Genomic DNA, 102323 nt, shown 5'->3' with positions numbered 1-102323 from the left:
GTAAACAGGAAATAAAATGGATATGAGAAATAAGATCTGTATTATTGATGTCGATGTTGAAACAACGTGACAGTTAAAAGGCTGCTCTCTACTGAACACCACCTCGAATGGAATTTTGAGAGAAACATTAACCGTAAGCAAATAAGAACACCAAACTGTTTTTTTGTGTGTTTGTTTTTTTATTGCACAATAAGTAAACTTTACTGATATAATCATACATACAGCTTAATCCAAAGGATGTGATATCACAAGGACAACATCTGCCCACACTGGAATCATGCAATTCTGTGTGAAACATATCTAAAAATGAAAAACAATCAGGACAATGTGTCATAGTTTTACAGTCAAAGGGCCTAAAAGGGTTTTGTATTGGGAGGCAGGTGTGCTGCATCAGATTTGAACATTTTCCCCAGGAATAGTATCTGAAGTATACGTACACATATTTTTCACCAAAAATGTTTTCCTTTGCATTTGGTCACACAGAAACCAAAATAATCACAGGGAATTCCCTTGAGTGTGAAGTCGTCCGGCTGCATCCAGCTGTACACATTACATTCTGTTTCTCAGAACTGACAATGTATTACTGTTACAAATTCCAGGAATGAATGACTTGTTTGTGACCTTGAGAGAGGAACACACATTTTACCGGGCAACTGTCAATTAACTGTAGAACTTAACAGTAAAGGGACTCAAAAATATACCTTGAATATGGAAAGGCAAGCACTGAAGGCCCTTGATATGAATTGATAATGATTTTGAAGTAGTAGTAGAAATGTACTAATGGAGAAAATATATTCTATCTAGCCAGCATTGTTTTGGCCTACAGTCACAACAAAATTGGGATATCCTTGAATTCACTGAGCGCCTACGAGGGCTTGAGAGTAAAGAAAGGTGTGAAGGGCAGCGAGCTTGAAGCATGTGAGTGCTTGAGTGAAGATGGTGTTAGACATAGGACAGGCTGGACAGATCCCTGTACTCAAAAGACCGGGTCAGGCAGCACCCTCTGGCTGCTGAGCGGCTTGAGACGAGTAAGGGCCAGGACAAGACATACAAACAAGACACTCTGAACTCTCACTGAGAAAAGGCGAAGCTCTCAAGTCCAGGCCAGGCCAGGTCAGGCAGCATCCTCTGGCTGCTGGGCGACAAAGAGAATGAGAAGACAAACATGAAGGACACTCTCAAGTCCAGCTGGGGTCAGGTAGCATCCTCTGACTGCTCGGCAAAAAGGAGAACAAGACATAGAGGACAAAAGGACAGATCCCGTCACTACTCAGGCAACATCCTCAGGGAACATCGGCTGGCAGCTGGGTGGCGTGGAGAGTTAGGGAAAAGTGTCTCAGGTCCGTATAGAAGAGATGAAGGAAGAGAAACACCCCCCCTGCATGGGGCCCAACTCGGCCTGCCTCAGAAAGGGCAAGAAAGGTGCTCAGACCTAGAAAAGAAACTAGGGAGAGTGACAGCAGGTTGTGGCCTCCATTAGGCTAGCACATAAGCTGCGAAAGTATAGATGTGGCCGGGGGTCCCCTCTGACCGGCGAGGAACCGCCAGGGACGGCAGTGACTTGGGCAGGAGGCCGACCCGATCGGTCGGGGGAGTGAGGCTTCCCGCAGAACCACACTGTGTAGCTAGAAAAGAGACTGCAGAGCTGCACATAGATGATAGAAAGGGCTGGAAAGAGAAACAAAACAAAGAGAGGTTAATATGATGGGCTATGGATTGGAGGCCATCTGCACTGTTGAGAGGAACCCCCCCCCACCTCCTATTGGGAGGAAACCTCTGGTGGACCTGGCGGAGAGGGCTCCCCACTCCGGGCATACTAACGATGGACTGGTGAGCTGCTGTAACGTCCATGGGGATGACCTGATATACGCCTCCACTGCTGAAGAGGACCAGAGCCCCATCAGATGCTGGTTGATTCCAGTGCGTGCTGCAGAAGTGGCTGCTCCGATTCAGAAGGAGTGGGCAGGCCGATGGCTGGGAAACTGGAGATTGATGGGACTGAAAACTCGGAGCAGTGCAGGAACCCGAAGGAGGCGACTAGGCACAGAGCCTCCATGACGATGCCACGAAAGGGGTGAAGCAGTCGCGACGGAGGGAGGAGATGAGGCGAAGGAGGATATCCGATGAGATTGGTTGTCTTGGTGGAGAGGTGGGAGGTAGGCTCTTCTCCATGCCCCGGATTTTCAGGCAGACCTCCGGGATGGAAAGGAGCAGATTGGGGGGGGACTGGAGGCGGAACTGGTGCTGGATACCTGAGAGATAATTCCTGATGGAGGAAGGGGCCAGGTTAAGGGATAGCCTGAGGTATGTGATGAAGGCGAGGAGGTGCTGAAGGTTATAGGTGGTGAGAGAGATCTGATTCTGGGCACAGAATGTGGTGAAGGAAGACCAGGCGGTAAAGTAAGAAGAGCGAGTGGAAGGGGCATGGGCATTCTCCCTGAAGCTGCGGGCCGACTGGAGGTGGAGTTTAGTGGAACACCAGTTGATTGAAAGGAGGATCTGCTCTTCTCCATTGCTTCCTCAGCTGTCTACTTTCTCTAACTAAGCATTCAATCTCCTGCTGCCATCTAGACTTTCCAGGAATATTTTGTACTTTTTCCTTCCTTTTATCAACTCCAAACCTCTCGCTTCCATATGCGTAGATGATGTCCCCAAATTTATCCAGCTTCTTTTCAACTGTTCCACTTAACCTTTCCAATGCAACGCAGAGATCTGTGTTTGACTTTGAAAAGTTGTATAAAGTGCCTTGATGAAGTTGGGGGCAAATGAGGAATCCGGGAACAAGAAGGTTGCAGGAATGGCCTGATGCAGGGAAGCTGGAAATTAATGTGATGGTGGATTCTTAGCATCTCAGAAAGCTGATAAGCTTGGCTTCATGACCAGGTCCAATATATATATTAGTCAGTGGTTGGAAATTCTGGCCTGTGATTGGTTAAAACTTCATCATAGGAGGAATAGATTCAACTTCAAACATTCAAACATTCAAAATCCTAAAAGATATAGACAATGTCAACCCAGGGGACTTCTTTGACCTGAAAAAAGAAACAAGGACCAGGGGTCACAAATGGAGATTAGATAAAGGGGCATTCAGAACAGAAAATAGGAGGCACTTTTTTACACAAAGAATTGTGAGGATCTGGAACCAACTCCCCAGTAATGTTGTTGAAGCTGACACCCTGGGATCCTTCAAGAAGCTGCTTGATGAGATTCTGGGATCAATAAGCTACTAACAACCAAACGAGCAAGATGGGCTGAATGGCCTCCTCTCGTTTGTAAACTTTCTTATGTTCTTATGTTCTTAACTATTGCCCTAACTTCCTTACACCACCCGGCAACAGTCTCCATCTGTCATGTGATTGGTTCACATCACTGTCAAAGGAACACCCTCCACCTCCACTCCAACAACAAGATAAAATGGCTGAATGAAAAAACTTCTGAATGGTGATTCTGTGACAACGGAAAATGCTAGGTATGACAGCCCTATTTTTGGGATGGAAACGCATCTGTCTGTCACAGAAATATGACATCAACAGGAGTAGGAAAGCTTGGCGGCATTTTTAACATTGTAATCGGAGAGAGAGATCTGCTTTATAGAACCTTTCAATTAAAATATAATATGGTATTTTGCTGTACTAATATAACAAACTATGGGTGACTTACTTAAAATTGGCTTTCTGTGGTGATTTGCTTTTTTCTTTCAAATAGCATATATCCATAATCGTTTGCGTGATTTATTTTAATTACAAATATATATCCTGCTTGCTATTACAGTTGTTACAGGATTCATTAGTTTATCTGTAGTGTAATCACAGTTTTACAAATAGACTGCTCCCGTTCTCAGGGTTCTGGGCCGCTTTGCTTTTCATATAATGTCCCAAATTCTGGGCCGATTTGGTTTTCAGATAGTGTCATAGTGGGCGCCCGTGAGAAATCTTACAAACACGGATAGCCCAGAGGCATCCTTAAATGCCACAGATATCAGTCAGCAATCCGTGGGACGGCGGTGCAAGTAAACAAGATGGGAAGGATTTATTTTTGCCTGAATCGTGCCGGAATTACATTGTAGTAGCCCAAGATCCTTGTGTAAGTACAACATTATACACACCACATCCAGAAAATCATGACAATACCTTTGTTATAGATGAAGTCAATGAAGGGATCCTGGATGTTGATGGAAGGGAATGGTTTTCAGAATCAGTTGATAGTGCTAGTAAATCATCTGATGAAAGTGATGGTGAACATGAAATAGAACTGGACTGTTCATAACACAAAAGGCAGAATTATCGTGACAATCCAATCTATCCTGGAAATTCTTTAACTATTGAACAAAGCATGTTCTCATAAATGTCCACTCTATTACAGATGAACAATTAACAGACTTAATAAAATAACTTGCACTTGATGACACCACATACCTCATTCAAAAGTTTGTATGGATTTAAAGAGTTCTTTGCTAATGCTTGTAAAACACTGTGATACGTGTCATGTTCCTGTACCAGATGCAGCTGTAGATTGCCCAAATGATCGTTGTCAAAATACACTAAGAGGAAAATGCTACTTTCTAGAGTTAATCCTCTCTGACCAATTGAAGAACATGTTTGAGAGAAAAGATGTTGTTAAACTTATACAGCATACATTTAATAGATGCAAACAAAGGGAAGACATTATTGAAGATGTGTATGACAGTGCCCTGTACAAAGAGAGCAACATCCATACAACATCTCACTGACATGCAATACGGATGGCATACCAATCTTCAAATCATCTAAGATCTCTATCAGGCCAGTGAACCTTATGATTAATGAACTCCCTGGCAAACTTAGACGGCAGAGAAACTACATGCTATTTTACAGTTTGTGGTTTGAAGATACTAAGCCATCCATTCAAACATTCTGCCAGCCCCTATATAAACAGCTTAAAATGTTTGGATGCCAGGGTACCAGTTTGGATGTATGTGGAAAACTGGAAGTGGTTAAGGCATTCCTAATAAGCTTAACAGTTGACTTGCTGGCAAAAAGCACCATAATGAACATGGTTCTGTTCAGTGCCTCACAGTTGTGTGACGTGCTTACAAAAAGGTCAGAATTTTAGGACAAAAAATAGAGGCAATGTGCACTCATTCCCTTACCTGAATGTGGATCCAGCTGGCCCAGAACGAACCAAAGAAACGATCCTCACAGATTCTTTGGAGGCCACTCAGACGGGATTTCCAGTTAATGGTATAAGAGGGCCTTCTGTCCTTATAAATCTGAGTTCATTTGACTGTGTTTGAGGTGTTAGTATTGATTATATGCACTGTGTGCTTCTTGGGATTACAAAGCGATTTGTAACATTATGGTTCACAGATGTGCACACAGAAGAAATGTTTTCTTAGTACGAGTTCTTGGATATGGTTGATGAGAGGCTGTTACAAACTCAACTCCCCCACACACACACAATTGGGAGGATTCCAAGATCAATCAGAGTCCATCTGAGCTATTGTAAAGCTTCAGAATTCAAAGCTTAGTTATTTTTTTTATTCAGTTCCAATTGTTTTTGACATCATGCCATTTGATTACTTTTATCATTACTGTAGTTTTTTAGAAGGCATCTATCTTTTATGCAAAGATAATGTTTCACAAGAAGCTCTTGCTAAAAGTCAGTCTTTGCTCAGTTATTTTGTGTTTACGTTTGAATCCCTGTATAGAGGTAGATGTTATACCCTTAACCTTCATTCAGTATTGCACCTGCCATCGGTTGTCTGACACATTGGCCCCTTATGGGCTCACTCCTGCTTTGGTTTCGAGAGTGCAAATGGAGATTTATTACACCTGTTCCATGGCAGTTTGTGAATGTACAGATAATGAATGCCGTATGCTTTATGCAGCAGTTCCCCAAAGTTCTGTCAAGTATCCCCCTTCATCGCATCCTATGGTTTCTCATACCATTTCTATGCTGATGATGCTCAGATTTTCCTCTCCTTCCCCACCTCTGACTCCACCATCTCCTCCCGTATCTCTACCTGTCTGTCTGCTATTTCCTCCTGGATGCACTTGCATCACCTCAAACTCAACCTCTCTAAATCTGACCTCCTTTTCTTTCCCTCCTCCCCCCCTCCTCTGATCTCTCTATCTCTGTTCCTCTGGAATCTACCACACTCTCTCCCTCTTCCTCCGCTAAGAACCTCGGAGTCACCCTGGACCCCTGCCTCTCTTATTCCCAGCACATCTCCACTCTGGCACGCACTTGCCGATTCTTCCTGAGCAACATCCGAAGAATCAGACCCTTCCTCACCAACTACGCTACCCAGCTCCTGGTCCAGGCCCTGGTACTCTCCCGCCTAGACTACTGCAACTCCCTCCTGGCTGGCCTCCCTGCATCCGCCACCCGTCCGCTCCAGCTGATCCAGAACTCTGCTGCCCGCCTGGTGTTCTCTCTGCCTCGCTTCGCCCATGCTACTCCACTGGCTCCCGATCACCGCTCGCATCCAGTTCAAGACTCTTGTACTAGCCTACAGATGCCTTGACCAGACTGCACCCAGCTACCTCCAGACCCTCATCTCTCCCCACACCCCCACTCGACCTCTCCGCTCCGCCTGCACTAGAAGACTAGCTCTACCTCCGCTACGCTCCCCTGCCTCCCGAGCCTGCTCCTTCTCCACCCTTGCTCCGCAGTGGTGGAATGACCTTCCTACAGATGTCAGGACTGCCCAGTCCCTGACCACATTCCGGCGCCTCCTTAAGACTCACCTCTTCAAACAGCATCTGTAGAACTCCTCTCTTTGTATCCTGGGACACTATCACCCTTCATTTAAATGTGCTTTATTTTGCTCTTATCTGCCCCCTGTTTTACTGCATTTAATCCTGTACTTCAGAATACTGTAATCTGCCAAGTGTTTAACCTGTAGTATTTTGTATTTAATCATATCCTGATGTAACTATCACTATTTAATCATATTCTGATGTAACTATCACTATTATCTGCTGTATTATTGAATTATGGTTTGTCACACTTGTACTTTGCTTGAACAAAAGTTATTGTATTTCTTGCTCTTATTGTATTACTTGTATTGTAACACTTGAAATGTATTTGCTTACGATTGTAAGTCGCCCTGGATAAGGGCGTCTGCTAAGAAATAAATAATAATAATAATAATAATAATAATAATAATAATAATAATAATAATAATAATAATAATAATGTAAACTGGTCAAATCTCCAAAAAGTTTTACCAATGACGACTGTACTTACACTGATTATTGTACTGTATAAGGAAAGCAGTACACACAAACTCTCTCTGACAATATGTACACAACTATTGTCAATTTTCTGGGTGAACATACACAAAAAAATGACTTCTACAGGTCAGCCCTTATTAGAAACACCATGCATCACTCCAGGAGCTATCACAGAGTAAAGAAAATGAATTCATTCACTGTTAAGTACATTTCATCAAATTGCACACTTAAGATGAGATATGTACACTGGTTTGCAAAATTGTCACAAAGATAAAATTGCACAACCCATGAATGTACATGTAGGGAAGTTATTTGTGCTTGCATTAACCCATTAAGCAAAGCTGGTGGTGTTATGCAAGTTGCTGCAGAAAATGTATCTGAAAATGAGCGTTCTGTAGAGGACAACTTCATGAATATCTGTTTTGCACATGTCCATTATGTCGACCAGACTAATACCTTTGAAATTATTATGCTTCACAAAATAGTTGGATTATGTGTTTGTGTTGCTCTGTAAGTTATTTTGTATGTGAACAACCAAATATGCATGAATTAAACTTGTAAATTACTGTAGATGAGCCTAATGGAACATACTGAACTCTAAACTTCAGAGATTATGACATAGTATTAAAAACATGGTTCCATACTTCAATTTAACAAACTACTTTGTTCCAAACCAATAAGGCATACCCGTTTACGCTAAAATGACTCTAGAGTATAATAAGCACTAAAACAAAAAAAAAATCCTGTATTGAAATAATATTAATGTACATATCTCTGAATATCTGTTAACAGTTTGGAGCACGTTGATATTATAGAAATATGGGTCAGTACCACACAGATATTTTCATTAGTATGCTCAACTACTGTATCAATCAATTATGTATCATGTACTTAAGAAATAAATTATAATATGAAAAAACTGTTGTGTAAAAAATATTGTGTCATTGTAATTTTCTTTGTGCAACCAAATCTTTTTGGTAAGGGTAGTTACCCTACAGTCACTCTACAATAGTCAACAAAAATTGGCCTATAATACTAAAAAACACACACTAAAATATTCAGTTAAAAACTTCATAAACAACAATACAGGACATTGCAAGAGGACCGAGCAGCAGAGATGTTCAGCAGCTTGAAATATGACACCACGCAGGATCCCAGTTGTAAAGGTAGTCCACAGCACAGATTGGTCCCTCCAATAGAAGGCTTGGATGTGCACACATTAATCAGTATCCAGTGTTTTAGACAGCCCCTTCAATGTAGTACTGCTCATAAATAGGGGTGTATGAAGACAAAGACAAAAATGATACAGTCTTCTTTAATAGTAACATGTGACCACCTCCTTCAGTCTCGACAATTGCTGTCTTGTGTACATAATCTTTTGACTAGCACCTTCCATATGCTCATACATTTGTAATACACCATAAAAATGTATAGACTACGTCCTATCCTCCTCACAACATAGTATACTTTAAGAACTATGTAACAGTTCAACGCAAAATGTTCTTGCCTGACAGGGGAGACAGGGGTCTGTGGAGAGGGGCGAGAGTGTTACCGTTTTGGGATCTTGGCCCAGGTTGTAAAAGGGTGGCGGAGTTCACAGAGCGGGGGCACACACTCAGTGAACTCGCAGCGTCCTTGGCTAAAGGGAAATAAATACATAATTAAATTAATAAATAAAATATGTTGTTTGAATGTGGTATTGGAGCCCTGATAGTGGAGTTGTAGCAGGAATATTACGGCTAAGAAATTGAGAAGCTGGTTTGTTTACTTACTTACGGTGGGCTGTGTAAGCAAGGAGCGGGCCCAATATTAAGTTTATGGATAGGGAAGCAGAAATTACAAAACTGAAGTTTTAATTGTTTAACAGTAGCTGTCTTGGACCACTGAATAAAAATGTATTAAGTAGTTTGTATATGGTTTGTATATTCCACAGGAGGGGCTAGGTGGTGGGGTATATGTATATATATATATATATATATATATATATATATATATATATATATATATATATATATATATATATATATATACACCTGCGAGACCTCACTTGAAGAGGAAAAGGGAGGAGAGAGAGGTGTATACCTATTATAGCAGAAAGGGACTGGGGTGCGATAACTACCTGTTGCAGTTGCCAGCTATTACAATATATATATTGTATTTTATATTGTCATTTGCCAAAGTCATTTATTTTGGTGAACGTGAGCTCACTCTGCACTATTCCTGCCTGCTCCTGTTGATATGTTAATAAAACATCAGCCACCTAGTTTAAACGCATCTCCTGTGTCATCGCTCCCTCCTTGCACTGCAACATCTTGTGCACTGGTCGCTCACAGTTATAAACCCAACTATACCAAGCATATAATTAACAAGTGAACACGTAGCGTTGTTTACATTCTCTGGCCCAGCCAGATGTGTACTTGCTCTCTCTCGTCCCACTGTAGTGACTGCAAATCTCATCCGTGTCTTTCTGATGTAACCTTCCAATGGCTCGCTGCCTGCCAGGCTTCCTCCTATGTCCAGTGTAGCTGTTCTCTTGCCCTCTCCCTCCGTCTCTATCTCTGTGTCTCTCACGTCCTGTATCTCTTCCACATCTCTCAGTTTCATTTTCGCTTTGTTATCCGTTATCCCTTCTCTCTTTCTTTACAAATGAGTCTCCCGTTGTCCACTGCTACTTCTTAAAAATACTAAAAACACTGTGCCCGCCTGACCACGTTAATCCAGTCTTTGGTCACATTCAATCTAATCCCCTTTAGTTTATGATGGGTTTCAGATGGAAGTAATAATCCAGTCCAGCAAGGTGTGTCATTTACTAATTCACTCGTGCAACAACAAAACATACAAATCTAATGTACTAAATCAAACCGTGTCATAATAATATTAATCACAAGACAAAAAAAGAAACAAAAAGAACACTAGGTTGAACACCAAGTTTATTGGCACTGACAAGGGCATGAAATGTACCAATAACAATAACAAACAGCTATGTGCTGTCATAACAATTGCCGTGTTGCAATGGACATTACATAAGCAAATGAGATGTCCTTTATTTTTAGAATACCATGTTCCTTCTCAAAAATGTGTTTTAATAGTAACCTTTAATAAAGGAAAACATCTGCTTTAATGGATTGTCATGTACATATTTCAGTGCAATGTAGTTTCTTCATTGTAATAAAGTTTAATTTTTTTTTTTTTTTTTAAATTACATTTTATTTCTTCAGAAAAAATAATGTTTTCTGGGGAGAGTCAAAAAAATCCATTAACTTTGATTCATGTACTAAGGTTAACTCTTAAATGAATTCACGATCCAGTTCTCAGGTAAATTGAGCATGACATTTTAAACAAATATTTGAGTGTGTTTTTGTAGTGTAACAGTCCGGTTTTTATTGATTATTGTAGAGGCCTGCGGGGGTTGTCAGAGTCACATCTCCTGGAGGGGTTTTGTACTGTAAACTCAAACATATTTTATGGTATAGTGTTGTGTGCCTGAAACCAAATGTGGAGGGGAAGGGCTTTTTAAATAAAAGAACTATAAAATATAAAATCTGGTCTGTGTTCTTGTCCTGGGTGTATATATAGAATAATTGATGGGTAGAATAATAACTATGGTCTCGTAGTTTATGATGTCACATAAACCCTAAATGGAATTATTTTCCAGTAACTCACTGAAGCCCATCTATTATTCTCTCATTCTCTCTCTCCAAGCTTCAATAGAGAAATAACCCAGCATTCATCATAGAAAATAAAGCAAAATCACTTAATTGATACTTGAAACAGTCTTATTTTCCTTTTTGTAAAAAGTGCAAGGAAAATATTCTCTCTCTCTCTCTCTCTCTCTCTCTCTCTCTCTCTCTCTCTCTCTCTCTCTCTCTCTCTCTCTCTCTCTCTCTCTCTCTCTCTCTCTCTCTCTCTCTCTCTCTCTCTCTCTCTCTCCTCAATTCTGCCTGTTTTTTTTTTTAATAGTACTGGTACCTGGAATTTCTTTGTCTCTAGATCCACTAAAACTAAGTTGTTTCATAAATCATATGTTATTAAGCATATTGTAGATGAAATACACTTAAAAAATACAGAATTAAAAGAGACAAACCATGTTCTGTGCACAGTTAGCCCAAACATTAGGGACCATACACTTATAATGCATTTATTCCATTTTATTAACAAGTTGTCCACCACGACTGTCTACTTGTAAACCTGAAACAAAAAGAAAAATACATGTTCTACTGTAATGCTTTTTTTCTTAGGGTGCAATTGTGAATCACCCTACAATTACACTGTATGGTTGTGTATATGACTGACTGTCTTCCAATATTTCAGTCCAAGTAACGAACTAACATAATAACTATAATGTTACAAATGAATACTGTCTCTTTAAAAACATGTGATTCAAGCTCACTTTTCACAAATAAACACGTTCTTTTTTAAATTACCTATAGTAAAAACATTGTATTTGTACTTTTTTTGTTCTACGAATCGTCCCTCACTTTAGTCAATGTTTGCTTTGTTTTAAAAATCTTTACACTAATTGCACCCATTACATTAAAAAAAAAAACACCTTTAACCCAACTGCGTTCTGTAGAATTTACACATTTTAGCAACAGGAATAACAAATTGTATTTACAAAATACACCCTCCCCACCCCCTCCTCCAAAAAAACGATTCCAAAGTACAGTCAAGTTAACAGTACATCAGTCTTATAAAGCTCCACAACCTTTTGAACTCTAGACAAAAGTGTCTTTGTACTTGGTCACCGAAGCCTTGCTTTTGTCATTCTTTACACTGATGAGAGATGGCAGGTCAGAGGTCTTGTACACTCCTGTCCTCATCCTTCCCTGACAGGACTTGAGTTCAGAAACGTATCCCTCAAAGCTGAGGTTTAAATCTGGATCGGTGCTGGGTTTCAGCGAGGTGTCCTCCAGTTTGACAGCGTCCACGTCAATGATTCTGTTCACAGGGAGGTTCCCTTTGTGTGTGTTTGACGTTATTGTTGAGCCACTGTGGATATTTACAGGAATCCTCATACTTTCCCTTTGCCTATTCTCTGCAAATAAAATTTGAAAAAAAGAAAATATTCAAACAACAGTATCATTTGTTATAATATATCATCAGTTTGCCCAGGGTTGTGAGATACAAAATGCATGTAACTATAGCTGGAAGGTAGAAAAAAAATAAGGAAATTAGGATCAATATTTTTTGAGATTCAATTTGGCAATATCTTTTCTCTCCATGTTTGCCTCCAGCTAAAAAATAAATTGAATTGGTTCCTTAGCCCTGTATATCATACTTGACTAGCGTAATTCCTTAATCACTGGGCTTCCTAGAACATTTCTAGACTGCAGCAAGTTAAAAATTAATGTGACTCATACCGTACTAAGTCACATACAGGCAGCATACTCTATGATAGTTCTGGCTGTAAAAGCTGAAGGAAGCTTTGTATGCATCATGCTGTCCCCATGTATACCATTTGTTTCATGTCCTTGACTGGCACTCAGGGCATTTAGTAATTTCTGCACAATTTCTTGTTCACTTCAGCTCTTTATAAATAAACAAAAAGGCATTTTTCATGATTCTGGTTCAGCACCGTGAGATGAGTAGATTTGTATTTAATTTACTTTGCCGCTCAGATACTGTATCATATGAGACAGTGCAGAAGATTAGTGCACTACAATAGACTAAGTCTGCATCAGTCTAATATAATGAAACCTTTAGCCATTTCAAATGCACTTATTGTGGTCCTTCGTATAAATTAAATTGTGAAATACAGTGGTGTGTTCTCCAAAAATGCAAATTAGGTATGTAAATTAACAAGTGAACACTAGAGGCAGCACATTTTGCATTAAAATGCAGTAAACTGTGATATACTTGAGCTCAGTGCTTTGCCAGGCAGTATATTTTGCAGTATGGTTAGTGTACTTTAATGTACTGTAGCATACTATAACAATCTGAAACAAATATTCTGTTTGAAAGAGAAATAGTCATTTACTGCAGTATACCATATTTTACTGCTTCTTCTTCTCTCGTATACTTCATATTTCATCTCCCTCTCTACACATCATCAATGCGACGAAGCCACTCAACAGCTTCTTCATTGACACTGGCCAAGTCCTCATCTTGGATTTGTGGGTGTGCTACACATTCTAGGAGGTGGTCAGCTGTCTGCAGTGCATCACCACAGTTACACATTGGGCTGTCCTTCAAACCCATCTTATAGAGAGTGGCATTGAAGCGTCCAGCTCCAGAGCAAGTCCTATTTAGTTTAGTCCAAAGGTTTCAGGGAAGCTTGTACCCAGGTGGATAAGATGTTGGGCTACCTAGAAAACGCCTGAGACGAGAATCAGCATCATCCCAATTTTTATGGTGTTTTTCACGTGCCCATAGGGTGCTGCTCCCACTTCCACATTGTTGCAACAGTCCTTTTGCCTCCTGTCTGAAGGTGTTTCTTGACTTTAGCCTCTTATATATGGGTTGCTCCACAGCTTCATGAAGCAGGTGCTCCTGGTTTTGTTGAGCAAGATCAAGAGTTGTCTTCTGCCGCCTTAGTTGTGGAGGTAGTGTGCCTGATAGTATTGGCAGCATGTCGACAGGAGTGTATGTTACACACCCAGTAACTATTCTCATTGCTGAATTTAGGGCAACGTCAACTTTGTTAATGTGGCTACTGCGCCCCCATGCTTGACAGCAGTATTTAGCAGATGCGTATACTAGTGCGAGTGTTGATGTCCTCAAGGTAATGAAATTGGCTCCCCAGGTGGTTCCTGCCAATCATCTGATAGCACCAATGTGAGAGTTGACCTTCTTAGATGTTTTCAGTAAGTGTTCTCTGTAGGGAAGGCTCCTATCCAGTGTTACTCCCAGGTACACTGGGTTGTCTGTGAAAGGATGTTCATTTCCATTCAGATCAATCTTGATCCTCTGTGGGCAGCAGTGTGGAGTAGTGGTTAGGGCTCTGGACTCTTGACCGGAGGGTTGTGGGTTCAATCCCTGGTGGGTGACACTGCTGCTGTACCCTTGAGCAAGGTAATTTACCTAGATTGCTCCAGTAAAAACCCAACTGTATAAATGGGTAATTGTATGTAAAAATAATGTGATATCTTGTAACAATTGTAAGTTGCCCTGGATAAGGGCGTCTGCTAAGAAATAAATAATAATAAAAAAAAAAATATTCAGATGGAAAAACGATGCCATTGTTTTTGTTTGGCTAAGCTTGAGTCTCCTTTGATGCAGATATGAGGCTATTATATTCATGTCCCGGGACAGTGCAGTTTCAATTGTTGGAATGGATTTTCCAAAGATGGACAAGGCCAAGTCATCTGCGTAGGGATACATTTTTGCTGTGGTGGGTGGAATATCAGATATATAGATGTTAAAAAGGGTTGGTGCTAGCACTGATTCCTGTGGTAACCCATTTCACAGACATTTAGGTCTGCTTTTATCTCCTCCGTTAGTACAGAGGATGAAGGACCTATTTGATACTATGTTAGTGATCAAAGCCACCATCCTTCTATCTGTGCTCTAATCCTTTCAGCCATATGGTATCATATGTAGCTGTTACATCCACCAACACAGTGCCTTCTTTTTCCCTTCAGAGGTACATCGTTTTTTTACGGAAAGCTGCTTGTTCTGGCGGTCAACGATCCTATTTAGGATCAGTCTTTCCAACAGTTTATAAACAGCTGATAGTAAAGATATTGGTCTGTAGTTAGCAGGATTGTCAGCATTTTTACCTGGTTTGAGTATTACTATTACATGGGCTCGTCTCCAGCATTTTGGTATTTTGATTGTTTCGTATGCATGATGACGGGAACTCCATCAGCCAGTCTCTCAAGCGGGGGCCCCATCTTAATCAAGAACTTAATCAAGGGTAGATATTATCCAACCCTGCCGCTTTGTGGGGTTTAATAGTGGCTATGGCAGTTTTCATTTCAGATTCTGTGAACAGTCCAGTGAGATGACGATCCGCAGTAGGCTGATGTTTCATTGCAGTTGTTTGATGTTTGATCTCTCTGGAAAAATTCTTATCAGAGTTTATGTACCTGCTATTTGAGATCAGTTGTGCTGCTACTGCGTTTGCTTTCACAGGACATTGTTGTTTAGACTTGCCTTCTCCAGTAAGCTTTTTTATTGTGTTCCAGTCTTTCCTGCTGGTATGTGTGAAATCAATATTGTCCATCCAACGATCTCTTTTCATGATGTTAATATGGTCTTGGAGTCTCTCTGTTGCCTCTGTAATGATGCTACTATTTGAAGTAATGACTGTTTGTAAATAGTTGTTGCAAGTTTGGTCCCAGCAGGGACTGTAATTTACCCTGAAGCCACGTGGTATTTGCGCCTTGGCTATTTCTTTCACACCTTTGACAAAAGCCTGTAGGTAGTAGCATAATCTTCCACATTGGTTGGGCCTGGTAGCCCATCTACTAGCTGCTGTTTTTCTGAGGAAGTCAGGCCAATGCGCTTTTCTGAAGTTCCATCTAGGAGTTTGACAGGTCTCAGTGATTGTCTTGAGACAGTCAGTAATTGTGATGAGGAATGGACAATGTTGTGATAATGGGAAGTTTCCTAAAGTGGTAATGCTTATCTGTGATGTCATACCAGCATACCAAGTTAGGTCAGGGTTTGTCACGGTTTGCCATCTGCCTGAACGGAATGTTCTTGCCTGTTTGGGGTCATGCAGCGGATTGATGTTGTTGGTTGAAGAGCATCCATAGAGGGTGAGGCCATCCAGATTGTTCTCGGAGTAACCCCATTCAGTATGGTGGCTGTTGAAATCACCTGAGTAGATTGGTGGTGTTGGTAGGACTGGTATGTCTGTGGGTTGAAATCTCTCTCTAGGTGGTTTGTACACATTCATGATGTTATAGTTGTGTAGTTTAACAGCCACCCATTGTGTTGGACTACCTGCTGGGGATGTTTTAGGATTTTCAGACTATGCTCCAGATTTAACAAAGATGGCGAGACCATGATGTCTACCTGGTACATATGCAGCCAAGTAGTAGCCTCTGAGCTTTAGTTTGGCAGGATCCTCTATGTGAGTCTCTTGTAGCAGTACAACAACTGGTTGGTATTTAGCCGTCAACTGCTCCAGAACAGTGCTCTTGAAGGATGTGAAGCCCTCTGTGTTTAGTTGGATGATACATGTGCCACTATCCCTTTGGAGAGGACCGGGTTGCATCATGATAATACGTAGGAAAATTCGAAGTTTGGAGTGGTTTGACACAGTTAGTTCGCCTACAGAGCTACTAACAGGAGACGCCTGTCTTTTGCTGCTGTATTTTATAAACACAGTGCAGTAAATCTATACTAACCAAACTAAATACTGCAGAATACTATACTCCACTGTCATATGTACAGCACAGAAGTTTGCTGTACAGCTAAATTACTGTAGAATAAACTAGTAAAAAAATAACATAGTAACCATCTTAAAAAGGAATGGTAAGCAAGATAAAGAAAAAAAAACTAGGTTATTAAACAGGTTATTATTTCACATGAACTGAGGCAATAGGTGTCTTCCAAAAACAAACAAAGCAGTCTGCGCAAGCCACAAAATAGTCAATGCCCCTTGCAGACGATAGCTGTTATGAAAGTCCTTCTAGCCTAATTTCAGCTGTTAAAAGTCTGACAATTAAATAATGCAGGTCGCCAATTAAGGCAATTATACAAGTGAGATACTGTATGAAACCCAGATGGAGGTGGATTCAATTCAAAAGAATGTTGTACATCAGAAAAAGCTGAAGAACAGAATGGCTCTGTTGTGTAGGGAAAGATACCTCTTAATGAAATAAATATATTATTCATTTTATAAACATTTGCCAAGAACACAGTGCCATCTGGTGGGTTTTTATCCTAAAATAAACAGAAACACTCCTTTGTTGAGTGACAAATCAAATGCACCACAAAGTATGAAAAAGGCTAAGAGCTTACTATTATTTCTCTCTTGATAGTGATCTGTCTTTTTTAGTGATGTGAAAGAAACAATTCACAGGGAAAGCAGAACATTTGATTGTACTGTATAAATTGCAATGCTAACATCAGTTCTATACATGTAATGGGTTACTGCAGTCTGACTCATTTGGGATAGTCTGTTCTGGAGTGTACTCTAATGATCTGAAAATCAAGTCGGAAATCCTGCTGTGTTATGCACACGGCTTGTAAGAGAGTCAGTGAACGATGTTCACAAAACGACACACAGAATAAACCAGTTTTAAGCTGATCGTTCCATTAGCTGTAATGTTCTTAAACCAGGTTTCCATGGTAACAGTGCCAGCTTCTTGTCCCTGACCTTTCCAGTTCCCTGTATTTGAACTTTCGCTAAAGCTATTAAAATGTTCACTGTACAGTGTCCTTGTGTGACATATTTTTTCTCCAGGTGTGTCTTACCCCACCCCCCCACAGATTTTTAAGTCCTTAAACTGACTTCCAATTTCAAAGCTACGGGGAAGCTCTAGGGTTTTAATTTTCACTTTGCCAATGTTTGATCTAATAGCATATTGAAAGTGAATGCAGAGACTCATGGTGATATTCAGAGTGGAATCTTTTACATTCAAAAACTTTTTTTGTTAATAAATTATCTTATTGTCTTTGTAATTTCATTTTTACACTACTAGTTATTAGATTACACAGTAGCTATTCAATAATATCAAATTCCGAGATTCTATTTTATTGCTGATTACTGCTGCAAATTAGGCCCATCCTGTATGAAAACATTATATATCTCAATATTTCTATTTATTAAATGGTTACTTCAAAGAATCTATTTTTTTCATAATATTTATTTCTTACCATAAATTAGATAACTACATATTTTACGAAGGCTAATTTCTTTGCTGATCTTGGCTGGATTTTATTTTTTTCAAATTAGGCTGAGACGTGGATCAAGGTCTAATAAGAATAAATCATATTCCTGTTCTGATCAAATGAAATGTTGTCACTTCTTTACTTATGAAAGGAACACGATTTAATTGTCCTTAAAATAAGCATAAGCATTAGCTTATGTAGCATGTGCAGAGAGGTTTTCAGAAGAGGCTTTCTCATTATCATTGATTGGTGCTGAAAAACTGCATAGACAAGGCAGGAAGTGTCATCATACAATTAACACGTTTTTAGCAGGTTCCTTTCTGTTTAAGTGATACCTGTCGGCTTAAAACATGTTAAAAGGGACATATGGAAATAAAACTATTTGGAGAAACTTAAAGGGATCAACCCCACCCACAGTAATTGGAGCCCTGACATTTGCCTCGCTGAAGGAAAAAAAAAAAGTGCACTGCGTTGTAAACATGGCACGGTGATGTGACAAAGACAGCGTTGATTTCCGCAATTGTCGCCTATAGCTACGCACGAAGCAAAGTCGTTTGCACGCAGATATACAAATATCATGGATGAAGAGAATAATTCCAACACAGTATGAGCCGTTATTGTTAGACTGCAGTAGTCTATCCTCTTCAGGCAGCGAAAATGATTCAGGCCAGGATAGCCTCCAGTTCATTTTAGCAACAGTCAGTGGATAATAAACTAATCTCCAATATCTGTGATTGGTTGCAAAGATGAACATTGACTGTTGAGTGATTCTCCAGATTTGCACGGCGCTGTAAACCGTGTTTTAATGTTACTGGTCGTTCAACCTTCCCTCTAGTCACATCGTGTCATTGTACTGTATAAATTACAGTAGTAACACAGCAGTCTGCATGTACAATATTCTGTTACGATGCTTGGGGGCGGGGGGGGACGGATGAAATGAGCGTCCCAAAAAAGGTTCTGGTGACACTGGAATCAGTCTTTCAAAATTGGGAATGTCCCGTCCAAAACTGGACGTCTTGTCACGTTGTTCTTAATTCTCTGTGATAGTTTTGACTCAAACCAGAACTGCATAATAAATAAATAAATAAATAAATAAATAAATAAATAAATACATAAATAAATAAATAAAATAAAATAAAATAAAATAAAATAAAATAAAATAAAATAAAAAATTCCAACCAATAGATGGCGCTGCAAGCTGCCAAACTACTAAAACATAGTTTCCTCTCAAGTCAAAACAGAATTTTTATACTGTGGGATGTTTACATTAGAATGGGAATTTACATTGTTTGCAAAGGGTTTTATTTATGAACAAGGAAGAAAACGTCTAGTTTGCTTTGTTTCATTCTTTCACAAGTGTAATGCTAGACAAGCCCCATCAACAGAGATAAATAATTAAAACTTAACACAGAACTGAAGAGGACCTCAAAGGAAAAAGTGTAGCTGGAGACCTAAGACAGCTTGCTACATTTGATAAAACTTTGATTATTTACTGTACTGTGCTGTGTGATGCAAGACTCAGTGTAGAGATAACCAGTTCTATCCAAGGACAACAATGGGGTAATAATATCTCAACTTCTATTATTAATATAGATATCAAAATCATTTTGTTTGGAAAGAATGCTCAAGCATAATAAACATAAAGGCAGATGTGAAAATGAAGGCTACAGTTCCTACAATAGACTTGTTTTATCTCCTCAACTCAGCTGTCATAATTTAAGGCGAAGGCAGAAAAAAGAATGTTAACCGACGAACAAAGACCCCTTTCACGGGCTGTCAAAACTTAGGGTTACTAAGGAGTGCTGTATATTTGAGTGTGGTTTTTAGAGATTACAGGGTATTTATCATGGGACTTGTGCTGCAGATATACAGGAGTCTATGGGTATAACATTAGAGCGATCATTGAAAAAATAGCATTCTTGTAGAAGTATAAATGTAAAATGATATCTATAAATCCTGATTTATAATAAAAATGAAACCAAATTGTACTACAATTGGATGAGCGGTTCTCTAGATTTACTGTAAGTAAAAGTAATACATTATATACAGACAGATGGACAGCCTCTTACTCTACTAACCCCAGATTCTGATTAAAATAATATGCTTATGAATGTCCCAAGCAAGTTTCATCACAAGCATTTTTCTATAAATATACAGTATATAAAATCTATGTGGCATACGTACTGTACATACTGTACACATGCCTTCCCTATATCATATTTTTGACATCCCAGAATAACTTCCAATATCATGTTACATGCAGTTAAGCTGCACTGAATAGGATTCCATGAGGCATGCATCGTAGTCCATTGAAGGCTTAAATGAAAAGGCTTCTCTTAACCAGGATGTCTTTGTTTCAATGAATGTAAAGTTTTAAAAATAAATGTAGTTCTGTACTGTCACGTGATAGAACTTGGTTGACCTGTATGTCTGAAAATTATGAAGATTATGTTATGAAATTACAAGAGAAGAATGTTCCAACCCTTGAATTAGCAGCATGTGCAGCATTCTTAAACCCTTCTCAACATGCACACTGTTCCAATGAGGGTTCTTCAAGTGAATGGTTAGGAGCATATTCTCAGTTCAGGTGCACAGGGATCAAAACAAGAAAAAGAGCCACAGCAGTTGTGGCTGGGGGTCAAGGATCTTAAACTTCGGACCCATGCATGTCCATTGTAATTTTCTCTTTTTTATGACATGTGCCTTACTGCAGGTGAAAATAATGACTGGTACTTTGATTACGGGCTTAAACAAGCACAGTGCTTAGCAAGAGCATGTCTAAGCATGTCACTGAACTAGTGGATAAGTAGCTTAACCAATTGCATTAATTAGAAAATCACTACCTACCTAGCTAACTAACTAAATCGCACTTGAATGTTAATGTAAGTCACACAAGATGACAACAGTTCTTAAAATGAGTCCACCAGTGTAGGTACATGGGAGTTGCATGGCAACTCACCAGCGAGTCAGACAGAATAGGTTATTTGTTGTAAAAAATGTATAAATCTAGAAATAACTATCATTTACATTTTATGCATTCAATTTACATATTTATTTTGAATTGCCAATATCCTGAATATTGAAAAGTTAGATGCAAAAACAGCTGTCCCTGTATATATCAATTAAAAAAAAACAACAACAAAAAACGTTATGAAACCACAATCTCCTTACGGCACTTTTTTCTTTTGCTCTAAAGAGATGAAAGAAACCTTAGTCATATGCTTGTATGCCACAAACATGTTCAGGTCACATAACCAGAACAGCTATAATAGCAGCTTTAATAAATGTGGCGGATCAGCGTCATACCTGTTAAACCATACAGTAGCAAACTTATAAGCATGAGTATCATCAGTGCTTTCCGTGCAATCTAGTAATTATTCCCACAGAACTATAATTGGTCTCGCTGTCCGTCCCCCCACCCCCGAAAGCCCTTTATTGATACAGCATTAAGATAACAGTGGGTTATAGTGCTTCCATTAGCTGTTCTTGAAAAAGCACAGGGAACAGTGGCACTGCAAATCAGATAAAGACTATTAAAATATGGGGGGTGGGGGGTGTTGTGCTCTTTATCTGCTGTTCAAGTGTACAATTAAATATTTGTTTCAAAATACTTGTTAACCTTACCCTAGAATAACAATGATCAAATGGTGAAGATATGGAAGATGTAATTTGAATATTTCTTGAAATATACCAATGCTGTAAAAAAAAAAAAAAAAACATTCTGTTTTGACCATTGATCAGTGTGGCTCTAGATTGGCCACATATGAAACATTGTTTGTAATCACAAAGAATTAAGAAAGTTATGGACATTTTAGTAGGAAAACGATTAAGTGTATACAGAATTGCCTCCAGTAAGTCAAGACACAGGGAAAGTTCAACCCACACCCATAGACTGAATTCAGGTTCAAGTTTAGACTGAATTCAGGTTCAAGTCTGATCACTTGCTGGCTAAGGCAAAGGATGATAATGACAGATAGAAAACAAGATGGTAAGGATGCAAATTAAAAGCACAAACATTTAGAAGACAAAATATGTGATTTCATTTCTAACATTTATTAAAACTAACAGAACACAGATACAAAATTAAATCAGCATGAGGGTATCTACAAGAGACATCTACAGACAACCAAGAATGATCACGAAAGAGGTTTGCAATTCAATCATGATATTCATGTACAATATGTACATATATTTAATTTGGACATCTCAGTCCATATTATTGTATAGCAATTTAGAAAGTATCAGGGATAAACGAGGAAAAATAATATATATTTTCCAGTTTAGAATATAAATATATCCATAAATCAATTTTAAAAAACTACTATTCAAGATCTAAGGCCTGGAAACTGTATTGATTCAAGCCACTGGTAACTGATTTTCAATTCTGGGTCACTTTAATTCAATTATCATTGAACTGCAGGAGACAGGACAGACAGGGAAAGGTTTTTTCATTTAACAGATATGGTAGTATAAACAAGGTTGAATATTTTACTATAAATCAGAATTTATAGTAGAATTCACATTATGATTTACAGAAGCAATATAGTTTCAGGTACCCATGTAAAAGAAAAGAAAATAAAAACTCTTGGCAAAGTGAGCTCCTGTACAGTTCAGCCTGTACTATATCCTTGTGTCTTATGTAAAACCCCAGGAAAAGTTACTCAGTGATATACAGTCCATGCAAAAGCTTTCAACCACCATATTCTAATCATGTAAATTTGATGTACACACAAGCATGTACACGCACACACGCAAAAGTGAAATCATGAGTGAAGTCCCTCAACTACCAGTTACCAAATAGGCTTTTAATGCCTTCATTTATTCTGCATAGAGTAATACTAACCACTTTGGAATAAAGATTTGTATCTTATTCAGTTCTTAAACCCGATACAAAAAAATACTGTGACTATCCAGCATGTTCTAATTTTAAAACAATCTGCTGGTTTTACATAACTGTGTTTGCATGAAAGTAAACTATTAGCAACCTCTAAACAGTACAGTAATACAAACTGTGAACCACAGGCAGATTGTCTGGGTCTCTTGAATATTCAAATTAACATTTTACATTAAAACACAAACAGTATTTATTTTAGGATCATTTCCTAAAATAAGCTATGAATTGTGAAATATGTCTTATTTACCGTTCCTTGAACAATAAGTCTGTATGTCAAATGTAGATTGTGTTTTGATTTTATCAGAATGAGCATCGGTTTTTTCTATAAAGTGCATTTAAATAGCTAAACTTGGCCTCGTTATATAAAACTAAGGTTGGTTTTACTGTTCATCAAACCACAGCAAACGACGGCAATAACAGGAACGATATCACACTCCGGAAATACCTGAGCTGGATCTGATGAAAACATAGGGCTCCTCACTGTTAGCACACAGGGCGGGTGAGGAGAAGTTGGCTTCTGAACGATTACTTGCATGAAAGGGTGGTGTGGTTGAGTGTGGCAACAACGTGCTGTTTGGGCTGGTGATATCTCCCTCTCCAACCAGAGTCAAGTCTGCTACATTCTCATCATCGACAGTCTGTATGCTCTCCGGTTGCCTTGTGTCCTGCACATGGGGGATGGGGGAAAGCGGTGCAGCAAAGAGGGCACGTTCTTTACGCTCAGATTTCTGATTGTTGGGTGGCATCAAAGCTGACCTGTGTTGACTTGAAGATAGTGTTTTAGTGTTACTGCGATCTTCACTATAGTTCAATGTGGAGTCTAGTCCCTCTAAATTGCGGGACGTATTTAGGGAGCTGCCGGCCATGTCCTTCCCTTCATTTTCTTTGCCTCTCCTGTAGCCGGGTTGATGGGATGAGGGGGTGGATGAAGTGGGCTCAGGTGTCAGGCGAAGGAAGTCAGGCAGGACCAGGTCTTCTTTCTTTAGCAAACCTCGCTGGTCGTTTGCTCGGTTGTTCTGAGCTTTGGACAGGAGTTTGAAGAACTCTGTGATAAAGGAATGACATGGAAAAATCAAAAAGAGCACTGAATTTTAAAAAGATGGATTTTGAAGGCAGGTTGTATGTGAAAAAACAGATTAATTTGTTAAAAAAGGTGTTAGTCATACTGCTTGTAGGATTTACCATTCTCAATCAAATAATAAGTCAGAATAATAATATTAGAATGGTTAAAAAACACTATTGGCTTAAGCAGTCAAGACTTCACAAAAGATTCCTAATAGAAAGAAAGAAAATGGTTAATCTGTTGCAGTGCCATGCTTGTACTTTAATTCGTACTTGACCACACATGAGTCTACTGTTTAAAATGCTGTATAAAGGGAAATGTTTCTCTTGAAATTACCTTCGGCTTCATCTATATTATTTTTTTTCTGTTTTCTTTTGTCCAGTTTATCAACAGATTCTTCTTTTCTCAAAGGCTGTGCCTCCCTGGTAGCTTTTCCACTTTCCCCTCTGGCTTTCACAGAAGAGGATTTTCCAGGTGTTTTTTCATCTCCCTAGATTACAACAATGAGAAGGCACCAATTCAGCATGGTGGGTGGTGGTGCCAAGACTGGTTTGGGGAGATTTCCAAACGCCCACCCTTTGGATGACGAAGCCCTGAGCCAAGTCTTGTGAAGTGTAAGAATCAAGAAGAATGACGAAAAACTTGACTTCAAACATGAAATGTGTGTGCGTGTCCCAAAAAGTTTTTCAGCCAGATAATATTTCCATTAGCTTTTACAGATTCCATAACCCTAACTTATGAATCCCCTTTAAAAATAAGAGCAACACAAATGTGTGTCCAAAGAAAGGTTTACAGCAGAACAGCTAGCAGAAACTGTAAATGTTGGTTTATTTGTCCATGTCAGTGGCAGAAGTTGCAGTTAAGACAGAGAAGGGTTAAAACAGTTACAGCAAGCTATGCACGCTCAATTCAATCAGGCTTTTAGCAACACGAAATCACACAGAATCATAGATGAGAACTGTGTAATTACGTAAGCAGGGAAATATAGAAATTGCAGTAGTAGACACATTTTAATAAAAAATAAAAAATAACACTATTTTAACTACAAATGGACTTCCATCTGTGTACAAGTAATGTACATCAATTATTATTTTTTAAATCCAGTAAAATTAAATTCTTACCGTTGAATAACTTCTAGTACTCAAGGGTGGTGCATGGCTTTGTTTTAAAGAACTTTTTTGTTTGGCTGTAAGAGAAAAAAAAAGTAATTGAAATTAGTTCATTCATATTGTTGTAACTGATATAATTTTGGTTTAGGCTGACATGTCTATTTTCTATGTGATCTTTGCTTTTACATTTGTTGTGAATTTTGAACAGATTTTTCTTTGTACTTTGTATAGTACTCTGAAGTGGTATAGTGACTTTGAATTTAAATCTGTTATAGCATTATGCCTACATCAACTACACAGCTAGATTGCATTAAAAAATCAACTTGGTATGGGTATAACATATCAAAGCTATCTTAACTTAAGTATTCTTCTCACTACATCAGGTACACCCAAGTGTACTCATTAACTTGTCCCACTGCAACACTCTTCCACGAGCAAATGTGATATTTCTTACATCCACTACGGACAGCATTTTGCATACTAAGTTTCCTGTCAAGCGTAAATTTAAGTAGTGACACACCCACTGTTTAATTTGTATAGAGTGAGGTGCCTGAGCACAAGAAGTGACAATAATCAAAGATGAGATTTTGTCACTGTAAAAATATGTCTGTCACAACGAGAAACTGAATGGTCACGGCTAAGATTAAAAAAAAAAATACATAAATAAAAAAATACATATTTATTAATATACTATATTGTAATATTTTAATATGTGTGCTAAATAAACATCTACTTAATGTATTTAACATTGTTTTTAACAGTACCTTTTCAAACAACCGTAACAGAAATATATTTACCTTAAACATGTATTCCTTGTCCGATGTAAAAAATAATCTGAACATTGAAAATGAGTTTTCTTGAAATGAATGTTGTGGTTGTAAATTGGATTTTGCAATACCCTTTCGTTCATGTCTATTTAAACACAGCTGTGGTTTTGGTAGTACAGGATGTACATTGATGTCATCCCTGAGCACATTAAGACTAGAAGGGGCATTCTGCATCTACACTGTTGACAGGTACTGTTAAGCACCACTGGGGGACAACTGTTGAACTACAAAATCAGGGGTTAATGCTTCTCCAAAACTGTCTTCCCTTTAGGTTTTGCATTGTCAGGTGTTTGCAAAGGTATATTTTCTGCACAAAAGGCTTTGGTTAATTTTAAATTTGTTTGTTGTAAGTATTTATCTTTATTTGACGTTTGTTGACAGCTTTAACTCTGCACTGCCGCCAATTCAATAGACATGTACTGTGGCACAAATTAAGCACTGGGCATACCCAAAGAAGCAATCTCATTTTCATATCTTTTCAATTAACATGTTGCTTGTCAATTTTATTTGAGTTTCTTGTGAATTTTATTTACCTTTCACTGTACTCTGATCGGCCACATCCAGTACAACTCTCTGTCCATCTAGACTTGAGATGGGCGCACCAAGGTCCAGGGGTTCTTTCTCTCCACTCTATATACATTAAACAGACCAACATTAGTTTGTTCTCCATGCAACCGTTAGAATGTGTACAAAACCTCAAACACACTCCATATTTTTCACATTAAATCATCAATCTTCATAAAGCAATGTCCTTTGACCTCTTTTTCTTAGATATTTTGATTGTCCTATTTTTTTATAAAGACAAATCCTTCCACTAATGCACGGTTGCGTCTCTTAGCCACTAGAACTTGCAATTGCTTTCTGTCTCTCCCCTTTGCAAAACTTTTACTAGTGGTAGAAACAGTTACTGGTAACTTCACTAGATACATGTTAAATGTACTGCTATTTTTTATTGCAAGTTGGCATTGATAAAAAGATTGTCATTTTACAATTATTAATAAAGAATAAATAACAATAACAGCTACTTATTAGGAAAGCTTTCATTTACAACAAATTTGAATCATAAGAACATACGAAAGTTTACAAACGAGAGGAGGCCATTTGCCCATCTTGCTCGTTTGGTTGTTAGTAGCTTATTGATCCCAGAATCTCATCAAGCAGCTTCTTGCAGGATCCCAGGGTGTCAGCTTCAACAACATTACTGGGGAGTTGGTTCCAGACCCTCACAATTCTCTGTGTAAAAGAGTGCCTCCTATTTTCTGTTCTGAATGCCCCTTTATCTAATCTCCATTTGTGACCCCTGGTCCTTGTTTCTTTTTTCAGGTTAAAAAAGTCCCCTGGGTCGACATTGTCAATACCTTTTAGAATTTTGAATGCTTGAATCAGATCGCTGCGTAGTCTTCTTTGTTCAAGACTGAATAGATTCAATTATTTTAGCCTGTCTGCAAATGACATGCCTTTTAAACCAGGAATAATTCTGGTCGCTCTTTTTTGTACTCTTTCTAGAGCAGCAATATCCTTTTTGTAGCAAGGTAACCAGAACCGAACACAATATTCTAGATGGTCTTACTAATGTATTGTTTTAACCTGACTTCCCTTGATTTAAATTCAACACTTTTCACTAAATATCCAAGCATCTTGTTGGCCTTTTTTAGAGCTTACCCACATTGTCTAGATGAAGACCTTTTTTTGTCAACATAAACTCATAGAACTTTTTCATAGATTCCTTCTTCAATTTCAGTATCTCCCATATGGTATTTATAATGGACATTTTTATTGCCTGTGTGCAGTACCTTGCACTTTTCTATATTAAATGTCATTTGCCATGTGTCTGCCCAGTTCTGAATGCTGTCTAGATCATTTTGAATGACCTTTGCTGCTGCAACAGTGTTTGCCACTCCTCCTATTGTTGTGTTTGCTTGCTATACCAGAATTTAAGTCATTAATGCAGATTAGGAAGAGCAGAGGACCTAATACTGATCCCTGTGGTACACCACTGGTTACCTCGCTCCATTTTGAGGTTTCTCCTCTAATCAGTACTTTCTGTTTTCTACATATTAACCACACCCTAATCCATGTGCATGCATTTCCTTGAATCCCTACTGCATTCAGTTTGAGAATTAATCTTTTATGCAGGACTTTGTCAAAAGCTTTCTGGAAAGCTAAATAAACCATGTCATATGCTTTGCAATTATCCATTGTCGATGTCGAACAAAGAAATCAAAATATTACTTACAATTGTTGCTACCAAGTCACTTAAATGCAAGCCATACTTGGCCACAACAGGTCGCAGAACTTCTGCAACTGGTTTTGTAGGTTTGGCTTTTAATCCAACAGAGCGGTTGATAGGTACAAGGTCCAATCTGAATATTTGAAATTAAGAAACTGATTACATTAAGCATTACAAGATTCTATTGCCTGTAGTTATATGTTCTGGCAGCTAAGGTGCCTACAGCCATTTGTCTACCCTGCATGCAGGTGCCCAGTTTGTCCCTGATTTACTTTTTACACTTTTAGCTTCAACCAGCATCACCTGGGGAATTAAACCACAAGGTCTCAAATATACTGATATCTAAAATGAGCAATGCAACGACAAAGGAAGAAAAACAACACATTAACACTTCCTATTAATTGAACTTGCTTAATAAATAATGTCTGAATATGTATTACTGGTATATAAAAACCACTTCTATTGTTAAAAAGAAAAAAATATAAATAAACTCTAGTAAATTAGGGGTTACCTGAACAAAGTGCGTTTTTCTAATCTTAAATCTCTCGAACTCAGGGTCATGCAGTCTTGGTCCATTACAAGAGGCTTTAAGGAAACAGAGTGAGGAACATTGATTAGAATCTACAAATGTTACTAAAATCCAATTAAAATTCCTGTTTCAATACAACAAAATGCAATCCAGGTATGACATGTGAATGGAAGTTAAAAAAAAAAAAATGTGTAGATATACCTTTTCACCACCTACTAAGAAGAGATCTACAGCTGCCAGGTTAATGCAGAGCTTTCCACAGAGGCCTAACAGCAGCTCCCTAACGGAGACTCCTGGGCAGAGAGGCAACGCACAATCTGAGCCATCTGGAAGGGTTATATAACAGTGCTTTGATGACTTCTCCTTCTCAGGAACCAGCAGGGACAATCGGGAAACATCACACTTTAGGAGAAGATTAGGAAATGATAAATGGACTGTACAGTCACAAAATACACAAATGTGAACAATTTAAAAAAAGCCTAGAAAATCCAACTGTATTGTTATTTCAAACTTGTGTGTCTGGATCTGTGATTTACATAGAAAGTTCAGAAATCCAGTACATGCAATCCAATCTAAATGATAAAGGCAATCAAGAGTCTCTCTTTCCGTCTTGACACTGTTACTGAATACACTTGACTAGTTTCATTTTTTTCTAGTCTTTGCGTCCCTTTAGAACTACCATATTCCTTTGAATTAACCACCCAGCTGCTTATCCTGCGATTTCCACGTGGAGCGCAATGGAGTTCAAATTTGTCACTCCTGTGAGAACAGCATGCAGGCACTTGTATGTGAATCTGCAAAGTTTAACACATCTTTTTAAAGTGCTTCAATGAAAAAATAAGATAACTGTATTGTAAAATTGTATGCAGTTTTGTTTTTCACTGGCAGATGGCAGCAGTGCCTAAGAAATGTGCTTGACAGACCGGGTCATCTGTATACACACAGCTGAGAGTGAAAAATGGATGCCTGTGTAGCTACAGAGAATAAAACGAGGAGATTTATTTATTTATTTATTTGTTGGTGTTACAGGTTGTAAGTAAGCCTTGTCAGGCTTGGTACTGGTAAAAACGACCTATTTATTTATTGTACCTAAACATCACAGATAATAATTCATATAACAGTGCTATACACCCGTGCCTGAAACTGGGGAAGATACTGTATATGACGTGATTGAAACTTTTCGCGACGCAAGTTTTCTGATATATATGTGATGGATAAAGATGTTAGAATTGATGAGGGTTTGACGTGCGTCTGCTTTGAAATCTATCACACAAAAATAATTTCTAAAAAGTGATATGCCTGCACAAGTATTATAATGCTATTACAATGCTGCCATTTAAAAAAATATATATGTTATTTATACTTATATAATTATGTAAGTCCTGTTGAAATACTGTATTTCCGTTTTTCATAATCACAATAAAAGTATGTATAAAAAATATATACCGTATAATAGGAAATTTTGGCTGGTATTAAAGGCAGATTTGTTACCTTAGAGGATTTAGATGTTTTTTGAATTGCCATTTTTCACCAAAAAAGAAATAAACAAATACCAATAAATAAATAAAAAAATGCCACACAGTTTTAAATATAAAAAAACTTTAAATTTCAAAAACATTCAAACATGTTTTACTTAATTAAATCTGCCTGATAAAACAGTACCGCTATCAGATTTACAGTAACTCGTTTTTGCACCTACAATGTCACTGCAGCAACTTGAAGAACAACAAAGACGGCCTTCTAAGCAGTTACAGCATCGTTCCTTCTTACAGTATATAGCCCTTAATTGCAGTAAACTTTAACGATACACATTTTATAACTGTTAGTTTTAAAACTTAGCTATGGTTCACTAACATACGTAACACAGTGGAAATGATTATTATTATTATTTGTTTATTTAGCAGACGCCTTTATCCAAGGCGACTTACAGAGACTCGGGTGTGTGAACTATGCATCAGCTGCAGAGTCACTTACAATTACATCTCACCCGAAAGACGGAGCACAAGGAGGTTAAGTGACTTGCTCAGGGTCACACAATGCGTCAGTGGCTGAGGTGGGATTTGAACCGGGGACTTTCTGGTTACAAGCCCTTTGCTTTAACCACTGGACCACACAGCCTCCTTATTTGTGTTATTTATTATTATTTTATATATAATATTTTTCTTTTTAAAACTAACAACAACAATTGTTTATGCCAGACTTGTTAGTAGTCTGTAACAAAATGGTGCACGAAATGGTGTAACGAAATGATCACAGTATTGCCACATGTGAAAACTTTAACATTAAAGCAGAAACAAACAAACAACAATGGTTCAATTATTTCAAACTGGTTAAGAACTGGCAAGTCAGCTCTGCTTTATTTTACTTAGCAATAAAGTAAATAAATTGCTAGTGGTGTCTAGACAATATCAACCCAAAGTAAATTTGCACCATTTTGTTACAGACTACTAACAAGTCTGGCATAAACAATTGTTGTTGTTAGTTTTAAAAAGAAAAATATTAACCCCTTGTATATAAAATAATAATAAATAACACAAACATGCTTAACATAAGAAAGAACAGTCCTACCACAGTAGCAGGCGCAGTTTACATTGTTTGGGAGTTTCTGACAGCATCATAAATTCCAGATTTCCAGTCTACTTTTAATGTATTCAAACACTTGCACAATCTTCTTTTCCTTGTCCAGCGCTTCCTTAACCTGTTCTGCATACCAATCTTGGATACGATTTTCATCTCATCCTTTAGTGGCTTGTTCACGCTAAAATATTTGGCTGTAATTTGTCAGTGGGGTTTGGTGGGATGAAAACACATCGGACATGGTGTTCTTGCATCTTTGTGCTCTAAACACATCAAAAATTGCTAAAGCTCAGGGACACCAAATTTTCAAACTGCTTCAGCAATCTTTTGCTCACTTGCATAGTTATCGATTTCAAGCTGCTGCTCGGCTGTATAATTTGCATACCAGTGCCAGGTTCTTTTCTACTTCAAAAACTTGAAACACTAACATATTTGTAGTACTCACTTCACATTCAGAAAGTCCTGGATCAGAGTCTGGTATGGCAGGTAATCCATCTAACCGCTTAGAGTACTTTAAAATAGATATTTCCCTTGCTCCAATTTACTATATACCAGTAAGTTAAATCGTGGTAAGAACTTTCTTTTTTCCTCTCCGCTACACAGCCAGAGGGTGGGATCGCTTTGTTAGGCGCACTGTATGCAATGCTGATTGGCGGAAGTATTATTGGCGATCCAATCAAAACCGCCAATAAAGCCAAAATAAATTTCCCACCAAAATGTCCTATTATACGGTAGCAAAAATTGATTTGAAAACCGTCCAAATTGCTTATTTGAGGGCTAAAAATAAAAAATCTGCAAAAAAGAAACAAAAAAAAAAACATTTTTATCATGGAAATAAATGGGCAGCTGGGTGGTTAAAACGCATGCGTGATGCGTGTATTAAAATCGTCAACAAAAGATGTAATTGCCTGAGTACACAAACAGGAACATGACTGACTGCCTGAGAAAAGACAAACAAAAACATTACTGCCCGATCGCAAATCACTCATGACATACAGGCAGCCATTTTCAAAGAAGCGTCATTAGCTTCCTGCGGAATTCGAAGTGACGCTTTCACAATTTCAGTGTTTCATTATTAAGCTCTGTTCTAACAAACAGCAGCAGCTTAGACAGATCAGGAATGCTGATCAGACCCTCGTATTATTCGACATGCTAAGCAATACCACAGTTGTAATCACGACTGGAAGGTACGTCGTTGGGAAATTTGGACTGTGTCTTAAATTCGAAGGAATACTGTCTGTCTTCTTTTCCTCTCAATTAATTAATGGTATAAATTGGACATGCCATGGCATGACTGAAAATACTGGTTTTGTGACATTGTAATGGCTTACACGTAAAACAAATCCAATATTTTCTGATGAGCCATGGCATATTCCCTATACACACATCCCATATCTTGATTATAAAACCTGGGAACTATAAAAGGTCATTTCACATCAAATTAACCAATGATCCCCACCTCGGTCTCAGATTATTTTGATATCTCATATGGAAGTACCTGGAAGAGTTTTAGGCACAATCCCAAAATATTCACTCTCAATAATTGGGGGGTGCCCTTGACAGATGAAAATGAGCACTGAAAAACAGCCATGTGTTTGAGAGGTCAGATCTTTCAAAGTATTCAAGATATCGTCTTGATACTCACTGCACACACACAACCACTCTTCTAGTTTAATAATGTGGCAATGTATTACCTATTGGTGACCATGGATGTTAATGCAATGGAGGCAAATATAGAAAAAAATGTAACTAGAAAGAAATGCTGTATTTTACTTGTGAGAACTTCTGAGCCACTGTAGTTACTGCCTTCTCTGTCATTTCTACAGGTTATCTAACAACAACAAAGACCATATATGCAATGTCAGTCTCCCATGGTAAATGGTTACTGAGTTATGAGCAATCTGAGGAATCTGTTTGCTGCGGAATATTGCGGAAAAACACAGATTTTCAATGCTGTCAGAGAAGTTTTAGTTTTACACTTGGGGTGGGGCAAAAAACATACAAGGCTTTTTTTGTTTGTTTGATAGCCAGATCAATACACTTACCACATATAATCATCAACTCAGGCCTTTTATTTTAATTGCGGAATAATTCAGATTTTTATTGTTTTTTATCAGAGAATTTCTGATTTTTCACTGCTGAAAACTAGGATCCCTGGTTATGAGCCCCCAAAGTAAATATCATGCAAAAAATGGCATCCCTTCAGCACCCCAGAACTCAAAAGGGATAGCAAATACCACTTGTGCTTTTATATGTCATAAAGCTAGGTTTTAAGTCTGGAGAAAAAGAGAATTGTGAAATGTATTCATTTGGTGTGGAATGACCCATAAGAATAACTGAAATCTACTATGTGTTGCTTTACCTCATTCTTGCTTATGGAGGTGGAAGTGTGCAGTTCCAGGCTCGCACCAGAAGAGGAGGAGTCTTGTGATTCACGCCGCACGGTGCTTTCTGAGTAATCTGTCAAAGAAGGGAATTAAATGCATTATTAACATATACACTTGTGTTAGAGTTATCAAAATATCATCAAGTTGTCATGATTAAATAAATGTGTGGTCCTTCTGAAATGAAATAATGTGAATGCTTATGTGTAAAAAAACCAAAAAAAAAACACATGCACAACCTAAAACCCCACATATCCAAATCATACATAATTCATTTGATATCAGTCAGAAGTGCCTTCCATCCTAGCATAACTGAAAAGGGACTGTAGTTATGATTCAATCATTGGCCTTTCAATAAATATCACATGGAATTGACATTTAATCACTAGTGACAGTGATCTGTGCTATAGTAGGAAATGTGGTTTTATATTCCATTGCCAGGTCACTATGTCTCATTGCTTAACTGTTCACCACTTCACCTTTACTAAGTAATCAACTGTGAAATTCAAAATCCATTTATAGTTATGCTTACAATTACCAGCGAGAAATCCATTCTCTCTCTTCTTGGTACCCTTCCCAAAGCTCTTGTTTCGAGTCCATGAGAAAAAGGTTCCTTTCTTTTTGTTATCAGCAGGATCTTCTCCATTGTCTTCATTTAATGACCTCCCAGACTTCGATTTTGTACTTGACTGAAACAAAAAACACAAAACAATTAGAATATGAATTAATTCATTCATTTGTAATATCATAACTAAATAATTAAAGAAATGTGAGGACACTCTTGATATTTGTATGTATGTATGTTGGTATTTTTTTTATATATATATATATTTTATTAGGCACACTTGAATTATGTTATCTCTCTAGAAACAATCCAGTGGTTTTGGAACTGATTTCACAACATGTTTAAATAGAGGTGTGAAAGCACAGTACATGGAAATCCAAATCTCTTGCACACATTATTTTTAAACTAGTACACTATCACAGTGTCTGACAGCATCTCTTTACATCACCACTAGCAAATACTTTACATTCTGTAACGCTGCAACAGCCTGTGGTTCTTACATAAGTGTTGAGTGTTCCGGATAACACATCACTAAACTATGGCTGACCTGCAGTACACTACAGCCGATGTCGAATTAACATTACAATTTTAACAGTAATGTTTGTACAGCATGTTCATGGTCTTAAAATGATAGCTCTTATCACTAGTAGGATACAATGACAGCCACCCACCTTTTTAGGCGTGGAAAGATTTGATCGGTCAGAGCCGATACTGTGCTTAGAAGCAGGGCTGCTGGGAGCCAGGTAGGGGTCAGGCAAAGGTCGACCTTCCACTTCTGCCAGCATACATTCCTGGTAGAGTGGAGACTTCAGAAATCGGGTATAGCTGTCAAACTTCATCAGATTGAAGATCTGGAGGAGGAGGAGGGGGCGGCATAACATGTAAATGTAACATTTTATATATTGGTTCTATACTGACAAAATTATCATTAACCCTTTGCGGTCCTATGTCGGACCTGGCCCGACATCGCAATTTTCCCTTTCCGGTCCAATGTCGGACCCTGTCCGACATCATCAAAAAGGTCTCTAGTCGTTTTTTCTCTAGAAAAAGCCGAGAAAACCATTCAATGGCCGAGTGAGCCCGATAGGAGCCGAGAGAAGCCGAAAAAAAAAGGGCGTATCTCATGAATACTGATAGCCCTGACACCACATAGATAACACGGACATAAACAAACAAGATAGCTGCTTCTGCATCCAGCGCTCAAAGAACATTACAGACATTTGCAGAGCTTTTTTTAGATGTTATAGTAATAAAATAACGACTTGGATCGCATTATTGAGGAGTTTGGTGATAAAACGAGTGATCAAGAGATGATTTATCGGTATGTACTATTATTAAGAGGTATTTGAAAAATATAGAGAACAAGGGGTGGGGCGAGGCTGGAGATGCAGTACTGAGTGTCCTGTTGATATGCAGTGCCTTTTAAACTTGTTTTACTGTAAAAAAAAAAATACTTTTAAACAGCGCGTCTAAAATAAACTGCGCGTGTGAAAATAAATTGGACCTGACGCGCCTGAGACGCACTGAATAACTGGACCGCTAAGGGTTAAACACCTAAGGCAATGGCAGGGAAAAATGAATTATTAGCCCAAAAGAGAGAATGTATTTAATATGTGGTTTTTCATATGATACTATTCACACATAACCCGTTCATGTTCAGGTTCTGTTTCAAACATTCAGAGCATGTGAAAAAAACAGTATGACAAAGATTAAACATCTTACATCCACGGTTTTAGAATACCTGGGTTTCAACTTTGTTATATTACCTCAGGTACGCTCAACCTTGCATCATATGCTCATCAGACACAGCTAATTAATTCTTATATGTGGAGGCTGTAAAACATTTATGCTTGTGTCAAATCTAATCTAATGCATCTTGTAACTTTTAATATATGTTATGATACGTAGTTGTGCCTCATGCCAACTAATCTGCAAGCAGGAGTTCCACTGAAAATAAAAAAAACACTCTACTCTGGTTTTCCCTGCCCGGATAAACAATTGCACACTACTTCACAGAGAGATTTGTTTTTTTTCTTTCCAATTCAAATGTAAAGGCCTGTAGAAGACAATGCATTTTCAGATTTTTTGAGGGCACTCACCTGAAGCTGCTGCACTTTGAACATATCTGGGCGTGGAGCATTGAGAATATCATCAGCAAGTTGAGCCTGACTGTCAATGTTAACCGGGGTGGTTGCCTTGCTGGACAAAAAGCTATTGTAGATCTCCCTGGCTCTCTGTGAAAGCTGCAAATAACAATATGTAATGAACAGGAGTACTATAAACAAGAAACAAGTAGGTTTGTAATTTGGTTTATTGAAAAAGTACTGCAAGTATGTTAAAATGACTGTAGTAGTACTGATTTTTCCTCATGCAGTAAATAAGATAACTATGATCACAGTAACAACATAATAATAACATAATAATAAACTTAGAATTAACTAAACTTTCAACACAGAAGTTACTTACATAATGTTTTTTTTTTTAAAGCCTGATGGATTAAATAAAGGATTGTGAGCATTTATTGTTTTGCCATCCTTGTCAATGCACTGTTAATATAACTTTGGTTTACAAAATTGCCTTTACCTGTTTCTTGTCCTTTTCAGGAACATGGCTGAAGATTTCACAGGCCTGCCAGAATAAGATGTTTTCTTCACTGAACTCCTTCTTAAGAAACTCCTACAAAAACAATACCAATTTATTAAATTCAAATATGTTTGCTCCTTAATAATTAGTAACTGGCTAATGAGTGTAATATTGCATAGATTTTGTATCCTGATAGACAGTACCCCTAAATTCCACAGACCCCTGGCCCGGTTCCAGTTTGAGCAAAAGAATTGTTATTTACTAGCAGTCAGAAGGGAGCAGAACACATTATTCCACTTAAATGTCAAACCTTACCGAGAAGTATCTAACGCCAACGGGGTCTTGCAGTAGTCGTTCAAAGGACACAGCCCAGCTTGCCACCCGCCGCTCGGTGTGTCTTGGACAGCTCTGTACACTTGGAAGACTGGCATTACTGTTCAGGCTGTTCTCACTGCCACAGCCCTTCAGATCTACACTGTTTAACTCTGAAAGACAAAGACCAACCAGTTAACAATCTAAATTAAACTAAGAAGGCAGTCATTTTACTCAAACATGAACTAACAAATACAGCCTTGTCCAAGAGGGTAGAAGAGCTCTTACTGGCTGCTGAAAGAATCGTACTAAAAGTGACGGAGGGCCTTATAGATTCACTTGTTTGTACAGTATTATCAAATAAATCTAACATTTATTATAGATATGAGACAGATTGTTATTCTGTGAACTCAGATTAGATTTAGTTCCTGTAGTACACAGAAGCTCAGTTACAAATGCCAATAACATTTTCATTTACAATGCTTTGAGTGCAAACCAAACACTGTGGAGAACAAGACAGACAGCTGTAAGTGAAGTCTGCATTTTGAAGTTAACCACAGCAATTAACTTCTCATAAATAAAGGGGATTCTTTTTACAAGTTCTTCATTACAGACGTATTAAATAGAGCCACTATGGCGAGAGATCTGTATATATCCAGCCGTTTTGCAATTCTGAGGAAAAAGATAATAAAATGAGAAAGTAATCTAATTAAGACCAAAGGAGATGCTATGTGCAATGTATGTAATCGGAGATCCAGTACATTCCAGGTCTGCTGGCCTACTTGTCAAAAAGAATGCAATACAATTGTTTTTCAAACTAGTTTTACTACTTTTTCAAAGTCCAAAATTAAAAACAATCACAACAGAAAATGAATGATCTAAATCCTTGAAAGAAATCCCCACTGTTGTAAGCCTCTTAAGCTAGCTACCTGGGTAAAGTTGGTAGGACCCAGTGTGGTGCCACCTCACCAAATACCTCAAGCCATTCGCTGGAAACCATGACCCTGAATCCATACCAAACTCATCTGAAATCCTCCACAACAAAGAGGGAAAAGCTTCCCTCCAGGCCGGCTGACATTATCTTCTTTTCTACTCACTCCAAAGTCACGGCAGGCTAGCGCATTCTTTTAGTTGAGCGCCGAGAGTCACGCAGCTTAAACACATTGATTGTCAACCCTGCAGTCTCCAGCAGAGGAAACAGATAGGGTGACCAAGACAAAGCTCTTAAGAGGGCAAGATAAATTATTTAGGAAGAAGAGGAGGTGGGATCTATAGATTGCTGTTGCCACAGGAACATGTATTATTAATACCCTGGTGGAAAACAAAACTCGTTCAGCAACTCAGAGGGAGAAATAAGCGTTCCTGTTTAGGAATTTAATAGAATAAACAAACAAACAATGTCAACAGTGCAAAGATTAATGAAGAACGTATTAATGCAATGCTTCTAAGCCTCTGCTGCTTTCATATCACATCAACAGTACAGGTGCACTCCACTTATAATGGATCTTGTTAGAACGGAGTTCCATTTACAACAGGTTGAGGAGGCATATCCCTGCCAAACATCATGGGTTTTAATGTGGAATTACTCTGGTTAAAACTGACCCGCTTATAACGTATATACCGTTTAATACATACAGTTTTCCTGTTCCACAGGCAGGTCTTATGTGTTTAGTACAGTTTAATACATACAGTACCGTTTAATGTGTACAGTTTTCCTGTTCTACAGGCAGATATTTTGTGCAAATAAGGTACATCCGGGACAGTAAATGGCAGTCACAGTGGCATTTGTGACGTCAGGCAGGAAACCAGTTGTTGTTTACTTTTACTCTTCTATGTTTTTGTTGGCACAGTCGTTGTACAGTTTAAAACGTATAACGTATACAATTTTAATTACATTTAGCGAAAATATCAATTTGTAAAATGGTACTACTTATTGCATTGTACGGCCCGTTCTTTGGCAGTTGAGCTTTCTTGTATTGTTGATATTTACCGGTATTTATTTGACAGGGACAACGTACATTTTTTTATATTTATGACATGTCTACAAAGAGAAAATATTTAAGGTACTCATGTTCACAGTTACATACAGCATTTCGAATTGTGTTTACAACATACTTCGTTTATAAAGTACTGATTTCCCTTGGAGTCTGTTATAAGTGGAGTGCAACTGTACAATATTTTGTACTGTTCTACATTGTCGCACCTTAATAAACACAACTATGATCTACAAAGTGGCATATAGTATAGTTACTGAGATTAAAGACTGAAATTGATTATCCTATACAAAGGGGGGTATATTATACAGTACATTCATTATATATATATATATATATATATATATATATATATATATATATATAACAGAATAATAACATGTACAAGGAGCTGATTGAGTTCACTCTTCGCACTGACTGACTGACAATGTTCTTTTTGTTCAGAAAGTTTGCGTGCAGCAGAGAACTGATGTACCTTGTTGTTTCGAACAAAAGTACAATATATAAAAAACTTCTTACTGTATTAAATTTAATTTGAAAATAATATTTCCTTTTCAACATTAACATTTGGTGCTTATTTTTTTCTGCCTGACTCCCTGAACATAGCACCGTCTCAGACTGTGTTATAGTCCAGTAAACAGTAGTATTGTTATAGCAATTTATTTCAATGGCAGTGGACTAGTCCACACCTAACACAATAAAATGTTTTGTCAAAATCTGACTGTGCCGTGTTGAAATTAATTAGGTGTCATGATTTGTCAGGGAATTACCTGCCCAGTTAAATAAAGAATTTGAATAATCATGGATGGAAATAAAGCTTCCTGCTGCATACAGTGGCTGTCTGAGACTTTGAGGGTCCCACTTTAGCTTAATTAAACAAAACTAGGTGGAGAGAAATCCAATCCCACCTTACTTAAAACTAGTTTTATGGGGAAAATTATTAAAGTGCTCAGAATCTACTAGGGCAAACCTATTTTCTCAGATTTTATAAAACATGTTTGAACAAGAAAACCTGATTCTATTCCCTATAGCTGGAGATTGCCAATTCGAATCCAAGCAATGCCACTGCCGACCGTGGACAAGAGTTCCCAGGGGGCGGTACACAATTGGCCAAGTACTGCCCGGGCAGGGTAGGGGTTAGGTCAGATGGGGAGTCCTTGAATAAAACTTGTTTTTGGTTGAAAAATTGATATCATTTCCTTTCCTCAGAGTATCACTTTGATTATATATTGATTTGAAACATGCGTTATGTGAATACAGTCACTTTAAGTCTAAAGTGTTATTTTGTTCCACAAAATTAAATAAGACCTGACCAGCCTGACAGGGTCAAAATAATTGGACTGCAAAGGGTTAAGGCTAAGGGTTAATGCATAGTTTGCACACACTTTTTTCTTAAAATAAAAACACCTCAGTACTATAAAACTAGCAGCAGAACAATGTAGTAGGACAACAAATAGTTCAGTAATCTTGTAAGGCTTCTGTAACATTCTGCTTAAAACTGGACTCATTTGTTTCTGAGTCAAATAAGAAAAACGTATTAAGAATAATATGTTCATAGGAACACACTGCTTCTTGTGTTAATTCTATTAGGTGCTGTACAGTATCTCAGCTGATCCAAGCTGTTTAAAAATCAACATAATTAATGTGCACCAAGAAGGGCTTTCCAGAGGTGTGAACGCACTACTTACAGTTACTCAGTTCTCTGGGAATGGTTACAAAAGGCCACTTGAGTGTTTACTAATGTTTTGAATAAAAGGTTTACAGGGCTGCTGTGACAAAGAACAGCAATGTTCCACCCACCCCACCCCCCTTTTAAAAATAACTTTGCCTTCAGTCCTGTTGGAAGAACTTGCTTCCTTCAGTTTACATTCCCAACACTACTTTGAGTACCTCATGCAATAAACAGTGTCTTGCTTGCTTGTTTTTTGGGGCTCAAACCAAGCAAGGCAAGTTTACTAGTTTGACCTCTGTCATAAAAACAGCAAAAGCGTTTTAAGAATGAATGCAAATGTATCTTGTTTTACATGAACAGGGTATGCCAATGTGAAAGATTTGACCAGATTTTTTAAAAGTCCATTTAAAAGAACCATATAAGCACCCCAAGTTAAATCAGAGGCTTGTGGATACCCATGTAAGAAGAAAAAAAAAATTGTGATTGCTGCAGAGCTACAAGGGCATATAATAATTGTCTGACTTAAGAAATCCCCCAAACAATATTATTTTCAAACATGACACTTTTTTCTTTAATTTGTATATACAAACATAAAAGTAGCAACCCAAAATTGCTATATTCGGTTTATCCAGTATGTTGAATATTTTTTTGAAAGTAACATCTGTCTACAATTACAGACAGTAAAAATGACCCATCACAATCCTTTCTGCAGTTGTTTTGTATGGCAGCCAGATGTTAAACACTGTCACTGCATCTTTTAACAGTGCCTGGCAACTCTTCCATGAGCAAAATATGGATGACACATCTTTAAGCTTTTCAAATTAAGTCTTGATCAATCTGTTTATTAAGCAAGTCTAACCAAAGGTTTTAAAATAACAAAGTAAAAATGGTTACTTACCACCATCAGAGACAGCAGCAGACTGTAAAAAGACACAAAGAGACATGAGTTAGCAGCACCCTTCATGAGAACACACAGAAAGATAAAGACCTTTTTGACCAAACACTCCCTTAAGAGGGACACTTTAATTACTGGTGGCAGCAGCTTACTAAACAATCAGTTATCAGCGATGCAATAGGATGGCCAGGCCCAGATAATGTAATTCTAGGAACCAAGGCACATTTTTTCATACAGCTGTTACCACCTCCCTGCAAAACTCCTCCCAACACAATGCCCTGGGGCCTGAAAAAACGGGCCATTAGTCAAACAAACAATCATGATGGAAATACTGTAGAGCCATCAATCACAAGAGACACATTTTATTCCAGGCTTCAATGGTTTTCCGAATATTGTCTGAATACCATTATTATCAAACATTATGTCAAACAGTTTACCTAAATCATAAGGTTTTCAAACTTCTAAGATTGCTGTATGTATCTTTGTTAAAAGGTTTTGCCAAGATCCTCTTTTCAACAGATCCTGTATACAAGATCCTCTTTTCAACAGACCTTAGCTAATTCTGAATTGTAGATGATTTGCATTATACTAAATGTCCAGAACACTGTTTAAATTAAAACTCAAACTGGCAGATGATCATCATACAATGTTTAATGGATGCTGTTGCAATAGAAGACACTATTGTACACATTAACAAATTACACAACAACAAACAAATGGATGCCCTTTACTCACAGCTCTGAGGTTGTATTTGAGAGAAAACACTCCAAAGACAAGCCGTCTTGCCATCACCCTTCAGTTGACAAATCTGTTTGCATGCTTTAATATGTCATTTAAAACCTGGGAGTTCTGTCAATTTGTTCACAGTGCTTTGCCCTCATCAGAGGCAAAAATATGAAAGACAGCAAGCCCCATTTTAAAATCCAGAATCCATCTACTCCAGATAAAAACTCTTGCATGTGTCCCAATATTTTAAAAACAGGCTGAGCACTTGACACAATGTAATCCAGTGCTAGAAGCGGGTATGACCTCATGCTTCAACAAGCATTTAGCTGTGGCTGTAGGGAGGAAAAACAATCCAGAGGATTGCAAATGACACATTCCATCTGTATCCACTATTGTTTGTTACATTTGCATAAACACAAAACAATTAAAAAGACATTAGTGCTTCCAGGTCAACAAACACCAGCGGCAAAATCAGTATTCCCATCTACCCGCTGGCACCTGATTGCTTAACAGAATTTTTATTGGGTCAATGGGCATTTAAATAAATTGTCAGGTTATTTAAAAAATTGAAAATAAACCGGAAGTTTAGTCACTTTGGTGGGTCTAAAGCAAATGGCCAACACCCAGACACCTGGTACACTGCAATGTAAAATCTTCACAACTTAGGACAATAAATTATCATCACCTTTTGCTCCAGTTCATATAACGTATTTGCTTGGGTTAAATCAAAATAATGGTTCTAATTAAGGATAGGATACTATCAAAAATATGTATTTGCCAAAGTTTTAGGGTAACCTCAATAGCCTGATTGAATGAGAAACAATTGTACTGAATTAATTGTTCATGACATGTTTAAACTTTGCCTTAAAACTTGCCACTAAGGAAATTACAAGGAAATTAGATTTTTATTATGAAGTGTTTCTGTGTGATACTGTCCACAAGCACCAAGCTTTATTTCAGAAGGCTACAGAACTTACTGGAGTGGGTTTTAATTAAATTAATTATAACTAATTAATTATTTGTTACTACCTGTGTATAAGTGGCTTGTGATGTGGAAAATATATAGCCCTATACTTCACAAATAGGCCAGAACTGAATAAACCAGAGATTTTATGTATACTGTAGGGCTGGTTAAATAATAAGACTATTTAATTTACTGTACTTGCAACAATGCAAAACTCTATCGGGAGATTGGTAGTTTTAAAACTGTCATGGACATGGTGCGTGGAGTAAAACAGTAGTCTCTGTGTATAGGAACACCTACTAAGAGAACACTTTGCCTAAGAGAACACCCTTGTAGTGAAACAGATTTTTCCCATTGCAAATGCTCCGGCTAAAGCTACAGGAACTTCACTTTAAAAGCACCGACAGTGATTAAAATGGTTTATTCAGTCTTTTCAAAAGTGACTTGCATCACAAGAGTGTCTTTAGACACACTGATTGGTTTATTCAATCTTTCATGAACCGGCATCATACCATTGCCTTGTTTTGTATTCTGATTTCCATGAGTGCACCTCATTGCTACAAAATGACATGTAAACAAACGGCAAAACCCGTCGCTGTTTCTCTTGCTACAAAAAGCTGGAAATAGTTCGAGCTCTTAAAAAAAAACCTGAATCAGACAAAAGTCACCGAGCAATTTGTGTTTCCCATTCTGGTGAGTTGCTTCACCATTCTGTTAAATAGTGTTGTGCATATCTTAAATATTGCTCCTATACATGTATTTATAATTAATCTAGAGCTGCTGCATTTTTTTACATATTAAAAAATATTATTAACATTAGTTTGTCTGTTACTTTCTTATTATAGTTTATTAACATACACTTGCCTATTGCTTTTCTCTTATTTCATATGTTGATGCACAGGCATCAAGACAATGTTTTTATTGATTCACATTGTGTCTGCTGGTCAACTCTCTTAGAGAACACTTCGCTTGCTTCCAGAGGGGTGTTCTCTTAGCCGGAGATGACTGTACATTGAAATGAATTAGCAATTAACTACACATTTGATCAAATGGAAATCAGAGCTAATATCCCAGGTGTGAAAGTGTGGCTCTGAGTAAAATCTAAACAAAATTGCCTGGACAAGCCAAATTTGACAGCAGTAATTATTTTAATTGGCAGGTGGCTTTCAATATTTTTTTAGACCCTAGACTGTGAATGGCTGCTCTTCACCTCAATGCCATAAACCTTGAGATGAAGGTAAAGTAGCTGTAATTTGTTTCACGGTAAGCTAAATTAACAAGTTTAATTACTAAAATATTTTGACCTACCACTATTCTCTTACCCCATTTACACTAGCCACTTTTTAGCTGAATCTGAAACAGCTTAGGCCTTTTTTTGTAGTGTAAACGCAGTTGTTCCAGGTCTACTGTGAACGCAGCGGTCCCTGAGATGGCTCACGTTTGCCACATAAATTCGTGGGCAATGCCCCCATTGTCAGTGTCAAACAGGCACAGACAACAGAAACAGGAAGTTGGGATTGTTACTCGGACAGCAACCAAAAAATATCTTTGCCAGAACACAGAGAAACGAGGCAGACGTTTGCAAAATACAAAACAGACTTTTATACTTGTGCTATAATGGAAAACACATTGAATAATGAATGTGGGATAAATATGAAACAAGCCAAGTTGACACAAAACTTTATTGTCAGAATAAACCTGTGTACCAGTTTTTCACTCTGGAAAGCTGGTAACCTAGATGTGAATATATGTATAAGCACTAGCTTCATGTCCAAAAGCACTTACCGTTTAAACAGAGGACTGAATTCGCCCCCTAGAAGAACATATTTTGATTTATGAAAGGCTTTATTTTTTAAATTGTAGCATCGATAGCACCGTGATGCGTTGCTAGTATATGGTAAATAAACTTGGGGGGGAGAATGTACACAATTGAAAAAGTTGCAGATGTTTCTTTTTAGCTATTAAACTAATGAGTTTCACGTTTATTGAATAGCAAAAATAAGTGTTTTTCATGAGTAAGAAAATAAACAGGAGTTGTTATTTACATTTACATATACAAAGAGTTGTTAGACTTGTGTTTAAATGTATACAACAACACACGTTTCTCTGAATGTCCGATATGCAAGTTTAATACTTTGCTCCAATGCTGATGGCAAAAAAAAAAAAAAAAAATTAATTAGCACGCGATTACCACCTTGAAGTAGTAACACACAAATGATGTCATCGGGCACACACTACAGTTCAGGGGCTATGCACGCTATTTGAAGCCCAGTCCCCTAGATACCTATGTCATATATGTCAGTGAAAATCTCTGACTTCTCTTCTAAAGTTATAAACTAAAGTAAAACTTGGCCTATTGAAGGTTGACCTTCAAGAGGCTCTGGTTTTGCATTATAAGATTGTTAGTTTAGACATAATCAAATCATATAAGATTAACTTGAAAAAGAAAATGGACTAAGTCACTTTTTTTGTCTAGGAACAAACATGCACTAAAAATTAACCTGCAGCAATTAATTTCCCTGTCCTCCGATAAACCTCTCACATGGTATTAACATCACAGTTTCTGAAGAACACACACGCACTCTTTTTTTAATAACAAAACTGACTACTGGTTTTGTTGAATGGGAGGACCGCACCCATGTTTTTACAACATGCAGGTGTTTACCTGAGATTATTTTGTTAGGGTGTGGAATATACTATTTTGCACTTGTATTAAAGTGGATAGTATTGTAAGCGTTTTCCTGGCAGTTCAAGTCCACAAAGCAAGACCGAACAAGAAAAAAGTACATTTGGCAGATAATATAACTTAAGATAATATAACTTAAAGATAATATAACTTAAACATATTTTTAACAAGACTTTTGCAAGACTTCACCGACAAGTATTGTGAATGTTTAAAAACAAACTAAATACCAGTGTTTAGTTAGTCTTACTCCAATTAGCTGAAATAAGGTACAGTTGCTTACACTAAATTAAAGTACAGGTGATCAAATATGTTGTATTCATATTTATTACTGTACTGATAGTACAAACTCATAAAGCTGCCCATTTAATAGTGTGGTTTTATTTTATAGCACAATCATTTCTGAATGGAAATTTTGTTTTGTCCACCTAATTTGAATATACTCCTTAGTAACCAATGACTGCTTTTCAAATTACCTGCATGTTTTCAGTTGCACTACACTACACTACCCTTCAGAAATATCTGCGAGAAGCTATCAATACAATTTCCTCTACAGTTTCTACATAGGAAAAATGGCCCATGGAGGCTCATCCTTTGTAAGCCTTAGGGCAGCATATTTTTGTGTCTGAAATACTATAAGAAAGGTTTTAAGTTTTTGTGCTAAAGTCTACTAAACAGCTTTGCAGATCACTAACTAGCAATTCAGATCCTAACTAAAAAGAATATGGTGTCTAATATTTTTGGGTAAAAAAAGCTATTCTAAACCGCAAAATGTTTACTTCCTCTTGTCAGGTTACCTTGTATAGTTCGTTTCCTATATGCAAAAGGACCAAGTCCAACTGTTGTTCACACTGAGGTTTAGCAAGCAAACCAGACTCGGTGCATTTGTCAAATGGACCGAGACGACCTCTTTAGGTGGACTTGGTACAGTTTGTTTGTTTCCGAAGCGGACTTTGTTGTTTACACTTCACACCAAACATACCGAACCATACCAAGTGCAGACCAAACCCTCTAAACCAGCGGTAGCCAATACACCAAGTATTGAGATCCACAATCCACCAGCAATAAAGTGAACAAGAGTACAATAAAGTACTGGGATTATCTGGCTTTAAGCAAGTGGTGACTAATACGTTATGGTAGCAATGAAAAAAACAAAAAAAAAAAACAGAAATCAGTATTTTCAACTTTAAGTATTTTCAACTTTTTATCCCAGGAAAAGAAAGTTCTGAAAGCTGCTGTGTATTTTGTCCAATAAAAATCACCCCATAAATGTAACAATTAACATTTGAAATTATCAAAATTAAAGAATCTTATTCAAGTAGACAAATGTGTCCCATTTTTGCTTTCTGCAAAAAACAAAACACGATGGCATGAAAAAGTACACTTGTCTACTTAATCACATATAGAAACAACTGATTTATTGCAGAGCTGCTTACAGAATCCAATTTAAAAACATAAAAAATGTCTAATATTTTTATGTCTCAATCATAAAATTCTAGGTGATGCAAAACTTTTGGCCATAGCTGTACATTGAAACCATTATTTTATTATTTCTAGACCAGAAGTCTTTGACTGAACCATGCACTGAAAAAAAAGTTTTACTTCAGCATGATCAACACATTGTTGAAAATTCTGGCTAAGGAATTTGTTCCAACATGACCGAAGGAAGAAAGTCGACTTTAAGGAATGCCAGTGGAGCTGAGATCCCTCTGTACTCTACTAAATAAACAAGCCTATATGAAAATAACATTGCTTTAAAGATTTAACACACATTTCTTTACAGTAAAAATTCTCCCTGTTTTCACACAACCCTTACAGTAAGAAAAGCTAAATGTGTACTTGCATGCGGTGGGTAAAAGTTTTCAGTGTTTTGGATATATATACATTCCTTACACAAATAATATCTATTAAAAACAGAAGTGAAACATGGTACAGTAACATACTTATATGAATTATAAGACAACATACAATTAGTTAGTCTTAAATACAATTAAATATGCAAAACAAATAGTTCAACAATATCAGAAAATGGTTTATAGTTGCATTTCACTTTATAATCAGGTTTGATAGTTTAACATACTGTAGGTCACTATCAACGAATAGAAAATTAAAACAAAAGTACTGCAAGCCAACTAATTCAAGTCTTGGAATTATCCTTTCAAGTATGACCAAAAGAAAAAAAAATTACATTGCCTACCGTGTTATGGTACCATGTAGATGTTTTCTTAAATGAAAGTCTCTTTTTGAGGCTCATGTTTCCTCACTCAAAACCACAGATTTCCATCTGGATTCATACATGACAATCCCATACCTTATACTGGCTTGTAATTTTAGGTGTGAGCCATGCCTGTACAAGTCAGCACCAAACTTGACTAGGAAGTTCCATTCTGCTCCCCTGCAGTTTCTATAGCAACAAGCTACTACAGGAAACTGCTGGCTAGAAATGGATTTACTGTAGAACTACAAATTACAGTACCTACTGCAATATCAATGACGACATTTGTTTGTTTAAATAAAGAGTGCATTTTTAAACAAACATATTCAAATCTGACCTCCTAGATTACAATAACACTGAATTTACATTTGGCATGTATCACCAGTGGAAATAGAAAACTTATAGCGTGTTTAAACAGAGTTCATACTACACAGTACTACACCAACATGTTATGGCATTTCCATTATTTATTTATTGTCACTATGTGATCTACTTATTTCCTCATGTACTGAAGTATTACCACAATAAACAGTATTAGTTATGTACTGTAGTTGTACACAACAGAGCCATGAAAAGAATGCTACCAAAAAAAAAAAAAAAACACTAGTAATAAATCTTTTCATTATCTACTTGGATTCATTTTTATGTTGCAGCATGCTCTATTAGAAATTGAGATGTACACTTACCACAGTTATAGGAATTTAAAACAAGTTAACTTTGAATAAATTGTACATACAGCACTAACCTGGGTAGGGCTTCACAGAAAGAAATCGGTTATGAACAACTCAAAAGCTCCAGTGTTCCTTACTGCAATTTCCTGCCTTAGAACATGTCATTTTCCCCAAAACATTTAGCACCTCATTCTGTTTCAGCCTCCTTGTTACTATTTTTGGCAACAGCTGCTGCAGGGCTGCTTCAAACTTTATAATATATTTTCATACTCAGTTCATATCTGGGTGGTCCTGGAATTCAAAAAAGCCCAACTGCTTTCTTAACAAAATGTTTAGGTTTTAGATACCAGAGTTCTGTTTTTAACTGCTGCTGCCATGAGTGTGCTTGCCCTGTCCCATTAACACCCCCACCGCCTTACACTTTCACCTTAATCTACTTGTTTAAGGAGCACTGTCTGTGTAAATAGCAGGCTGTACTGTACAAGCCACTATCAAAACAAATGCATTAGCCGCACCTATACAAATTGCACTGTACAATATGTAGACACTTCTTAGTCCATTGCTTTTCCAATAACAGTTTGAAGTAACTTTTTTTTCTAATGCCTTTCTGTTGATGTCAGGATTATTAGTCATTTAGACATGTTGTATACTCTACATGTGCCTGGTTAATCTAAAGCTAGAACTTGCTCTTGGGCTTGTTTTCATCAGTATGTTTTAAACCCCTGTTAAATGGTATTCCAGGCTTTGATCCTAGGTTGTAGTCTACATTCTATCCACTAGAACACACTGCTTCTTAAAAACGTAATCCAAATGTATTATGGAGAGATCATTTCTTGAAATGTACTTTTGCGATAGACAAACTGTAGTCACAAGCTGACGATTATCATTGTCTCTTTGCAGTGAAGAAACTGACTAGCACAGAGATGCATGACAGAACAAAATAATGCTCATTATATTTCATTAAACTATTAGTTTCCGTGTGGACTTGAATGTATAGAACTTAAAAGCAGCAGGCTAGTTGTTTTGGTTACTGAAGAATGTTCATCCCAAAAGGTTTGATAGACTCCACAAGATGCCTGAAGATCTGAAGATAGACTGAGATCAAGGGATTGAGGTGGCTCAGCAATAATTGCATTACAACCTGTCACACTTTGACTGCCTTTTCTCACTTTCATTGATGGTTCAAGTTAAATAAATACAATTTTAAAACTTTTCCAAAATCATAATCTGAAGAAAATGTCTATACATTCCCAATTTCATACAGTAAGTGCATACAAGACGGTTACAACTTTTTATTTATAAAAGTCCCTATAATGTTTTTTTGTTGTTTTTTTTTACACACAAATCATTTGGCCATAAGCCCCCAGCCAATGGACTGTAAATCCCCAGAGCTATTGAACACACATGTGGTATTTCTTTACTGTAAACACTGTTTAAAGGTGCTGTAGCAGGGGTCGTTTGTGTTTCAGATCCTTTTTTCAAAAAGAATACTAATACACACTATTAAATGTAAAGTAGATTATTTTTTATTTATTTATTTTAATTATAATCAGCATTTACTTTGACATTTTCCTCTGTTTGACAGAAAAAAAAGCACAGAGTACAGTACCTTGAGACAATCAAATAATGTTTGACATTTGCTACAGTTAATGTTTAAACCAGAGGGTAAATTGGGAAGCAAGTTTACCACCCCTGTGATATTCAATGGCAGTGTCTTTCCAGTAAGAATTGCTGCTACTTGAGCAGAAAATAATGATGTTGCTAAATCTGGCATGGAAGTCGTTCTGTAAAGTCACCCAGCTTCAGAGACTGGAGTTACCCAAAGCTGTAACAAAATTCTGAAAACTTACTGACAGGTGAAAGAGGACCATAGAAAAACAACAGAAATGTCTAATAAATGTTATAACCCATATAAATATGATACTGATTCTTTAACAAACATCTCAAAATGTGAACCATTGTGCATCTGTCACTAAACATAGTGAGCATAACTTGTTTGAATTTTCACAGATCTTTTACATTAGACTTTTTCCATTTCTAGTAGTAAGATTGAGACCCTTCCGTATGAACTGTGGGTGCATTAAATTTGTTCAGATGTAAGTATAATTTTAGTTCTATATCTAGCCGATGGTAATTCATCTTTTGGCACCCCACAGACTTCTGTAAATCTTATTTCAATTTGAGCAAACTAGTTATGAGTCTTGTTGGTTAGACAGAGCAAACGAAGTGCATACCAGACAGAGACATTTTTCCCCCAGACTGATTCACCATTTTTTGGAGAGAGGCCCTTTTAAGACAACAATCGTCTCAGTGCTATTTAATGTTGATTTCCTAGTTCAACAAATCCCTTGATGCCCAACAAAAAGGGTGGAGTGAGTTTGATAAGGGAATTCGAGAGAATCACATACCATGTGATGTTTTAGTATTAAAAGACCAATAGTGGTTTTCTTTTTTTATACACCAGTGTTTTCACTGGGTTTGCTTTAATTCTCTGGATAACATGTATGTCTCATGAAGTGTGCCTTGGTTATTTTTTAAATAAGAGATAGTGATATTATATATATATATATATATATATATATATATATATATATATATATATATATATATATATATATGGTTCCTGTTCTTGTAATATTTATCAAATATCAGATGTCTGTGGCTAGGAACAGTAGCTGGCCAGTTAGTGCTGACCACATACTAATTGTATAGAACAAAGGGCAGTGGGAAGACTATTCACTGCTGCTTTAATGCAGTAATACAGACACAGTAGTAACAATAGTGGTTTTGACTATTTCATGACATGTTTTCTCAGAATCTGCAAGGTAAACTAGAATCTGTTTGCTTTTATTTATTTATTTTTTAACAAAAAGAATGTCTTCCTTAATGATGATTTTTTTTTTCTCTGAATGAATGATAGTGTATCTCTGAAGATTCTGCAATAAATATTTCTGCACTTGCACAGTGTGAGTGAGTGAAGCATGTGTCACTTCCTGCAATAACAAAGCACCACACAGTCACCAAAAGTTACTGTGATGATGTATTTGAAATGTACTGATTACTTCAATCATTTTTACAACCATGTCTTAACAACAGAACATTAAACCTTCCAGCTTTCCATGACTTTCAAAAGTAGGTGCGACAGGAAAAGGAAAGAGACAAGGTAGACATTATCCATTGACGTGCATTACTTACTGTAGTATCCTATCACTGATACCTTTGTAAGACTGTATCATGAGTAATTGTGCAGTGTCACATGGTTTGGCACATATCCACAATGGAGCTGAAATTGCTTTGAAATGGGTCTTGTTCATTTTTATCATCGACATGATACCAGTTTAAAGACTCAGGTAGGATTGCGGGCTGGCAGAAATCAAGTCTGTACAACTCTGATGAAGAGACCAAAGGAGAGCCATGCAAATGTAGAGGGGTGTGTTAAATCTTCAAAACATAACAATACATGCTGTTTGAATATCAATGTACATTAATTTCACCATCAGGTTTGATGCAGAATGATGGAGAAAAACACATATATTTTACACTAATTAACAAACAAAAAAGCTGTTAAAGTGTCCAGTGAGTTTGATTTATGTTTATGTACTGTAAAGCACACCGAGGGAAGGAGACACAGAGTGGTGAGGGTATAGAATGGGTTAGCTAGTCAAGTTGTTGAGGCAGAATCACTTGGATTATTATTATTTGTTTATTTAGCAGACGCCTTTATCTAAGGCGACTTATAGATCCTTTAACAGCCAACTTGACAATGTCTTGAGCTCAATCAGCTACTAGGAACTGGACAAACTTAGATGGTCCTCCTCTCATTTGTAAATGTTCTGATGTTGCTCTGTTCTGATGTACACAAAGTAACCATAAATGTCCAACACAACTGCTTCCAGTTTAAGGAAATTAATTAACCAGGTTTTCCTGTTAAAAAGTAATGTGGAAGTGTACCACTAAATACACCCTATGTTAAACTGTTATTTAAACATATTGCTTGGTTATCTATAGTGAAATCTTGGGAAACTCAATTTTAGAATTTCATTTTAAATTATGGAAAAACACTGGCTACATTTACAATAAAAATACAGGTAGCACAGCACAATAGTAGCGCTATTTCTTTTAAAACAAAACCATATTTTGATATGAGTTTACAACAAAATTCTCAAATGCAGGTAATTTATGGTAATTAAGGAGGGGCGACAGTATGCTAATATTTCAGATGTCATAAAATAAAATTACTACTGTGCTGCCTTGAAAAATATATATTAATAAAAAAACATCTGCTACAAATCAAGGATTACTGAATACCCTGGTTGCTCTTCCATTGTGAGTGCAGGCTATTGTTCCATGAAAAAAAAAGCAATTTGCCACATTGTAGGCCTGCTTTTCAGTCACATATGTGAACATGCAAAGGCGACTTAAACCGCAAATGTGAACGGGTTGCAGACCTAAATATGCGGCAGCCCTGGGCCAGCCCAGTAGTGTGAAAAGGGTCTTTGTCCTCTTGGAGTCAATTCCCTAAATTACCAATACTCACTGTAACAAGTACCAGGTAAAATACTGTTTTTCCTTTCACTATAAATTAAATGTCTGAATTACACTGCTAATGGTAAACATGTGATGTAATTGTGTGTGTGTATGTGTGTGATGTTTTCGATTATGTTGTTTTTTTCTTATGCAGTACAAAGAGATTTCACAAGCATCAGACATCGGTGTCATCAAAGACATTATACCTTAGCAAAAGGTGTTGGCAACTGATTTGGCACTAGTAGAAACAAGCAAGAGTCTACAGACATGTACTAAAAAGTACATCATTATATTTTTATGTTTACCAAATTTCTCTTTTTTATTTATTTTATTAAGTTTTTAGAGTAGTACAACTACAGCTGACATTAACCTTTTAAACAAAACAAAAGTAGCCTATATAGACCTACTGTAATGTACGTGCTTTACTGTAATGGTGTGTAGTATTTTGTGGTGCTGGGATAAATATTAAAAGAAAACATGGCTTAAAATCATATCAAAATGAATTGACCAGATTCTGCTGCTGTGTACAATGTATGTTTTCAGATTTAGGTAAAATGAAATTACATTTTTCAGGATTAGGCATAATCCAATTCACCGTGTACATGCATACATATAACTTCTGTTTACTCTCTGCATTGGATAACACTGATAGAGGGCTGTGTTAAAAACAAAATTAACTACTGTGCTTCATTAAAGCACAAAGCTATCTTTACAATAAACATGAAGGAATGAAAGTCTCCTGAACAAGACCGGATTTCTGATCAGGTGTCAGTCTGTCTAAAGCTTTGGTATAGCTCATATACAGTAGCTCTGCATCTCTTGCTTAGTAACACACAGATGTGACCCTATTTTTCTAAAATATATTTAAAATAAAACTGCTAATACTAGATGGACTTGCAGCAATCATTTTACTAGCTGATATTTCTGGTTTCATCACAACTGCGCCACCCTGTTTTTTCTTTTTGAGAAGAGCAGCTAATATATATTACATATACAGTACTGTGCAAAAGTTTTAGGCAGGTGTGAAAAAATGCTGTAAAGTAAGAATGCTTTCAACATCATCGAGTCTGTCTGGGATTACATGAAGAGAGAGAAGCAACTGAGGCTGCCTAAATCCACAGAATAACTGTGGTTAGTTCTCCAAGATGTTTGGGCCAACCTACCTGCTGAGTTCCTTCAAAAACTGTGTGCAAGTGTACCTAGAAGAATTGATTCTGTTTTGAAGGCAAAGGGTGGTCACACCAAATATTGATTTGATGTAGATTTTTCTTCTGTTCACTCATTTTGCATTTTGTTAATTGATAAATATAAACTATTAACATGTCTATTTTTGAAAGCATTCTTACTTTACAGCATTTTTTCACACCTGCCTAAAACTTTTGCATAGTACTGTATTTCATCCGAGTCAACACTACCCCCGACTCATGGCTAGATTCTAACTCTACGCCCCCAGAACATCCACACAGCAGAAACCTGTATATACGGTAGTCTACATTGCTTAAAAAAAAACATAATTAAAAATAATAATAAAAGCCTCCCTACCACCAGGTTTTGTCTGCATTTCATATAACAGTTCAACTCAAATAAAAATAAAAAAACTGTATTAACCCCAGAACTAAAACCGAAGGATTATATGTGGTGCACTAAATATAATTATATACAGCATGAACATAACATGCTATGCTATATTTATTTTTTTATTTTTTTAAAAGATACTACATTTATTTTCTTAAATAAATGACCATGCTGCCACATTAGATTAAATAACCTAGATTTTTTTTTTTTTTTTATCATTTTATAATGCTAAAACAAAGAGGGGGACCAAAACGAAACAGAACAATAAACAATGCCTGCTTCAAATCGTAATTGATCGTACTAGTTAAACATTTAGCCCTGCAGCCTTTCAACAAGTACTGTGTAAAACTGCTGAATTAGAACAGTGAATACACAAGGGACATAACTCAGCAAAAGGCACAAAAGCTGTAACTTTAAACAGGCTTTCACAGTTTTCAGGAATAATGCCAGTTAGTAGGTAACTTTTACAAAAAACAGCATAGGCACATCTACAACAGATGAAACGTAATGGATAAGGATGGAAGTATAAAGCAGATAAGCCAAAAGCATACACATTGGTATGAATAAAGTAGGCTAAATATATTATAGAATGTTTTTCTTCCTTTCTTTAATTAAAGACATAAAATGTCTTAATGTTGTCTAAGGCATTTGACAAATGAAATGTCCACCCCCTTCTAAAAGCAAGTAGTCTAGTACTTATGAAAAGTAGAAAATGCAGCTGTATAGGCTACTGTTCTCCTAGACTACCCTCTACTGTCAAGCCACAATATTGCTTGAAACATGTATCTAAAACTAAGGCTACTCAATTACTGTACAGAACATGACACACCAAAACTAAAGTTAATGTGATTATACTAAACTGCTGTAGTGTTTGCCATGGCTGTGTATGATTTGTTATCGTTCAATTTACACTGATTAAGCATGAAATATAAAGACAAAAGTCATTTTACTAAATCTGGTAGTCTTCTAATTTGTGACATTTTCTGTGGTAATAAAACACCAGACAAAAATACATTTGTAAGGGATTTAGTGTAAATAATTAACTAGCCATTTCACAGTTTAGGGTATATAATGAGCCTTACACCTTGAAGACAACTTGTGAATGGGTGTTTAATCAATTAAGTTGCGGGTGACAGACAGACAGGCTACATCATTCCATGGCTCCATTACTTTGTTGCACTAATTAGTGTCCTTTCCCAAAATCTGAACAAGTAAAAAAAAAAAAAAAAGGAACAGGCTATGCTTTAAATTGATTAAAAGAAAAAACATGTAGTGACATTTTTGTCAATTATAAAAAGCATATGTGTCTGTCACAGAAAGAGGAAAATGTTAGTGATGTGTTTTAATACAAAGAATAAATCGCAATTCATTGATAAAGTATTTTGTATGTCCACATCCAACAAGACAATACATAACAAAACACTTTCAATCTGAACTACAGAACATCAAGTCCAGTACAAGTGTACTTAGAAACTATTTTTCAGGACCTGATCCTTTTTGTTATACAGTAACAGGAGGCTGTGTGGTCCAGTGGTTAAAGAAACGGGCTTGTAACCAGGGGGTACGCGGTTCAAATCCCACCTCAGCCACTGACTCGTGTGACCCTGAGCAAGTCACTTAATCTCCTTGTGCTCCGTCTTTCGGGTGAGACGTAGTTGTAAGTGACTCTGCAGCTGATGCATAGTTCACACACCCTAGTCTCTGTAAGTCGCCTTGGATAAAGGCGTCTGTTAAATAAACAAATAATAATAATAATAAAAGAAACAGAAAATGGCCCAAAGATGAATTCTACTTACATTAGGAGTGTTGACAGTTGATGTGTGCTCCATGTATTGCAGTGGTCTCTAAATTCCTCAGTAAGTTAAAGCAGATGTCTCTTCATAAACATATCCATTAGAAAAAAACCTGTGCAGACATGACTGGTATGGAACACTATCCAGCTGCTGCTTCAGTAGGGGTGTCCACATAGCACCACTCATGCTCCCCTCCCTTCACAACACTCTCCGCCCAGCTTTCACGTAATTCCTATAACCTCCCACCGAGAAACCTATTGCTCTGCCCCAGGCTCCCAAACAATGGTGCAATGGCATGCTCGCTATTAAAAAATGAAGCAGCTTTGGTTACAAAAAGGAAAACAAAAATATCTTCAGGGAATATCAAAGCACCATGTGATATCGAAATCCTCCTATGAATTTAGAACACCAGCTAGCCTAAATATCTGTGTTTTAACCGAGTGAGAATGGAAAATATGTACAGTAACTTAGCAATTGTATTTAAACACAGGACTAAAATTAAATTACATTTTCTGTTTTGCACCACACAATCCATATTATAAATACTATATCTAGTAAGCATTACAGTATCTACACCCTTTCCATGTTCTGGGCTATAGCCTAAATAACTGCTGTGGTAGCACTTCTTTTATTTAATATTGTGCTAGAATTAGGTTTCATATTTTTAAATCTGTCCAAATCTGCTGCTTCACATTGATATATTATTGCAACACACCACCAACATTATTCAGGGCTTGCAATAAATCACAGTTTACTATTTCACTGGTTTTAATTAAAAAAAAAAAAAAAAAAAACACACTACTTCTATAACTCTATTTATGGCACATGAACTATACCTACCCCCATCAGGCATTTATCACTTGCAGATCTACCATGAGGATGTTACAGATTATTTCCCACTGTATAATCAGAGCAAGCCAGAGATAAAGGTAAGTAAAGAATGGCTTCATTAATGTAAGCCACACATCCAAAAATGTATTTATTCAAGTAAAAAAAAAAAAATTAAAGAGAGAGACCCCTTAATTGCACACTTCCTTTATCCAACCAAAATAAACTGCTGCAATTATAGAATAAAAAAAGAAGTTTGATGGACCTTTCATAAAACATTTAACAAGACAGACATTACAGGCCCAATAAAACTACTGAAGCACTTAAAAGGGATGTTAATGGTAAATGTTGTGAAACTATTGGTGTTTATAATTGAATTTTTGTATTTAAATTATGAAACCACACTTAGCAGCCCAAAAGAGAGAATGCAAATAAAAAGTAGAAAGCGCCCCAATCTGTTATCTGTAATGTGATCCACTGGACTTCTATCAAGCTCTGTAAGACCCTGCAAGCGCACACCTCAACGCAGTGGCTGCACTTACTAACGTGTATATCAAGACTAACAAATGTTCTTATAAAACAGATCACCACCACCGGAAATAACTCCTGCTGGTCACGATGACTCATGACAGATCCACCCATGCAGACGTGAGGAACGCAATGTGACAAGCCAAAACGCGTCAGTGAACAAGTCATTTTACCAACATTTAAAGCCATTCTCTAATCTGGCAACACTGGGCACAGGTGGTATCAAATGCAATCTTCTTCACTGTGTTGCTTTGAAGTTAACTAAACCACCAGCAAACGTCAACAACTTCAATTTTGTTTTATTGCCACCTTAAGGAGTTAATGTGTCACAATCCTGCAATGCACTGCTGCTGCTGTGCTGCTGTCCCCCAGGACACCCTTGTAAACAAAATCATTGTTGCTTAACATTCCTAAATGTTTCCTGACTGTCACTGACAACCTGCCTGTTAGTTTCCTGTCCAGCACAATATTAGGCTATTCCAAGAAATTATAAAACCCATTCATAAATATTTAATTATTTATAAATAATTTCTTCTCAAAAGTATTTTAAACCCTGCAAAACCTTAAAGTAACAAGAAAAAACAAAAACAGAAAATGAAAAGTTGTTTGTTATATGGCTTATTTATTGTTTATTAATTGATTTAAAAAAAAAAGTGCTTCAAGAAGCAAGCATGTTTAACTTTCATTTTTGGATTAGTGCCATTTGCAATTATGAAAGGCAGAGCTACGTTTTATACCCGGTCAGTTTTTATTTCCTAACTAACCCATTTACATTTCAAGTTCACTTATTTGTCAGTGAGAAGGCACATATACTGTATATGAACCTAAATATTGACACCCAGTATTTTTACCAACATTAACCTAATACTGTAACTGTCTGTCCTACCTCAAAACTTGTATGGAACTCATGAAGCACTTATTTACATATAGTAAGCTTACACACAGCATTTGTTACACATTGTGGTCATCTAGTACTAACTAGATCTCCATTCAATATGGAAAACTAAATCATACATCTTCTGTGTCAAGTTTTCCTAAAAAACTACATTGTCCTGGCATCTTACTTGCCTTTGTATGCAATCTCTCTAAAGCCCCTTTCACACTGGCATTCTCTACCCGGGTCTGACCCTAAGTGCCATGTGGGTCGGCTATGTAATCTCACAAGCAGGGTCGACCTCAGTGACAGAAGCAAGTAAATGCACATATGTAATGCCCCGGAAGCAGCAGCGTTCACATGACCACTCTTTCATCTGTTCAGGCTTTCAAGATGGCGTGCTTGTACGTACGCTTCCATCCTAGCTTTTCTGGATTGAATCATCGGCCCAAACGCTGATTAGAGCAAATGTTTCTTCATCCCTGATGCAATCTGGCTCATGCTGTGTCTCAATCAACAGAAATATGGCTAAACAGAATAAACTGAAACTGTAGTGAAACCTTCATGCAGGCGTGGCTGTTTGTTACTTCGTCCACTTACGAACGATCAGCGTGCATTTTGTCTCGCTCGACCCGGATCAAAGTGTGACGACCCACATCCTGAGGTGGGTCGCTGCCGACCCGGTTAGGATAGTGTTCGAAACTGGCCAATACAGCAATTGCCGTGGGTGCCCTTAACAGTTGTCACAATACCCTTCAAAATGTTTGTCTATTCACAACCATTATGTCCACAGTGCCTTTTCAGCTTCAGCAGCTACAGAGACGCCTGTATTAGGCAGTGTTTGGGTCCAAACAATAACCTGATTATGTGACTTGCATGGTTAAGTTGCACCAATTCTATACAATGTGTCAATATTTATGAATCCACTATGATGTCAGTCTATAAAGGAAGAAAAGAGCTGGCATATCGCATGTTTTAATCTGATCGAACACAAATGCCTGGAAGTCCAGAGGTGCTGAATTAACACCAGCATGGTAATGTGATGATTACCAAAAAATGTTGCTTAAAATGAAATGCTATATTCAAGAAATTTAGAACAATAATAACGAAAAACATAAATTAAAATACACTTGAGATCTGTGTGTTGCACACGTGTCATTAACAAAATGCCCTGAAAACTTACAAGAAAATAAAAATGCAGCAAAAAGGTCAATTAAAAAAAAAAAAAAACTGAAAAGGTTATCATATCAAGCTGAAAAAGATTTTTTTGTGAACGCCAATAAACCAATGTTGTCTTTCGCCAATCAAATCGTAGTGCGTCTAATAAAGTTTTGAGTTAAATGAACAGATTTTTATCGTTTGTTACATCTTCTTTAACAGCCGCATCTATCCCATATGTATTCAAGTCTGTGAGTAATTGAATTACGCAGCAACTTACCTAGTTGCACGACGAGCTGATAATGTCTCTTGACTTCAGCCAAAGAAGCAGGCATGGTAGTTTAAGGCGTTACCATAATAGGTTTTGTACTAAAGCAGGGTCAGCTTTATTAGTTTATTTCTCCCTGACCATTTTAAGAACGGTGACAGCAGAACACATATAAATATTTGGGACTGTAATTAGGAAATGTACTCCTGAGAAAAAAAAAAAAAGAATAAATATTATATATATGCATATATTTTTTTTTGTTAAATGATGTACTGCACTTTAGTAGATTGTGGTGTATTTAATATTGTAAATAACAGAACGAACTCACTGAAACTCAACTCACTTGTTTTTACTAAAACAATAAAAGGTTACATGTACAGTGAAAAACTTAAGAGCTGGCTGTGTTACATGCTCTCAGACCAGGACTCCACTCACTAACACGAACCATACAAGCTGCAGCATGCTAGTCTCCATATTACAACTGTACACAATTAGAGGTGCAGTCACCAATTCCATACACAACACTTGCAAAATATCTCAAATATAAAATGCTGAGTTCATTGCAGTCATCAGCTGCATAGTTCACATATTCAACAGAATGAGGCAACAAATAAGTGAGTACAGCCATTACTTTACTGTTATAGTACAACAGTAAAAAACAACGCAAACATTAAATATAGGCATAATACATTAAATAAAAGGCAAGAATGTAAATTCTAAACATTGTTGATGTGTGTGTCAAGCAGAATCATAATAATAAGATGGAGTGAAAACCCTGAAATAGCAATTTAGATAAGCGCTAATAACAGATATCAGGCTTAAAGAGCATTGAAAGCAAGAGAGAACAAGTGGGTCTTGAGAGCTGATTTGAAGCGAGCGCTTGTGGGAGCTGCACGCACTAAAGCTGGGAGAGAGTTCCAGAGAGTCGGGGCCATGAAGCTAAAAGAGCGCTCCCTGAGTGTGGTGCACTTTTGCTTGGGTATAACAAGCAGGCCTGAGTCAGAGGACCTCAGCTTATGGGCAGGGACATAGCAGCAGGTTGAAGAGATACTCTGGACCTGTGTGATGAAGGGCCTTGTAGGCAAGCAGGAGAATTTTGAAAGTAATCCTAAACTGAACAGGTAGCCAGTGCAGCAAGACAGGAGGTAATGTGATCAGTATTTCTGCATCCGGAAGGGAAAGGTAGGGACGGACCTTTGAGATGTTTCTGAGGTGGTAGAAGGAGGATTTGACTACAGAGGAGATTTGGGCATCAAAGGAGACGTTACTATCTAGAAGTACACCAAGGCTTCGTACAGTGGGGGACGGCAGCAACAGACGGTTTCCGAGGTTCAAGGCAGCAATATTGAGATTTTTGAGTTAGAGTTGAACTAGAAGTAGTTCAGATTTGTTGGTGCTGAACTGAAGAAAATTGGCAGAAATCTAGGCCTCAATGTCTTGGATGCAAGCTGAGAGCCGGACCATGGCAGAGGGACATCCAGGGTCTAGTTTTAGGTAGAGCTGGGTGTCATCTGCATAGGAGTGAAACATGAGGCTTGTTAAGACACTAAAGCATCACTTTAGCGTCTTAACAAGTTGTATTTTAAGCAGTTGAATATGGTAACAACCAACTTGCTCCTAAAGTGGCTAAAGCCATTGGTTGCTAAGGTAAAAAAGTTACTCTTGGGACCTGTCTAGGCTACTGGTTACCAAAAAAAACACGCATTTTCTGAATAGTTATTATTAAGTTAAACTGTGTTTTTCTTTCTGTGACCAGTAATTAGCTTTAATACAGTCGCCACTGCTTAGAACGGGCACATTTGTGTTAACGTGATTCACCCGCAGTAAGTGATGGACGGTATAAACACCCACACAATAACCTGACATTCAAAATGTCCCCCAATCACCAGTACAGTAATCAAAACAAACAAGTGTGTATGAATGTAATAAAAAGTACAGTAATCCATCACGTATCTGACTGCGATGGGACCAGAGTAAGGGCGGATATGTAAAAAGGCGGATAAATGAATCCTGTTTCAAATACCAATACACAGCTGTAACAATTACTGTACTATATTATTAATGTTCTGAGATTCATCTTTTATTATGGAGCACCCCTAAATCCCTTGTTTAGAAAGATACAGGGTATTAATGCTTGTGACAGAGTAGCCGTCTGCCATGTGGGTGCATGCATTCACTGCTGAGTGACAGGCAGGAGATAGAGACGGAGGTTGGAGCTGATACGCCCCACAGGCGAAAAGGATTTATTTACATGATTTATTTGTAGCACTGAGCTGAGGGGTTTCCAGGATATAATGAGACAGACAACAGTTGCGGTTCAAAGCAGTAGGAAAACGCTGTCTTTTTATTATATTTTAGCTTTTAGTGAACAATGGCTCTCATTCCTCTCCTCTCACTAAAAAAACTCACCTCTCTTAACTCTTAAGTCTCCCGCCGACAGATCCCGCTTCTCTCTTTCAAACTGTCACCTCCAACACACACCCAAGTCCCTCCCACTTCCTCACTCATTGGTCCAACACTCCCTATCTCTGACTGCCCGTGTCAGACCTGCTCCCACCCCCCTCAGTGACACACTCACACACAGGCAGTCTTTCAGCTCTAGTCACACAAGCACCAAAACACAGAAAACGCTAACAGATCTTAACAAGAATAACACAGTTTACAAACACACATTATTTACAGAGTACTCATTATTTACATACCCTTCCCCATTCCATAATCAGGTCCATTCCCACACTTTCCCCAGCTTTTTTGAAGCAACATTGCATTGTTTGCTGACTGACAGAGTTCCAAGCATGCTTTAGCAAGCGCACAGCATCTAACAGACATTTTATTTACACTGAATTTTCGTGCCGATGCTCATTGCTTTTCTCTTCCCAGTCACGCTTACTTGCTGTTGCAGTCAGTGCTGTTTTTTCAAACTGTAAACAAACCTGACACTGCGTACAGGGTTTAAATAGCCAAGGTACAGTACAGGAGTAATCGCTCAGTAATGAGGTGCAAACAGCTGATTGATTGATCTGTCAAGCTTTTTTACTACAGTAAAGTGCAGCCTTTTTTTACTGAAATATATGTGAATGGCAAGGTAATGAGGTGAAAACAGCTGATTTGTTGATTAGAAAGAGAGATTACTACAGTATAAAGCAGTGCGTTTGCCCAAAATATACGGAGTACTTAACACAGTATAAACAATGCCTTTGTTATTGAAATCAATGGGAATGGCAAATGCTATTTATCCGATATAAACTGCTACCGGAATTAACCCTGTACAGTACAAGTGGTGGCGACTGTATATGAATCCTAAGCAAAATTATACAACATCCTTGTTAAGTTTAGTGGCCTTGGTGCCCTCTACAAATGTATTGAACTGAAGGCCATTTTTGTTGCTAATTTAGAGCCCTGATGGCTTAAGACAAAGGTTAAAGACAAAGTAGGCTACAGTGCAATGACCTCCTGTGTGACCAGTCCAGTATCTATTTACAGTACCTGCTGCTACCAGAAACTGATGGTGTTCAATTCGGTAGAATTCCCTTGCCTTTCTTCAAAACTTTCAAATCTAGCATGATCTTGCCTACCTTAAAAGTACAACCAGTACTGTATCTTATTAAGGTCTAACTTTTTGGTAATATCACCTTATTTAATTTGTATTTCTCGTTGACCAATGTAAAAATGTCGATTGTTGCTTATATTTTCTAGTGTAATGCATTTGGCCAATGCCCAGTTTTACTGGTGATAATGCAACATATAGGCTACTACAGTGTCAAATAATTTTACTGACATCTCTCAGGCCCTACACATCTTTTTCTCATGTTATTTCCACTTCCCTACAATTGTATTATTAACTTAGAGTTTCCCATTTTCCACACCAACATCCAAGTACTATATATACACAGTAAAGCAAATATTAAGGGTTGCAAGACTAGACCATGCGGTAATCCAAGAGTGATTTGAGAAATATCCATTTATGGCTACCCTTGTTCTTCTGTCCCTATGCCAATATTCCATCCATCATACCACTTCTTCCATACCATTACTCAACCACACCTTAGACATTAAACCTTCATTAGCGGCAATAAATGAGTTCACCCAGAAGGCGGAAACACTAGTGAAGGGTTAATCTGTGATATGAAACTTTGTTGAATGCTTTTAAAAATAAAGATATAATGTTCAGGCATCCATTGTAATAACATAAATTGTTCACACTTGAAGGAATTAGACTGCATTCTACTCCAAGACTTGAGACAGTGCTGCACAGATAATACTCCACTTCTGCAAAATGTAATGCTCCTGCGGGTAACTGGTATAGATTAGAGGCTGCCCATTCTTTAAATGTAACACTTTAGCCCCTTTTAAGAGTCATTACAGCCATTTTATTACCAGATATAAGGCTCTATGAAATCCATTTTATTTTTTGGTATTTTCTGATGTTGTTTTTTCCGCTCATTTTTATTATTTGTTTTTTCTGTCTGCTATGTGCAAATTTCATACGGTTTGTGATCGTGGTTTGTAGTGCTTGACAGCCTTGCTGATTCTCTTCATAGTTGATGTGATTTTTTTTTTTTTTTTTATAAATGTAGTCGTTGCCAATTATTTTTTATTATTTTCTCCCCACTTTGAAATGCCCAATTATTTTAAGGCTCAGCTCACCGCTACCACCCCTGCGCTGACTCGGGAGGGGCGAAGATGAACACATGCTGTCCTCCGAAGCGTGTGCCGTCAGCCGCCCGCTTCTTTACACTCTGCAGACTCACCGTGCAGCCGCCTCAGAGCTACAGCGTCGGAGGACAACGCAGCTCTGGGCAGCTTACAGGCAAGCCCGCAGGCGCCCGGCCAGACTACAGGGGTCGCTGGCCGACCTAACCCTCCCTCCCCCGGGCTACGCTCAGTCAATTGAGCGCCGCCCCCTGGGAGCTCCCGTCCACGGTTGGCTGTGGAATAGCTATAGAGCGCATCCTGTACTCTAGCGAGTGCTTTTACTGGATGCGCCACTCGGGAGCCCCCTAGTTGATGTGATTTTGACGGATTTTTGACATTAAATGATCTTTGCAGTTATCTTTTCTGGTCCAGTAAGTTGAATGTTGACAGCATTTGCAGAATACCACCTGATTCATAGAAGTCATTAGGGAACTGACTTCCTCGCAATATTGGTGTTAGTTTTTAATTTCTAAGCTTTTTAGCTGAGGATTTTCCAGTTGTAAAAGGCCTTTTTGACATTCTGAAAGGCTGTTGATAGTGAGGTAACTTCGCTTGCTGTGCAGTGCCCGTCCCGTGGCATGGTAGCTATGACTGCCTGCCCTATACTGTACAAAATGGTTGCACATTTCAAAAGTTCACATTTTCCCTTTTTTTTGGTATATTTTCTTTTTCGTATAGCACTAGATTCCACATTATTCTTTTGATTCCATGATTCCAGCCGTGTTCTTGTTAACACTGATTTCACAGGGCCCTACACATACTTGAGCCACTGCTGATGTACCACGTCACAGATAGCATTGCAAACTTAACATTAAAACGTGTTGTTCTTAGTGGTTAGGTGGTCATGATTGGTACAATAATACATACACAGTAATACACTGTACTGGAAATGACCTCATTCAAAAATGTAGCTCAATGTTGACACCCTCTGTTGCTCATGGCTGACTCACCACTTGTACAGGTAGGTAAAAACTAAGTGGATTCATTTTATTTTTGAATAAATAAATAAATAAATATGGTTTAAAAAAACACAGTATGTGATAAAATGCTGTACCATACTTTCAGGTGGTCCAAACATTCTCTCTCTACATGCTGGCAATGGAGTGGAGACACTTGCAATAAACAAAATTACAAAAAAGTAGGAAATTCCTATTAAAAAAACACACAGTAATCAGATTAGAAAGCTTCTTTGAACTTGTGTGATGTACTTGTCTGTTTGTACAAAAATCTAAGACCAAACAAGTATGTCAGTAGCATACTTTACATCCCTTGCCAAAGATTTGCATTCTAAATTAAGGCCATCAGCATGAAGAAAAAGTTGATAGGAGGTCCCAGGTTCAAATCCCACCTCAGCCACTGACTCATTGTGTGACCCTGAGCAAGTCACTTAACCTCCTTGTGCTCTGTCTTTTGGGTGAGACGTAGTTGTAAGTGACTCTGCAGCTGATGCATAGTTCACACACCCTAGTCTCTGTAAGTCACCTTGGATAAAGGCGTGTGCTAAATAAACAAATAATAATAATAATAATAATAATAATAATAATAATAATAATAATAATAATAATAATATATCAAACGTATGTAAATGAATTAGCAATGGCATGTTTAATTATAATTTGATAAGCAATTCTTCATGTATGCAAAAATGTAAGTGTGACTTATGGAAGAACAGAAAGAGACGCCACCATATACAGTCAGCACTCACATATCCGACCCTATAAAATTTTGACTTCAGTGATGGTTAAACGCATGTGACGCATATCTGATTATTTCATTTTGGACCGTTCCAACCCTTGTCCATTTTTCAGGGAACACAAAAAATATACAATGTCAAATACACATAGCTGAAAGGACTGTGTTTTAAAATAAGTAGGCTTCCATTTAAATGTACTTTAGTTGGTTTTGTTGGTACACTTTCAACAGAAGTATTTAATACATAATGATATGATTCTGAAAATACCACTTGAGACGACTGTGGACACATGGACTGTAATACAGTACATACTTTTAAATCCGGTATGTATTGTAGCAGTATGTAAAATTCCCCATTAATGTCCCAACAGCAAAACGAAATCAAAATGTTACCCATGCACAGAACCACGTAAAGCGTAAAAGGCAATGCAATTTAGCAAAAGATTAAAGAAAAAAACAACAGTTTCAGAAATTAACAGTATCCAAAGTCAGTAATCAAAATTGCAAAATATAGTGCTCGATAAGACCCACAGTTCACTGCAAATGAAAATGCAACTAAAGATCACAGATTTAAAAATGCATCACAGTGTTTAAAACTGTTTAACGATTAACTTTTACATTACCATAGCTTGTCTCGTTCGCTTCGTTTTGCTGTATTTTCATCCTGTGAAACTGGAGGAAACGCTGTGTAACTGCACAATAAAGGCAGACTGATTTGGCATGCGAGAAAAAAACAAACAAAAAGAAAACCGCGGGCTGTGATGGATAAACAAGTACATTGTAACATTGAAGAGATGGGCTTTGTACCAGAGAACTGGTGACGGAGTTGGAAATCTTGTGTGACAGGCAAGTGCCTCCTTAGCATGCTCTGGACCCAGACAGGCAGTACATCTGTCATGCCTGTCCTCCGTGGGAGACCTTTCTTGCATATGTCGCACAAACAAAACCCCGGCATAATGTAACTGCAGTGGTGTGCAATGCAAACGACCTTGAACTGAAACTGCTGTCAGTATAGCCTATATAGCTAGTATCAATGTATCTATAGTGCACAAGCCCAGTACACACAGTACTGTGCAACAGTTGTTTTGTTTTTTTGACAGTGCAGTACAATATGGTGGGCAATGCATACAGTATGGTACAAACTGTACGGTATAGTGCTAATATTATAATGCCCAATATACGGTATATACAGATAGTATATAGCGCACGGTGTACAGTATGGTGAAAGGTACGGTACGGTAACCTCGTTCACTAGGAACGGTGGTAGATCACTGACCTATAGTTACCGAAGAAGCAATATGCAGGGATGCCCACCTGTATAGCTTCTGGCTTAACACAATACAGCCCTAAGACTGGAGGAAGCCTGCTGTCACTGTGACAGCCCTCACAAGCACAGACCAGAGCGGCAACGAAACACTGCGGGAAGGACTGTAAGCAATCAAACCCGAAGCAGAGCTGAGCCCAGCAACTGCTAGTGAATCGGAAGGGTAACCTCGTCCATTGTACAACAATACCGATGGGAACTGTAGCAAGTCTGGGACCTACAGTTACCACAGGAGCGATATAGGGATGCCCACCTATAACGCTTTTTGGCTAACCAACAGATCGAAACCCAAGGAAAGCCTATTGCTAGAGCCCTAACAGTATTCACACTAACGCTGCAAGCAGATCTTAATGTGGTACAGAGACACTGTGGGAAAAGCTGCAAGCAGATTGACCCAGCAGGTGTGTCTCTGTTCAATGCAGGACAGCTGAGCCCAGCAGCTGCATTAGTATTTCTGTAAAAAAAAAAAAAAAAAAAAAAAAACAGAAAATACAACAGAGAAAACAATTTCTTCTCACACAAAACAGTAATCAATCAATTACTGATATTTTAATATATTTTTTATAACAAAAAACAAAAATGTTATTTTACGCTTCAACCAAAGCTAGCAGCTTAGAGATCACCAGCAGCCGACTTAAGGCGTTCGATCCCGGGGCCGCTGAAGGACTAACGAACAACCACGGCTCAGTGCACAATACGTGAAATCATTTTTACTAAAACACATAAAAACAGCAATTCGCAATGAGTGAAAAACAGGTATCTTGACAGATAAGTGACAATAAGTGTCACTTATCTTTGTAGATCTCTCTCTCTCAAGTCGGTGAACGGGGAAATGATGATGTTTTGAGTGTCAACAGTCTCTTTTATGCCCTTGGGGGCGGGGCGGGTGAGGTAATGGTTACATTTCGTACTTGAAAGGGAACCACATTTTTACCTTTATTTTCCATTTCAACTCCTAGGATTAAGATGGTTTCATTCAAGCATTTAATGAAATAATCTTACCTTGAAATACAGTCGACTTTAAATGAAATCTGCACTTTTTTCAGAACTTGTTTTTTAAGGAAAAATCAGCATTGCTTTAAAAATATGAACAACTGAATGTCTACTTAGTGCATATACTCACAGACAAGAGATGAAAACATATAACATTTTTGTTGGGGCACTTTTTCTGTAAATACTGTAGAAGTGCAGCTTTATCATTTTACCCATACTGCCAGATCACTTTGTCCTTTATTTATGTCTGGAACTAAATTAAGGAAATGTTTCCTCTTTGATCTTATCCAAAACACAATAATTTGCAGTGTCCCCAGATCATTTTGAATTGGTTGCATTCCATAGTTTGGCCTTTTTAGAAATGTTCTTCTGTCCACAGCTTTTGAGAGAAGTTACAGGATTATGATTTTGCTCCAACTAATCAATGCCTACATTTAATTGAGCATTTAGTGAGTTCCTAAAATGAATCCCAGAATAAATACATATTTTGCATAGTTTTATTACGCTTTCAATTGACTTTTAAACATTTCAACTCGTTAAACCGTACAGTGAATGGGTGTTACCTACCTCCAAATCATCCAAAGACCGGGCAAGACTTAAACGCTTTGATCTTCCATAGGATCGTCTGCCAGAGGACCGCTGGGTGACATGAGGAAAACCCACCAAGATTCCACGGAACTTTGAGCTCTGGGAATATAAAAAAGCAAGACAAATAAAAAAATTATTGAAGATATTTAGCCAACATTCATTTATTACCAAAATTTCAATTAGCAAACAGTTGCTGTATATTTAACAAACTTTTTTTGGTGCAAAATGCTACAGTAGTCAAATGCAAGTGCAACACAATAAACACAAGGAAACTTTATATACTTAGTACCACAAGTCAGCAAAAAGGATGCTGTTAGGAATGCATTTGGAAGAAAAATAACAGATATCTGTTAGTGTTTGTGGATATTCAAGCACCCATTGAAGCTGCCATCAAAAAAAAAAAAAAAAATAGAGCCATCCTGGCACAGGGTCAGGACAAGTTGAGGACATTATTAGTAATAATGTCAGGCTGCCATTGCAAGAATTAGAAAAGTTGGATACCATAAATATCCAACTATTTACACCAGCGTTCGTGACAAAGGACTAAAGGTAAAGTACGTTTGTAAGGTAAATCCCCACTTTGCTGTTAATAAAATTACAGCTGTCAATATCATGAAAAAGCAAATCAAAATGACATAAATAAACTCTAAAAATGTAAGCATGTCATTCAGATGGAAAGTATCCTTCTGATACTCCCAGTAAACTTGTGGTAAAAATGTTGCAACCAAGAATAAGAAACCAACAACTTGTCTAATGCTTTCAATCCGGGTCTCTTCCTCCATTTGAATCTCTACCTCTCCTATTATAGACAAAGAGAAGGAGACATGATACCTTTTATTGGACTACCTAAAAAAATATTAATCACAAGCTTTCAAGACCTCAAATGTTACAAGAATTACCAGCAATTACAATGATATCCAATGGGTAATACCCAACAATTCCCCCTGTATCCTGCAATCTCTTTTAGAGCAGATGAATGCTGCAAAAAGCATTTCATTTTATTTTTATTTTTCAGGTCTGGAAGAAATCATTTACATTTTCCAATTATGACACTATTTGATAACAGAAAACAATCATTGGTAATTTCTCATAATACCAGTGTGTGGCGGCGTATTTTGTTTATTTTGAGTTATGTGTTGTTATTATGTATGTATTTGTGCACAGGTGAATTTGTTATAGTGAATGTAGTTTGCCTGAGGCGATGTTTATAGCTGGTCTCTGCCAGACTACCTCTCGTGAGTATGCGTGGTCGGCAGCTGATGATTATTGACAGATTGGCTGTCAACCATGCAGGTTAAACTCTGGTGCAGAATGTGGCCATCTCCAGATTGATTAATCTATTGTTAATTCAGAGATGGCCACGTGTATATAAACTGGGCTTTGTTTTGTGTCCGGGGTTTGCAATGCTTTCACAATCTCAACCATAGGCTAGATCTTAAATTGAAATGTTGTTAGATATAAGTATAAACTGATCTGAAAACAGTAAGTTCCAGCTCACGAGTATTTTTATTTTTATCACTGTGTCCCTGAGATTGTAGTCCATTGTTAAAGTCATTGCAACAAGAGTGGAATGGAAGAAAGACTTAATCTGGCTTCATGATGACAGTGAAATAAATGTCAGTTTCCCCAGACTCGCAGATAAAACAGCAGCTTTTTTGTTGGGAATTCAACATTTAGTTGCCCTCATATCCAGTCTCACAGTAATAGTTTGCAAGATAGCAGGTGTTTGTCTGCTGCTGTTTGTCTACGCGCATGGAAGCTGGACAACGAGATCGAATTGTCTAACGTCAGAAAAGTCATTAACAATCTTTACAGGACTCGTTCGTATCAGCAGTAAGACTGGTGCTGACTTGGGAGAGGCTACAAGCAACAACGATCTGAGAATGATTATTTTTATTATGATTATTGTTTGAATAGTGTTTATTATTAGGATTAGTATAAATCCGGTTGCGGGTTTGCTTGTAAAAAAAACGAGCATCATTTATACACATACATTTTCAAATCTTGAATACAGTATTTTCGTTTTCTGACAAGCACGTCAACGTATGCATGTTAAATGGCTGAAATAATAATACAACAGCATATATAGAAAGGCTTCAATTAGCCACTTTCTTTGGATTTGAGAAGTGGGCTCTATGTGGTACACATTACTAAATATACGGAAATGAAAAACCATCATGAAAAGAATATGCATGCGATCTAAAGTTTTTTGGAGTTCGTTTGTGTTTGCAAATGCACTTGGCTTATTTACATGGTGTGCAAACCGGATGTTTACAATATAAGAACATAAGAACATAATAAAGTTTACAGACGAGAGGAGGCCATTCAGCCCATCTTGCTTGTTTGGTTGTTAGTAGCTTATTGATCTCAGAATCTCATCAAGCAGCTTCTTGAAGGAACCCAGGGTGTCAGCTTCAACAACATTACTGGGGAGTTGGTTCCATACCCTCACAAATCTCTGTGTAAAAAAGTGCCTCCTATTTTCTGTTCTAAATGCCCCTTTTCTGAATCTCCATTTGTGACCCCTGGTCCTTGTTTCTTTTTTCAGGTCAAAAAAGTCCCCTGGGGCGACATTGTCAGTACCTTTTAGAATTTTGAATGCTTGAATCAGATCACCGCGTAGTCTTCTTTGTTCAAGACTGAATAGATTCAATTCTTTTAGCCTGTCTGCATACGACATGCCTTTTAAACCCAGGATAATTCTGGTTGCTCTTCGTTGCTCTCTTTCTAGAGCAGCAATATCTTTTTGTAAAGAGGTGACCAGAACTGAACACAATATTCTAGGTGCAAGGCACATTGAAAGCTGGCAGCTATTGAGTATTGCTCTGGTTTTTTATATAACATGTTTTAGATAATTGCATATTTCTATGGAAGAAAGCACTGAGGAGCACTTCACTAATTTAAAAGATGCATTTCTTGAATGCCAACAGTAGGAGAATGCAGTTTACCTAATTCTGCACGGTTCTCCTAATGTTGGTATTAAACAAAGTAATTTGAGAAAAGATTGAATATATTTGACTATTTTGTGAGTTTGTCAAGTTCGGCAAGATTTTGGTGTCTGACCAGCATTTCTACCAGAACTTCAGTTTCTCGCACAGTCCATGTAGTTTAAGATTACCAGATTTCCACAGTGAAAAACTGGGAGGTTTTTTTTTTCTTCTTTAATTTACTGACGCCATAGCAACTCTGAAGCCAAAAATAACAGTATTTAAAATAACACAATAATAGTTTAAAAATTAAACATCAGGTGAATTTATTCCAGATGATAACTTACTTTATTTTTATATCGTCAACTAGTCAAAACAAGTTAAATGTACAAAAATCCAGATTTAAAAAATAGATCAGCTATTACCATTTAAACATATGGTGTACACAGAATCGGAATGGTTAAACAAATAATCGTGAGATTGTTTATTTTATTTTTGAATGGCGCCAATACACAACTCTGCTATTAACTTGCTGAGCAGGGTGATACAGTTTTGTACTTATTATAGGGCCAGTTAAAATTGTATCCGGGCCAGTAAAAACACTACCTCAGTGGCCCAAAGTGCTAGTAGTAAAAAAATGATTGTGCTTTCGCTAGAAGGAACCCCTCAATATAATGAACAAAAGGATGGACCCCAACAGGTTTGTTATAGCGAGGGTGTACTGTAATTGACGAGAGTGTTCTGTGAGAGGCAATACTAACATACAAAATGTAAGAATATATTTAAATTAGGCCTATGTCTTTTCCATAGTAATAACAAATCACAATAATAATAATAAACATATTTTTAGCAATCTCAATAATATCCTCCACATATCTTTTTACCAGAAGACTGCATGTACTATGCACTATATATTTAAAGAGTAAATAACGGGGTTCGGAAAAATATAGCGGTCTATGTCCTGGTACTCTTCCCGCCTAGACTACTGCAACTCCCTCCTGGCTGGCCTCCCTGCGTCCGCCACCCGTCCGCTCCAGCTCATCCAGAACTCTGCTGCCCGCCTGGTGTTCTCTCTGCCTCGCTTCGCCCACGCTACTCCGCTCGCTCCACTGGCTCCTGATCACCGCTCACATCCAGTTCAAGACTCTTGTACTAGCCTACAGATGCCTTGACCAGACTGCACCCAGCTACCTCCAGACCCTCATCTCTCCCTACACCCCCACTCGACCTCTCCGCTCAGCCTGCACTAGAAGACTGGCTCTACCTCCGCTACGCTCCCCTGCCCCCAGAGCCCGCTCCTTCTCCACCCTTGCTCTGCAGTGGTGGAATGACCTTCCTACAGATGTCAGGACTGCCCAGTCCCTGACCACATTCCGACGCCTCCTTGAGACTCACCTCTTCAAACAGCACCTGTAGAACTCCTCTGTTTGTATCCTGGGACACTATCACCCTTCAAGTAAATGTGCTTTATTTTGCTCTTATCTGCCCCCTATTTTACTGCATTTAATCCTGTACTTCAGAATACTGTAATCTGCCAAGTGTTTAACCTGTAGTATTTTGTATTTAATCATATCCTGATGTAACTATCACTATTTAATCATATCCTGATGTAACTATCACTATTATCTGCTGTATTATTGAATTGTGGTTTGTCACACTTGAACAAAAGTTATTGTATTTCTTGCTCTTATTGTATTACTTGTATTGTAACACTTGAAATGTATTTGCTTACGATTGTAAGTCGCCCTGGACAAGGGCGTCTGCTAAGAAATAAATAATAATAATAATAATAATAATAATAATAATATGTCCCCATGTGTTGTTACAACTGTTTAAATAACGTACCTGTAATTTTTCTTTCCATTGTTAACATCATGACAATTTTGTACACTTAACTTTAAAGTCTGTTTCAAAGGTATCTTCAAAATGGCCGCTCTAGTGCACTAGGGTTTTTCCTCTAAACCAATGCAGGAAGAGCAATAACAATTTTTTTTAAAAAAAAACCTAACAGTGCTCTGGCTTTTCTGTTCCGTACCAGCCCATGTCTGGCTGCTGTGTTACCTGTTTGACAATGTGGGCAATAATCCTTACACTATCAGTGCACTACAGCGGACACTTTGAAACAGACTTTAAAAGGTATAAGTGTAAAAAGTTGTCAGGATTTTTACAATGAAAAGAAAAATGACAGGTACGTTACTTAAACAGTTGTAGCAGCACGTGGGGACGTGTAACGCTGTATTTTTCAGAAACTCGCTATTTACTCTTTAAATATATAGTACATATTAAACAGTGCAGTCTCCTGCGATGTTTATTGATTTTTTCATTTGAAATATTTTAGATTGTAAAATAAAAAGAAAATCATACTGTACAAAATAGCCAAGATCATGTTTTAGAGGACAAAAAATCTTTGTGGTGTTCATTTATGATAAACCAAAGCTCATGTGGTAGATTTGTTTCATGGGTTAATGGATTTCTGTAAAATAGGACACTTCTTTTGATGACAAAAAAAAAGGAAAGAACGGTGATTAAAATTAAAAATCTTTCACTCATGCCCTCTGTATGATTTTAAAAATAGTTTTTACATGTTCTTTACCGGATCAAGAAGGAACATGCTAAAACTAACTTTGGGGAATGTAATCCAGCTGTGAACAGCTTTTTGAATGCTACGGTGGATACAGTAGCAGAAGGCTGTATTATGGAGGAATGTTGGAAGCAAACTGGAAATACATTTGTAAAATTGAACATGTCTTCACTTCTAATGGAATTTTATTTTGGTACAGAGAGCCATCTGGTGGCCAGATGTTGTATGTTTCTATGAATTGAATTTCTGTATTACACTATCCTGAATGTTGTAATTGCAGTAAGGCTCTTAAAGACATGGTAATCAAGGTTTTAGAATCTTGTTTCTTTCCTTTTATTGTCTTAATGAAGTACCAAGTAGTTTCAACTTCATCTGCAGAGTTGTCTTTAACTGAAGTATTAAGAAACAAGCAAAGAGCTGAAAGATCTTCAAGACAAGAACACTGTGACAGTGTTAATGTTGGTAAATGTAAATTAGAATAAGAGGTAAGGTTAGCACTGTGTTAAAGTGAAAATCAAATTCAAACACTCTGCCAAAACCCAAAATAAAGAATGATGAAGGCAGCAGCTATGATTTAAGTTTCTACACCAAGGAGGAAAGGGTTCATTTTAGATAGATTTACTGTTCTGGGCAGTTTGGCTCTAATGTACTATATGATATAAATTGCATATCTTATATAAAGCTATCGCCAAGTGATTGTACATTCTGCTTGCAATAGGACATACAAAAAATGGCATACATGTCTAGACAGTACTTCTAATTCCATACTCCAGACGAAGATGTACCTAAATATTTGTAAGTACAAAGTAGTGGTTAATACTGCTAAAATAAGCAAACCAGATGTTAAAAGCATGTTGCCATGGATTAGCCTGTCCAGTCACACTGCTGACCATTCCTAGTTACATCGAACATAGTAGCACCCCCTACTAAGGCAAAGACATGAATTAATAAAATATGTTTTTTTGAGAGTATTGTAAAGCATGCAAAACACTAAAATTAACCATCCATCCTGCAAGTGCAGTGCTACCCCAAATATTATACAGAAATAATGCAGAGTAACTGGGTCTGACTATAACTTTATGACAAAGTGATGTGTTTACATTTTCAGTGCATGAAAATTCAATTGAATGTATTCACTCAATTCAGAATTCAAAGTGAATACATTCGATACGTCACAAGGACCCAATTGCTACTCTTGGTCATTGGAATTTTAGACCCCTCCCCCTCCCAATCTCCTGGTGAACATCTTTATTACACAAATAAGCTTCAACATATGCAGGCACCGAGGGCTCAAGATGTTAACGTGCTTCCCAGGGGATCTGACTCAGCTGTTCCAATTGCCAAATTAAAACCCTTGGGGGGAAAAAAAAAAAGTTATGAAGAAAGGCAAGCGGAGGCTGAAAACAACACACAATATAACCTTGCATACTGAATCTTTCAATGGTAGCATTTCTTCAACATTATAACAGCATTGTTTTAAATAAACTGTGAATATACTGTAGGTAATGCTAACTACTGTACCGCACTGCAGTGGGTGATTTGCAAATCAGTTGTGCCTTATTAAGAAGAAAATTGATATGTTCTGGCCGAGAATCCAATTAAAGTCACAAGGTGCAATGTAATCATGATTATATCCTTAGTGGCATACTTAAATGCCTACAGTTCTTACTGTGACTAATTGTTAAGTCAATGGTTTGTAGCACTGGGATGGCAAAAGTGTCAGACGATGACAGATCGTTAATGGTTTGAAAGGTGCTGCTGTTACCCAAGAGGGGCTAATGTTATGTACAAATAAGGCACAGCTGTCAGAAATCCTCAGTGCGGCTTCTCTGAATCATCTGATTACTCTGTTTGCTGAAGGTTTAGAAATCCCTGGTGCTAATTAAACTGTCATAATACAAGCAATAGATGATTTAGGATTGCTGGACTGGTGTGACAGCTTTTCAGGCCATACAGATTTCATAATGGAGCTACTTGAAAATTTACAAGTCATGTTGAGGAATTTGGCAGGCTGGGTTAGTGGTAGGGTACATGTGCCGACACCATTACTTGCACAGACAGGCTGCTGTCACAGTAGATTTTGGCTGATCAATCCCTGGATGCCAAAGAAACCTTTAGTCAAACAAAGAAAAGTTCCAATTATGTTTTTCAAAACCACCCTCCAGACATGCCACTGTCTGAATCAATTATGTTTAAATAGGATACATACTGTAGGCGACGGATTTGTCTATACACCACAGTTCTTGATGCCTTATGCGAATTTAACAATTTTATCAGCCAGTACACCAACGAGGACTGATCACCTAATTTGTAAATGGATATGACACGTTTACTTGAAATGCATATAAATAAAAACTATAACACTAAACCATACTGTATTTGGTAGACAATGTAGCCTGCATTATTGTCGTCATCAAACAAAGCCATCAGTTCAAGTAGAAGCTATCAGAGTTTTGAACTGGCTCTCTTTACCCGTAACAGGCACTGCCTGGCAGCGACAATCAGGACAGCTGTTCCATTCATGCCTCCCACTGTGCATTTCTAAAGCAGCTAAATTGAGGAGACCAACAGGCAGCAATCAACAACAGGCCATATCAAAGACAGAATAAAATACAGTATTTATGTAATTGCAGTAAGCATGAACCACTCAGACTGCAAGCTGGATTAAACAGTTAAGACAACAGAAAAGTAAACTGTTTTATGAGTCGTGCAGTTTTAAAACATGTCTGTAACACCCACTGCCAGTTAAGACAACAGAAAAGTAAACTGTTTTATGAGTCGTGCAGTTTTAAAACATGTCTGTAACACCCACTGCCACAGCTGTGAATACAAAATTAGAGCCTTCTGTAGTCATTTCATTCTGAAATGCCTCGTTTAAACAGTGCCCAACTTGCTGGAAATGTTCTGTAGTGATTTTTATATAGATTTTATATACTATATATTTTTTGTTGCGACTTTCTGTTATGTGGAATGTAATAAACGTGAACCAAAACGGTGAGCTTGTTTCCCCTTCACTTTACAACGCCATTTCCACATTTGTTTTAGTTGAAGTGTTTAAATTTAAAATGAAGCTTTCGTTTCTTGTTCAGCTACAAAAAGGCACAAGTAAACCTCATGATATTACTTTATGAAAACGTGTTGATGGCCACTGTTTACTGCGAAGAAATGGCAATGGCAAGGAATGAAGAAAAGTAAAAAATACATAACATGCGATGTCAACTTTATGTACTATTTAATTCGGGAATAAACAAAACAACATATAACTTGAACTGCTATTTGGCACCCTTTGTTTTGTAGTTAATTCACTGGGATACAGTAAGTCCTACACAACGTATTCTTTACCCTGGGATATTCTTCTACTTTAACGTGTTTCATATTGTAATGTCTTGCTGTAAAATAAAAGGCACACACACAGGGGCCATGCCCCCCTGCTGCTATGCTGTCTCTGCCTGCGTTCTGTGCAATATAATGGCTTTTATTACTTTTTGAAAATGAACGAATATCCAAACGAATATTTAAATTATGAGCGAACATCCGAACATGAAAATCCCATGTTCGTCCCAGCACTAGGTAATGCTCAAACAGAAATACAAACAAGACTACAGGTCCTATTTGAACTCATCCCTCAGTACCATTACAGTTTCACCATTAAAACCAATTTTTCACAATTAATCAGCAATAATGGCTAATAGCACAGTACCTGTCATTAACTGCATTGGCCTATGCTCATTTATACTAGGTCGGAGACCTGAATATACTTTTCTATACCATTGCCAACACAGTAACTGTTTTTCAATCTGTTTCTTGGTACGGTTTGATCTATCTTCTGCTTCACCTGTCCTGCACATAAGGTTATGTGCCTACAGTATATTTGTGCATAAGCACATCCTAAAATATAGGAGCATGAGATTACAGTTTTTCATCAGATGTTCTATTTCTTGATGCTTTAACATAAAAACATCACGAGGATCACTTTAAAGTTTTTTCTTTGCAGCCATTTATTCCTCCAGAAATGCTCTGTCTTGGGTCTAAGTACTGTACGCTAGATGTACACTCTAAGTTCAAATTGTATTCAATAAACTCCAAATGCTGAACTAAAAAATAGATTAACACTCTCTGTAAATGCACACATGCACATTCATTTCCTTGAATTGTAGTTTTAAGGTCCTTGAACTATTCTATTTAAAGAAAAGGAAACATGTACAATGAATAAGCTGTACATTACTTATACTGTCTCCTTGCAACAACCTAAACTTAAAACCTCACTCATGTGCCTAGCATACCATGTATTTTGGTAAGCTTCCCAGACTGCCATCTAACAAAAGCATCTTGATTACTCAGGTAATGACATCCCTGATGGAATAGTTTGTAAACATGAAGTAAAATGTGAAAAAAAGATCTGTATCGTTCGTACTGTAAGGCCAGTGGATAAAGTGAAATGCTTAATTTTACTGGGTCTACACTGGTAATGGAATGTACCTGAGAAAATCATAGAACACAGTTGTGTACCAAATATAAAGACAATAACTCAGGGTCACAAAAGGACAGTCATGTTAGGGCAAGTCTATTGTATAATTATTTATATTGCTACAAGGTTTTAAAAATGACATATCGCACAACCACTGCTGCTATACCACCAAGTGTGTGCAGCCATGTGCTCTTTGATCAGTGTTCAGTGTTCACTACTCATAGTTTGAAAGACAGTTGGAGTAAATACTGTATAAAAATGTAGCTGTTTCTTTTAAGTTTCTCATCTCGCATCCGGTCAGAATCAACAAGCTTCTATTTTATATACAGTATTGGAAGACGTAAAAATTATAATTCCTAGGACATGTGTCTAAAATACAGTAACTGCATTCTAAAAAGAAATGTGTAATACAAGCACATTTTCATTTATGCATTTATTCATAGTACTATTTATTCATATATATACAGTACTGTGCAAAAGTTTTAGGCAGGTGTGAAAAAATGCTATAAAGTAAGAATGCTTTCAAAAACAGACATGTTAATAGTTTATATTTATCAATTAACAAAATGCAAAGTGAGTGAACAGAAGAAAAATCTACATCAAATCAATATTTGGTGTGACCACCCTTTGCCTTCAAAACAGCATCAATTCTTCTAGGTACACTTGCACACAGTTTTTGAAGGAACTCGGCAGGTAGGTTGGCCCAAACATCTTGGAGAACTAACCACAGTTCTTCTGTGGATTTAGGCAGCCTCAGTTGCTTCTCTCTCTTCATGTAATCCCAGACAGACTCGATGATGTTGAGATCAGGGCTCTGTGGGGGCCATACCATCACTTTCAGGACTCCTTGTTCTTCTTTACGCTGCACCCCAGTTCCTGTGTTTTCGTGCATAGTTGAGTCGCTTGGCCTTGTTTCCACGTCGGAGGTATGGCTTTTTGGCCGCAAGTCTTCCATGAAGGCCACTTCTGACCAGACTTCTCCGGACAGTAGATGGGTGTACCAGGGTCCCACTGTTTTCTGCCAATTCTGAGCTGATGGCACTGCTGGACATCTTCCGATTGCGAAGGGAAGTAAGCATGATGTGTCTTTCCTCTGCTGCAGTAAGTTTCCTTGGCTGACCACTGCGTCTACGGTCCTCAACGTTGCCCGTTTCTTTGTGCTTCTTCAAAACAGCTTGGACAGCACATCTGGAAACCCCTGTCTGCCTTGAAATTTCTGCCTGTGAGAGACCTTGCTGATGCAGTAGAACTACCTTGTGTCTTGTTGCTGTGCTCAGTCTTGTCATGGTGTATGACTTTTGACAGTAAACTGTCTTCAGCAACCGCACCTTGTTAGCTGAGTTTGGCTGTTCCTCACCCAGTTTTATTCCTCCTACACAGCTGTTTCTGTTTCAGTTAATGATTGTGTTTCAACCTACATATTGAATTGATGATCATTAGCACCTGTTTGGTATAATTGTTTAATCATACACCTGACTATATACCTACAAAATCCCTGACTTTGTGCAAGTGTACCTAGAAGAATTTATGCTGTTTTGAAGGCAAAGGGTGGTCACACCAAATATGGATTTGATTTAGATTTGTCTTCTGTTCACTCACTTTGCATTTTGTTAATTGATAAATATAATCTATTAACATGTGATTTTTGAAAGCATTCTTACTTTACAGCATTTTTTCACACCTGCCTAAAACTTTTGTACAGTACTGTATGTATATATATATATATATATATATATATATATATATATATATATATATATATATATATATATATATAGACACACACACACACACACATATATAATAAAAACAAAGCACATTTTCTGTGAGGTGCTATTCTAACATACTGCAGGCGAGGCATACAACCACAGACTACTGGTTGTACAAGGCAGCCGGTCTTCACTGGGGACCCTGGGGGGTGCCGCATTAGCTTTGGCGTGCCCGGGGTTGAGAAGGTGGGATCTGGTTTAGACCGTTTCTCCTCACCGCTCTCCGGTGACCCCTACAGGCCAGGCGTCAAGTGAGCTTGGGGGCGGAGATTTGTTGGGCTGGTCTTTGTCCTCCAGAGGCCGGTAGCCTGCAGACATCCGCTCTCGAGTTCCTGGGTGTAAAAAGACGCCGACTGGCTCGTTGGATTCGAGGACATCCACAGAGCCCCGGGTCCCTGAGCTGTGTGGGGAATCGCCACGGTGAAGGAGAAAAATAATAATAATAATTGGGCATTCCAAACTGGAAGAAAATCGGAAGGTGGAAATAAATGGAGATTCTAAATATAAATAAATAAATAAACTAACCACTTTTTACCTTAGAGAACGGTCTTAAGCTTCATGGCTCCAATTCTCTGGAACTCTCTCCCGGTTTTGGTGTGTGACGCTCGCTTTAAATCAACTCTCAAAACCCACTTTTTTTTTTTTTACGCATCCATGCGTTAGAATTTTCGTTTCACATCCTAGTCTTGTATTTAATGTATTATGCACTGTTTTTCACTGTATTTTTTTTTTTTTTTTTTTTTTACTGTATCTTGTAAAGCGCTTTGTGATTGATGGTGGTCCACTATGAAAGGCACTATATATATATATATATATATATATATATATATATATATATATATATATATATATATATATATATATATATAAATATATAAAGACTGATATTATTATTATTATTATTATTATTATTATTATTATTATTATTATTATTAATAATAATAATAATAATAATAATAATAATAATAAATCAGACTAGTGCAAAGTTAACAGCAGCAATTCACTCAAACAGGATCAATGGTGATACTATTATTAATGATGGAAAGTGCCCCAGTCTCTGCACTTGAATAAGCTTAAGCAAGGCTTGCGGCTAAGCAAGTTATTACCATAAATATCAACCTTAATCAAGACGTCAACATCTCGAGGTAAACCTTTTTGAGAGCATTCTTGCAAAGCATTAACATAAGCATATCTGTGACTGTCTTGCAGCTGATTCTATGATTTCTTTCTGTAAAAATGCACGTCACATTAGTGCAGAGCTCGCTCGGGCCCCAGCAAACCTGCTGGTACAGGGCGGGCGAAGCAGGCATCTGGCGATTCTGCCTCTATGGAGAGTGCTGCTCTGTGCTGAACTTTATAGTTTTGAACTTGTCATATAATTGAATACTAGTAAGTGAAGCATAATCTTTCTGTATTATTTATAAGTATAAATACTCTGGTAAACATACATAAAAATCACAATACTCATACTTTGACGTTTTTTGTTTTATTTCCCTTTTTAAAAAATGACCATTTCAGAAATATCACCATCTCAAGCGTTTTGAAACTGGTAAAAATGTAATCAAAATATTAAATTTAGAGTCCAAAATACACATTTAAGCACATAATATAGTAACTGAAGAAGACATACCATGTGCATTCTATTTTTGCAAGTTGAGTTTATTCATCATGTCACTTCAATCACGTGTCTGCTAAAACTCAAAATGGCAGCTGCACCAACAAAGAGAAAATATATAATGTTTCAGTAAAAGACAGAGCTAAAAAGCTCTGCATTCTACTATGTTGAAAAACTAAGGTACTGGACTGCGCTCAGACGGGGCTTTCCCGAAGTAAGTAAGTTAGCCAAATTAATTGTGTGTTTAATTATTTTTTAGTTTATTTATTTCCATGCTACCTGCCTTTAATAAAGCTATAATTAGCAATATTAAACCATGTCTGTTTCTTAATTACATTATATGATGATGAAGAAACAAGCTCAAAGCTATTTTTCTAGCTATACATTCTTTAAAGAAAATTGATCGCTTTACTGTGTAAAAAAGGATGTAGTCACTACACTACACACGTTTGTTTCATAAAGATTTTTCTGTCCCGAGACACACATTTTAGCAAAGAACAAGGCAGAATTAGCAAAGTAACAACTGGGAAGATTATTTATGCATTTACATTAAAAGGGCGCTATTTAAATTACAATTGGGTGATACACAACACTGAACCTCTGTAGAGCAACGAGTCGGTCAACAGTACACTTCAGTGTTTCATTTTTTATCCTGGTTACTGTAATGCTAATAAAACGCTAAACTTAATTTTGGCATACTGTACATGGGATTACTCTCACATGACACTGCTGGACTTTTACTAAACTTCCATATTTCGTATTGTTAAAGCAAATTGTAAACCTTTGTAAAAAGGTTTCTCACTGATAATTTACCCTTTCTCAGTCAAAACAGCAAGTTTCTCAGTATCTAACATGCTTAGAGGGAACGCTGGTGTGGCTAAACTTTGAGTATTAAACTCTGTTTGTAGCAATTACTTTTTGTTACAAAATTGTGTGGTTTTTGGAATTGTTTTTTATGTGCACCTAATAGTTTAGATTAGAAAAATGCTTTGAGGGATACACGGAGGAATGCAGAATTTGAACTTACCAACTGTGCAATCAAATAATTCGAGTAGACCCTACTACAAAAAATGGCCAAAATAAATCGTTTCTGTTGATGATTAAAAACACCAAAAACCTGTTTTTGGAAAACATTTCACTACTTTGACCTTTCTTGAATATAGTTCTAAACGCATTTTCATCGTCAGCAGTAGCAGTTATCTTCCAGGAAACCTAGCAAAGATCAATGAAGACACAACTATAGCTGATCTTACCTTTTTTTGTGTTTTCTCTGCTCCAAACAACTTTTTGGCCCACTCATCTTTCTGAGTAATTAGTTTAGAGGGTTGGACGATTTCCCCGGCAACCCTGTACCTGTCAGCTGGTATTTTGCTCATCGGAGGAGGCAGTGTACTGCAGTTAGCACTTGACCAGCCATCCGTAGATTCTGCATAGGACTCCTGATCGCTGCTGTGGCCTTGCTGCCAATCTCGTAGAACATGAACAGGAAGCCAACGCTGACTGCCAGATTGGACAGCGCCCACTGTGCCTGCTTTTTTAACCTGGGGATAATTAGGTCTGGAGGAAGTGACTGGGACCTCGATCCGAGCAGAGGGACCTAGATGCCTGCCGGAGTTGTGAGAGGCATCAGGATGTGACAGCTCAGATAAATTATATTTTGCTCCTTCTTGGTCGTAACGATAGCCGTTCCAGTGTGATGACATGGCCTGGTTTGGATTCCGTGCCTGCGGGTTTTCCCACAGGCTATTAGGGACAGGTCTACTTGGGTTGCTTCCTAAGTCAACCAAAAGAACTCGGTTGTTTTTCTCCTCTTGCTGAAAATTTCCAATCCCACTGTCACTGTTGCTGCTGGTACTGTTATTCTGCTGGGCATCGTTATCTCCATCTAAAAATGCTCTTGCCCGCATCCCTTCAATAGACTCCCCCATATCACGGTAGAGCACAGAGACAAACTGTAGGACAGGCTGAGAAGTTGTGGGGAACTCCAAGCAACCGTTTATATCTGGGTCAGGCGTGCATTCAAAATTAAAGCGCCTTGCTATGCCCTGGTGAATTTTATGATGACAGAGTTCTGGATCCACCATAAAGACGTGACATGATGTCCTCAGTCCACTTTCCTGCTGTTTTGCTAAACTTTGGTCATCCGTAACTTGCATGGTAACGAGTCCAAAGAACCTTCTATCATCAGGACATACAGCGCTGAATGCGAGTTTCTCAGCAGGGTACACAGCAATAACAGAACTTTTGTCATTGCAAAGCTGAATGCAGTCATGCATTATCTTCATCATGACCAGTGAATGGATCTTCTGTTCAGCCCGCAAGCGCCTCATGCAGCCGCGGATTGCTTGCAAGCTGTCATTCTCAAGGTTCGCACTTGTCGAAGCCAGTTCAATTGAACCTAGATATCCGACAATCATTCCTACATTTAGAATGCTTGCATCTAATCCAAAATCATCCTGATTTTCAAACATGTCAGCAAATACTGAATCGTCGTTCAGCACTTTTGCCATCTCTTCCTCAGAAAGCAAGTCTGGGTTGCTCTTGACACTTCCGCATCTGTTTCTGTAATTAAAGTCAGGTTCTGACAACGGTCTTGGTTTTGTGGCAGACTTCCCAGAGCTACTAGAAGAATGACTTGAGTTTTCGAAAATCATGTTAAAAATTCCCCCAGACTGCATTTCAGCCACAACTCTTTCAGCTCTGTTTATCCCCAAAGTTTTTGAGTCAATCTTAGGCTTTACCCAGTTTTTTGTTTCATGGAAACCGAGTTCTTCATCACTTGAACAGGAGTCCATGTGATTGCTGCTTTCTGCAATTACCATGTGTAACACCCCAGTGCACCTTCCAATTAACTTCACAACATCTTCTTGTGATGCTTTCGACACATTGATTTTATTGACACACAGGATCTGATCTCCAGCTCTAAGTCCAACATAGTCTGCAGGACTTCCTTTCAAAATGCAATTCAGAAGACAGGGTGCCTGACCAGAAAGGGTGAATCCATATCCTGCTCTTCCTCTGGCAACTTCTACACTTCTCACCCGGGCAGCAGTGTGTACATTAAGTCGTCGCTTCACTGTTTCTCCTGGTCTGAACATTTTTATTCTATCAAGGGCTTAATAAATACAGAGCAGGACAACCAAATCTAACACCTTAGTGAGATCATCACCTAGTGCCAACTTAACTGTTGAATATTTATTATTTCTTCAGTGAAAGGATTTTTCACAGTGAACCTAAAAAAAAAAGAGAGAGAAAGAAAAACAGTTTAAAATTCTAAAAATCTGCAGCCCGTCCTTCCATTTCATACAATTTCATCTTCAAGTTCTATCTTTCTCTTAGATTTCAGAGAAATACCAAATCCATGATAACAGCTAACAAAGATTCAATATATATATAAAAACGCCTTTAACTTCATGTGCCTTGAAATCTGGTTCCATTTTTAACTATGTTAAATTTAGGGAGGAATTTGTTCAACATGCTGTTAGCATACTTTACTGTCAACACACTGGTGTAGCTTAACAAACAAACAATCTGCTTGCTAAAAATACCTACAAAAAGTATTGGGACAGTTTAAAAAGGAAAACTAGGGGTGAGGGATTTATTAAGAATGAAGCACAGTCAGGTGTAGGGCATGTACTGCCCATTTGACCTCAAATGTACTTAAATATATTGGAATACCAGAAAAGCTAATCTTCCCATATCCCCTTCAGTCACTGGGTGTACAGTTGTACCACGTTATGTTTCCTATGTATGTATCTATTACATCATACATAATGGGTTTTTTTGTTTGTTTTTTTTATATAAGTTTTGTCAGGACAACTTCTCAAACTCCAGAGTTCACACAAACTGTTTACAAATTTCTAAAAATATAATTAAAAAATTGTGACTTAAGAGGATATTCAAATATAAATAATTTTAGCATTTTTCCAACAAGTTCAAAAGCATCATTAATACACGCTGCAGAAAGAGGTGTTCATTATTATTATTATTATTATTATTATTATTATTATTATTATTATTTATTATTTATTTCTTAGCAGACGCCCTTATCCAGAGCGACTTACAGTCATAAACAAAAATACATTTCAAGAATCACAGTACAAGTATTAATACAATTAAGAGCAAGATAAAATACAATGACTTTGGTTCATCTTACCTGTGGAGACTGGTATCGAAATATCTATTTCTGTTACCAAGGTTCTCTGCATGTATTGATCTGGCCCACTATTACTGTAATTTATATATTATATATATATATATATATATATATATATATATATATATTAACTCAAAGAGCCAGCTGCCCAACGTTTCGATATGTTGTACATATCTTTCTCAAGGGAGTCTGTCTGTTATATATATATAAACAGGAATGCCACACTGTTAAAAATCTATTATTACAGTTTAGTCAGCGTGCAAACTTGATTAGGTAGGAATACCAGTGTCAATTTATGCTAACTTTCAAATTTCCCTACTTTGCATTCTGAGCATGCCCAGACTGTTTTCCTTTTGCATGCACATGAACATTTTTTTTCATCCTTGAAGACCTAGGACGCCTATAAAAAAACAATACCAGTCTTTGGATATGAAATACGTGTTTTGTAAACTTCCATTTTAATCCATATTTCTCTAACCAGTTGTATACTGAATACAGACAGCTGCTGTTAATGAACATTAAAGTGTATTACAGAGTGTACTTTAAAGAACAAGAAATAAAATGCACCTATACGCTGACTACAAATGTTTTACATTGAAGCGTCACATTATCTCGAAACTATAAGTAAACTCAAGTACACACTTGTAAAATTGTTTTGCAAAGGTAGCAGTAGCATACTTATTATGCTACCTTTGTAAAACAATCCGTCCTTCGGATGAGACGTAAAACCGAGGTCCAATTGTAAGTGGCTCTGTAGCAACAATTGTAGATGCATAATTCACTCCCTCGTTTCTCTTGGTCGCTTTGGATAAGTGTCTGCTAATTAATTAAAATAATAATAATAATAATAATAATAATAATAATACTGACAAACCGTATCCGATACAATGGATATGAAAAGGTATAAAGTTTGACATCAGAAGCAAGCACCCATCAAACGATGCTACCTTCATAGAGAATTGCCAAGGTATGACAATTTGACAGCTGATCTGCACCCATCACATTTTGCTACCTTAAATAAAGAGCATCTATCAATTGGTAGACGTAGAACAGTTACCAAAATACTGTATTACATTTTCACAACACGCAGGATTTGGTATACATGGGAACTAACGGTATTTTGATTTGCATTTATTATTATTATTATTATTATTATTATTATTATTATTATTATTATTATTATTATAGCTATTTGCCTGGTGTGATTTATGATACTATTTGTCATGTTGTTGATATTACTTTGAAATTAAGTATTGTTAAATCTATTACATTATTTTTGTTATGCTATATAATTGTTACAATATTTTTAAACTACTATCTATATAAAAGATTAATTGTTGGATTGTTTTAACTTGACCAAAAAACGTATAGGTATCAGATTTTGACCAGGTAGCAACATTTGACGCTTATACATGACACATTTCTGACCAAGTCTGACGTTACACCGGTACGAAATAATTACTTCAAACAATGCTTAAATCTGACATAAATTAGCTGCTGCTGCTTCTGGATTTGATCATGTAGAGACTGTTTTCCTGCTAATTTCGGTGACCGTATATAAAAAAAGACCGCAGTCTTACCTTGTTCTGAATACAAAGAAATCTGGCGCGATGTGCAAACTTTGCTGATTTTATTTTAAAAATAAACTTTCTAAACAACTTCTCCGCAGCTGTGCAAATCGCAGAAAAAAAACTCAGTCTACCCTGCTAAAACGGATTGTCCCGCCTCGTCTTTTTGACTGAAGGGATCATACGGCGTCACTGACTAGTTACCATAACGACGCCCTTGTCCGCATTGTATCTTGAGAATCCTATTCGCTACCCTGTCTGTCGATCAAATGCAATGTCTCATTTTGTTCTGTATCAAGCTAGAGTGAGTGTACAAATAATTTAGTAGAGTAAGTATATTACATACAGGTGTGCAGAATGCATATCAAATGTAATGTTGTGTTTGAAATGAAACCGATTTTTTACATGTTTTTGTCGTACTGTAATTGTTGGTTAGAAAAATGTAGATGTGACAGTGTAACAAATTCCCATAAACTACTTTCTCGGGAATACTAATCCATAATTTACGTCTGTATTGTATCATCTCCAATAAAATACATTGAACCGACAAAAACACGAAGCAGAGACATTTATTTTATTCGTTGTCCTAAGCCGCTTAAGCGATATTGTATTTTTTAAAAACGTATTCTGACACTTCACTGTGTAGACTCGAAGATTCAATTTTGTTAAATACTGCGCTAATATTGCATAAAACAACGCAAATCACGTATTTTAAAAGGATGGCATTTCGTCCAAACAAGAGCCTTCAGTCACGATGCAGAAATACCCTTTTTCCCTATTTGTACATTTAAAATTGAGCCAGTAATGACACACATCTTTTTCTATAAAGATAAACTAGCTATCGTACAAAAGTCCTAAAAACTCAACGGTGTGCGGTAATAACATTGTTTTACACAGTAATTTAACAATTAATGCAGATACAGTGTCTTAATAATAATTAAAATACCCGATTGATCTCTAATCCAGGGTCTCTCCCAGGGCACCGTGGAAAGTAAACAAAAGAAGCAACAAATTAGCGAGCAACAACGGTTACTGTGTGCCAGTCACGTGACCTCAGAACTCTGTGGGTGACCGAATGAAATTCCGGCTGTTGAAGAAAGTAATCTATTTAAAATAACTTTCTGATGTTAACCATTCCTCCATACCCTGATTATTGTTATATTTTTCATAACTATTCATTTTGTTTAGAAGATGCTACAGAAAATGACAGATGCCAGTTGCACTTGTTGATCAGATTATATATATATATATATATATATATATATATATATATATATATATATATATATATATATATATAGACGAATTATTCTCATTTGTATGCTTTTAGTACTTTATCCAGTATATTAGAATAGAAACATATTGTTATAGTGACTTGATTCTTTCTAATTCTAAATTATAATTAACTGCAGAATCAGTCGATTAAAGTAGCAGATTCTTTTGCAGCATATGTAGCTTTAAGTAGTATTAAAATCTAATTTTTGTAGATCATTCAGGCAGTATTTTGTTTTGTATATTCATGCTGTTATTGACTACCTGATAATACAGACACGATCATGTAACTGGCGCATGTTAATAGACAATATTTTACAACAGATCATTTACAGTGCCTGTAATGTTCAATTAGAATTCGTTGTTTTATAGGATGTTATAAATCATAAAGAAAAACAGAAGTCACTGTCAGTGTAAGGTGTAAGGGGGGGGGGGGGGGGGGCATTTGAAAGGTGATACCTACACAGAGCAGGCACACTTTACCTTTAAGTATGTAAAACACATTCATTTATTCACAATAGAATATAGGAAATAATGTACCTAACTAGGTTGGTTTAAGTAGATATTAATGCAAACATGCACACATTTCTGATGCTACAGTGGCTGGCTCAAAGTGTCACATCTCCTCTCTTGTGTTTTTATAAATAAACACTACAGGCAGAGAACATTAGACAAAGCCAGTCTGAGGAAATTCAAAACCAACTTTGAGAAGACTGTCAGGATGGCAGTAGGAGAAATTGGAGCCTGAACAACAATGACAGCACCTCAGCCTTTAAGGTTTCAATTTCTACTACATAGAGACTATATAGAACATATTAACATGATGACATGGCCTTGAATCATTTTCTTTTGTGTCCTATTTATAATTCAGATAGTCATAAATGCTCTATAGGGATAAGGTTAATTAGTTGTGGGGGCAAAGTTGAACCCCATTTATTATTCTTAGAGATCCTGCCAAGCGTAGATAATTAATAATCAAATACCTGCCTTCTTTTGGAAATGGTAGCTACCGTATGGCCCCTATTCATTATTCCTGCAGCTAATGGGCCGTTTGTGGTTATGTTGTGTGGTAGTACATCTACTAGTTTATCATGAGCCAACTTTGCCTAATAAAAGAAAAATAACCTTTTAAGTATTCTAAGAATATATGTTATTATCACACATACATACATACATACATACATATGAACCCGCTTTATATCAGGATTGCCATACAGGCATAATTTGTGATATAAAGCAGGTCACGATATAAACAGAGTTTCACGTTAGCCTATGACAGCACTTTACAAGTGCGAGAAAAACAGAAAGAAAACTAAAGGTGAATTAAAGAGCAGTCGTTCTTTCCACTTAAACACATGCATATAGTTTACTACAGGACAAATACATTTTGTATCATTAACTGGAACGAAACAGTTTGTGTCATTATCTAAAAAAGGCATGACTGATGACAGCTATCCATTAGGTGTTGCACTTGGTGTTTTTTGTGTGCATTTGTATAAAACTGACTATGTTAAAGAAGAAAAATTTGGAGTTTTGTAACTGAACTGTATCCTGTTAAGACCTCCCACGAAGCATTTGACAGGCTGCACAAAATGTCAGTTTATCAGCTGAGATGATTACTGGTTGTTAGTTGGAAATTAATTATATCCTGTGAGTAAGGGTGGATATGTAAAAAGTCGAATGAATGAATCGTGTTTTAAAAACCATTATACACAGCTGTAACAATTACTATATCCACACAATTATTGTTTTGAGATTCAGCTTTTATTAGGGAGCTCCCCTAAATTCTTAGGCGTAAGAATCACTTAACTACAGCTACAGAGCTACAGCTATAGGGTGAATCCTGCACACCACGCAGAGCGTTTTTACCGCATGCGCCACTAGGGAGCCCCACAGGGTATTCTTATAGCATCAGCTCCGCCCCTTATGCAGAACAGGGTACCAGAGCTGACACACATCCCATTGACCCTCAGCCGCACACCAGAACCAATGGGCACAGACAGACAACAACCGATCAAGACAGACAACCACCAGTGGGGAAACAGACCAGGGAAGACAAACAGGCAGTGGCTTACATTATACACTGGAACACACACACAAAAAGTAAACAAGCAGCAGCAGGACACAGCAGGGAGGGAATAACACACAGCATGGAAACTCAAACAACACAGTACATAAACAACAATGCACGGATCACTACAGTATCATCAAATGAAACCTGGTTTAAGTTTTTAAAAAGCTTGTATTTAAAAAAAAAAAGATAATTAAAACTGTATTTACATGCTTCATAAATATTGAGCATTATGTTTAAAATATCAGTATTTCCAGTAAAATGTTACCCTGCATAACTAAACCAGCATAGGGGGGAGGTTAAGATATGCTTGTTTATGTTTTCTTTTTGTTTCCCTGTGCTGCAGAGGAACTTGCAGAAGACATCCTTACCTCATGCTGCTATGTTTGTACACCTGCTGCTGAAACTACCATTGGGGAATGGAAACAAAAAAAGAAAGCCAAGGGTAAAGTATGCAGTACAAATGTAGTTAATTGAGCAAAGAATTATAATGGATCCTTCAGTATATATTATATATATATATATATATATATATATATATATATATATACAGACGTGCTCAAATTTGTTGGTACCCCTCCACAAAAAACGAAGAATGCACAATTTTCTCTGAAATAACTTGAAACTGACAAAAGTAATTGGCATCCACCATTGTTTATTCCATATTTAATAGAAATCAGACTTTGCTTTTGATTTTTTATTCAACATAATATTGTAAATAAGAAAACAAATGAAAATGGCATGGACAAAAATGATGGGACCACTAACTTTATATTTTGTTGCTCAACCTTTAGAGGCAATCACTGCAATCAAACATTTTCTGTAGCTCTCAATGAGACTTCTGCACCTGTTAACAGGTAGTTTGGCCCACTCTTCCTGAGCAAACTGCTCCAGCTGTCTCAGGTTTGATGGGTGCCTTCTCCAGACTGCAAGTTTCAGCTCTTTCCATAGATGTTCGATAGGATTCAGATCAGGACTCATAGAAGGCCACTTCAGAATAGTCCAATGTTTTGTTCTTATCCATTCTTGGGTGCTTTTAGCTGTGTGTTTTGGGTCATTATCCTGTTGGAGGACCCATGACCTGCGACTGAGACAGAGCTTTCTGACACTGGGCAGTACGTTTCGCTCCAGAATGCCTTGATAGTCTTGAGATTTCATTGTGCCCTGCACAGATTCAAGGCACCCTGTGCCAGGCGCAGCAAAGCAGCCCCAAAACATAACCGAGCCTCCTCCATGTTTCACTGTAGGTATGGTGTTCTTTTCTTTGACAGCTTCATTTTTTCGTCTGTGAACATAGAGCTGATGTGACTTGCCAAAAAGCTCCAGTTTTGACTCATCTGTCCAAAGGACATTCTCCCAGAAGGATTGTGGCTTGTCAATATGCATTTTAGCAAATTCCAGTCTGGCTTTTTTATGTTTTTCTTTCAAAAGTAGAGTCCTCCTGGGTCTTCTTCCATGGAGCCCACTTTTGCTCAAAAAGCGACGGATGGTGCAATCAGAAACTGACGTACCTTCACCTTGGAGTTCAGCTTGTATCTCTTTGGCAGTTATCCTTGGTTCTTTTTCTACCATTCGCACTATCCTTCTGTTCAATCTGGGGTCGATTTTCCTCTTGTGGCCGCGCCCAGGGAAGTTGGCTACAGTTCCATGGACCTTAAACTTCTTAATAATATTTGCAACTGTTGTCACAGGAACATCAAGCTGCTTGGAGATGGTCTTGTAGCCTTTACCTTTACCATGCTTGTCTATTATTTTCTTTCTGATCTCCTCAGACAACTCTCTCCTTTGCTTTCTCTGGTCCATGTTCATTGTGGTGCACACAAATGATACCAAACAGCACAGTGACTCCATTTAAATAGGCTGAATGACTGATTACAAGATTGGAGACATGTGTGATACTAATTAAAGAAACTAATTAGTTTGAAATATCACTATAATCCAATTATTTATTACCTTTTCTAAGGGGTACCAACAAATGTGTCCAGGCCATTTTAGAATATCTTTGTAGAATAAGCAATAATTCATCTCTTTTCACAGCTTCTTTGCTTTATTCTATGACATACCAAAGGCATGCAAGTATACATCATAAAATAGCTTTTAATGTCATCACTTTTCAGGAGGAATGAAGCATTATTTCAATGAGCTGTAAGGGTACCAACAAATTTGAGCACGTCTGTATATATATATATATATATATATATATATATACAGTGCCTTGCGAAAGTATTCGGCCCCCTTGAACTTTGCGACCTTTTGCCACATTTCAGGCTTCAAACATAAAGATATGAAACTGTAATTTTTTGTGAAGAATCAACAACAAGTAGGACACAATCATGAAGTGGAACGATATTTATTGGATATTTCAAACTTTTTTAACAAATAAAAAACTGAAAAATTGGGCGTGCAAAATTATCCAGCCCCTTTACTTTCAGTGCAGCAAACTCTCTCCAGAAGTTCAGTGAGGATCTCTGAATGATCCAATGTTGACCTAAATGACTAATGATGATAAATAGAATCCACCTGTGTGTAATCAAGTCTCCGTATAAATGCACCTGCACTGTGATAGTCTCAGAGGTCCGTTTAAAGTGCAGAGAGCATCATGAAGAACAAGGAACACACCAGGCAGGTCCGAGATACTGTTGTGGAGAAGTTTAAAGCCGGATTTGGATACAAAAAGATTTCCCAAGCTTTAAACATCCCAAGGAGCACTGTGCAAGCGATAATATTGAAATGGAAGGAGTATCAGACCACTGCAAATCTACCAAGACCTGGCCGTCCCTCTAAACTTTCAGCTCATACAAGGAGAAGACTGATCAGAGATGCAGCCAAGAGGCCCATGATCACTCTGGATGAACTGCAGAGATCTACAGCTGAGGTGGGAGACTCTGTCCATAGGACAACAATCAGTCGTATACTGCACAAATCTGGCCTTTATGGAAGAGTGGCAAGAAGAAAGCCATTTCTTAAAGATATCCATAAAAAGTGTCGTTTACAGTTTGCCACAAGCCACCTGGGAGACACACCAAACATGTGGAAGAAGGTGCTCTGGTCAGATGAAACCAAAATCGAACTTTTTGGCAACAATGCAAAACATTATGTTTGGCGTAAAAGCAACACAGCTCATCACCCTGAACACACCATCCCCACTGTCAAACATGGTGGTGGCAGCATCATGGTTTGGGCCTGCTTTTCTTCAGCAGGGACAGGGAAGATGGTTAAAATTGATGGGAAGATGGATGGAGCCAAATACAGGACCATTCTGGAAGAAAACCTGATGGAGTCTGCAAAAGACCTGAGACTGGGACGGAGATTTGTCTTCCAACAAGACAATGATCCAAAACATAAAGCAAAATCTACAATGGAATGGTTCACAAATAAACATATCCAGGTGTTAGAATGGCCAAGTCAAAGTCCAGACCTGAATCCAATCAAGAATCTGTGGAAAGAACTGAAAACTGCTGTTCACAAATGCTCCCCAACCAACCTCGCTGAGCTCGAGCTGTTTTGCAAGGAGGAATGGGCAAAAATTTCAGTCTCTCGATGTGCAAAACTGATAGAGACATACCCCAAGCGACTTACAGCTGTAATCGCAGCAAAAGGTGGCGCTACAAAGTATTAACTTAAGGGGGCTGAATAATTTTGCACGCCCAATTTTTCAGTTTTTTATTTGTTAAAAAAGTTTGAAATATCCAATAAATTTCGTTCCACTTCATGATTGTGTCCCACTTGTTGTTGATTCTTCAAAAAAATTACAGTTTCATATCTTTATGTTTGAAGCCTGAAATGTGGCAAAAGGTCGCAAAGTTCAAGGGGGCCGAATACTTTCGCAAGGCACTGTATATATATATATATATATATACAGACGTGCTCTAAATCTGACCTCCTTTTCTTTCCCTCCTCCTCCCCCTCCTCTGATCTCTGGAATCTACCACACTCTCTCCCTCTTCCTCCGCTAAGAACCTTGGAGTCACCCTGGACCCCTGCCTCTCTTATTCCCAGCACATCTCCACTCTGGCACGCACTTGCCGATTCTTCCTGAGCAACATCCGAATAATCCAACCCTTCCTCACCAACTATGCTACCCAGCTCCTGGTCCAGGCCCTGGTACTCTCCCGCCTAGACTACTGCAACTCCCTCCTGGCTGGCCTCCCTGCGTCCAGCCCCCCGTCCGCTCCAGCTCATCCAGAACTCTGCTGCCCGCCTGGTGTTCTCTCTGCCTCGCTTCGCCCACGCTACTCCACTACTCCGCTCACTCCACTGGCTCCCGATCACCGCTCGCATCCAGTTCAAGACTCTTGTACTAGCCTACAGATGTCTTGACCAGACTGCACCCAGCTACCTCCAGACCCTCATCTCTCCCTACACCCCCACTCGACCTCTCCGCTCCGCCTGCACTAGAAGACTGGCTCTACCTCCGCTACGCTCCCCTGCCTCCCGAGCCCGCTCCTTCTCCACCCTTGCTCCGCAGTGGTGGAACGACCTTCCTACAGATGTCAGGACTGCCCAGTCCCTGACCACATTCCGGCGCCTCCTTAAGACTCACCTCTTCAAACAGCACCTGTAGAACTCCTCTGTTGTATCCTGGGACACTATCACCCTTCATTTAAATGTGCTTTATTTTGCTCTTATCTGCCCCCTATTTTACTGCATTTAATCCTGTACTTCAGAATATTGTAATCTGCCAAGTGTTTAACCTGTAGTATTTTGTACTTAATCATATCCTGATGTAACTATCACTATTATCTGCTGTATTATTGAATTGTGGTTTGTCACACTTGAACAAAAATTATTGTATTTCTTGCTCTTATTGTATTACTTGTATTGTAACACTTGAATGTATTTGTATTTGCTAGCGATTGTAAGTCGCCCTGGATAAGGGGTTCTGCTAAGAAATACATAATAATAATAATAATAATAATAATAATAATAATAATAATAATAATAATAATAATAATAATAATAATAATAATAATAATAATAATTATATATATATATATATATATATATATATATATATATATATATATATATATATATATATATATATATATATATATATATATGGCACAAGACAGACCCAGCTCAACGGAGGAAGCTGGTAGTCAACGAGATGCAAAAGCAAGAGGAGAGGATGAGGTGCTTAAAGGCCATTTCCCAGGCCAAGCAAGGAGAATGGATGAGATGGGAGAGTGTGGAACAACACAAGATTGGCTGGCAAGACCTATGGTCAATGGAACAGGGCAGGATCAGTTTCCTCATCAGGTCAACATATGATGTTCTCCCATCACCACAAAACCTAAATCTCTGGGTAGGAGAGGATCCCTCATGTCCTTTGTGTTCATCACCTGCAACATTAAGACACATTTTGACAGGATGTAAGGTGCTGGACAGTTTACTTGGCACCATGACCAGGTGATGCAATGTTTGGCCTTAGCATTGGAAGACAAGCGTAACATGACCAATAAGTTGCCACCAGTTCCATCAAAACATTACACACAAAAGACAGCATTCCACCACCCAGGAGAGCAACCACCAAGAAAAGGTGTTAAAACCAATCCTCGCCCAGGACAACTGGGAGCTGCTAGAGACTGGAAAATGCTGGCAGATGTTGGTCAAAAGCTTATTTTTCCACCTGAGATTGCCACCACTAACCTTCGACCAGATATTGTCTTGTGGTCTGGATCAGCTCGCCTTGTTCACCTGGTAGAGTTAACAGTGCCATGGGAGGATGCTGTAGATGAGGCGTATGAGAGGAAGAAACTGCGGTATGCTCAACTAGCCTCTGAAGCGGAACAGCGAGGATGGAGAGTCCAGGTTTACCCAGTGGAGGTGGGTTGTCGAGGATTTGTGGCACACTCTACAACCCGGTTTCTCAGAGACGTCAGATTCAGTGGCCAAGAGTTGTGTCGAACAGTGAAGAACATATCTGAAGCAACAGAGAGGAGCAGCAACTGGCTGTGGTTGAGACGGAAAGATTCTGGCTGGGGATCTCAAGCACAATAGAAAGAAAGAAACGCTGACGTACAGGTAAGTAAGCTGGGCTGAGTTGAGTGGGGGACGGAGGGGAGTGATGCTGGGATGCCAGAATCACCGCCGAGCCCTCTTGAGGTGTTGTGGGCTAGTCGACGAAACACAGAGGATGGAAGGTGCCCACTTGAAGACCCCAGAGATGTACCCTACTTCACTCAATCCAGACGGTTGTCATGCTGATGCGCTGGGGAGACCGCACTGTGGTTGATCCCCGGAGCCAGCATCACAGGCGTTGTGTGTGCTGATGCGCCAGGGAGGCAAATAAGCTGATCCCTGGAGCCAGCATTACACTTCAGCCATCAACACCAGACAGAAGGATATCTACATCATCATATGGAAGGAAACGCAAATGGATAGAGACACAGATGGATCACATTAGTTTACTGTAAAGCTACTTCTTAGTTGGTGTTTATCTTGGCGAGAGCCGGGTTCAAATCAGCATGAAGTTTTAACATCTACTCATGTAATGGAAATCATGTTTTTTTTTTTTTTTTTTTTTACAGTTTTGTTTGGCAAAGGAACCAATATCTTGGCATTAGCTTTGTATGACTAATTTCATTCTTACTGGCAGACTCAAAATGAGGAAGATGTGGGAGATTACAAAGTCTACATGTATTCCGAAATTTTGATTCAATTAATAAAAAATACAGTAATAGCGAGCAGGCTTTGAAAGTGCTGTTGAGCACTGAACCAATGTGTAAGGATTTTTGCCTATGTATTGCCCTGGCCTTGTGGGAGTGACTGGCTTTTCATAAATTCAGAGTGCAGCTGTGACCTCGGGACAGATGACACTTTTGTTTTCGTATAAATTGTTTCTGCTTAATACGCTGTTTTAAGCCTATATACAAACCATTAACAAACCAATTGAAACTGGTGCTAAAACCATTTACTTTTGTAAAAAGTTACTTTAGGTAAGTGTCACAGAATGCATAATAATACACTATACAATTGGAACACATAGGCTTTTTCTGATAAACACACACCTTGTGTGGGGCAGTGTACATATTGTTCCAGTTAAATTGCACAAGCCCTTATTGTTTCATTGGCCTTTGTTCCTTTTCCATTATACTACTGTTGCTTATGCTTCCCATTTAAATGGTAAATAAATCATTGAAACTGTGTGTAAACATTGTGTGATTTTCCTGTGTTTAATGTAAGTGCTGAATCAACGCAGGGTTAATGAAGTCTTAACATTAAGCTGTACATAGCTGGTGCACATCAGCCGTTTGCAATCACCAGTCTTGTTGTTTGACCTTGTGATGCGTGGGTATAGCGCTTTTCTGCCTGTGAGAACTGAGCAAAACTCATAGTATTGTTCTTAAATGTAACTTCTTGTTATCTGGTTTTCTGCTGACATTGATAAAGTGAAGAAGAAACACAAATGTGCTTAGTCTCACACCATGCATCATGCTAGGGAAATAAGACCAAATTTGGGCAAGGAAATTATGTAAGCTAGCTGTATATCTGTGCTGTATGAAGTAATTTCTTTGGTCAGGTCAGGTCAGCTCAGCTCAGCTCAGAAACTAACATCTACAATGATGCCAGCTCAGAAACTAACATCTGTGCCATGCTGACTCAGAAAAAAAACAACATCTCTGATGCTATGAAAGTTCAAGTTGGCTCAGAAGTAAATAACACCTACACTGATGCCAGCTCAGAACACCATCAACTGAGACTTGTATGTGAGATCACTGACGTATCACCTTTGATTTGCTTTGTTCCTGCTTGCATTTTAATTCCTGGATAAACTATTTTTGATTAACTTTACCTGAAGATGATTAATTATTTTTAAGAAGAAATCGAACCTCTTACAAATGGCTAAGTAACTGAATAGGTTACATGTTGCAAGACAAAAGCTGCACAAGAAAATCCTTCCTAGATTTAAAGAAAAGCAAACACTGTTGTTGAAACGTATAGTTTCCCCTAATTACGTAGATGGGAATGCACCGCAGTGTGATTCGTCAATATAATTTTACTGTGTGGCATTTTCAGTGTCAAATTAGTGCAGCCAATATGAGAATTAGTTCATGACTACTCGGTAGTCAATCAGAAACAAATCTGTGTTGCATTAGTATTATAACAGTATATAACCAGATGTCCAGCCAATGGTTCACAGTTCAGGGCGAGATCCATGGACAGCGTTGTGTAATACTAAACCAGATGTCCAGCCAGTGGTTCACAGTTCAGGGCGAGATCCATGGACAGCGTTGTGTAATACTAAACCAGATGTCCAGCCAATGCTTCACAGTTCAGGGCGAGATCCATGGACAGCGTTGTGTAATACTAAACCAGATGTCCAGCCAGTGGTTCACAGTTCAGGGCGAGATCCATGGACAGCATTGTGTAATACTAAACCAGATGTCCAGCCAATGGTTCACAGTTCAGGGCGAGATCCATGGACAGCGTTGTGTAATACTAAACCAGATGTCCAGTCAATGGTTCACAGCTCAGGGTGAGAATGTTTTCACTGTTATACAACAGAAAAAAAACCCTACTGGTAGTTCATCTTTTAAGAGTTTGGGCTTTTAACTATATAAACCCATTCATATTCTCCACCCTATTAAAACATTGTACTTTATACATTTAATAGCTTGACATTTTTTATTTAAAAAAGATTAATTATAACTCTCAGCTAGCTTTCTCGAAAGCTTCTGTGCACAGGATTTATCACAGCTTGTGGTAGGTAACAATCTTAAAGGAATTTCATGGTTATTAAACAGGTCGCTATATCTTTAGGTTTCTTACATCAGTGCTGTAAAATACTGAACTTTACTGTTTATTTGACAAGCTAAATTTAATTAATTTCAAAAACTAACACAAAAGACAAAAGTTATTAATAATACTCAAACCACATTTTTGCTTTATGATTTAAACGTCATACATACATTCTGACAAATTTGTTTACAGTATTGAAACAAAACAACAATATAAACAGCATACCTTTAAAGCAGTGTCATTTAGCAGTAGTTCCATGGGTTGTAGTGGCTTTTTTAAAATACATTTCTGGTCGGGTCAGATCCTGAAATAGTTGCGTTAACACATACTTCAAGGTAAAATACAGCATATATATATATATATATATATATATATATATATATATATATATATATATATACACACTGAGTTTACAAAACATTAGGAACACCTGCTCTTTTCATGAAATAGAGTGACGAGGTGAATCCAGGTGAAAGCTATGATCCCTTATTGATGTAACCTGTTAAATCCACTTCAATCAGTGTTGATGAAGGGGAGACAGGTTAAAGAAGGATTTTTAAGCCTTGACACAATTGAGACATGGATTGTGTATATGTGCCATTCTGAGGGTAAATGGGCAAGACAAAAGATTTACAGTAAGTGCCTTTGAACGGGATATGGTAGTAGGTGCCAGGCGCGCCGGTTTGAGTGTGTCAAGAACTGCAACGCTGCTGGGTTTTTCACGCTCAACAGTTTCCCGTGTGTATCAAGGATGGTCCACCATCCAAAGGACTTCCAGCCAACGGCAGGCCAGTGGTCGAAAACGACTCACTGATGAAAGAGGCCAAAGGAGGCTGACACGATTTGTGCAGAGCAACAGACGGGCTACAGTTAGTCAACTGACAGTCCAGTACAACATTGGTGCCGAAAGACCCATAAAAGAATGCACAACTCGTCGTACCTTGACACGAATGGGGTATGGCAGCCGACGACCTAACAGAGTTCCACTTCTTTCAGCAAAACACAAGAAACTGTATAGGAGACACAGAATAGGAAGCTGTGTGGTCCAGTGGTTAAAGAAACAGGCTTGTAACCAGGAGGTCCCCGGTTCAAATCCCACCTCAGCCACTGACTCATTGTGTGACCCGAGCAAGTCACTTAACCTCCTTGTGCTCTGTCTTTCGGGTGAGACGTAATTGTAAGTGACTCTGCAGCTGATGCATAATTCACACACCCTAGTCTCTGTAAGTCGCCTTGGATAAAGGTGTCTGCTAAATAAACAAATAATAATAACTGCGGTTGCAGTGGGCTAAGGAATGAAGACACTGGAGGATTGGAAAAACATTGCCTGGTCTGATGAATCCCGGTTCCTGCTGTTTCACGCTGATGGGAGGACTAGGGTATGGAAAAAACCACGAGTACATGCATCCATCA

The 102323-nt window shown here is 37.7% G+C and overlaps 1 protein-coding gene across 8 annotated transcripts; it reads right to left on the bottom strand.

The window, feature by feature from the left end:
• Nucleotides 1–10130: 10130 nt before the first annotated feature.
• Nucleotides 10131–89872, bottom strand: LOC117409442 (regulator of G-protein signaling 12-like). Of its 8 annotated transcripts, none has more exons than XM_034015494.3 (18): nucleotides 89769–89872; nucleotides 84352–86331; nucleotides 69718–69837; nucleotides 41640–41661; nucleotides 37079–37248; nucleotides 36764–36856; nucleotides 36280–36423; nucleotides 34852–35031; nucleotides 34148–34304; nucleotides 33594–33691; nucleotides 28856–29056; nucleotides 28637–28710; nucleotides 28132–28258; nucleotides 26429–26525; nucleotides 25081–25145; nucleotides 24296–24449; nucleotides 23342–23941; nucleotides 10131–12252 (listed from the first exon to the last, which is right to left on the bottom strand). In XM_034015494.3, the coding sequence occupies exons 2-18, from the start codon at nucleotides 86194–86196 to the stop codon at nucleotides 11933–11935; spliced, it is 4467 nt and encodes a 1488-aa protein (XP_033871385.2). In that variant the 5' UTR covers nucleotides 86197–86331; nucleotides 89769–89872; the 3' UTR covers nucleotides 10131–11932. The 8 variants fall into 8 exon arrangements, with proteins under 8 accessions (XP_033871385.2, XP_033871384.2, XP_033871386.2 ...); XM_034015493.3 differs by lacking the exon at nucleotides 89769–89872 and adding an exon at nucleotides 88835–88965; XM_034015495.3 differs by lacking the exon at nucleotides 89769–89872 and adding an exon at nucleotides 88835–88965 and having other exon boundaries at nucleotides 34154–34304.
• Nucleotides 89873–102323: the final 12451 nt, after the last annotated feature.

Source organism: Acipenser ruthenus, chromosome 2 (genome assembly GCF_902713425.1).
Source record: "Acipenser ruthenus chromosome 2, fAciRut3.2 maternal haplotype, whole genome shotgun sequence".
NCBI classification, from domain to species: domain Eukaryota; kingdom Metazoa; phylum Chordata; class Actinopteri; order Acipenseriformes; family Acipenseridae; genus Acipenser; species Acipenser ruthenus.
This window is presented reverse-complemented; position numbering and strand designations above follow the sequence as displayed.

Excerpts from the sequence above, each read along its gene's own strand:
- LOC117409442 (XM_034015494.3), bottom strand. The coding sequence starts at position 86,196 with ATGTTCAGACCAGGAGAAACAGTGAAGCGACGACTTAATGTACACACT. Across the intron at positions 28,711-28,855 it reads TCTTAGTAGGTGGTGAAAAG|CCTCTTGTAATGGACCAAGA; the intron begins GTATATCTACAC and ends GTTTCCTTAAAG. Across the intron at positions 24,450-25,080 it reads GTACTAGAAGTTATTCAACG|GGAGATGAAAAAACACCTGG; the intron begins GTAAGAATTTAA and ends GTTGTAATCTAG.